The following is a 144179-nucleotide window of genomic DNA, read 5'->3' as shown; positions in this document are numbered from 1 at the left end:
TGTCTCTGTATTCTTTTTTAAAATTGTTGGATTTCTGCATGACTGTGTACTAACTTACAGAAGCAAAACAATAAAGCTGTATCGCTTAATGATGGAGAAGCATTATAACAGTAGTTTGTTTTATATTTTCCCCGGTTTTTCTTGATAGTGACAGGAAGGACAAACCCACAGAAAAATATCGAAATGATCCTGAACCTGAAGCAGATTGGTTCTGGATAACACAGAGGAAAGAATGAAGGAGCCCTGCCTTCCCTGTAAACAGATTACTTTTGAACCTTGATTGCAAACTAGAAAAGCTGGCAATTCCTATTTTTTGTCCAATCTGCTTCAATTTTCCCAGAATATCTTTTCCCTCACAAAAATCAGGATTAATTTCTTTCACAAACTGTATTAAAAAAAATAGTATGGTGGTTTCTAGAGAAGAAATTTAATCAGCCCTTGCTACTAAAGGAAGTTCTGTTTCCTGCTGTTGATCTTGAAGCCTGTGTGCACTCTCCATTTGCCTCCTGAGCAAGCTCTTATGACAATTCTCAAACCTGGGTGTCATAGTGGGAATCATCTAAATATGTTGTCTCATACACAATGTTCCTTGTTTTTTAAAAATGTCTCCCCCAAATTTCTTACTCCTTAAATTCAGAACGAATATGTTACTCTGCATTTATAATACTCCAAATTATACTGAAGCAGATGATTCATGGATGATTATAGAAAAAAAAATTCCTCTAATCATTTTGTTCTAAAAGGATCTGTTATTCTATTTAGCACCTTTTCTTGAAAATGTGTTTGGAAATTCATGTAGAACACAACAGCTTCTCCATCATGATAATCACATGGACCACCCTGAAATTCCAGATGCAAAAACAATTGAACAACCTACTTTTAATTTCTTTTCTTTTTAGAATGGATATTTTCCAAGTGCTCATGACAAGTAGAAGCACTAAATCTTCCATTTATATTTTGTGGTTAGGTTAAAATAATTTCAACAAAATAGCCTTCTTAGCAATAAGTTTTTATTTAGGATACAGCATGCAATAATAGTACAATATTTAATTGTACAGAACATATGTAGTTCAGCTTTTTCTCTTTAAAATATGTCAGACATGCTAAGACTTTTGCCCCCATATATCTCTGTGAAGTAGGCATGAACAGCTACTATTTATCTCCATTTGCAGAGAGATTGAATCACTGAGCTCTTAAGTAACTTGAAGAGGGTCACAGAGTCAGTAACTAAGTCAGAACAAACACTCCATCTCCTAGCTCTGTGATCAGTAATTTTCTCAACTATATCAAAAGAGAGATTTCCTGTTGCATGTATCTGTTCTTGTGAGAGTTTACAAGTCATCAAATTTTCTGAAAGATTCTTCATTATGGGGCATATAAGAATATGTGCCCTCTGGAAGATTGAAAACTAGAGAGTGAGAAATCATAGTACAGATATTTTTATTTTTCAAAAGCTGCTCTTTTGTTTGAGTGTTTTTGTCACTAATCCTATTTCATAGATCATGTATTCCACTCTGTCATTCATTCATGCAACCAATGCATGTATAATATATCTAGCATTTCGCTAATGAATAGGAGGACTTAGTCTTTAGCCTCAGTTGGCACAGCCTACCAAAGAAACACAAAGACAAATGGCATATTATTATTGCTCCCTTGCTATATGAGAGCTAGGTGTTAGATGTTAACTGAGCTTAAGGGAAGACTCCCTGAATCTGTTTGCAGGAGTCTGGAAAGTCTTAGAAAATGGGAAAGTTGAGCTAGGTTTTGCAAGAAGAGCAAGAACTTACATGGATTCAGAGTAAGGCTAAGGGTACTGTGAAGGGAAAACAAAGGCAAATCCTAATAATGCATCTAAAATACATGAAATTTCTGGATATAAAAGTCAGAGTTCTAATAATTACACATGTAATTTTAGAGGACATTGGTAGCCCATTGAAACATTGTTGGTTCACCTTGGAGATTACAAATCTTCAAAATGTGGGTTCCGCCAGCACTTGTGACCTTTAATACCACGAGCTCACCTCACTAAACCCACCATCTTTCCGACAGCACCTTGATTTGTAAACCTAAACCTTTATTTTAAAACATATACAAGCAAACACAAAAGAGAGCAGCTGTTTTTAAAAAGTAAAACTAAACAAAGGAGACAGTCCTTCCTAGATTGGCCTCCCATGCTTCAGCCTGAAGGGTATTTTCGCAACCAAGTAAGAAACCCTCAAAATATAATGGAAAACACTGACAGACACTTAACTATACCAGCTCTGGTGGGTACAGCCATAATTCACATCATAATACAAATTGATAGGTTGTCCAGAGGGTCCCTGCCCTGGCGTTATTCAGTATCTTTTGAAAAGTTCTGGTTCTGGGCTATGAAGCTGGAAAATGAAATGGAATGATTCTTTCTGGAATAGCTTCTAAACTGGACCCTCAATTACAGTAGTGATGTCCTTAGGGAAAGCAACATGGAAATGCTCTATAAAGACTGGAAATATAAAATAATAAACCAAAGTGAATAAAGAAAATGCAACGAAACAAAGTTTGTTCTATTAAAAGCCTAGTATTTCTTCCCACCAGGCCTACTCAAAAGCTGAGCAAGATAGAGGTGAAAGGCGATGGCTCACTTGAATTTAAGTGGGGTTAGTTGTGAAGCAGGGGATGAGTACATTCTGTTTGCAAAAATCATCTAGGGGCCAAAGTGCAGCCATCCCAGTGATCCTGCTGGCCACAGTGCCCTGTGTTTTTTTTTTTTTTAATAATATAATGCAAATGACTTCAATCTGAGGTTGTTGCATTTCCAGACACCATTTAGGGCTTTGATGACTTGTCCTAGAAAGGTCTTGTCAGGTCACATTTAATGGATCTTATAAACAATGTAAAAAGATTTCTCCAAATGTGTTATACAGCTAATAATTTCAGTGTAAAAATAATTGCCCTCTGTCCCACTGCTCTCCCCTTCCCCAAATGCAACTTTTGAGACTTCTTTATTGAAAATGTTAAACAATGTCACTTTCTTCTCTCTGTACCTAAAACCCCTCAACCTTAGCCTTAAGATTCTATGGGCAGGACTGGGGCTGTGGCTCAGTGGTAGAGCACTTGCCTAGCATGTGTGAGGCACTGGGTTTGATTTTCAGCACAGCATATAAATAAATAAAATAAAGGCCCATTGACAACTAAAAAATATTAAAACAAACAAGCAAAAAAAAATCATGGGCAGCATGGGGGTTGTGATAATAGCAAAAGCTCCACAGAATTCCAAAAGTTATCATTCACAGAATCCTGAAAGGCACACTCAATTATTATTTTTTTTTAACAGAAAATTAGGAGACTAGAATTCTAATGTCAGCTTTTCCAATGTAAACCATATGACCTTGAGTTCAGTATAACCACTGTGGGCCTCAATTTACTCATCTCTAAAATGAAGGTCAGGACTATCTTTTATGTTATTTAAAGTTTTTCCATGGTACCATTTAAGCCTGCTAATGAATTACTTAAATATTGAAGTCCACATTAAGCCTTATGGAAAAGCATAACTGGCAAGATTTTCCTCTCAATTACTTGTGCTAATAGGGGCCAAAATGGCATGGAAACTTTAAATTCATAGATAATCCCCAAACTTCAATTTAGCTAAGTGTTCCAACCTCCTCTCCTGCCAAACCATTTACAGGGGATTCAAACGATTAGCACACACTGACTGGTATGAGATTTATCTCCTTTATAATTCATGTCTCCACTAATGCCTCACCACCATGATATTTTGGTATCTGAATATCAAAAAATCAGAAATGAGAAATCAATCTAGTATAGTTGTTGCATACTCCATCAACTGTTTGTTTCAAAATGTTCTACCAGTGTTGCTAATAATTTGTTAAGGTTTATGCTGTGTCAGGTGTTTCACAAATCATTTTATTTAAACCTCACTATTGAGTTGTTGGGTGGTGTATTAGTTTCCTAGGGTAAGCATAATAAAGTACCACAAACTGAGTGACTTAAACAACACAAGTCTCACACTTCTGTAGGCTTGACATTGAAAAATCACCGTCTTGACGGGGCCAGTTCCTTCTGAGGCCTGTGAGGATACACCAGTTCTGTGCCTCTTGTCTAGCTTCTGGTGCTCTGCTAGCAGTTTTTGGCTTCTTTAAATAGTAGATGCATCATCCCAGTGTCTGCCTTCATCAACACATGGCATATTGCCCACATATCTGTTCTTCACATGGTGTTCTTTTTCAGTTTTATTGGATCAGAAGCCCATCGTACTTTAATATGACCTCACTTCAACTTGATTACCTCTGTGAAAGTTCCCATTTCCCAATAAGGTCACTTTTAAAGTTACTGGTGGTTAGAACCTCATACATGTCATTTTGGAGAGGGAGATGTGACACAAATTATTCCATAGCTAGTGGTCCTTATTTCCATTTTATAGATGTGTTAACTAAGGTTGTGATGTTGAATTAATTCACTAAGATCAAAAAGAGTGTCAGTGATGAAACTGAGATTCAAATCCACGTGTGATGACTTCATGTGGTATTTTACAGATAACCTTGAAACTCAAAAATAAAGTAAACTCTATCAGCCAACTGGGACTAAGAATATTGAGCATAATCTTTTTTGTGACTTCAGTGGTGGAGTGGATTAGGCAACACTGAACAGCATCCAAGTTTCACTGAAGGCAGCAGAGCTGACTCTGAAGTTGTCAGAATTAATTCTTAAAGTTCACCCAGCCTTGGCATGGATAAAAAGTTTTTGTGTTTTAAAAAAAAGTAAAATCTGGACCCCAAGTCATCTTGGAGGGAACCTGCATTCATAAGATTTACACAAAGTCCAAAAATGGGGTGTTCTTGTATTCAGGATTTTAAATGTTCATTATTTAGTTAATCCAGATTTTAAAAGGAGGACCTATGAGCATTTTTGTTTGTATGGATATGAATGTGTATGTTTTATATTTTCATTCAAAGACTAGTTTATTGTGACAGGAAAGGGACCAAAACCATTCTGAAATTATATAAGGAGTTGTACTGGAAAGATCAAAATTAACCAGTATTTTATTGCTGAGGCTTTTTTTCCCTAGTGGTGCTTTAATGTCCTGTAACATCTTTTAATGCTTGGTGAAAGTGGAGCTAACAGGCTGCTCATCCATCAGGCTGTGCTGTAAGCACCTTTACTTAATCTCCCACATGGAAATGGAAATAGAATAAGGCAGAACTTTGGACCTTTGCAGGAAGCAGATGGGCTTTAGGAACTAGGGGAGGCAATACAAAAGTTTAAAAACAGGTCAATAGGGGCTGGGGTTGTGGCTCAGTGGCAGAGCGCTTGCCTGGAACGTGTGAGGCACTGGGTTTGATCCTCAGCACCACATAAAAATAAAGAAAATTAACAACTAAGAAATGTTAAAAAATTTTTCCAATAGGAAAGTTACCATGAATCCCTGAGTCCCCAAAGTTCTTACGTTTCTCCCACAAATAATCCCTACTTTCCCAATTATTTACCTCCCCTCAAGATTTCTTGTCCTTGGTTGGGAATGTATTATGTACTCAGGATTCCTGATATTTTGTTAAACAGCAATGTACTTAGATTAATAAAGTTTGAAAAAAATGCAACCCTTCATGTTAAGTTATGAGTATCAACACACTGTTTCATGAGAATCTCTTGTTTTGTTTTGAGATTGCTCACTATGAAACAAATGGAAGCCGGATGCAATACAGGATATAAGAAAATAGGAAGAAGTTTGGGGCTGTGTTTTCCTAACAGAGGTAATTTTTGGTTGAGGCATCCTTGATCTGTATATGTTTAAGCTGGGGGAGTATATTAATTTCCCTCCAATAGTATTGTATACTGGAAGTGTAATCTCTATTTGTAGTTTTTTGGTTTACTTGATAATTGAAAAACAAATTTTTTCTTTTGTTTTTCCCTGTGATTATTACATTATTTATTTTGAGCATTTCCATAATAAAGACATGGAGTACATGGTTGTTAGAATAAAATTAAACATCTAAATAATCATCACCTCTGACTGCACTCAGGAAATGAATCAGGGAGAGGAATAAATGAGTTGACATATTGGCAAAAACTTGGAATTTGTATTAATAATGGTTAGTGTACCAATGGTAATGTTAAGTAAAACAGATGTGTATTAAATCATATAAAATGTGATCTTTTTTCAGTTATCAATTTAAATCCTCATCTCCAAAATTCCAGAGCTATTTCTTATGAAGAGCTATACAAGGAGTTCCACATATATTAGTCAATATGGGCACCCTTCTTTGTTTCACATAGGTAGTGAAAAAGGATGACAGGTTATTTGAAGTGACCTTAGCTGATTGTAATTCCAAATGAATGCAAATTCTTCAAGTTTTTTCCTCCTCCTCTTTCTCCTCCCTCTCTTCATGGACGAAAGGAAATAGAGACAGCATTGCTAAACTGAGAGCTGTTCAAATAATTCTACTCTTAACTTTTTGCCTTATGAGGTTTCTAACAAGCTGCCAGGTTTTTAATATAAATCTCTTCCTGAGGACTGCCTTCCTTATAAAAAAACTGTAGAACACATACAAGTGATTTACTATTAAAAATTTATACCTTTTTTACTGTCCCTGGTCTGTGTACATTCTGAATTCTATACAGAATATTGCCTTATTATGGAGTCATGAGAGGAATCAAAACTATTAAACACTGATTGATCTGATGAAATAAATATCTGATAATGCCATCCAGTACTTTATTATAGTCACTGCTTTTAGGGTTTAGAAGATCAATAAGTAATACTCTGTTCTTTTCCTCCTATACTGGAATCAACGCAGAATTAGGACTTGGGATCTAGACAAATGGAGGTCAAATAGCCAGTTTTATCACAAAGATGATTGGAAAAAATGGTTTCAAGGCATGGGCAAAATGGCTTAATACCCCACAATTGAATGAAGCAGAGTTTCCTAACTTATCCTTGGTGCATCTGAAAACCCAAGGCTTTGCACCCTTGGGAATCTGGAGGACAGAGTTGGCCTCTCCAGATTTATCAAGTTACATCAGAGGCATTGACAGAGATGTGAGGACTGGAAGGCACTGGAAGAGGCAGAGCCAGAGGGGGCTGAGCTGGATATGCTAGTATCTTGTGCCAAACCTTGAGATCAGAGCAGAGGAGCAGGGAGAAGGCCAGCTATATTGCTCTTACAGACACTCTCAGGAGAATAAGAGAGAAGGGCAATTATACTCAACCACCTCCACCTAGTACAATGCTTCAGATGTTGAGAGTCCCAAATATACACAGTATAATCCATTCATTATCAAATTCCCAGAGGTGGATCAAAATCCCCAAATTAATTCGCCTTGCTATGTGAAAATTCATACAAATCAAAGTAAACACTCTCAAGTACCAAGGAAATCAAAGTTGTTTTTTGTTTTGTTTTTTTGTGTGTTTGTTTGTTTGATTGGTTTTTCCCGAGCCAGCCAGGTAACTGCTCTGCCACATGAGTAGGGGAGGTAACTTTAGCAGTTGTCACTAAAATCATTTGTGATTTCTTCAGCACTTCCAAAGTGTTTCTTTCTGCTGAGGTGATTACATCATAACATTCTCTGTGATTTTTTATTACTTAAAATGTATCCCTTGTAATATTCATCTTTCTCTCTCCTCCCCCCTTCTCTCTTAGTTAGAAATTTTATATTTTTAATTATTTTTAAATATACATGAAATTAGAGTATATTTTGACATATTATTCATATATGGAGTATAGCTTACCCTAATTAGGTTCCCATTCTTATGGTTATACATGATGCTGAGTTTTACTGGTTCTGTATTCATATATAAAAATAGGAAAGTTATGTCCAATTCATTCTGTCTTTCTTAATCCCTTTTCCCCTTCCTTCCCTTCATTCCCCTGATATAATACAATTAACTTCTATTCTTTCCCATCCCCCCCCCTTATTGTGTGTTAGCATCCACATACCAGAACATTCACCTTTGGTTTTGGGGGGACTGGCTTATTGTGCTTAGATAGAACTGAAGACTATCATTCTATTTACCTCCAAATGCACTAATTACATTATTCTTTATGGCTGAGTAATATTCTGTTGTGCATATATACCACATTTTCTTTATCCATTTTCTGAAGGGCACCTAGGTGGGTTCCACAGCTTACCTATTGTGAATTGAGCTGCTATAAACACTGATGTGACTATGTCACTGTAGTATGCTGATTTTCAGTCCTTTGGGTACATACCAAGGTCAGGGATAGCTAGATCAAATAGTAGTTTCATTCCAAGTTTTCTAAGGAATTTCTATCCTGCTTTACAGAGTGCTTGCACCAATTTGCAGTCCTATCAGCAATGTATGAGTGTACCTTTTTCCCCACACCCTTACCAACACTTATTGTTACTTATATTCTTGATAATTGCCATTCTGAGTAGAGTGAAATGGAATCTCAGTATAGTTTTAATTTACATTTCTCTAATTGCTAGAGATGTTCAACATTTTTTCATATATCTATTAACTGTTCATATTTCTTCTGTGAAGTTCCTGTTCAGTTCAGCTCTGTTACTTTATGAAATAAATTATGCTGCACATGATCATCATTTCTTCCCAGTACTGAGGAATTGAATCCAGGGGTACTTTACCATTGAATTACATGCCCAGCCCCAATTTTCTATCTCTTTCTCTTTTTAATTTTGAGAAAGGGACTTGCTAATTTGCTGAGCCTGGTTTTGAATTTGAGATTCTCCTGCCTCATCCTCCTGAATGGCTAGGTTTATAGGCATGTGCCACTGTGTCTGGCTGTATATAAATGATCTTATGTTCTACTTCTCTTCCTTGTCTTATTTCTTATATTCTTGGTTCTAAAGTATCTATATTCATATCTGTAGCTATAGTTCACTGAAAGAATATGGCACTATTTAACATTTCTATGGATCATTGTCCTTTGAAAATCATTCTTGTTAAGAACTGGGGATCTGAGCATTCATGCAAATATGCAATGATACATTTAGTGAGGGGTTCCCATTTTTTTAGGATTACAGAGAGTTCCATGGTTATTAGAGCACCTGCCTTATATGCACCAAGTTTAGAAAATACAACAATCCCAATCCTGCAGTGGTGAATTTGTAAAATAAGGCATTCCAGGAAAATCTTGTTTGGATCAGCCTAAGATGCCACTCAGTCTATGCTAGTTTGCTGGAGTCCCAAGAGCTGTGAACTCCTGCAGGATCTCTTGTATCATGAACTTCATCATGACATTTCATGGAGGATGTCTCAGAGGAAATCCACCTGCACATATGCTCCTTTATCAAAGAATGTCTTCGACACTTTGTAGCACAGTTGCTAAACCTAGACACTTGAAAACTGGCAGATGGTCACCAGGTGCTTTCTTTTCTAAAACAGCATATTCAAAACTTTCTAATTTCTTGCCTCTGTGCTACAGCGGATGTGGATTCAGTCTTCAATGTGGTTTACATGTTTGCTTATGAGCAAGCATGTTAGTGTCCTGGTTATGCTAATGGCAACTACTAACCCTAGATGGGGAAATGCTTAAGCCTATGAGACATTCCCCTGGGATGATTCCTTGTTGACTCCACATTTGTTTCATCTGAAACTTCATGAGCCTGGATAGAAGTTGTTGATCATCCTGATCACACATCCTCAGATGATGTGGTAAAGCCCCATATATGTCAGGTATGAGTCCCCAGAAGGCTGCCCACCTCTTTTCCTGGTAGAATGAAAACCAGTGTTTCTTAAGTTTCCTTCAGAAACTCAGTTATTGCTCTGAAACCTTTTTTTTTTTTTGTGGCAATGGATATAACACTCCTATTGTATTTCCTGCTGTTATACCTTTACAGGTTTTGAAGTGGCACCCCATTTCTCCACAGAAAATTCATAACTGGGCTTCTCCAGAAATTTTCACCATGGCTGATTTTAGGACTCTCAGCAAAAGAGTCTCTGCAAAAGAGTTCAATGTAGATAAACTTCCTATTTTTGTGTCACCCTGTTTTACTTGGTCACTGGCAGAGAAGATACAAGCACTCCAGGTGCTGGACACCCCCTTACTAGTTTTTCACAAACATATCCAGTATAGTAGTTTGTAGAAATATGCAAACAAGGCTTCTGGCCGTGAGCTAGGCTTCACAGAGATGTCTACATTTTTAAGATAAGTTACTGATTGGGCTCCATGGTAACAGCTGGCAGGGGGAGGAAAGAGAGGGGAGAAGAAACTCTCCCCTTCTCAGGTGTTGTCCTTGAAGGGTTAACTTGCCCAAAACAGTGAAAGACAGCAAGATGGCACATCTGACCACTTTTCCAGGGTCACAGCCTAAGGTGAATACTCTCCCAAAGCAGTGAAAGAAAAAGCTGCTTTTATGTGAACCTTTGGAGACTGTGAACTTCTGGGCCCCTCCCCTTAGACGCTGGGTATAAAACTCTGAAACTACCTAAACTCGGGGTTCAGGGGATTAATAGATTACAGCAAAAGCTGTGCCCTCTGAACCTGGCTGCAGCCAAATAAAACTTTCCTGCTACCTTCAGTGCCTTGCCTTGTTTGTCCCTACAACAGTTTGTAGGAGGCCCAGATAAATAAATAACCTACAAACATTTCTAGAACATTCAGGACTAGTACAGTTTGCAGGTCTAGACTGCTGTTTCCTTTTTTACCCACTTGGCTTTGTGGTCCAGGCAATACTTCTCTAGTTGTTGTCTTATCACAGCTAAAACAAAAATAAATAAATAAATGAGTTCTGCATTTGTTTCAAAAATGAAAAAAAAAAAAAGAAAAGAAAGGACTTTTCAAAGATATCTTATCTAGCTTCAAGCAATTAAGTTGAATATTCCTACCCTGCAGAGCCTATAACTCAGGCCTGGATTCAGTGTATCATTGCCTGTTGTACTCTTGTTTACAACATTTAATATTATTTTGTGTCTTATTCTACTCCTTATCCAAGTTCTCAAACAGATTCCCTACTGGCTTAGTAATACTCATTCCTCAGTATATTGTAAATTATACCAATTTACAAAGCTTGGTACAATATTAAGAATTCCACATTGGTCTTTCTACTAATTTTATGTCAATCTGTATGGATTTTGAGATGTGGTGTGGTCTGATGATCTAAGTCTTGAAGAGGTATTTCCCCACTTGTGCTAATTATTCTATCTGCAGATTTGTCTGCCAATGTATGTGTTTTCTCCAGAATAGTCCAGGCTCTCTGGCTTTGCCTTTTTCCTTTTGCTTTTTTTTTTGGGGGGGGGGAGGAGAGGAAGGCAGATGGGCACAAGTAACTTTCTGATCTAGCACTAATTTAAAACTCCTTTTATTCTTTGTATGTCTTCTATTTCATATGTTTAGATAATCCTGTGGAACCAAAATCTCTCTTAAGGACAGTCTTTTCTTCTAGATTAAGTAGTCTTCCTTTTACTTTTTCTTTCATCCTTGCGTTTTGATGGCTAGCGTGAAAAGCATTGTGGAGTTTCTCTGAGCAGTCCAGAGATTGTTCGGGAAGGCAGATCCAGCCAATATGATCTGCATAGAGATAGTGATTAAGGACAGGAAAATTGAATAGGGTGATGCTCTCCAAATTCCTATTTTATCTTCTGAGTCATTTCAGTAGAAGAAAGAGAAAGGAAATATTTTCTGCTCTATTGACTTCTCCAAATGGGACTAAAGTCCTCTTTTTACTTCTTGGAAGAAATCAGCTTATGAACAAAAGTCTTCAAAATTACTGAACTCTTTCTTGAAAACAAGCTCATATCTAGCAGAGTGAAAGTTAGTGTTAATTTCCTTTCTTTCTTAATCATTTTTATAATTATAATTTTTAAGAATTTAGTTTTTCCCACATTAAAAGCTCTTTTCCAATTTACTTTTCTGTGGAAATTTAAAAAAAATTCAATCAGCCATTTTTGTGAACTTTGTATTCACTACATCATGTGCAGTTCTGTTTGAACTAATGAACACTTGCATACTGAACACGTTATGGAAGTGCTTTACTCTCCTTGTATTTGTGTTGAGGACTTCTCTCAAAACACTTTGACTCTCTTTCTACTGTTATTCATCTAAATACAGATCCTGGGCCACCCAGTGAATTTAACAACATTGCTGGTGACCATGTAAACACAAAATATCCCCAAAAGATATAGCTCCATCTTTCCTGGTCTTACTGGGCAAATGAACTGACTTGTTGACACATGAGTTTCTCCAGCCTTGCTTTGAATCTTCTCTGACCTAACATCTTTCAGATCAACCTTATTCTTGGTCTGCCTCAGACTGGTAATTACATATGTGATATTTTTCTGTCTTACCTGCTGATATTCAGTGCTACCATCACTAATCACAGGTTGCCAATTTATCTTGAGCATCACCTGTTGGTAGAAAAATTACTAATTTCTACTATTAATATTACCTCATGAGAAAATATATTTCTTGTATCTATACACTGAGAAATATAACACTGATAAAAGAAAGCAAGAAAATACAACAAAATGGAAAGACAAATTAGAAGAATCAATATTGTTGAAATCTTCATACTAAATATTTTTAACTATTTTAAAATATTGTTTTTATAAAATGTATAGATTCAATGCAATTGCCATCAAAAGTTTTATTATTTCACAAAAATATGAAAAATAATCCTAAAATCTGTATAAAGTCACAAAAGGTCCTGAATAGCCAAAGTAATATTAAGCAAAAAGAACAAAACTATGGGCATCACAATTCCTGGTTTCAAAATCTATGAAATTATGGTAATAAAAATTGGTACTAGCATTTTTTTAAAAAAAGCACATAAACCAATGGAATATAATAAAGAACCCAGAAATGAATCAACACATACATGCTCAGGTACTTTATACAAGGTAACCAAGAATACACAATGAGGAAAAGATAGTCTCCTCAACAAACGATGGTGGGAAAACTGATGTTAATATGAAAAGGAATGAAAGTGGACCTTATCTTGAATCATAAATAAGAAACAGCTCAAAATGGATTCAAGACTTAAACTAGGCCTGAAACTCTTAAGATTTCTAGAAGAAAACATAGGGGAAAACTCCTTGTTTTGGTTTTGGCAATAATTTTTTTTTGGATATGACCCCAAGTTACAGAAAACAAAAGCAATAATAAGCAAGTAAAAGAAATTTACACTGAAATTTCTTCACATCAAAGGAAACAAGCAACAAAGTAATTAGGCAGTCTATGGAATGGGAGAAAATATTTTCAAATTGCATATTCAGTAAGTCGATAATACCCAAAATATATAGGAAACTCATAAAACTCAGTAGCAAAACCTAAATACTATGATTTAAAAAATGGCAAAGGAACTGACCAGAGATTGTTCTAAAGACATGCACATGGTCAAATGGCATATGAAAAGGTACTCAACATCACCAAACTTCAGGAAAATCCAAAATAGAACCACAATTAGTCATTACCACACACATGTTAGGAAGACTATTATCAAAAAGGCGGTAAACTTTTGTGGGGGTGTAGAAAAAGAAAACCATTACATGCTATTAGTGGGAATATAAATTGGTGCAGTGGAAAATTAAAGGTAGAATTATATGAACCAGCAAGCCCACTTCTTGGCATATATCCTGAGGAGGTAGAATCAGTTTCTCAAAATATACCTTTACTGCCATATTTTTGTGTCATTATTGCAAAAATACAGGATATGGCAACAAAATATACATCTACAAATGAATGAATAAGAAATTGTGTGTGTGTGTGCACACGTGCTTGTATATTATTTAATCATTAAAAGAATCTACCATCTGCAAAACAGTTAAAACTAGAAGATATTATTCTATGTGAAATAGACAATGCTCAAAAAGACAAGAAATATTGTGTGATCTCATTTATCTGTGGAACCTACAGAACTTTAATTTACATAAGCAGATGATAGATTAACCTTTTCCAAAAACTGGTTGTTAGGGGGGAAAGTGGAGATATTCTTAAAAGGGTATAATCCTTCAGCTGTGAGGTGGAAAAATTCTGTGGATTAAATATACAACATGGTTACCATATTTAATAGTACTGTTTGTATGCTTGAAATTTACTGTGACAGTTGGTCTTATATCCTTACCATACACACATACACACAATTTTAACTATATGAATTGATGCATGTTGATTAATCTTATTGCAATAATTTCACACTGTATATTATAGTATTTCATTGTATATCTTGAATATACACACCTCTTTATTTGTCAATTATACATCAATATAGATGAAAAGAGAAAAAAATACATTCAATCCAAATCAATTATTTTCAGGTCTTTTATTTGGCTTACTGATTATGGAAATAAGCTGCAAGGAAATATTTTCTGTAAATTTTTGAAGTTGCAGTGCTGCTTTGTGACTGCATCAAATGATTTTCAAGAACATGTTTAAAGTTGTAAAATTGGTTGATATTTAAGTTGCTGGAATACTCACACAAAAACTATTGATGATGTAGTTTATAATATTACAAAAATAGTATTTATTGAGCACTTAATAACTATAAAGTACACCAGATATGTTGATCCATTTTTTCATTGCTATAATGAAACACCTGAGGGAAGGAGTCTGCTTATAAAGAAGTTTATTTAGCTTACAGTTATAGCGGTTCTAGGGCATGGTGAGGAACTCATGACCCCATAGTAGGAATGCATGCAAGAGTGAGAGATTAGATCATCATACAGGAAGCCAGCATATGATTCACTGGTGGAGTTTCTGCTTTTAAGAGCAATTCTTGAGAGAACTGACCAAGGGTCCCCAAAAAACTTTCCTAATCCCTTCCTGGTGCAGTACACTCTCTCTCCTGCATTCCATGCAGTCATTGGGAATGGGGGTCCCCCTTGGTTGAATGGGCTGGCTGAGAAATAAAAGCTAAACAAAATAGAATGATGAGCAAACTACAGGACACAGAAAATATTTTCAGAAAGCAGGGATGGGACAGGCTAGTCTATCATAGGGATCAAGCTTCTATACTAAAAAGGAAAATGGAGCCCACTTGCTTTATTTATTTCGGGGAGCATCTAAGGCCTTCCATAGAATGTTCTTCACCAAAAAATGTTAAAGATGGTTTGTCCAGTTCCTAACAGGTTACACCCGTCTCTGGAGCTACTGTGAGGGATCTTCCTAGTAGCACAGCACAGAGATAAATATATTGTGCCTTGGGCAATCTATTGGTTGAGACAGCATGGGGACAGTTCCCAAGGTTAAACCTAAAATCTCCCTGACTGCCATACAGAGAGAAGACCCTCAAGTAATTCACGAGTGGCTTCCCACAACCTTTAATGACCTAACTTCCCACCACCACACTGAGGACCAAGCCTTCAACACATGAATCTATGGAGATCAAACCACTTTGAAACCATAACCATAGACTGGAAGCTTTATATTTTTGCCCTACCTCCACCTCAATTCATTTACTCTCTGTTTAGCACACATGTGCTAAATGACCTGCATGTCAGGCATTATCTTTAGTTGTTATTATTATAGGAGTCAAAATAACAATGGCACTCTTTTCTAAACCTTCAATTATAGTTGAAGGGCAAATATTTCACCAAATTTCTTCTTTTTTCTTTGTAGTACTAAAATTTGAATCCAGGGGTCACTTTATTGCTGAGTTACATTCCTGCTCTTTTCATTTTTCATTTTGATGGTCTTCCTAAGTTGCCAGGCTGATCTCAAACTTGTGATTTGGCTACCTCAATCTCCTGAGTCACTGATATTACAGGCATGAAACATCACACCTGGCTTTATTAAATCTCTTCTCAACCAAATAAAGCATTATAAGTATTGCAGGTTCTCTACAGAAGATGTGCTAAAAACTTCAAATACAAAATACTTATTTGACTGAGGGATGCCAAAGAAGGTATCCCTCCTTTAAATCTCAGGATGACTCAATGAGTTTTGTACTGGAGCCAGACCAATAGGATAGGAAATCTGGTGATACCACCATGCCATGTGACCTTGAGCAAGATACTAAACATTCCTGTGACTCAATTTTATCATTTGTAAATGATGATAAGGACAGTACCTTCTTTATTAGGTTGTGAAGTTAATTGTTGAAAGGATTAAGTAGCTCACCAAAGGTAATAAGAGAAAGGGCATTAGAAATCCACTTTGGCTGACATCAAATGCAAGCTTTAAAAAAATTCTTTTTAATTTGTTTTAATTTGTTATACATGACAGAGAGTGCACTTTCTGAATGCAAGCTTTTAAGCGCTATGTGCTTTCTTGCCACCTGGTTGAGAGATTCAGATATTTTGTAAGGAAGCTCCATGTTCTGTTTGGGTAACCAGTGGAAAGCACAATCCAGTTCAACATATTGGCCTCTGGTAAGAGGGATCATAAAGAAATATGCCTATGCAAGCTTATTGTGATTGTGTTGTTGAAGTTTTCTTTCTTTGTGACATATTTTCATTTGTTGTCATATAGTACAAAGCTTCCTTTGTGATTGTTTATAAAACTACTGGGGAGACTGTATTGTGCAATGGCTAAAAGCATAGACACTGAAGCCAGATTTGTGGGGTTTAGATTGTGGTTCTATTGCTTGTTTCCTGTGTGACCATGAACAGAGTGGTCAACAACTCTGTTTTATTTAGTATCCTTTCCGTAAAATAGGGTAATTATAACATGAAACTTCCAAAGATGTTAAGTACAAAATAAGTTGGGCCTGGCGCATACAAACTTTATATGACAAATAAATAAAGATGTACCTCATTCTTTGACTGGATACAATTATCTTACATTCTAGCTTCTCAAGCTACTTTTTCATTTGATTTACAAAATAACTTGTAACAGGCATTCAAAGCCTTAGGAATAGGATTATGTTTCCTTCCTTTCAGCCTACCACCTAATTCTCAGACCTAGGCATGGGAAAAGAAAGGACAGTAAGGAAACAAAATGCATTTTTCTTCCCTGACTCAGGATTGATCTGAATTTATATATCACATATATACAATATATAAATACATATTACATGTATATGTAATATATAATTTATACATATGTATGTATGTATATAATTTTTAACTCTACTATGTACAAAGAAAAACAAGAGATAGAACAAGGTCTGTTTACCATACTACCCTCTTGTTGTTGAAAGCAAGAACTAAACAATTAGCTTCTTAGGAATCACTCAAGAAAATAGTAGGTTAATGCTGCAAATATAAAATGTTCTTTGAAAGTATTTCTGTTTCATCACCTGCTATCTGAGTCACCAAGGACACCAACTAATTGAAAATCTCTTTGGTGTTTATGAATCACTTTGTATAACTCTCTAAAGATTCTGAACACCAAAACTTTAGTAATTTTTCTCCATTTACCTAGTTCCTTCAAATATCTGCATTTATACTTTATGTAAATAAAAATGTTTAAAAGTTTTAAAGAACTTAATCCCATACAGTAGGAAAAAAAATATATATATATACATATATATATATATATATATATATATATGTATATATATTTGCAACCCCCCCAAAAAAAATGTAATCTCAATATGTAAAAAAATGAACACACCAACAGGCTTTTCCATATTATTTTTCATACAGCACAGGTACTGTTTCATAGCAGATGATAAGGAGATGTAGCCCAGTGAAAATATACCCTGAAATCCACATGAGGCTTTGACAGCTCTCAAGGTACAATGCTAGGCATGTAATAGTATTCTGGCTAAACAGCAGGAAGGAAAACTAGCAGATGAATTACCTAGAGGAACTTGCACATAGAATTAAGTTTCCAAGGGATTTATTATGATGTCTCAAGTAGAAATATATGCAGATATTGCAAATAAGTGGCACTGATTACTGGAGTTATTTTATTAGGAAAACAAGCTGAAGAGATGGTGATTATGATCACTACAAGCAAAAATGACAAAATCAGAGATTTAGATTCTTTTAAAAAAAATGATGTTTCAGACTTAGATCTCTGGCAGAGTTTAAATTACCAAGAATCTGTTTATTGCAGGATTATCAACCTTGGGAGCTTACTTTTTCTGAGGGTTATGGAAATGAACTCCCTTGATATATTTCTAACTTACTCCACTAATCCTTTTAGGTCAGAATGAAGTAATTTGGTTTCCACAGTTGTTAACTCTAGGGGCCTTGTTTGGAGAAGTAACATGTCTCCATTACTTGTTCAGGAGTCTGGACCTGAACATGGTACTTGGTTACAGTTGGAACTGTAGGAAATGAGGCACCAGAAGTACCAGACTGACAGGTCCATGAGTAGACATTTCTGCTTCAAATATGAGTCATGAAGAACAAAGATTGAACATGCCCAAAGTGAACAGAGTTTATACTTGTAGGCCCAATTCAAGTGGAAACCCAAGCAACTATATTAGAAAGCCCATGTTATGTATTTGTGAGAATATAATGGAGAGACAGATACCATGTTCTTATAAGTCTTCCAGTTTTTTTCAGCACTGACAACATGGGTTGGGTTTTTTGAAGACCTCAACATCAAAGCAATAAGCTTCAAATTTCAGCATTTTGTTTTTGTTTTGTTTTTTTTTTTTGATTTCTTATTCCTACTTTTAAGAGGCAAAGAACTAAACATCTCAGCTCACCCAATATAAAAAATTTCAGCATTTTGTCTAATTGTCTCTTTCTAAATGCAATAATGAATTTCACATTCCTGTGTTCATACTCTAAAGAACATGCTGTTGTTCTGTATGAGTATGACTCTGGCTTCCACATCTCTTAAGTTTCTTGGCCAGTTTTGGTTATTGCATGTTTGCTATCTGGTCATGAAATGTTGATGATCCCCTAACTATCCAGTAGACATTATAGTTGAGATATTTCCCCATATGCTATCACTAAAATAATGGTAAATCCTAAATCTGTACCTCCAGTATGTAACTTTCTATTGAGCTCAGAATCTGTGTATCTAGTTGGCTCTTAGTACTAGCTAATTAGAGAAGCTACACTATTCTCAAACTCACTCCACCATCTCCTGACAATATTTCCATTTTAATCAAGGACATCATCACCCAATTGTCCAAAATATTCTCTGTCATTTATCTTCAAATTTCTAACTACCAAAGTCTTCCCATTGTTAAGGATTTCAAATTTGTTCTCAACTTTATCATCAGTAGTTAGACACATCAGTTTCCAATATAAACTTCAAATTCCAGTTCCAAGAATGTATTGCTATCTATATGGTTTCACACATGATTTTCCCTGTTTCGGATATATATATTCACCTAGTTAAAACCTTCTCTGTAAAAGTTGATAACTTCTACTTGTGAGCTGACAGCCCATGTATGTATTTCTTTCTACTAAAATTGTTTGCTTTTATAGAGAAATCGATGAAACACTGGTACAGTTCTATTCATTGCACACAAAATCAACTTAGAAACAAAAGTTCTATTAGAGGTAAAATGTAACCACTTTAAAAGACAATAGTTTCTATTGAGTAAGAGGTTATAAAAATTCCAAAGTGGTGTGTATTTCTTAGCCTACAAAATATAAAAGATGGAGGTAAAGGTAAGAGAAAAAAGACAAACCCATAGTCATGATGAGACATTATAAAATGCACCTTCTAATATCCTCTAATGGACAAGATTAGCATATTCAATACAATTTATGTATAGAGAACAAACCATGCAGGTGCAGATTATATTGTTTCAAGAATGCATTGATCATTTATAAAAATTTACTGGATGCTGATCATAAGGCAAATTTCAATATGTTTTAGAGCTTTGGCATCACCTATAGTAAGTGCTTTGTAAGCAAATTCAGCTGAAATTTTTCCAGATATTAGAACACTTAAAAAATATACACATATTTAGAATAAAGAGTAAAACAACCACTTGAAAGTATTTATAAATGGGTAAAATTAAAATGCTAAGTTCAAGCCAATATTAGAGTAAAATTTGTATGTTAAATATGGGTATAAGTAACGAAAAAGGCAGAAAATCAATACAAGCATCCACCTCAAGAAATTAGGGAAAAAACACATTTAACCAAAGCCTCCACCTCAAGAAATTGGGGAAAAAGCACATTTAACCAAAGTATAGAAAAATAAGATAAATATTGAAACTTATATAATGAAAACATATTGTACATGTATCTACAATAGAATGAACAAAATCAAAATTGGATCTTTGAATAAACTAACAGTGGTGATAAATTATGATGCAACTGACCACTTGTATTCAATATTACACTGACAATCTTGGTTAGTGCAATAACAAAATATATCATGTGTATGTACAAGAGTATATACACACATGCATGCATATACACATATATATAGGCTGATAGGTTTTAAAGTTCAAGAATTTGAGTAGAATATGTAAAAAACTATCATCCTTCCTATATAAAGTAAGAATTCATAAAGTAAACTGAAGAGAATATAAAGGTAAATTATTTATCTTAATATATGATATTATTCAAGTATGCCAGCATAAGTCAACAGAAAATCAGTTACATCTCTATCTACAAGTAATAAACCAAATAAAAATGCTGTATCTAGTAACATAAAATAATGAGTATGTATACTGAAAAGTATGAAATCTCTATAAAGAAAATTCTGCAGTATTGCAATAAATAAACTAGTCAATAGAGTGAAAACACAACACAGAGAAGGAGAGAGAATATTTGCAAACTATGTGTCTGATAGGGGACTAATATTCAGAGTACATAAAGAACACTTAAAATTAAGCAATATGTATCAACTCAATTAAAAATTGACAATGGAGTTGGGAGCAGAACCTGGTGATATATTATTAGACTATCATGAGTGAGGCCCTGGGTTCCATGCTCAGTATTGCAAAATAATAATAAAATAACAACAACATATTGACAAAATATTTAAATACTTATATCTTCAGAGAAGGTATTCAAATATCTAATAATTGTATAAAATACATTCATTTTTCCTTAGGAAAACGTAAAATGTAAAAGCTGCACACCTCTGTAGAAAACATTTGATTTTTCTTCAAATAGTTAAACCCTCAATTACCATATGATCTAGAAATTCTTCTGAGAATATATCCAAAAGAAGCAAAAGCATAGGTATACACAAGAACTCATAAGGGTATGTTCATAATAGCTTTATTACTAAAACAACTAAAGAATCCCTTTGCTAATGAATGGATAAACAAATATAGTATATCCACACAACAGAATAGTGTTTAACCATAAAATAGAATTAAATACTTTTTCATACAACACTGATAGGTCCTGAAAATATTATGTTAAATAAACCAGACACAAAAGGAAAAATAGAGTATGATTACATTTATATTAAGTATGTAGAATAGGTAAACCCATAAAGAACGTAGGCCAGGGATTGCCAGGAGAAGATGGAGAAGATGTTAGGGATTTAAAATTGACTGCTAATATGTGTATTCCCTTTTGAGGTGTTGAAGATATTTTGAAATTGATGATGATGCTCAGATAACCATACAACAATCACCAAAATACACAATTTAAAACAATGTATTTTATGTTATATATCTTATATATCAGTAAAATGAAAATAATACTCAAATCCTCCTTTGAGTAGGAAGATAGGTATTGTAAAGTTACATTATATGAGACAGTGTGATAATGGCAAAAAGTTTAACAGGATATATCAAGGCCTAAAAAGAAAAACCAAGCTTCTATGAAAGCTTAGTTTAGGCAGAATTAGCATTGTAGAGAAGTAAGGAAAGTGTAGTATTGGTCTTAAATAATGAAATATTGAAAATATTTGAATATTGAAAATATTCAATATTGAAATAATGAAATTTTACATTAGAACACTAAAATTATCAGTTTCAGGTAGACTTTTTGGGTTATATGTAAAAGGCAAAAGAATCATAATATATAAACAGCCTTTTAGAAATAATAGAGAATTTGATTAATAAATAGGAGACAAAAATAAACATACAGAACAAGATGATTGTCTGATTACACTAAAGTTAAGAATTAATGTTCAACATTAAGCACTGTAAGTGAGTAAAAGGGTAAACCATGATTAGGATGTGAATTTTTAAAACTTGTCACCAACAAAGAACTCACATCTAGAATATGTAGTGTATGTCTGTGGCTGGAGATGTGATCAGTGGCATAGCACTTGACTAGCATGTGTGAGGCACTGAGTTTGATCCCCAGAACTGCAAAATAAACAATCATACATACATATAAACTATTAAGTATATGAAAATCTACTAAAACATTAGTAATCAAAGAAATGTAAATTACAAATACAATAATATTCCACTCCCTGGTAAACTGATAGCTTAATTTAAGCCAAATAAAAACAATTTCTAGTGAAGTTTGAAACAATGGAAACTCAGCAATGGCAAGTCTTATACACTATTGCATTATTTGCTGATGTAGAACATATGTACATTTTCTGATCTAATAATTTTACACATAGGAAATGTCCAAAAGAAATATGTACACGTGCGTGCACACATGTATGAGGATGCTCATTGTAGAATAGTTCATAATAACAAAAAAAATGGAAATATCTACATATCTACCATAGTGGATAGAATATAAAATTTTGAAGTATTTATCCAATGAATTGCTACAAAGTGATGCAAACTAAGTATATATACCAGCAACAAGACTGATGAATCTTATAAATATGATGTTAAGGAAAAGAAACTAGACACACACACAAACACACAGAGATGCAAATCAAATGATTCCAATCATATAAGTTTTAAGAGTAAGGCAAAATAAAACTATAACAAAAAAGTCTGGAAATTTTGGAAAGTATGTATAATTATTGAATAAAATTACAGGAACAACATGTTCAAGTGGCATTGTGTGTTATTCCTAAGGGTTGTGCCTCCCTGGAAATGCATACTCAGTATGTCATATGAAATTATGATGAACAGGTGGCATTAGTGCAGTGTTCCTCCAAATCCCTTCCCATCATCTGAGTCTTACAGACTGTGACAGAGCAAGCCACAGGCTTCTATGTGTCAATCATATTCTAGTTCTTTACCTGGTAGGAGTTTTGTGATGATTTCTTGGACTCTATACATATTTGTCCTTTTGTTTCTTTTGCTGTTTCTAACTCACAACATATAACTAGCTTAAAATATAAAATTAAAAGAAAACTTTCCAAGAGATTTTCTATGGCTTTCAGGAGCAGACTGAGACTTAAGGAGTCACATCATCCCCTCTACACCTTTGAAGCCAAGCTAGAAAATTCAGAGAGCTCTCTTAAAATACAAGATCCCATTATTTGCTTTTCCCCAGTGAACCATTTGTCCCCTCAAATAATTTTAGGCATTACAGAAGGAATTTTAATAGCTTCATTCCTGGCAATTTGTTACCAATTAGTGGTCCAGCATTATGGAGATTATTCTGGCCAGACAGAAATAACCTTATTTAAACTTTCAGACAATAATATGCAGACCCACATTTATATGCACATATAAAATCAATATTAACTCCTTCTCACATTTATTTTTCATTCTGTTTCAAAGAATGATATGTGTTTTAATACTCATGCAGTATGTAATTTCAAACTTGATTCCCAAGGCAAAAGGAAAAGGCTACCATCAAATGTTTAAAAAATAATCTCCTTTGTTTTATAATAATAATGGTTAGAAGTTCAATATTTCTGCTCAAACACAGAAGCAGGCAAGTCATATTTACAAAAGGCCTCACAATGTTTGCCATTGCCTTTATACAGGACAACATTTATAAAACCTTTGCATCCCATGGCAGGAGCTGGGCCTTCTCTTGGGAATTTGAGCTGCTCAGATATTGCCTTTCATTTGAACTTCAAACACCTTTAAAAAATAGAGGCTGCATTTTAATATCATTTGGAAATTAAAAGCCTTTTATTTTTATCATTATATCTTTCATGAATTTACTTTTCACAAATGCATCAAAGTACAACTAATTACTGTCTGCTAGCCAGCAAAGACCTGAAAATAGGAAAAGTTATTTTTTTTCAAATGAAGCTTTGGTCTACTTAGCTCATAAGAAGATTAAATTTATGTACTAAATATTGGAGAACTTAAATGCATTTAATAATATGCTCCCTAATTCTGAGAATGAGAGAATTAACTGAATAATTTTTATGGTTACCTGAATAATCAGAATAATCCTTTCAGGAGCTAGACTATATTTTCCTTGTTATAATGGCAAACTATGAGCCTAAATATTAAAATACCTTTTAAATGAAAAATACAATTTAGGTAGGAAACTGATTTCCTGAATTATTTCATAACTGTGTGACTTTTATAATGATTAGCAATATAATATTGTCTGCTTTCTTACCCAGACAACTAAAATATGTTGTTTTCTTTGTCTTTGATATGCTTTTTATCAGGCTTGGACTCCTGGATCATCTGGTGACTTCAAATATCTGGTAAGTATTTTTATTTTTTTCTTTTATCTATATAAATATTCTATATAATGTGTATGTGTGTGTATTTGTAATGCTGTTAGCCTTTTTATATTTTTTATTCCTTTGCCACTAAAACTTGGAGGATAGCTTTTCTTCCTATCTCAAGACTTAAATCCTTTTTCTTAATTCTTCCCTCATTTTCATCCCCTGAGGTTAAATCTCATAAAGCCAATTACATCTTAACCCAAGTCAGATGATCTAGTAAATCCTGATCTTCTTAAAGATTCAAGTTCATGGATCAAGAGAACACTTTAAACAAGGGTAGCATTTGTTTCTTAAAGAAAAAAAAAAAAAAACACTCCCTACTTAAAGAGTCAGAGATAGGAAAAGGGAACTATGTGGGTATGATGCAGAAAGTATCAATTTGAAATGTTTTCTAATAATCAAATGTAAAAGCAAGATAAAATCACAAAGTGGCAGATATAATAATGCAAAAATTTAAAGTTTTTCAATTTGAATATTACAAATCTAGAAGTGGCTCTTTTACTTCGTAAAAGAAACTTCGTAAAATTCTTATAACGTTCACGTGGCACCTGTATTTTTGGCATGGCAAAGTTGCATTGTTTGATTAAAAAGATAGGTATTGACACATGGATTCTTTGTTATTTCATATTTGTTTCCATACAGTGTTGTGGTATTCATGATGGACTCTACCCACTCCTTTTTTTTCTTCCAAATGTTAAAATATTGCTGACATTGAAATTCACAGAATAGGATCTTACTATGTTCTGAACCTCTTCAAATTATGAACCTTATACTTTACCTTAGTCAATATACTAAAAAGACTCTGGTATAGATTCCTTTTTAGTCTTTCCTGACTGTGGGGTGACCCCATCTATAATATGAACCAGAAATACTATGAATTTCAACCTGATAGATTGCAGGACAGTCTTTCCCCCTTTACCCCCAGTAATATTGGATGTTGCCAGGTTAGAGGGAAAGTAGTGGGAAACTGGCATCTCTTCATGATTGTTCATTTTCTCCTACTCCCAAATGCTTCTCAGGGTTTCTGCATGAACATCTTACAATCATTTTATTATGACTCTCCCATACTCTTCCCATTCTTGAAAATAGCAGCACATTTGATAGTAGACTGCCATTTTTAACAAATGTTATTGAAGACTTTAAACTTTGTTTATAAAGAAAATTATACTGTGGGGCATGGTAGTGCAAGCTTGTAATCTCAGTAACTTGGGAGGGAGGCTGAGGCAGGAGGAACACAAATTCCAGAAACTTGGTGAAACTCTCAGCAAGGCCCTGTTTTAAAATATAAAATTAAAATGACTGGGGACATAGCTCAGTGGAAAATGAGTAAATGAGCCAGGGTAAATTGCCCCTGGGTTCAATTGCTAGTGAGAGAGAGAGAGAGAGAGAGAGAGAGAGAGAGAGAGAGAGAGAGAGAGAGAGAGAGAAAGAAAATATGAATGAGAATTACAACACCTAAAAGGAATTCTTAAATTTATGAATCTGATCTCATTAATCCAAAAAGTCACTGGGCTATGCCTTTCCCATAGGGGATTGTACTTGGTCTCTCTCCTTAACATTATGTACCACTGTATCATTGGGGTCTGCATCCTTCTCGGGGGATCCTCTTTAATATGCTTTTTGGCTGCCTTGCCTCTTCCATTTAAGCCCTGCAAAAGAAATGAAGACTAAGTCAATATTAAAATATTCCTCGTGAAGTTTACCCAGTTCACAGTGGAGACAAAATTCTCTTCATTGTATAGCATAGGTTGTTCCTTCATTCTGCAGACTTTTATTTGTAATGAGTATCAGTTTGTATTACCTTGGGTTAGAGTTACACAGAAAAAAAAATCCCCCCAAAGAAACATCTACTAATGATGATGAGTTCCATAGTCCACATCTAGCCATAAATAGGGTCCAAACAAACTTGAAATGGTACTTTCCTTAACAATTTCTAAAAGTCCTAATCAGATTCCCAGTTTTATTCTCAAGATAAGAATTTGAGTTAGCCTCCAATTTCCACCAGCATGTTCTGCAAATGGGAAGTTTTACTTAAACCTTTACTGGGACAGTAGTATCTTACATGTAGTGGAGTTTTTGTCTCTGACATCATTACAAAGTCTAGGGTTACTATGTACTTCTCCTATCCCAAACCTTTTTCTCAGTTGCTTGAGTTAGATTTGGGCCTTCCTCCTGTAGATGTCCTTCTCCTAAATTTCACCCTCTTTATTTAAATTGTCAGGGTGCTCTTCAGTCTTAGATTAACATAAAAATCTTCTGGATCTTCTTCCATCTCCCAATTTATTTCATTTCTCATTCATGTTTAATAAGACTGGAAGGTAATTGATTCTATGACAGTACTTAACACTTATGCCATGTTTCTTATAAGCTTCCCTACCATCTCCTATGTAAGGTGTAAGGAAGTATTGCCCCACTTATCCTGAATTCTAAATTATTATGACATGTCTCAGAAAGCTGTTTTATAGTGGAATTCAAAAGAAAGTGCATGTAAAATTCAAACCAGGGTAATTCGGAAATATAATAATAGGCAAACTAATATTACAACTTAGATATGTTAAAATATATTCTATTCATCTATCATATAATTCTCAAGCTAAAAAGTAATATTTACTCTGGAACTAACTGCTAGCAATAAAAATTTATTTCAATAGAAAAAAAACTAACATCATCCACATAGAAGGTAAAATATTTACAGAAAAGCTTATTGCAGCATTTTTTCACTTATATAAAGTCACATATTTAATGCTTATGATTCACTGAGTTTGTATCTGTGTGTGTAATTGCAACAATTTGTTCCAATTCATAAATTTTTATTTTCTGCACCTGGAGTTTGGACCTTTAAAGAGGTCAAAATAATAACATATGTGTAGTGATGTACAGCTGGAGGGAATTCAAAATTTCAAGTATTCCTTGCATCTCAGGTGCAAAGCTAGATGCTTTATCCATATAGTCTCATGTCAGCCTTCCAGTGGCACTTTGAGAGGACATTTTGGACCATCTATGAGAAGAGGAATCTAAGGGTGAGAGAGGTTAATTTATTCATTTGCAATCATTTGGTTAACTAATCAAGATGCTTAGATTTCAATTTAACCCTTGGATTCAAAGAGTATACTGAGATGCCATTACTCCAGAAGGTTTTTAATAAAACCCAGTTGTACATATGTTTGAGTAATAACCCCTTTCTATGGTCCTTAGATCTGTTGATACATTAATCTCTTATATAGTTATTAGAAGAACAAGTCTGCTTATTTTTAAATCTAAGAAAACGTTTGTCACATCCTGGGTTCAAATTTTGAAGATTTGTGTATATATATCTTGTATAAAGGTAAATTAATATCAATAATAAATGAATAAATGAAGGGAAATATACAGAAGCCCATGTATTCCTTCTATAGTTGAAAATGGTGATAAATGGAAATTTCATTTCCTCATTCATGTTCTCAGTTTTTTTTTACATACATGACAATAGTGGAATGCATTATGAATGGATAAAAATTGTGGCATTTATACACAGTTGAATATTACTCAGCACTAAAAAAGAACAAAATCATGGCATTTGCAGGTAAATGGATGGCCTTAGAGAAGATTATGCTAAGTGAAGTTAGCCAATCCCCAAAAAACAAATACCGAATGTTTTCTCTGATATAAGCAGGGGTGGGGTAGGGAGGGAGAGGATGTTCTCAGTTTTTCAATGCAAATTTTATGTAATTTTGCCATCCTGAGTTTGTATTATGGGTAAATTCCAAATTACCTTCATGTGGCTATCATTAGTTACAAAATTTCTTTCAGATTATACAGATTATTCACATCTAGTATTGATTGCATTTGTTAATAATTAAGTGCTACTTCCCACCTATGGAGCTGAAAAAATAGAGTAATACCAAAATTTCCTGATGCTATTAAGTATTCTCCCCTCAAAAAACAAATGTTTGGATGCTGGGATTTGGTCAGTGCTAGAGTGTTACTTGATATGCACAGACCCTGGGTCTGATTCATGGCACTGCAAGAAAGTATGTATGAATGAATGGATGAATATGTAAATGTTTGGTCTTATATTATTCTTGCCTTTCTAAGGCCTCTATATTGTGTGAATGAATTAGAGGGAATTAACCACTCACATATGCCTATCTCACGTATCTAAACATAGATATGAAAATACTTTGAAAATGTTAAAGTAATACACAGTGATTAAAGTTATTATCAGTATGTTTTCCTCATGTAAATTGTCATGGTATGAATATAAATCATGTGTTTACAGACCAAAGGATGGAATCATATTCTCATGGATTCAGTGTTCATTTTCTCAAAATGTTTTAAGTAGTTATTTTGTACAAACATTCAGATAGATGTTGGGTAAGATAAAAGTGACAGGACGTGACCCTTCTTTACCTTCTTTTTATGTCCTCTGCACTATTTGTTGCTTTTATTTACTTATTTTTTTTTTAAATTTGCTATTGAATAAAATTATTAGCATTTGCTTAAGGCCATATATCTGGCTGAGACAGCAGGCCATTCGAAATCATAAGGATGTTAGGAGAGAGGTAATCAGTGTGTTATCAAGATATCTAAGTTCCCTTTCTTTGTTGAACCTGCAGGAGATTTTATGTTCCTTCCACCTTGAGTTAGGTGGGGCCGTGGGATTCCTTCTGGCCTTGGAAAAAAAATGGAAGTGAAGTGTATCATTTCTATGTAGAGGCAGTAAAAAGCCCCCATGCACTTCTGTTGGCTCTCTTCCTCATAAGAGGGGATTCCAGTGGAGTAGTCAGTTGGAGATGCCAGAACCACAATTGTGCAAGACTGAATCATGCAGACTCCCAAGTCTGATGAAATACAGATGCCATGGAGTTCCAAATTACATACCCAAATCAAGGCAACAACAAGCAGAGGTTGTTTTGTTACAACAGCATAGAGCCCTTCCCCAAATAATCAACTGGTCTTGGGAAAACCACTACTACAGTAGTGGGTGATCCTGAAGTCTAGAGCTTTGTTTCCAAAGATACATTTTAGAAATTTTATGTTTGCATTTGAAATAATTCCCTTCTGACCCTCACAAAAATAATCTTGGGTACTATTTATTTGTTTGGCATAGTAGTTAGGGTATTCCCCCATCTCATAAAGGCCTTGGGAAAATTTATACTAAAATAAATATTAATAACATTCAGCTATTAAACATAAAGCAAATTTCAATAGGTGAGCCAAGTAATGAATTTGGGGGAAAAAAAAACACAGAACACATATCAAAATTAAAATAGGTCAACTTTCAAGTTGAAAAATGAATAGTATTCTTATAATACTTTTAGTTCTTTAATCTTAAAAGTCGGTAAGTAACAATCCATGGTAAAGGCCGTCTCACAATCATTTCCTGAGTTAAAAAGATTTGATGTCCTAGGTGCTTTTATTTTGATGCATTACTCAGTTAACTATGGTCAACTCTTACAGTGCTTTTTAGACCTGAAACAACACCCACTTCCTGTGTGTTTGGCTCTTTCTGCCTTTTATAGTAGAAGTCTTCCTGTGCTGTTTCTTTTTTACTTTTTAAGAGCTATACTAATTTAAATGCCACCAACAGGCCCAACGAGTGTCATTTCTACAACATCTAATTAGTTAAACATAACCTCTTTCCTTCACACACAGGTCTGGAGATCAAAAATAATTGTATACAATTACCTGGAATTGAAAGGATTTAAATTTATTGCTAAGGAAGGGGGCACAACAAATTATGTCTCGTAAACTATTTCATGCCAATCATTAATAGCCTCTAAAATAGTCATGGGACATTAAAGGCTCCCTCTATAATGTTTATTCAGCTTTTAAAAACCAGAATCACGGACGGCACTGGGGATTCAGTCTGACTTGAGATGTTACATCCTCATGGTAACTTCTGTTCACCAGGTGTCTACTTGCTCCTCTCACCTGATTTTACCTTCAGGATGAAGTTCAAAAACCTTCAACACTCTTGGAAAGACTATTAATACTTAAATATATTTCCCTGGCAAAAAGCAAAAATTCCACACTTGGGAAGACTACTATCATTTAAATATGTTTCCCTGGCATAAAGTAAAAATTGGTTCCTACTATTAGGTTGCCCTTCAGGGTGGCATAGGACTTACATACTTGCTAATAACAATCCTCACTTAGACTCTGAGGACTCCATGGAAATGTGTAATTTTTAGTAGAAAAATGATTTATTATTATGTCTTTGCCACTCCCATTTGACATATAATATTAGTAAATGGTTTTATTAAAACAATTTAAATGGTGATTCTGATAAATCTACCATCTTATCTAGCACAGTATGACTATATTGAACGAAAGTTTTGTGGTTAATTAAACAGGGCATTCCCTTTGTGATTTTTTTTTACATCCTGTCCTAAACCAAGCAGTTTTTTTCCAAGTGTTCACCAAAACAAAAATACTCCCCTGGATGTTTTCTCCTAATTTTTAAATTTCCCTGTTTATTCCTCAGTGTTTGTTCTTGAACCCTACTTCATCTATCTTGAGTTGAGCACTCTGTAGCTAGACTCAAACAAGTACCATGTGCTCTGGATACCAGTGAATCTACCACTTGCAGCCTACACTCCTCTCCACTTCTCATATGAAGAGAAGTTATTAAAGTTGTGATCAGTATGTTATCCTGATATAAATTGTCATGGTATGAACAAAACTTTCTGTTTTGAAGAATGCAACAAGATAGTTGTTTCCACTTAGTCCAAGCTGGAATACCACTCCTGCAATTCAAACACTGATGTCAAAGACAGATATGTACCTGGAAAAGTTGCTCACAAACATATCAAGACATGTGAACATGTCTTTCCATGTGCCATTTCTGTTCTCTGTTGAATGCTGAAGAGGTTTATAATTTTATATGTGTGGGAGATACATGGTGGAAGATGTCTCTCACAAGTTCAGAAATAAAAAAAGAATAAGGAATTGAAAAAGTAACAAATAATTGAGATTGAAGAAAGATAGTATATATACAATGTTTATTTAATGTTCCTGAGAAAATTTGAGCATACAGTTAAGTAACCTTATACACTTTTATCATAGTTCTCACAAATAAATTCCTACAAATAAATATTGATTCCATGTCAAATAAGTTCCTTTGCCTGTTCTCTATTTTTCATGGGCACAAAATATTGTTTTGTTCATGTCAGACTATTTTTGTTAGGCTAATTAGTTTTCAAATATTTATATTTTGCACATTTATTTAAGTCTACTCTCTACCAGATAAAATAGTTCTATGAATAATGGATTGAAAGCAGCATCCCCAATATATATGATTGCTAATTTTCAGGTATGAATGAGGATATTTGCATTTGTGTTTTTGATATATATAGTTTTTTGACACAGCCATCGAAAGTCACATTGAATTTTATTTGATCTTTTCTTAAAAGTTGTCAAATTAAGAACCGTATGGGCAACTAAGTTTTAAGTCATGCTTAAAGAATATTGTAACATCTTCCTGAAGATATTAAACAATAGTGAGTACCAAGGGGGTGGATATTAGGAGAGTTGCATTATGTTAATAGGAATACATATGAAGTATTTTATATTGTCCTATTTGAGTCTCCTGATCCCTAAGAGGGAATTTCACTTTAGTCTCATTTCTTGCTTCTGAGATACCCTTTATGACCTGGAAATATTAAAAGCTTGGCACAAGTACATGGCAGTTTTATTGTTATCTTTTGGATCTCTGTGAGTGAGGACTTTGTTGGTGTAGGATGAAATGAAGATAAACAGATTTCCGAGAAAGAATAGAAGTTTTGGATAATATATTCGTGGTATTATAGGACATGCCATTGCTCTTTTTAATGGATGTGCAAACTGTTCATAAAAAACTTGAGGGATTTCCTTTTCTCATCTAAGTTCTAGCAAATCAAGTTAATAATATTTTATACTTTGGCAGCCATGCATTTCCTCTGTTTCCCCTAATACTATTGGCTGGGTTCTGACTCATCTGTTGCATATTTCTCCTGAAGTCATCAGCTTTTCCAAAAGAGATCTTCTGCTAGGAAATACTTAGATTCAAATCTTCCAATTATAAGATATGGCCAAGTGTTTTGAGTATTATTTTTAAAGAATGATTTTCTTATAAAAATGCACAATTCCCCAAAATATTTCAATTTGATATTTAATTTAGCAAAAATCCTTTACACACACACACACACACACACACACACACACACACACAAACAACTTTTCACATTTGTTCTCTTGATGAATGTGTATTTGAATAATTACAAATACTTAAATACTTTTGACTCTGAAAAATAAATCAAGAAACCTGGTTAAATGAACTGTATTAAAATTGAAGGAAAACAGAAATACTCTCAAAAACACTAATTTATACTTGAGGAATAAGTCAAAATATATTTTACATTATATGTAAAAAATTGTACTTGTTATTCACAACTCATATTTCCATACAAAAGCTCAGATTTCATTGTTTTCTTTGCTGGTGACTATTCTGAATTTTAATGTTCGAGGATGGTCCAGTAGCATAAGTCTTAGTACTAATTTTATTAATGTGTCCTTCCAACACAGAACACAGAAATGACCTGGGTAGCAAACAGAAGTGTTGGCAAGAAGAACTCATGCTACCTTTACTAGTTAGTTCTACTAGGGGGAGTGAATATATGGCATCATTATTACAGAATAAAGTAGAACAGAGTATCAGGTTAAAAATTTCTGCTCTGATAGTGGAAGGTAGATTAAGTCTTCGGTGCTGAACATGTGCACCCTTTACAATACAGGCACACGATTCAAGTCTTGTGTGTGTGGGATATATCTGTTCTGATTGATTTCAATTAATGAGCAAGACTTATTTTCCTCATAAGGAATATTATCCCTATCTCTCTTTTGCATTTTCAACATTCAGTAGCATAATATTTAGGGGTGTTATTATTTTACAATCTTTATTTTGACCCTTTACGGGACTGTAGTGTATATTTTATAATTTAATAAATAAAATGTGAGATGTTTTCTTTGAAGATATTCCATGAGCCTCTATTGCAACTTCCCCTGTGGTTATTTCTCCCCACTCTTTTAATGTAGCAAAAGAAACCTTATTTTCTCAGTTGGAGTCGCCTGCATGGGAGTGAGCACTGTGTGGAGATTCTGTTAAAACTTTGAGGTTATTGCAATCAGTATTAATTCAAAGCAGTATAGTCATACTACATATATTTAGTTTACTGCCTAGATTTTCTGAACTCTGTTGTGATTTCAAACTTCTCCTTTCATGTACCTAAGTAAACAAGAATTTGAAGCACACATGACTTATCTTTTGTTTGAACAGAAATATTTCTCTTCAGGAACCTCTTCATGGGCCTTGAGATTCAGGTGTAGCCCAGTTGAAGCCCCTACTGGCTTCTACAACTTTGGACAGTTTAAAGTCTTGGGTCTCTGATTTCTCATCCATAAAATGAGAATATAAGCATAAATTATTTCTAGCTCTGGAGATCTATTTTGAATGAAAAGGCTTACCTTCTCTAGGTAAATGGTTACAAAGATGTCTTATCACATTCTCACCAAATTTCATATAGGGTAGAGGAGCATGGAACTTTTGGTAGCATGATGTCATTTCATATTTAGCATTGATCTTGCTTCAGACTTAGATTTTCAGCATCATTTTTTTTTCTTACAAAAGAAATTATTTTAGCATATACTTTCTTTAAAAATGCTAGCAGATGACTCAAGTATTTATTTTTGCATTTTTTTATCTACCTCTTAATAAACTGAAGAAGAATTTTATTTTATACTATTTTCTCCCCTTCTTCCATAATAGAAAATGGCAGAATTCTTTCAACTGGTCATGATTTAGCACCAATGCTCAGCCTTCACCACAGTCATATAAAGACATTTTGAAAGAATATTTTTGGGGGAATTAGAATTATTAGACTTTATAGTCAATTTTCTTAGGAAAAAAAGGATCTTTATTTCAAGTCTTTTCATTACCAGTTTTTCAGTTTTTCATTCCTCGGATATGTATTTTTTGCCGTGTTTCACAGATGGAAATTTCAAATGTTCGTATGTTCAAAAGAAGGGTTTAGCATGCTAAGAATAATTGCCTCCATCCACTACAGAGAAAACTAGGGGTTCTTCCCATCACCCTCTAAACTGTCAGATTTGCAGGGCTGAGGTTATGGAATAAGTGCTCCAAATCCATCACAAATCTTTCCCCTGGGATCACAGGATACCTTTGCTTTGAATTACTCCTTCTGCATCTGTTATTTTCAAAACTGATCTTTGTGAAGCACTTGTTGAAATGGCCACAAAAAAAGTGATGTGCATAAAGTAATTGAGCTTTATACATCCTTACTCTAGAAGATGAATTCATTAAAAAGCTTATTAGCACCTGTTTGATTATTAAAGAGGCCCACTTTATATAGAATTACAAGTTCTGTGAAAATTGCAATTCCCAATATTCTTCTGCTCTGATTAACATCTGTTTGGAATAGTATTTAAAAAATAGGATTCTTTTCATTTTGAGGTGAAAGAGCTCATTGTTACAAATTAATACATTCTTTTAGTACTGCGATGTTTTCTCCATCTACATATCAAATATCTGTATCTACACTCTTACTGAAGAAACTTTGCTCAGGTTTAATTATTATATTTTCTTTTTAGTTTTATATGAAACAGGTGTTTGTACTCAGATTCTAGAACCAATTAAAAACTGTGCACTTTATTTTTTATTTCCAAATTTTAATTTTTTATTTTTCAGCTTCAACCAAGGCACTAATACGATTTTTTATCATTAATGTTGTAGAATGGTAGAGACATTATTAATAATATGTCATTGCTGCAAGGACTTTGAATTCAGCTAACCAACATAAGTCACAAACATTTACAGACAGAGCTTTAACTATGTGCTCACCAGTGTCAAATCCTGAAGATTTAGAGTTGAAAAACACCCTGACTTCCTTCAAATTGCTCACAGAATAGTAGGGGCAATTCACCGTGAGCTGTACTACAGTAAATGTATGTACACTAAAGTTAGAATGTAATCAAACTCCAGAACTTTTAAATAAGCTGAAGTTCAGAGACATTTTAGCCAAAGACATACAGATATTTGTATGGAGACCCAGAATAGAGCCAGGCATCCTGATTTCCTCTGTATTGTTCTTTAGTTGAGTTCCATAGAAAATGAATTATTATTTCTGATACTTTTCTTTGCCTCAAGAGGTAACAAAAATAAAAAGTGATGACAGCCATAGACACAAACCAATAATTAAAAATTGTAGTATGCTAAATATCCATATCCTAGTTCCATGCCAAAACCATCCATCTTATCACTACCATGCCTCCATTCTCAAATGAAGATAAAGGAAGATAACCAATATTTACTTAGTATGAACGCTTCTGGAGGAATCTGGCAGACTCATAGGCACATTGGTGTCTTGAAGCTTTGGATCTTCTTCCTCAACTTCCCTCTCCTTTAAGCAGAAAATATCCCAGAGATAAGAACACAAGTAGCTCTATAAACTTCAGACCTCTCTCCTTCCCAGATACCTCTTAATTGAGAGTCTTCTTAGTATCCTCCAAGTACTTGATAAACACTATTAAAGTCTATCATGGTGTGTTTCCATATGTTGCTATTATTAGTATTATAAATAATAATTTTTTTACATAATCTATGTATTCTTGATCAAATATTTTAATAGCAAGTTATCTCTAAAATATAATTGCTAGAAATAGAACATGTACAATTTTAAATTTTGAAAGACATAACTTGAGTATATTTGCAAATGTGAATTATTCATATCCTTGGCTCATTTTTTAATAGAGTTTAATATAATTTTGGGCTGGGGTTGTGACTCAGTGGTAGAGTGCTTGCCTCACACATGTGAGACCCTGGGTTCATCCTCAGCACCACATAAAAATAAATAAACAAAACAAAGATATTGTGCTCATGTATAACTAAACAAATAAAAAAAGAATTTAATATAATTTTATAGAGTTGTATAAGCTATTATACATATACATATATGCCTTTTATTTATTTAAAAACATTTAGAAATATTTCAATTTCAACTTCATCTAGAAGGTGTTTTGCCCCCACAATTTTTGTGCCTGGTTTTCATGTCCTGTTAAAGAGATTTTGCATTTCAAAATGAGAAACATACTATATTTTTAGTACTTTTAGGGTATTTATTTTATTTTAACTTTGAGTTAGTCTGAATTAATTTTTCTGCAAGGTGCATAAAAGGGATATAACTTCATTTCTTTTGGCGTGGAGGATGGGGGGTGGCACACAAAGATCTAGCTAATGATGTCAATTACATTACTGAGGAATCAATAAATTACTCATCTATTTAAACTAATGAAGTGATACATTTTGTTATTATAATTTCCATCTTTTTATATTTTTGTGCCAAAATATTTTCTGTGTCACTAATAAGAATTCTTAAAATTGCTTCACATTTATCTGGAATTGTATGGCTATGAACAGAGTCCATGTCAATCTTTGCAATTTTCAGGTTAACTTTACATTACTGTGCAGTGTTGTGATGATCTAGAGCAGCAGTTGCTTCTGTTGCTGTGCAAAAATATATTAAACTTGTGACCTTTCTCTGAAAAAAGGGATATGAGAAACTCTGAATGATGAGAGTAGCATTTATATTAAGAGGGAAAGGGCTGGGGGTGTAGTTCAGTGGTAGAGTAAAGGTTTAGCATGTACAATTCAAACCTTTTCACAACTAAAAATATGGTTAAAAAAATACAACTTTGTCTAAGCTTTCAACATAAGAAGTTCCAGTGACCTTATTTCAGTATACAAATTTATATTCAATAAATGATTTTACTCAATAGAACACTTGCTTTAAGAGATGTATTTGGGAACGTTATACCAGTTATTTATCTGGGTAAGGTACTTCAGGCACAAGACATTCTTCTTTGAAGATGGAATCAGCTTGCTAGAGACTGGGAGGGTCCTCTACTTTTCTGAGTATTTTCTAGAGTATCTCAACTCTTACACTCTGGAGTCATAAGTCTGGAGAGAGAAATCCCAGGCTTAGTGAAGAAGGCTATAAAAGTAAGTCTCATCCAAGAGACTGTGTAATTCAATCCTTATCACAATTGACAAGTAGCCCTAATTTTATTGAAATCTGATAACATCTTACTGCAGATTTGTTCTGTCAAGGTTTTATACTAATTTTTCTAACCCTATTGATGAAAAGAGCATGAATGGAGTGGTTTATATATTTTTATAAATCTTATCATTCTGAGCTGGTGATATACTCAGTGGTAGAATGGTTGCCTTGTATGTGTGAAGTCCTGGGTTCCATCCCCAGCACTGCAAATAAGTAAATAATCCATCAATCCAATATTCTTTCAAAGGCCACTCAGTTTTGGTTTTTCTATAGTACCTCAAAATGTTACAAATAAATCCCTCTTGGTCTGAACTATTAATTTATGGCTTGAATCTTATATTTTGTTCTCTGCATAATATAAATTTTTCTGGATGTTGACAATTCTCCTCTCCTACACTCACTGCAAATAATCAAGGACAGAAGTACAGTTCACATTTCTTGCCACTCTTTATGATATGCAACAGGGAGTCTTGAGACATAAGAAGATGAGTGATATTTTTCATGTATCTTATCCGATCATTTTTGACTGATCAGAACCATGATTGTCTCACCCCACCCTAATTGCTGTGGTCTTTTGTTTCTGCCTTGTTTCAACAAAATATAAGAATTTATGTCTTTAAGATTTGTTTTCAAAAACAGCATGTGATATTTTCCATCTGAATTTGTCTCACAGAAATAAACTGCAAGTCTTTGATGATTTCACTTCTGAAGAACCAAATATAGACATCAGTGCAGCAGCCCACTTATGAAGTAGAAAAATCTTGCTCGCTTACAGTTATTTTTAGCTGAAAATTCCTTAAAAGTTACTTAATGAGTGTTGAATATTATAACTGTTTATCAAAGATTAAAGAAAGTCAAGTTGAATAAGATTAGTGGCTAATTCAGCAAATAAAATTTTTATCAATGTCTTATTTCTTGTCCATCTCAGACTTCATCTTTTCAATTATTTCTGTCAGTAGAGAATTCATATAACTCTTATTAAAAACAATAACTGCCATTAATAAATATTTTATGGAATATATATATATATTAAATCTAGGCTAGGTAATATACCACATTTCAGATATTTCTTTGGTTTTTCTGGCATATTGTTGGAGTTAAGTTCTCAGCACAAAAAATTTGCATTATTCTGGGGCCAGTAAACTAAGAAAAGCTTTGCCACCTTAATTTGTGTCAGAATCCATTTTACTGTCTGAAGTATGTTTGTATGTCTAAGGATGGTGATGTGTCAGAGACTAGCTGTATTGTGTCGCAGAGCTCTGCTGTCAACCATTCTAGTATTTTGGAATGCCTTTCTTGACAAGCTGAGGAAGAAACCTTTTCTCATGGGGTAGTGTTTCTTCTTCCCTGCGGGTTTAATTTGTTTCTGACTGAAAGAGAACATCATGCTTTTGGCAGTGTGCAAATTAAAAATATTAATGAACTGAAGTAAAAAGTAAAATAAAATGTTTTTCTTATTAAATTGCAATCAAAGTTTACACTCATATCTCAGACTTGTCAGGCTGTCAGTGTTTCCCTAGGCTCTAAAAATGGGGAAGAAAATCTGATGAATTTTATTTTTTTGTGCTTATGGTTATAGCTGATTTATTTAAAAAACAGGAAATGTTTCCCTTCTTAGTCCAAATGGCTAGTATTTTCATGTTCACTAATAAAATCAGAAGTAAGAGGAAAATCTTTCAATGGATATGATTTTCTGTGATTATTATTTCTTGGTATTTGCTTTCCAATGCCATAGAAACTCAAAATTAAATTTTACAGGTTAAAAATCAATGAAAAGTGTGTTTAAACTTTGTTTTGCTAAGCTGGTGCAAGATCTCACAACATGAGGGCTGAACTGTATGCTGAGGAAAAAATTATGTAAATTCTTGCATCAAAATAACAGTGTTTGCATCAAAATAACAGGGACAGTTATTGGTTTATTTCTGCGGTGAATAACCCTTCATACAGTTGAATGTAAGGGATTAGCTTGGAAATCATGCCCTGATTGTGAGCCAGACATGCCTAATTATTTACTGTATGTGAATCAATCTCACTTGTAATCCATAATAAGAGAATTGATCGACTAAAGCCAAATTTCTGAATTTCACACTTGTTGACACTTAAGGCTATCCTGAAATTTGTAGGGTGTTTGGCAGCATCCCTTGCTTCTGGCTACTACATGGCATAGAGACACAGCAGTTCTGATCATCAAAAGAGTTTCCAGACATTGCTAATGTCTCCACTTGGAGGGCAAAACTTTTCTTTGTTGAGACCCACTGGAATATAGTAGATATAACTCCAACAGAAATCCTTTACTGTCAGTATGTGGCCCATCACTGAGAGCCCATCATTAAACAAAATAATAAGTAGGCTGTTATTATTTGTCATATAATTTTATTTTTTAACTTTTATTGTTTTTGTCAGAATTACGTATTTATTCACTGACAGCTAAAAAAGGAACAAAGTATATGCATTAACTACATACATACATACACATAAATGAATACAATCAGTTTGTACTCATTGGTCCCCATTTCTGGTAATATCCAAGTTATTAATGATAATAATTCAAATAGGCAACTTTCTGGGTGTTTTAAGAAAGAATAAGTATAGCTTTTCTAACTTACAGAAATTTTAAACTGAAAATACAATTCAATTATTGGAGTTTTTTGTAAAATTTTATAATTAACTTACAAATGTTTTAAATTAACAAATAATTGAAACAAAATAGAAAACTTTATCAGACCTGACAATATACAATCTTTGAATAAATCAGAACAACCTGTAATAAGAAGCTAAGAAGCTTACCCTTCAAATTCTCTGAGTTGCTTTTGAATTCCTGAGGAAAAAAAAAATTAAAGCCCACTTACATTTATATCTGTTTATCAAGAATTGAATATTGTTGTTATAGGCCTAAATCTTCAGTAACTTTTCTAATTATCTTTTCCATAAAATTATTTTTTAGTTTGAAGAAAGACATAAGTTTTAGGGTTCTGGGTTCTTGCCCTCTTCCTGCTAGTGATTAACTATGTAAATTAGCCAAATTACTTAATCTAATTTAAGATTTAGTTTCTATAAGGGAAAAAATGTAGAATGACATATCCTTTTGTTTACTTTGTACGTTTGTAACAACAATTAAATAAGACTAAGCTCTAAAATATATTTGTTGCACAGATAAATTCAACTCACTCTATTTTCTACATAGTAGAATGGCCTTAACTAGAGTGATGGGAAAGGTGTGTCCTAAATGTTTTTACACAAGAGGAAAACATATCTATATTAAAAAGCTTGTACTCATTGAATTTAGTCAGCATGTTTGCTTTCCAGTGAGCTATCATGTCTCCAGAATAGAAGATAGTTTTATAAATGCATGTAAAATATGGAAAAAGAAAATCTATTAATGGCATTCAATTAAACAGTTTTCCTGACTGAGCATATCCATCTATATGTAAACATGGAGAAATCACCCAATAATAGTGTCTCTAAATTTCCAAAGTATGACTCAATGGCTGATACTATATAAATGGTGATTACAGTACTCAGGTCAATAATACAGAACAAACTATACTTTTATTTTTGCCCCTTTAAAATTTGCTTAAATTTTTATTTCTGGCAAACACAAATGATCTGCTACATTACCCAAATACTGTCTTTCTCTTTCAAAACAGCCAAATGTGAAATGTACTACTTAATAAAGCAGATGCAAAGCTTTGTAGTATGTATTAAGATAGATTGCTTATGTGAAATGGAAATGAATACCATAAATCAAAATAGCTCATTATACATTTCTTGTTTTATAGTAATTTATCAGCTTTATTTTTAGTTTTTTATTGTTCAGGTCTATAGTTTGCTACTTCTGGTTGGTATTTTTGTAAAATTTGGTTCCATGCATGCCTTTATCACAGCAGGTGGGGGATAGGAGGGAGGTCATAGGATATCTTGTCATTTCAAATGTGAGATAAAGATTACTGAGAAAATTCAAGAAACTGATGTTAGTTGGTGGTGTCTTATCAAGGACATTTAGTAAAATAAATTTTGGTGTTTTCTAAATTATGGAAAATATTTTAGAATATACAATACTACTTGAAAAGTAAATAGAAATACAACAGAGATCCAGAAAGTTCTAAGAGAATGTTAAGCATTCATGACTAATTATATTTTTAATATCATTTTGTTTGGTATTTTTACCTCTCAAAAAACCATAATAAGTTTTTGCTTTACAACCTTACAACTTATAAGCCATTTTGGTCAGACTAAAGAGGTTTTTTTGTTTTGTTTTGTTTTATCAGGTGTTAATCAATTGACATTCATTCAGACATGGAATTAAGACTACAGACATAAAAAGATATAATTATGGTACTCTGGAAGCTCACAGTTTAATTGATACTGTGTAATGCAATCTGGAATATCCTCAAAAAATATCTGTGTTTTGCAAAATAGAAGAAAATTGTTCTATTTAATGGAATTATAGATTTACAAATTATGTTAAAATTTACAATGAAGTTTGAGCTAAAAATAAGAATGCAAAAATGTACCATTTTGTTTTTTCAGTGGTATCCTGAATTAGATTTTTGGAAACCTGTGTTTTATGCAAATTTTCAATAATTTTTAAGTGAATTTGCATCAATCAAGGGTTATCTGATAAATATAGGCTTTTTACTTCCAGCATGGTTAACCAAAGATGATTTGAACAGCATAAGTAGGTGAGAAGATTTGCCATTCCAAGGAAAGAGAAAAAGTAAACACATATTTGAATATAGCAATGATAAATGTCCAAAAATTAATAAAATTAAGCTCAGTAATTTCAGAACTTCCTTTGAATATTATTTCCAGAAACATCTTTGCCTCAAGTAGGCAGCACTTATAGCTAAATGAATATAGTAATCTCTTCCATTATTGTATCCAGTGTTAGAAATTTTTGAATATCATTTAAAGTCTCCTGCTTATACTTACCAGCAAACTGGTATGTATAAATTTGGTCATATAGTTTTCTCTCATATTACTAAGTAAAACAGATACCTTAGAGGGTGAATAGGAGATGTCTACCTGGTAGGCATGCATCTGTGAGATATAACATCTATCAATGAAAAAGAAAAGGAGAACAAACTCTAATAGGCCTGAGGAATTTCAAAGCCTAGAAAGATCGAATCATTGGTTGTGTAGGCAAATAGTGACTGATTTCAATAGTTTTTTATATAGCAGAATGCAGTGGAAAGGAATAGTGATACTGCTAACACTATCAAAAAAATTGAGATGAACTTGAACAATATTCCTGTAAAAGACTGGAATTAAGCATTTTACATATTTTAGAAGTAGATTGTATTTGAAGAAAAAAATGTAGAGTTCATAAGAAACTCTTTTTTTCCCTGATGACTCAAAAAATGTATCTCATCACATTATTTTAAGACATAGCATGCTGGAAATGTAGAAGTAAATAATCACAGTGTTGTTCTAATGAGTTAGGCAATACTGTATAATAAGATTATGGCACATTAAATGCAATTTCTATCAAAACAAGTGACCTCCTCTATTTTACTATATTGTTTTATTGTAAATGGATTAAATAAAAGATGGCATAGCCTATCCACAGCACACTAATTTTTATCTTAAGTTCAATAGTGAATAATGAGATTTGCTATAAGACTATGTGATTTCCAGCATGGATGGGCTGCCAATAAAATATTCATTTTATTTTAACAGTGCAGTGGTTTCAATTAACAATATACATCATCTTGATTTATCAGAATACACATGTTTATAAATGCCATTTACTGTTGTTTTCAAAATATAGTATAAGTATATAAGTATATAAAACAGCATGAAATATATTATTTACATAAAAATATTTTGTGGTATTCCAAAAATAGCTCTAATATTCATGTCATTGTTAACAACTGATATTTTTAATTAAAAATTAGATGTTTATTTTTTATCTATAATCACAGATAATCAGTGGTTTTCTTCAATGGGATTTCTCCCTTCTAGTTCTTTTAACTAGTTCTATCAATTAATCTTTGCTGAAATCAAATAATTTTAGTGGGCATGGCCAAATGAAGTTTGGGGTATAAGATTTTTCTGATTTTTAAATTTGTCAACTTTTAAATTTTAGTCTATATAATACATGTCTTTCAATAGTATACTGACATTGCTACTCCAAAATGGGACTTCATTTTTATGCATTTTATATTTTGCTCTGACAGAACAATAAAATTGAGTTAGCAAATGTGTAGTGATATTTAGTAATATGTTATAATAATTTATTAGCAATATTTACCTGTTTGGGTATCTGATAATATACTGGAAGAAAACTTCTTATATAAGTTAGTGTTTGTTGTACCTTTGAAATATTTAGAATAATCAAAATCATTTGAGAGAGCAAGAGTTTTCATCCAAACTAAATAATACTTGATAAAATAAGAGATCTCAAACAGAACAGTTTGATGTTTTCTTTTGGCACAGCTGTGTTTTCTCCCAAATTAGTGAGAAGTTCAAAACCACTTGTAAGTTAGTTGTAAGAGAAGTATTCTTAGTAGTAAATAGCAGTCTTTTACTCAGTATTCATGGCCAGTAACTCTGCTATGTGTTTCACTTAGATTATTTAACTTAATCTTCATGGTGAATTTGCAATGAGATGATATTATGCTCTCATTTTAAAAATGAAGAAATTATTGCTCAAAGCAATTAAATAATTGGCTCAAGACCTGGGTAGACCACAGTCTATTGCAATTTAAAGTTTAGTGTAGTCTCTCTACTAAGGAACACAGCCTCTGCTTTGTCTTCTCTGACATCATTATTAAATATACAATAAATTTCAAGGTGTTTGAGTAAATATTAGCCCTATAGCTTGCAGTCAGCCTTTCCTCAAAAATAAAGAAGTTGATAAAAATATTTAATTGAAAATTTATCCTACACATATAAAAAGAAAAGATAAAATTCCTCTGATCTTTTTAAACATTAGCATGGAAAAAAAACTGGTTATAGCAATTAAATAAACTTAATATTCATAATAGGTATATTTCTCTGGAAGTATATTTTAATATAAAATATGATCATAAGCAGAGAAAAAGCAATAATTTAATCATCATACACTATCATTAATGTATTATTATGTGATTATAAGTCCAAGGAGAGCAAAGACCTTTAGTACTTGAGAGACCAGTTTCTATTTTATATATTAAGAGTTATCTCATTTTTGGCAAATGGAAAATAAAATAGAAAAATCCTTTGTTATATTAATGCCACTTGAGAGCATTTTAATGTAAAAAGAGAAAATTTAATTTTTGATTTCAACATAATCATATTTCAAAATATTGGATTTCATCTATGCATACTTCCTTGGTTTAATTCTACATATAATTAAACTAATCATAATGGAAAATGTTTAATTCTACATTTCAAAATTCTCCTCAAATCCTAATTCATTTATATAAGCCAGAAGCACAAAACTACCGGCATGAGAATGAAGAAACCATTATGAAATATTACCTGTCATGTGCGATTCTGTGAATATTTACTGAAGAGCACTTGACCAAAGATTCAGCCAAGTATGTAGAATGAATTTCTAGCTCTATGTGAGAAGCTTCATGTAGCATTTTTAAAATGCTCACATCAATTCCATTAAAAAAGAAGAAAGAGAAAGAGGATAGCATATAATAAATATGTAACTTAAAGAATCAGAATTCATTTTGCTATTGTTATTTATCAACTACCCATAAACTTCATGGCTTAAAACAACCATTTTCATTTATGTCATGACTTTCAGGGTCAAGAATTTAAAGGAGGATCAGTTGGGAGATTCTTTTGTTTCAGTGATATCAACAGATATCTCTTCACTTACATGGTATTTGGGTATAATAAGCTTCCTGGGTTGAGTAACTCCTGAGCACTTTTTGTTGTAGTTGTCTCAGTAGTTGGACTTTCACAATGGTGGATCAAATTTCCAAAACATGGTCTCTTCTGAGAGACCACACAAGAATCTGTGGCTCCCAAATAGTATTAACATCATAACCATTCTTCTCAATTGGAAGGGAAATATATGACTGAATTCAAATTTATCCCATCTTTTATGCCTAATGGATTTCTAATTTCTTTATTTTTTCCTCCCCAAGGAATTACACATCTCCATTCTCCATTCTCTTTTTTCCTCATTCAGGAAAACGTGAACTGGCAAAAAATGCAAATTGGTCATCAATGTCTTCCCAAATACCAAATTCAGTAAGGTCTCCAGATTGACTTCTATGACATTTAAAACCCCTGATATTATGTTCTTTACTCCAACAGGGGGTTACCCATGGTCTCTCCTATGTTTCTTCCCTAATCAGCCTCCCTGGATCTGGGTCCTCTGTTTCCCTTCCATTGCACTTAGTTGTTAGTGTTATTTCTCTAAAATACAAATCTACTTTTGCATTCTATTTTGGAGTATTTAAATAACTCCTGGTTTTTCAGTCTTCATGTTGGATGTTGTCTTTCTTCTTTGCATATCCATGTTTAAACCAGGTTAAACTTCTACACTCCTATCAGAGTGACAGATATGTGCCTTTTGATGTTTGAATGTGAGCTGCTCTCTATTCTTTGAGGTCCTCTCCCTTTATTCCACCTGGGAAATAACTGCTCATTTTTTCATATCTCCGCATAAAGTGTTTAGAAAGCTACTCTAGGTTTTCTGACTTCTGCTGGGGGAATCATTTCTTGTTCCTCTAAGCTCCTGCAGCTCTTTATATACATCTGCTTAGCTGTTAACATCCAATATCATAATATTTGTTTACATCTATAACTTTCTGTTCTGTGGTGAGTTATTTAATGGCAGAAACCATGTTTTGTTCATCTGTACATTTATCAGCAATTTGAGGACATAGCCTGAGATCTTCTGGAAACACTCATGGGAGTTAAAATTAGGAGATAAATTTGGACCCCAAACTTAAGTTCTGAAAAAAAGGACAGTTTATAATAATGATTATATTTCATATACTATGAGGAATTATTATAAATTAGTTATTGTATCAGATATTGAATTAAGTTATTGAAAGTTTCTGACATTTCATTTTGTTTCATAATTTCGTAATTTGGAAGGATATATACTTTTCTGATCCCAACTCACTCTGTACAGGGTTATCTCACAAGAATTGGAAAAACATTGCAACCCCAGATTAAATGAGCAGCTGGTACAGCGACTCTGATTTGATCATGTTGCTTTTCTAGACAGACTAATTGTTCTGATTTATGGTTATCAACTGTACTTCATGGATTCTTACTTCCAGTTCTAATTAGTGGATAATCTTCAACCGCAGAAGCTCTAATCGTCCCTCTGATTTGAATGAGTTCAAGAAACAGGTCTGTTAGCAAATAGAAGCCCCACAGTTGTGACCTTTCCAAGGCCCTCAGTTGATCAGAAAACATATATTTTTCCTAGTGAACATTTTCCAAGATGAGATATTTTAAGTAAGTAGCTGTATTTGAAGAAAAAAACACTAGAACGGAAGATTCACTTTAGAGTTCTGTTAGGTAAATCATCATAGATACTTAGATTACATTTATTCTCAGGATGTGGCATCAGAGACTCCAATTTTATAGTTCCGTCATTCCATTTCCAAGAAGGAAAATGAACAAAAAGGAATTATAGATTTAACATGAATTTATAAGGTTTTAAAGTTTTTTTAAATTTTATTGTAAAACAAATGGTGACCAATAATTCAGATTCAAAATAAGAAGAAAATGCTGGGTGCAGTGATTCAATTTAGGAGGCTGAGGCAGGAGAGTAGCAAGTTCAAAGCCAGCCTCAGCTACTTAGTGAGGCCTTAAACAATTTAGGGAGACCCTATCTCAAAACATTAAAAAGGGGAGGGGATGTGGCTCAGTGGTTGAGTGCCTGTAGGTACAATCTTTGGTACCAAAAAATGAACAAATATGAAAATTATTTGCCTCTTGATTATTAGGATGACTGATAAATTCTTTATGCTATTAAGTTTTAAAAAACACCTGTCTTACATAGCCAGGTAGAACTTACATTTGTCCAGCAGAAATATTATCCTAGGTGATATTTGAGAGAAATAGGTTGACTAGAAAGCAAATACTAGGACTAAATATTACTGCTACCCTTAGAGCACAGCCAAGGGAGAAAACTATGTGGGGTTTTTTCCCCCCCAAAATAAAACTAGATTATTTTTAATTGGAGATAATGTTTTGCAGCCATTTTACAGGTAATATGAGAAAGAAATACTGGAAAATTTCATAATAGCAAAAAGAAGTTATGCTGTCTTTGCATAAAATTAATTATAAAGTAGTAATGAAATACCACATTTCTATCACTTAATTGATTTGTTCTTTTTGATAAACCTGTAGCCAAAGTTAACAAATAGAAAGTTTTATAGTCTTCCTAGAAGAAAGTTAGATTACAAACAATGACATATTTTGAAGCTGGATCTCAAGTTGACTTTCCTTCACTTTTGGCCTCATGTTTTGGTTTTAATTTCTCTTTTTTATAATATTAAAAAATCTGTATTAAAAAACACTTTGGAGGGCTGGGGATGTGGCTCAAGCAGTAGCGCGCTCGCCTGGCATGTGTGTGGCCCGGGTTCGATCCTCAGCACCACATACAAACAGAGATGTTGTGTCTGCCAAGAACTGAAAAATAAATATTAAAAAATTCTCTCTCTATCTCTCTCTTAAAAAAACATTTTGGTAATAAATCTCTAGAGTAAAAAGTGCAGTTAATGTAAATTAAATATAAGTCCACTCTTAAGACAAAATAGTGACAGATGGAAAAGAGAAATTAAAACCAAAACATGAGGCCAAAAGTGAAGGAAAGTCAACTTGAGATCCAGCTTCAAAATATGTCATTGTTTGTAATCTAACTTTCTTCTAGGAAGACTATAAAACCTTGGAAAATTTGTAATGGAACCACTATTATTTTTTACATGGTGCTGAGGATGGAACCCAGTGCCTCATGCATACAAGGCAAGTGCTCAGCTACTGAGCTACAAACCCAGCCCAACAGTTTTATTTTTGTATAGTGGAATATGTCTGCATGTATGTGTGTGTATACATATGTGTATATTCGTCTATATACTGTTTATCTGGAAGACAACCTATCTCTCAACATTCAGGATACAACAAAAGGCACTTTAAAAAACATAGCTCCTTAGCCCAGGTTCCCCTGCCCCCACCACCCCCCACCCCCCACCCCCCGTAGATGGATATAATCCCTTTATTTTATTCATTTTTTTTAAGAGAGAGAGAGAGAGAGAGAGAGAGAGAGAGAGAGAGAGAGAGAGAATTTTTAATATTTATTTTTTAGTTCTCGGCGGACACAACATCTTTGTTGGTATGTGGTGCTGAGGATTGAACCCCGGCCGCACGCATGCCAGGCGAGCGCGCTACCGCTGAGCCACATCCCCAGCCCCTATTTTACTCATTTTTATATGTTGCTGAGGTTCAAACCCCATGCCTCGCATGTGCTAGGCAAGTGTTCTACAACTGAGCTACAACCCCAGCCCCTTAGCCCATTTCTTATAAGTATCTCTGTGGAACTTGGAAGGTTTGGAATGTGTGTATAAGCTGTGGGAGAAGGTTGATTTTATCAGTGGGAGAGGAGTCCTATCCAAGACTAAAGATACCTCATCACCTGGGAGGAAATAGAGAAGGAAGAGACTACACAAAGAAAGCTAGTGGCCCCACTGGCCTGCTGACCAGCATTCATTCACATTCAAATTGGTCTCTTCTTCCTCATTAAAATGCAAATGTTGCCCTACTCAAATTTTTCTTATCCTCACCCAAGACTCTACTTTTTAAAGACTTTTGTATATCCCTTTTTCCTAGAGTTAGCCTTTGATCTTAACCATGGGCTCATTTTACTGGGAACCAAAAAAATAAAAGACTGGAAGAGAATGGAACCCAGTTAATTTGGGGGTCAAATTCAGTTCCTATCCTCTCAGCAGCATTAGCATGAAACAAATGAACAAGCAAATAGAAAGCTAAAGCTGTTTTCATTTTAAATGCTTTCTGAAATTGAGATGATGAATTTAGTTGGATTAGTATTTGTATATGGTTCCAGGTTTTTGTTTTTTGAAGTTCAGTTTAATGATGATAATAATAATATTAAGATAATATTGTAAATAGACCCATGGAGTGTCTACTTAGGTTGCCAACTATTTTTTGTTTTGTTTTTGATTAAGACTAAACAAAATAAAAAGAGAATTTCTACTCATTATATTTCTTCTCACTACAGAAGAATCATTTAAAAATTACTTTCTATGCAGCATAATCATAAAATAACAAGTTCTTTAGGTTTTGGCAAAGTACATTTAGCTTTATGGAAATTAGCCTATCCTCCCAACCCCACCTCACCCCTGCCCCGAGGCCCAGAGAAAGCAGCCATGGTGCCTGCATTTGGGCAACTGCTTTTTCCTGTCGACAGGCTAAAGCTGTTTACCCATCAGGAAGCTCTGAAAACACAGCTCAGGAGGATGAAGCCTTCCTTTTCCAAACCTCCACAAAGATGGTTCCACTTATCCTGTCATCTAAGCAGGTGGTTTCTCCCACCTGTGTGAAGCTTATTTTAGTAGACCATATTTCTTCACTGTGTATTTCTGACATTTAGGTAGACAAGTGTTTCTAGTTTTTAAACAGAGCTTCTCCCAATTTGCTGGCAACTTGTGTATCTGATTGTATAGTTAATGATGTGCTGCAAAGATCCACGTGTTTGATTTATGTATTTGGCTGGCTCTCCTTCCCCTCTACTGGGTTTATTTTGTATATATTTATTTGATACCTCTTCTGAACACTGCATTGTTGCATGTTAGGATACAGAGATTAATAATACACAATCTGAACACAATGAAATCTCAACCTAGTAAATGAAGCAGAAGCTCTCAGAAAGCAGGGGCTATGTCTTTTGTATCTGTTTCTTATGGTGTCAAAGTCACCGCTATTGACCGGTGAGGAGTCCTTGCTTCCCCAGTGTTGAAGGATAACACCAGAGAAGCACACCGAGTCAAGGTCAGAGTGGAAACTTAGCAGTTTATTAAAGTACAGCAGAAAAGACTTCTCCTGGAGGAAGAAGGGGATCCAAGAGTTGGAATCCGTTGAAGGGCGAATGTGTTCCCCTTTTTATACATTTTGGTGATGGAATGTAGGTGGGAAGGGTTGGGACACAGGTGGGCCAAAGAAGTAATCTGGGCATTTCCAGTCAAGTTTGCTGTTCATTAACATTTCTTTGGGATGGGCTGTCTTCAAATCTGTTGGGGCTGTTTCCTGGACTTCATTAACATTAGGAGAGTTGCTCAGCTTTTCCGGAAATTCATTCTGAACATGGCCTCCATTTTAGATTTCACTCGATATTAGGATATTAGACCTGATTTACCTAACTACACTGACTACCTAATTTTAAATCTGGCTTCAAAAGAACCAATCATATTAGAGGAAGTCAACATGTATCTGTTGATTAAGAAACACTGGTATCAAAGTTGAATTTTTGTTCTCAGAGTTAAGTGTGATGACTTCTAGGAGAGCATTGTTTTTTATTTCAATGGGGTGTATAATCACTTATTACATGCTACACATTATATGTTACATATTATGTGCAAATGGTTTCTTATAAAGATTTGTTGACGCATAACATATTTAATATACACAAGTTATATAATTTGACAAATATTTACCATTTCAAGATAAAATCTGACACTACCTCATAAGTCTGTTCTGCCTTCCATTCATTAGCCACCCCAAAGGCAACTACCATTGCACAGATTATCTCTGAACAGAGAATATCTACACATAATAGATAATGATCTATAGATTATTTTATAAACTTACATAAATGAATAGTACTCTATTACCAAAGACTATCACCACACATCTGACTACACAATCAGAATGACCCTTGAAAAATGTAAATCAGATAAGCATTTGCTTAACTGAACCCTTGAAATGTAATACAGAATACACAGTAAATAGATAAGTTTTAATACAAAATTTTAGAAAAAAATTTTTGTGTACATGCATACACAAAAATCTCACAGAAGTGATGGGAGAACATTAAGTCTAGAGTGAGAAATAACATTGGTCACATACACTATTTTACTACTTCCAAAGAAATTTAAAATAAAGGACTTAAAATTGGCATTCTATAGTGATGCAGCCACATCAACATTTATACCAGCTCAACTCACAATAGCTAAATTATAGAACCAACCTAGGTGCCCTTCAATAAATAAATGGATAAAGAAAATGTGGTATGTACACACAATGGAATATTACTCAGCCTTAAGAAAGAACAAAATTATGGCATTTGCTGGTAAATGGATGGAGTTGAAGAATATGTTGCTAAGTGAAATAAGCCAATCTCACACAAAATATAACAAAGGCTGAATGTTTTCTCCGATATGTGGATACTAACTCACAATAAGGGCAGGGGACCTATCGAAGAATAGAGTTACTTTAGAGTGGTGTGAAAGGAGGGAGGGGATATTGAAGTAGGAAGAATAGTAGTATGAATCAGACATTATTACCCTATGTACATAAATGACTACATGACTGGTGGGATTATACATCAGATACAACCAGAAAAATGAGAAATTATACTCCATTTATGGTGCATCATAGTGCATTCTACTATCATTAGTTTTAGCACAATTAAAACTAATTAAAAATGAAAAAAATTATATTCTATTCTCATGTACAACTAAAAAGAACAAATACAAAATTAAAAAATAAAATATAAGACTTAAAAATATAAAATGGTAATTTCCACAATTAAAACAAAACAGAGAAAACATTCCAATAGAAGTATTGTATCTACTTCCAAATGAATGTTGCCTGAAAATTTATAAATTAACTTTTTCCTTTAGTTCCTAGTGCTCTCCTGAAGATGTCCAATTTTCTCTACCTATTCCAGATTATCAGCAATTTTTTTTTATCATGGATACTTTCAATAAACTTTGGCTTTTTGACTTTTTAAGTGAATTTTTTAAATGACAGATTAAAAACAAATCTAAATATGTGTTATTTCTTTCTGGAAGAGAGGAATGAATCAAGGTTGACATGTAATAATGAAGACCTGGAGAGCTTTAACTACTGAAATTTTAAAATAGCATACTTAGGAGGATGATTAACACTATTTGCTCTCTATACAATTGTGCCATTATTCCTATTTACTTTCCTCCAATTTTTTCCCAATAATGAGCTATTACTTGATTTAAGGATAGCCAATTCTAATCTAAAGCTAAGCCAACTGCCAGTAGATAAGCAGCATATTTTTCCTTATTGCCTTACATTGAATGGGCATCTACGTATTTTTATTTTGATATATTAGAATTGATTTTTTTCTTTTTTTAATTTTAAAAAATATATATATATGTGTGTGTGTGTGTATACACACATATATATATATATATACACATATATATTTATATATATTTACTGGTTAATAATAGTTGTATATAATATTAGGTTATATTTTGACATAAATATAAATGCTTGGAATATAATTTGCTCCAGTGAAATCCCCAGTACTTAACTTTACCCTCCCCTTCCTCCCTCCTTCTGTTTCCTTTTCTCTACTGATATTTCCATTTATTTACTTTTTTAAAATCAGTGTCTTATGGATATACATAATAATGAGATTCATTGAAGTGTATTCAAGTATGTACACTGGAAAGTTAGAACAGATTTATTCCACTGTTTTTCCCTGATCCCAATCCCCTTCTCAACCCTCTTCTTCTACTCCTCTGATCTTTCTTTTATTTTGATGGAATCCCCTTATATTTGTTGTCTCTTTTTACTACCTAATTTTAGAGTAACTTCTGCATGTAAGAAAAAGTATTCAGCTCTTGACTTTTGAGTCTGATTTATTTCACTTGTGTTAGAGTATCTATTTCCATTCATTTGCCAACAAATGCCATAATTTCATTCTTCTTTATGGCTGAATAATATCCTATTGTGTATATATACCACATTTTCTTCATCCATTTATCTGTTGAAGGGATACCACATTTTCTTCATCCATTTATCTGTTGAAGGGAACCTAGATTGACTCCATAGTCTGACTACTGTGAATTGTTCTATTATAAATATTGATATGACTGCATCCCTATAATAGACGGAGTTTAGATATTTTGGATAAATGCTCTGGAGTGGGATAGCTGGTTCATATGGGGGTTCCATTCCTAGGTTTGAGGTATATCCATACTGCCTTCCAGAGTGGTTACACTAATTTTTGATCCCATCAACAATGTATGTGTGCTTTTTCTCCCACTTCCTTGCCAATATTTACATTATTTGTATTCTTAATAATTGCCATTTTATATATTTGTTGATTGATTATATATCCTCTTCTGAGAAGTGTCTGTTCAGGTCCTTGGCCCATTTGTTGATTAGGTTATTTTATTTTATTTTTGGTGCTTATCTTTTGGTGCTCAGAAAGATAGTGCTCTATCTGATGTGTGAGAGCTAAAGATTTGCTCCAAGATGTAAGCTGTCTGTTCACCTCACAGATTGTTTCTTTTGCTGAGAAGAAACTTTTTAGTTTGAGTCCATTGCATTTATTGATTCTTGGCTTTTATTCTTGTGCTATAGGAGTTTTATTAAGGAAGTTGGGGCCTAATCCCACATGATGAAAATTAGAGCCTACTTTTTTTTCTATTAGATGCAGAGTTTTTGGTTTAATTCTCAGGTCCTTGGTCTTCTTTGAGTTGAGTTTTGTGCATGGCGAGAGATAGGGGTTTAATTTCATTTTGTTGCATATGGATTTCTAGTTTTCCCAGCACCGTTTGTTGAAGATACTATATTTTCTCCAATGCATGTTTTTGGAACCTTTGTCTAATATAAGTTAATATCATCGCTAGCAATTAGAGAAACTCGAATCAAAACTACTAAACTACTCTAATATGTCGTCTCACTCCAGTCAGAAAGGCAGCTATTATGAAGACAACAATAAGTGTTGACGAGGATGTGGGGAAAAAGGTACACTCATACATTGCTTGGTGGGACTGCAAATTGGTGTAGCCAATATGGAAAGCAGTATGGAGATTCCTTGGAAATCTGGGAATGGAACCACCATTTGACCCAGCTATCCCTCTCCTTGGTCTAAACCTAAAAGACTTAAAAAACAGCATACTACAGGGACACAACCACATTAATGTTTATAGCAACACAATTCACAATAGCTAAACTTGGAGCCAAACTAGATGCCCTTCAGTGGATGAATGGATTAAAAAATGTGGCATATATATACAATGGAATTTTACTCAGCAATAAAAGAGAATAAAATCATGTCATTTGCAGGTGAATGGATGGCATCAGAGAAGATAATGCTAAGTCAAGTTAGCCAACCCCTCCTCCCCCCCAAAAAAAATGCCAAATGTTTTCTCTGATATAAGGAGGCTGACTCATAGTGTGGTGGGGGAGGGGAGCATGGGAGGAATAGATGAATTCTAGATAGGGCAAAGGATTGGGAGGGAAGAGGAGGGGATAGGGGATTAGCAAGGATGGTGGAATGTGATGGACATCATTATCCAAAGTACATGTATTAAGTCATGAATTGGTGTCAACATACTTTATATACAACCAGAGATATGAAAAATTGTTCTGTATATGTGTAATAAGAATTGTAATGCATTCTGCTGTCATTTATTTTTTTAAAAATCAATTAAAAAACAATTACAAGAAAAAAAATTCATTGCCATTCTGAATGGATTAAGGTGAAATCTCAATGTAATTTTAATTTGCATCCCCAATTTCTGGAGATGTTGAACATTTTTTTTATGTGTTTGTTGGCCATTTGTATTTCTTCTTTTGAAAAGTGTCTATTTAGTTCTTTTGCCCATTTCTTTATTGGGTTATTTGTGGTTTTTCTGTTTGCTTTTTTAAATGTGTATTAAGCTTTTAAATTTCTTTACATATTCTGGATATTAATGCCCTGAGGACCAGGTGGCAAAAGATCTTCTCCTATTCTGGAGGCACTCACTTTACATTCTTAATTGTTTCCTTTTTTTGTGCAGGACCTTTTAAGTTTGATGGCATTCCACTTAATGATTTTTAGTTTTATCTTTTGTGCTTTAGGGGTCTTGTTAAGGAAGTTGGTTTCAGTGCCATTATGATGAAATGTTGGGCCTACATTTTCTTCTTGTAGTTGTAGAGTTTCTGGTCTAATTCTGTGGTTTTTGATCCATTTCAAGTTGACTTTTGTGCAAGGTAGAGATAGGGGTCCAGCTTTATTCTTCTACAAATGGATTTCCAGTTTTCCCAGCACCACTTGGTAAAAAGACTCTTTTATTTAAAGACACAAAGAAGTGCAGTTGAAAGAATACAAATGATTGGACATAAAATAATAGTGTCTTCTAAAGTAAACATTTCTATTCTCAGTTTTAAGTTCAATCAACTTTTATTGAGCTTGCATTTGGGATCCTCTTGTTTTGAATCTGTGTATGGGTGCCTTTGTGTGGATTCCATTTTCATTCTTCTAAAAATGTGAGGTCTATACAATAAACACCAATGCACCGTACAAAAATAACTACACATTTATGAATCACATGTGCTCAGAAGCTGGAAACTTGTTTCATTTTAATATATTTTCTTGTTTGTTGGACAGAAGTATAATCAACCTTCTGAAAAAATCCAACTGAAGGTGGAATAATATACCTTAAGTTATGTTTACATATTTCTTTCAAAAATTCATCAATAAAAATTAAGTTTATATTGACTATTAATGACATTCTTAAGAGCTTAGTATATCGAAGGGACATATGCTACATGTTACCAACTCAAATAGGAGTCTTACCAACACTGTGAGGTTTAGACTATTCTGATTTTACATAGGAAGAAACTGATATACAGACAACTTAAGTAACATGCTGAGGCTCAATGACTAATAAATGGTGGACAAAAGATTCGATTTTAAGTAGTGTGACTTAAGATTCCATGGTCATAATCACTCATTTGTGCTCTTCTAGGTACCACTATACCTCTCAAATTCCCAAATTAGAATAACTTCACTTCAGAAAAAAAGATGATAAAACCACAAAATCAGTCTAATATTTCAGTATGCATAAATAAATTATCTGATTTGTTTCTTATTAAGGAAAAAGACCTAAATATGTATCTATTGAGTAAAGTATAATTTTCTGTTCACATTCTCAGCCATGTCCCAAGCATTCTTACTCAATTACTTGCTAAAACATGGGCTGCCAGGGACTGGGGCGCAAGCTCACTGGCAGAAGATGTGCTCAGCATTAGGAGGCCCTGGCTTCCATTGCCACCATCAAGAAAAAAAACAAAAAGCACAAAAAAATGTACAGTCTTTTTTTTGAGTGAAAAAGTACTATGCAGATGAGACCATAGAAAATAGAGCATTTCAGGAACTGATGGTTTTGGAGTTAAATTGCTCTGGAAAATTAAATGATGTTCAAAATGCCCTGTCAAATACCTTACTCCTAAAATGTGCCCAGCATTGCTAGGATCTGGGTGAGGATAAGGAGTGACATCTCATATATTATAGTGTCATGTGTTTAGCCCAGCAAGATATATTGAGTAAGGTTAATTACTTAAAGGCTTAAGTTTTAGATTGTTGTTTGAAAGAGAACTTGACTCTTCAAGAAATACAAAATGTTAAATAGTTTTCTTTTCTTTTTTTTTTTTTTTAACCCAGCATCTCTGACATAATCTTGTGTGTTCAGATTGCCTTCCTGTTAATTTGTAAGAGGTTGCAGCATGCTACCTTTTCTGCCGGTAGGATAATAAAAACAGCTTCCTAGAGGTCTATATCATTCCCTTTAAACTGCAAAGAAGCTCTTCCTCTCACTTCTGGAGCACGCATTTTGTACAAGAAAACATTAATACTGATCCTGCTTACTCCAGGTGGGATAGGTTGCAGGAGTCATAGAATATTCTGTGTCTTAGAACTCAGTATAACCTAGTCTTAAGATGCCCTTGTGATTATAAATATTAATGTGTTAAAATGAGTAATCATCTCTGAATTTTCTATCACTTCTGTTTTGTGATTTTTATGTATATAAGATGATACATTACATAATTAAATCTCACCCTACCATCTTAAAAAAAAAACAAAACCAGAAAACACTAGGAGTATTCATTCTTGTTTAGTATGTGCCTTTTCATTTTTCATTATGAATTCCTGTTATCATGTGATTATTAAAACCTAATGCTAAAAAAGCAGCAGGCAAATAAATCTTATTACATTGGAGTTCAGATTCTCTGTTTTTCTTTAAAAGTCTTATTAGCTTATTTATTCTTTCTAAAAGAAAACCAAGGATGTTGTGTTTTACGTGTGCTGTTGCTTTTTCAATTGTTCTGATAGGAAGGAAAATAAAATACATTTTGCTTCATTGTTTTTTGGTTGTTTGTCTCTCCTGGATTATCATGTGTCCTCACTAGTCTGTTTCAATAGGGCTGGTATTCGTCCACATATTTCACCCCTGTGCCATAAATTATGCTATTCAGTTAACAGACATCTGTGGTGCCAACAAACTAGCCATCTAGCATCCAAAGAAAATTTACCCCTGAACTCCTGATAATTTCCTCTTGTTCTCCCTTTATTGGGAAGCACTAACACTTCATGTTCAATTTATCCATTGACACCAACATGCTTAATTTGTTGAGTATAACTATTATAATTTCATATATTACCTAATTTAGTTCTCCAAATGTTTCTACCAAATGGTTGGTACCAAAAGGGAATCTAGGACCCTGGCCTGAAGAGCTTGCCACAAGCATTATGTCTTTTCCAAGTCTCCTGTGTTATACAATGTCTATAATTTTATGCTACTCCCTTAATAAATCTGTTGATATTATTATAAAAGTGAAATACATTGTCACAATGACTAATCATATCTTATTCATCAAACTCCCCAATTGTTGAACACAGTGGTGCACACCTATAATCCTAGCAACTTGGGAGGTCAAGGCAGGAGGATGGTAAGTTTAAAATCAGGTTCAACAACTTAGCGAGACTCTGTCTCAAAATTTAAAATTTTATAAAAGGGCTGGGGATTGTCACTCAGTGGTGACACATCCTTGGTTCCAATTTCCAGTACTGGAGATGGTTGGGGGAGAGGAGACTTCCTAGTATGCTTAACTCCACCACCTCAGATAATCCAGACCATGCTCTTCCTAGACTTACAAAGTCATGGATTTTTTCTGAGACCAAGGGAAGTGTGGTCTGATAGGGGGTTTTGATGTTGATTACTGAAGGGGGATGTGACTGTACAGAATTTCTCAATGGGTTTGGGGGCTTAAAGGAATGTTCTTGCTGGAAAGAAAGCCAGGTAGCCTGCAGATGATGTCTTAGGTCTTGCGCATGTTCCGGGACACTCAGCAGTGCCTGGTCTGTCTCTTTCCTCAGGCACTTTCTAGGATCAGATCCCAAGCTAGTGGGTAAATTCCTTTTCTTCTTCCCTTGATTCAGTTCTCCATAAGGTTTACCTTCACACTCTGAGTGCATACTTATGTGACCTGCCCCAACAGAAATAAAAATAAATAAATAGATATAAGTCTTGGAACTTGTATAAAACCAGAGCTTAGATCATTAGTGAACCACGACAAAAGAATGTGATCATTCTCAATAAATAGAGAAAAAAAAAAAAAGGAGTGTATCATTAGGAATGTGGGGAAGACTGTGCAGTATAGAAACTCAGGTGAAAGGGCCTTAAAAGACCAGCTAATCCTTTCCACCTCCTTTCAAGTTACAATTTTGCTTCAAGCCAGTGCAGACTTCAAGGAGGCTGACATGCTAGCAGCCTGGCTTATAAAACAAAATTTTCATTAAGATCAGTGCCAGGTTTGTGTTAAACCATCACTTTGCTGTTATCCAGGAGCTGGCGAGTTAGAGCCTCTGCAAATTATGTATTTGGCAGTTTAACGAGATTGTCAAGCTCATCAATTGTCAGAGAGAGAGAGTGGGTAACAATGAGGAAGAAAGTTCAAGGTGATGTCTTTGCTAAGCTCTGGAATGCTAATAACTAGAAATAGACATAAATACAATGTCCCCTATATGAATGGAAATGATTGTACTGCATTATTATTTTCTTACTGTTAACAGCTTCTGTGTTTTGAGTGGTGTCCCTCGGCTGGTTTTTATGTGCCAATTATTTTCTGTTTGTAAGTCAACAGCTAGCTAGGAAATCAACTCTCTAGTGATCACCTTTTAATTAAAGTAACTGCTAATTTCATCCTTCACTTTTCTATTAAGATGAATTGCTTGCTGCACAGGGATAACATAGAACAGATTAATTTTTCTCAAGGAGATAAAAGATGCAAGAAGGGAAGTAGTCTCTTCCAACATGATACCATGTTTACCTCTTTTTCAGATGGTCTGATTTAAAAAGATACCAAAGTGAAGCTAGGTCTCACAGGGAAGTAGTGGGGACTAACATGTGGTGGCTTCCTGGGTTTTCACAATATTATTTTCAGTAGGTTATGAATCAAGATGGTATCCTTGCATTTGTTTTGATACTACTCAAATATTTCATGGGGACAGTATTTACCCCAGTTTTTAGGAGACTCAAAAGTAGAAAACATGGTAGTGAAAAAATGAAAGAGAAAGATATCCATTCCGATAATTTTAATGTCTTAAATTTCAAAATAATAGCTGATTTTGATATACAGATGCAGAGTCAATGAGACAAACACATCTGTTAACCAAAGAAATAGAATGCCACCTCTCAGATCACATTGCAGAAACAACATCATGTTTCAGTTTAAGACACATGGAATCTAAATATTTTTATTACATTATTTTTGAGAATGTAACCCAGATTCCAGTGAATGGAAAATCAGATTTGATCATTATTTCCATTTTTAATAAGTATCTATTTCACTCCCTAACATTTATTTTGAAATTTTTGTTATGATTTGAAAAATTATAATAAATCAATGGTTCATAAATGCTATTGTGTGCCTACATTTTCACCAGTCCCATATAACAACAAAATTGGAATAATATAGTTTGTCTTCATAAGATTTTTCAGTCAGTTGTAGGAATTTTTCTTTACTCCCCAAGAGTATATCCTATTAATTTTTTTCTTTTTTCTGTATTTTTCTTTTCAGTGATGAGTTCTCTTTTCTACACACTTAATGTATTTTATTTATATCTCAATATTTAAAAGAGTACTTATATTTTAAAAGTTCTCTTTAATTTACATGATAACTTCATATTCTCTATTGTTACTCAATTTTAATTGCTATTTATGAAATATCAAAGCTGGAATCCATTTTAATAAGCCCAATTCAAAGACATGACTTTTATCTTTTTTGTGACTATCCAATTGTTGAAATGGTGGAGAAACAGAACAGAGGGGAAGAGAGATTTAGGGATGGATAGGCCACCCTATGACTGACATGCAGCTCTGTCAGTAACCTAGGGCTTTGAAATGCACCATGGAGAAGATAAATGTACAATCACATGGAAACACAAAACCCACACCTTTCAGGTCATTTTCTCATTTTGACTATAAAATATTGAGAAAATAGTGTTTGAGAATCATCAATCTCAGAAAGTAGCAACATGAAGTTAATAAGAGTGTTTTCATCAGAATGTCCTAATTTTTAACTATGTGATTGTTCAGGGATTTGTCAGAAATTACAGAGTTGTTATACAGCTGTTAGTGTAGATCTTGTGCTAATCTTATTTTTTCTAACAACCAAACATATTACAGTTCTCATTTCATAGATGATATCGGGCTCAAAATTAAGCAGTCACCCCACTAGAAAATCTGTATAATATTGAGAAGCCCAAATCTAACCAGGGTCATCAACACCCACATTAAAAATGTTTAATCATTAATAATGAAATGTTTATGATATGTCTGCCACAAAGGTTATGAAGGAAAAAAAGTATATAAAGCCTTATAACAAAAACACTAGAATGCATATTTCTGTCATTTACAGGAAATGTTAAATTTATCACTTTGGAAACCAAATGTAAGATTAGTTCTTGTTAATAGTGGCTCATGAAATGATTATAATGAAATAATTAGTTATAAATTTAAATCTAGAAGTACTAGCAAGAATTCTAGCAATTTTGGAAAATCATATTCCTATAATTTCTGGGTTTGGTGCACAAATTGTCTCAAAATGAGCCTTAATATTTATTTTCTAATTTTCCCAAGCAATATATTTAAATATGAATTAGATTAATTGCAGTCCAACTTATGGAACATCTTACTACTACAATTCTTAAAAAAAGTATTTATCTTTTTGTAGATTACAGAAGATAAAAATCTTTTCATCATTTTAAGTGGAAAAGTAGTTGTAATAAAAAATTACTTTGACAGGATTGTTTGATATACAATATCTTTGTAAGTTTGAAATGCTATTAGGAGACATATACTGTCAAATGTAGGTGAATCTTAGTAGTATTCAGTGTCTCCCTGAAATCATATTTATTTTGAGAAGAGTTGAAAGGGAAATATTATTTTTAAAATGTTGTTCTTAATGTGATAAACAGATTATTTTATATTCAAAAGCAAGAGATGTATTAAGATATCCTTCTGACAGTTTTGTATGTCTTATATCAATTTTGCAATTTATATGAGAACACTATTTTACCCTTGTGTGCTGTTATTTATTCTAATAATTACTGATAGACTCTTCTGATTTCTAGAAAGATTGGCATAAATAAATATTTCTTACACCTTCATTTTGTTTTCAGCCAAAACATCTTTGAGTTACTGAATGATGATTTAATTGGCAAACAAGGCCTTCATTTTTTTAACTATTTTATTGGTACATTATTATACATAATAAGCATTTGTGATCCTTGTTGTTTTAATTTTCTCATTTTTACATTTTTTACAATTTAATTTTTAGTCTGTCAACTACTACCAGATTTGCAACTCTAGGAGACCCAGCTAGTTGACCTGGTCTACTTGTTGAATAGAAGTTCCTAAAGTTGAAGTATACTTATGCCATCCACTGATGTCATTTAAAGTATTCATTTATAAATTGTCACTTAAATATAAAGGACTTACCCATTTAATTTTGAGTTTTCAGTAACATTAATTCATTGATGCTATGGATTTTCATCAAGTGGCTTATAGTCTCTATTTTTAAAGTTATAATTTTTACTGTTTTTTTCCTGCTTTTACCAATTGATTATATGTTCTCCTACTTTACTAATTTTGTATGTATTAATTTATCTGTAGATTACAAGATCCTTAGATCAGTGATACCATCTTTTATGGAAAATGAAGTGTGTGTGTGTGTGTGTGTGTGTGTGTGTGTGTGTGTGTAAAAGTAATGGGAGAATGAAACATTTTTGTTGTGCCTTTTGTTTTTTGATGTTTGTTTTAGTTTTTATCTTTCAGGTATCACTTCTCTTTGATTTCTTTTACCTTTCATGATGTAATTACTAAAAGGTTAACTCTCCCTTTTGAAATTTTGGCTGTCCATCCACATTGTGCATATTTTGAATATTTTTTTCAAGTATCAGTACTCTGATTTGCCAGGACAACATTGTTTTTAAACAAAATGATTTTTTTTCTTTTTTCTTTTTTTTTATTTTTTTACACAGGAGACTCTCACTTACTGGCATATTGATTTTTAAGGTGATTTTTGACTTCCCAATTGATCCCCACTTTTCTTTGCCACAAAACCTTAAGGAAAAAGTATAGAAGGGAACTTTATCATTTAGTTGTGCATAGAATAATTTTGAGTTCATTTTTGCCTTTTTCTTATTTTGTAATGATTTTTAGAGGACATGATGGGCAGTATAGCTTTGAGCTTTCACCTTATTTGTCAAATAATGTGGGCAGTATTTCACCATTAATGATGGTGTTCATTATAAATTTAATTAGATATCGTTGATGTAGCTCATAGATACATAAGAGATTATCATTTATTTCAATTTTTTCCTAGAAATTTTTAAAGATTATATATTCAATTATATAAAATGTCTATGCAGTGTAATTTGAGATAAACATTTAATTTTTAAAATGTGTTAATGTGATAAAGAGTATCTGTATTTTTTAATGTTAAAGAACTTTGCAGTAGGTCATAAGTAAATTTGGTCATTGTGTCTTCCCATTTTCATACATCATTGAGTTTAATTGATACTATTTTGTTTGGAATTTTTGCATCAGTGGTCATCAATAAGACTGAGTATAGTTTTCATATTCCATGCTGTACTTTATGTGTGTTCATTTTAAGGTTATATCTATTTCACAGAATGAATTGGGAACCTTTCTCTCTTTTTAAATTATCTGGAATAATCTGTATATGTTTATAGAACCAGAACAGCATTTTGACTTATCTATTATTTTCTTTACAATAAAACTCAGATTTTTCCATTTCCTCTTGAGCTACTTTTATAACTTAAATTGTTTTCTTTGTTTCATATATGTTTCTAATTTATTGGAGTAAATTTTTGTAACATATTTTACTTTAGTCTATACTGAATCTATATTTGTGTGCTCCAAAAGTTCACTACTATTGTATATTTGTACATTCTATTTTGAAATCTGATCAATTGTTCTTTGTAATTACCTTATACTTTTTATCATATTTTTAAGCAATTAGCTTTTAATTTTGTTTATCTGTATATCATTGTTTTTCTATTTGGTTTTAGAATTGTTTTTATGGTCTTTCACCACATTCCTGGTTTGGACATGAGCTCATTAATTTTAAACCATTTTTTTTTATTACATTTGAGACTATACATTATTCATGAAGTCTTTCAATGCATGTTACAGATTTTTATAGAAAGACTAATCAATCAATATGTGAAAAATACTTTTAAATATTTTTAGGACCTATGTGATATTTTAGTTAGTTTCAAAATATATGAGGACTGTTTGCTTAACTTTGGTAATTGATTTTTAATTTAAGTGCCATAAGACTATGACTGTCAAAATTATCAAATTTTTAGGTTTTAAGAACTAGAGTTTGGTAATTTTTATAGATGTTGAACATATTCTTGAGATGATTATGTTCTCTATTTTTTGTATACAGGAATCTACATCTGTCATGTATCCGCCTTATTGTTGTATTTTCCAAAATTTCTCTATTTACTTTTTGTCTTTATAACTAATTAATAATGGAGAGAGATGTATTCATATTTCTCACTATTATGATGAATTTGCCAATTTGCTTTCTCGATTAACCCCAGCCACCAGTGATAATCACATGATTTTCTTTTATATGTATTAAAGCCTTTTTATCTGATACTTATATGTTTAGAATTGTTTGTTCATTTCTACTAGTATTAGGTTGTCAAGTCACTAGTCTTGTGTGTACTCTGTCTTTCATGGTCTCCTTTTCCTTGAGTTTTTGTATTGCTATTTTTGAATATTTTTAACTAGGTGTGTCTAGGTGCACATCTCCTTTCTAACTCTCTTTTTTATATATTTCGTGGTTTCTGTTCTCTATAGATTTATAACTTTCATTGGTGCAATATATTTTCATTAATTAGCTCATCATATATTATTTTCCATTCATTTATTTTATTCTTTGTTTTAAGAATGCCTAATATTTAACCTCAGAGTTCTCAACTTTTGTCTTTGGTTATTTTTTTTTTTCGAATATATTTCCTAGCTTAAAATTATCTTCCTAGTTTTTTTACTTGCCTCTATTCTGTTGTTTCAGATGTTTATTGATTTTTTTTCAGGATTATTTCACTAATGGATGCTTATACATTTTTTCAGAGATCGATCTGGTAAATTGAGCATGTCAATATTTATTAACTAATACTTTTCATTATTTTCTCTGATTAAAAATCAAGGAACTTAAGTTATATGTATAACTGGTGAGTGAAAAAGACATGGTCTCTTTCTTCCTGCAGCTCACATTCCAATGGTGTATTAATGAAAAATATCAGGAAAGCAAATAAAGATATAATTTGGTTATTAAGAGTTTTAAAAGGACAGTGTTGAATGGTTGTTTATAATTAGCTCTAAAATTTGTATCTGTTTAGTCTTGTAGAGTGGTATTAGAATCACTATTCTTAAAATACTTTACAGCATTGGGAATTTGTCTATGGCTTCACATTATCACTTCAATGTTTATATTGTTAACAGGGTACATGCTGCCTTTCTCTTGGCTAAGTAAGATCCTGTTTACATTAGAGTCAATAACCAGTGCAGTAAATACTTGAGATGACATAAATGTATGTATTTTATCATCTGTCCATAATTTTGTAACATTTTGAGAATTGTTTTCTATTTTCAGACATTAGAAATATGTAGATTCAGGTTATAAACCTAGACTAAATTTGCTAGGCCTAAAATGTTACACTGCTAAATGTTTTGTAGCCTTTGTTTTCTGGTTGGTGAAACAGAAAATTTCCTTTCAGGTTTTCTTTAAAATGAATTAATGATAGATATATTGATTGATCTGTCTCAAAAATATACTTCAAATCCTATCATCTCTGTGAAATTAGCTAAGTATTATGGTTCAGATTATGAACTCCAGGGTGAAAGTAGAAATTTTGGCTCTGCCATGTATTAACAGAGTGATATTAGTTGAGTAACTACACTCTTCTGTGCTTCTGTTTCTCATATGCATTCTTCATCGGATCATATCAAATATGAATAAGTTAATATTTAATAAGGAACTCAGCCACTGATGTATAATAACAACTATCTGAATATGGAAAATAATATAGCAATTTACCTACATGGGTAATTTACTTTTAATGTTTATTGTTTGCTCATTGCACCAAAATATTAGGTGATAAGATTTACTAAAAAGTATACTCATCTATATTTTTGTAACTATTCTCAGAAAATTATATTGAGATTATAATATGGAATGAAGTGGAACTGTATCTTTTTTCTTTAATTGACATAGTGAAATGAGTAATATTCCTCTTGCATTAACCTATAATCTCTTTAATCAGCATCATCCACCATAGTGATCAGCTCAACGTGATTCATTTTTCACAGCAGGAACAAAAAACTACAAAGATTTGTTCATGAGACAATTTTTGTCATCAGATAAGAACACTGTAATGATATTCTTACATGCAGGAATGATTCCTATGTCCTTATTGATTTTTACATATTTAACATAATTTTTATAGTATATTTATTTTTATTTCAACATAAAATATTTCTAATTCTCCATCAAATATTTCTTTACTAATAATATCTACTAATAAAAGGTTTTAGATCTTTTCTCCATTTCTGTATCATTCTCTCTCTCTCCCCATTTTAGTAAGCTTTTTGCTGCTGTGACTAAAATACCCAACCAGAAAAATTATAGAGGAGGAAATGTTAATTTAAGGACTCATGATTTCAGAGGTCTCAGTCCATTGAAGGCTGGCTCCATTCCTTAAGACTCAAGGTGAGGCAGAGTATCATGACAGAATAGTGTGCCAAAGGGAAGCAGGTCACATGATGATCAGAAAACAGAGAGAAAAAGAGACTCCACTCTTCAGATACAAAATATATACCCCAAAACTATGCCCCCAATGAACCATTTACTCCAGCCTTGCCCCACGTGCCTCCAGTATTCACTCAGTTAATACCATCAGGGATAAATTTACTGTATAGATTAAGGCTGTGACTCAATCATTTCTCCTCCAAACCTTCCTTGTCTCACACATGAGTTTTTGAAGGACACCTCATATCCAAACCATAACACCCCCCATCCTAAAAATTACTAGAAAAGACACTAAAATACAGTGAAATGGTCAAGAGCATACTTATAAAGGGGAGTGGTGAATGAATTAATAGTTTTGCAGGTAATGATATCACTGGGTACAAGCTTATCTTTGTGGATATATGTCTATAGTTGTTGACATTCATATATTCAATATTCAAGCTGGCTATAAAGATTTTAATAAACCTATGTGATCTTCAAAATTCTTATCATAAAAGTGACTGGGAAAGTGGCTCAGTTGTTAAGCACCTCTGGGTTTAATTCTCGGTAACAAAAAAAAAAGTGCTTTTTTAAAAAAAATTACATGAATAAACACTGAAGAGTTATCACAAATGGCCAAATTTTTAGGAAAATTTAGGTTTTTCACACACAACCCTTCAACACATATACAAATGTCTAGATGTCAAAGTTTTTAAAATGGAATTTATCTTGAAATAGCATAGTTGATGTGATATTGTAACAAACTTAAAAACTGTATTTTTCAGCACTTCCCATGTTCACATACAAGAATTAAATTGATTGTGATAATTTGTTTAAATTGATACTTTAAAAATGGTCTTCATCCATTCCTCCTAAGGCCCTCACATATAGCTTTAACATCTCTATTTGTTGTACCACTTTGATGTTTTAGTTCTCTTCTTTTGATAAGATCAGTTCTCTAGTGATTGACACATCAGGTTGCATATTCAGTTCAAAACTAATTCCATACCAATGTGGACCAATGGGTATGGTCAGTTGCACTGATAGAAGCTCTGTTTATCAAATTCCTTCTTAATTCCAGTAACTGTGATATCTACAATTACTCTGGTATCCATTGAATAAAAAAGTTAAAGAATAACTATGCTATTAATTCATTGTCCCACTTTTCTTTTCTACTATAGCAGCTACTTCAGAGTTTATTTAAATAAATGAATATGTGAACATTAAGTCAGAATGTTACTCAGGACTCAAGTTCAACATTGATCCCGAAATAGAGATGGCCTCACAGAGCAGATACTTCTCAGTATTGAGGTGGGAGATAGAGGAGAAACAAAAAAAACAAACAAACAAAAAGCAGGTCTAGAGGAGGTATTATTGTCATCAGTGTCCTGAATTAAAAAAAAAAAAAAAACATGAAAAGCAAATCAGCTGAACTAATTAAAAGTCTGAAAAATAATAAAAGTAAATAGATACAAATACCTTTAGAATTTTGTTAACAAATGGCAGTGGCAAGTTTACAGTTTAAGTGATTAGTACAACTGAATTTCTGCTTATGCTGAATGAACAAATCTACTACAAGCAAAGAAGATAAGAGTTTATAATTTCACTGGGGGAAAAAAAGGCCAATCAAAACTTAATTGTATCCATTTAGAAGAAAAAAGGATCAACAATGTACTAAAAAGGCAGTAGTAATTAAGAAGGCATTTAAGGATTAATACAATATACTCTAATATTGTATGTCTCAGGGTAACCAAATCAGTCCTAATTTAGACTTTGAAGACTGCAATTAGTAAAAATTTCCACTAATAAGCAAAATCTTTTGTGAAATTTTTTATTTCTGGAGAGGAAATGTGAAGTCTTGCTGAAGACCATTCAGGAACTAAATTGCGGGTCCAGATGGTTATTCAATAGTGTTGTACACAGGCATAAATGACACTGGAATTCATTTCCTTTTATCAGTTGTACTTATAATCTGTTTTTGTTATAAGCATCGCTTTTGTTTTTCATAAGTGAGACCCGAGGTCTTATTTTTTTTTATTGGTTGTTCAAAACGTTACAAAGCTCATGACATATCATCTTTCATACATTTGACTCAAGTGGGTTATGAACTCCCATTTTTACCCGAAATACAAATTGCAGAATCACATCGGTTACACATTCACATTTTTACATAATGGCATATTAGTGACTGTTGTATTCTGCTACCTTTCCTATCCCCTACTATCCCGCTCCCCTCCCCTCCCATCTTCCCTCTCTTCCTCATCTGCTGTTGTTCAATTCTCTCCCTTGTCCCCCCCCCCTTTCCCCTCACAACCTCTTATATGTAATTTTGTGTAACATTGAGGGTCTCCTACCATTTCCATACGATTTCCTTTCTCTCTACCTTTCTGTCCCCCCACTCATCTTTGTTTAATGTTAATCTTTTCCTCATGCTCTTCCTCCCTGCTCTGTTCTTAGTTGCTCTCTTTATATCAAAGAAGACATTTGGCATTTGTTTTTTAAGGATTGGCTATCTTCGCTTAGCATAATCTGCTCTATTGCCATCCATTTCCCTGCAAATTCCAGGATTTTGTCATTTCTTAGTACTGCATAATACTCCATTGTGTATAAAGGCCACATTTTTTTATCCATTCATCTATTGAAGGGCATCTAGGTTGGTTCCACAGTCTAGCTATTGTGAATTGTGCCACTAACATTTAAGGTTACAATTGAAATATGGTTTGTACTTCCAGTCATGTTTATTTATTTATTTATTTATTTATTTTAGTTTGGCTAGTTTTTCCTCTTTGGTTATTTTTCTCCCCCTTTACTGAGATACCTCTCACTGTTAGTTTTGGGCGCTATTTTTCAATTCCTCTTCTTGTAGTATTTTGCTCAAAATGCTTTGCAGTGCTGGTTTTCTGGCTGAGAATTCTTATAGCTTTTGTTTATCGTGAAATATTTTAATTTCATTGTCAAATTTGAAGCTTAATTTTGCTGCATACAGTATTCTTGGTTGGAATCCATTATTTTTCAGCATTTGAAATAAATTGTTCCAGGATCTTCTCGCTTTCAAAGTCTGTGATGAAAAATCAGTAGTTAACCTAATTGGTTTACCCCTGAATGTAATCTGCCTCCTTTCTCTCGGAGCTTTTAATATTCTCTCCTTGTTCTATATGTTGGCTATCTTCATAATTATATGTCTTGGAGTTGGTCTATTACAGTTTTGAATGTTTGGGGTCCTGTAGGCTTCCAGGATTTGGCAATCCATTCCATCTTTCATCTCTGGGAAGTTTCCTAGAATTATTTCATTTAATAGGTTGTCCATTCCTTTGGTTTGAACCTCTATACCTTCTTCTATCCTGATGACTCTCAAGTTTGTTTTTTTATGACATCCCATATCTCTTGAATAGATTGCTCCTGAGATTTAAGCATCCTTTCTTTGTTGACTATATTCTTTTCAAGTTGATAAACTTTGTTTTCATTATCTGATGTTCTGACTTCTACTTGATCTAGTCTATTTGTAATATTCCTGTTTGAGTTTTTAATTTGGTTTATAGTTTCCTGCATTTCTAGGATTACTGTCTGATTTTTTTTTAAATCTCTATCTCCTGTTAAAGCTCGTTCTTTGCCATTTGAATTTGTTTGTTTAATTTGTTTTCAAAATATACTTTCATTCCTTGGACTTGCTGTCTCATGTCTTCTCTAATATTCTGTTCCATCTGAGTTAGGTATGCCTTGACTTCTTTCCCTATCCATGTTTCTGATGCTTCTAGGTCCTCCTGTAGATTTAAGTTGTCCTGCATTGTTTGTAATCCTTTTTTCCCTTATTTTTTCATGTTGTTCACATTACTTTCCAGCTCTGTTTGATTGCTGTGTTTCTGCTCTCTCCTATAAATTTGTTTTGGTTTTGTATATCTCTGTTGTCTCTCCTTTGTGGTGGTAGACTATGCCTAGAATTGTTGGGCTTTATTGTACTTTAAAGCTGATTCATTCAATTCATAAAAGGCTTCCGGATTCTGTATGCATATAGTGATTTGTTGTCTGTTCTTAGGACTTATGTTTAGCTTAGGTGCTATGATGGTATGAGGGTTAGTATGTCTTGGCTATTTTAGAAGATTGCTCTACTGAAGGGGGATACTAACAGGCGATTGGATTAGGATGTTGGTAGTAGCTAGGTATTTAGGAGCCCTATAGACAGCCTCGAGACATTCACCTGCTAAAGTGGATTCCGCTGGGAAGGAATTCCGTCGGCCGAACTCAGGTGACGTCACCTCTCTGCTATGGCGGGCCCCAGGCTCCTTGCCGGGGTATCTGAAGGGAGGGGTGGGACTGGTCTGTCTCTGGTTGGTTTCATCTCCTGGTTGGCTACTTCATGAAGGCCTGGCTATAGACTTCTTCCTAGAGTCTCTGCACCGTACCTGCTGGGCCGCACCTCGGGGTCTGGCTGCATGGTCGCCTGCGGGCGGGCGGTCTCTAGCCACCCAGTCGCGCTGGCCTGGCCTCTCGTCCCCTGGCTTCTCCTTGTAGCCCTGGCTTCTCCTGCTAGCCTGGCCTTCCCCTGTGTGATGCCTCTCGGCAGTTCAAACTGTACTCTGGACCTGCAGTTTGCTGGGTGTGGAGGGTGGCTATTGGGAACTGGCACCCTATTGTTTTGATTTTTTCCACTTGCCCCTCCCCCAGTGCTGGCAAGACAGGTTTCCTTTTCGCCACTGATGGGAGGGGGAGTTGGAGGTCATGTGTCTCTACCTTTCCCGGAGTCTCTATGCAGGCTCGTTCTGATAATCCCTCCCCTGGAAAGCCTGGGAGAGATTTTATGCGAATTCCCGCTATATGGGAGATGGGCTGAGTAACACACACCTGTTTTATTGTTGCAATCTGTCGGAAACTGGCAGTGCTGACGTCAGCTCTCCAAGATGGTGGCCGCTGGCTTCCTTCGTGGACTTTCCGTTGTGGGGGATAGAACTGGACTGCTTCCTTTTCCCTGTCTCAAACCCCGAACTCAGCCCGGAGCTCAGTGAGGGCACAGCCGGCAGGACTCCACAGAATCCGTAGCACCGTTTCTCTCTGCTTGCTGGTTGCTTCTCGGCGGCACCCTGCCATCTGTAGCTGAGGGGCGGACCGCGTGGCGGGCGGCGGATCTGTCAGCCTGGGTCTCCGGTTGCACAGTTGGATCGTGTTTGAAACTCAATAACTGGTCCTCGGTGATGGAAATCCTTCCTCTAGGTTTCGGTGCACCCCAATTTTGCTGTAAATTCCTAACAAGATAGCTTTTTGTCGTTTTAACTCGTTATTCACCTGCGCAGTGATGAGGTACACAGGGTGTGATGCATTCTATTTGCAGCCATCTTGGAATCTCCCCCGAGGTCTTATTATTGAAAACATATATGGAGAATGTTTTGTTTCATCTTTGAAAAAGCCTACCATCATTTGAATTTGGGAAAATCTAAGATTCTAGATCTGATTTTGAAACTGAAAATGCGAACAATATTTGTCCCATTTTTGTAAGAGTTTTTTTCATTGAACATTCTTCCAATATCTATATATGCCCTAAAATCTTATTTCAAAATATTTGCAAGCAGCCTATTGCTATGTTAGTGCTTTGCACAGTGGGATAGTCTCTGGAAAACTTGCAGCAAAATCAGGATGCCTGATAAAATGCAGATTACATCCACCCTCTGAATAAATATTTCTGGCCAACAACCTGGAAATCTGCCTTTTGATAAACAACACAAATGATTCATAGGCACCCTAATGCTTGAAGACCATCTCTCTAAGCATTTAACAGCTATTCCAAAATGTGTGATTGTCCTGCTTTTAGGTGATTGGCCTTCGTTTTAGCAACTGGATCACCACTTGATAACCATGAACTAGTAATTGAATTCTCTTTTAGGAAGAGAACTAGTTTTTCAAGGTAGAATAGATATATGTAATTAGAATAATAATTTCATACATTTTGGACCATTTTATAGCTATGAAATGCATGCTCATACATTAACTCACACACTCAGGAAAACCAATGAGTGAGGATGAGTACGTTTTGCTGGCTGCAGTCATGATAATCATACAGCATTTAGTTCTTCTTAAGGCATTTCTAACTGCTTGAAGAAAATTGAAATTCCTAATTAGAAAGCAAGTATGATTATGAAGATCTCAGGAAGGCTTGGGAAATAATAGCCACTGAAAAGGATAAGGGAATTCTTCATAGAGATGGAAATGATTGAAGGAGGCACTAGTGAAAGAAGAAATAGCATAAGAAGACAGTGTGGAAGTTGGAGAAGGTGAGTTGGGATTCACCACCAAGAGTAATCTGGTTGTCAGGAAGGTACATGGAAAGGATGGCAGTGAAGAAATAAAGCATTAAAAGGATCAGATTATGATCAAGCTTAGAAATTTGTGATTGTGATTTCGGTTTGGGTAAATAAGAAATATGTTTAAAGAGAAATTATTTGTTCACCTTGTTTTCCAATGATGTTAAAAACATTTATTAATAATACACAATTGCTATTTTCTTCATGATTCATAAGCAAAATGTGTTCATTAGACAGGCAGGAGAATTTTTCTTTATAATGTGGAGAAATCAGGAAAGTAAACCATTTATTAATAAATTTACTTGTTCATAATTTTGAGTTGAGTGTTGTCTTTGGACAAGGCTCTGTTTTACTTTATTGGAATTGACATTTTTTTATTTCTTTTTATTCTAATTTGTTATATGTGACAGCAGAATGCATTACAATTCATATTTCACAGAGTGCAATTTTTTTATATCTCTGGTTGTATTCAAAGTATATTCACACCATTCTTGTCTTCATACATGTACTTAGGGAAATGATATATGTCTTATGTCTCATTCCACCATATTTTTTACCTCATTTCTCTTCCCTTCCCCTCCCACAACTTTGCCCTATCTAGAGTTCCTCTACTTCTTCCATGTACCCCCTCCCAACCCCACTATGAATCAATCTCCTTATAAAAGAAAATGTTTGGCATTGAGCTTTTTGGGATTGGCTAACTTCACTTAGAATTATATTCTCCAACTCCATCAATTTTCCTGCAAATGCCATGATTTTATTCTCTTTTACTGCTGAGTAATATTTCATTGTGTATATATACCACATTTTCCTTATTCATTCATCTATTGAAAGACATCTAAGTTGGTTCCACAGTTTAGCTATTGTGAATTGTGCTGCTATAAACATTGATGTGGCTGTGTCACTGTAGTATGTTGTTTTTAAGTCCTTTGGTATAGTCCAAGGAGTGGGATAGTGGGATAGCTGGATCAAATTGTGGTTCCATTACCAGTTTTACAAGGAATTTCCATACTACTTTCCATATTGGCTGCATAAATTTGCAGTTCCACCAGCAGTGTATGAGTGTGCCTTTTCCCCACATCATTGCCAACACTTATTGTTGTTTGTATTCTTAATACCTGCCATTCTGACTGTAGTGAGCTAAAATCTTAGAGTAGTTTTGATTTGCATTTCTCTAATTGCTAGAGATGGTGAAAATTTTTTTCATATTTGTTGATTGATTATGTATCATATTCTGAGAGGTGTCTGTTCAGTTCTTCGGCTCATTTTTTGATCGGGCTTTTTTTTTTTTTTTTTTTGGTGTTTAGCTTTTTGAGTTCTTTATATACCTAGAGATTAGTGCTATATCTGATGTGTGAGGGGTAAAAATTTGCTCCCATTCTGTAGGCTCTATATTTTCCTCATTGATTGTTTCTTTTGCTGAAAAGAAACTTTTTGGTTCAAATCCATCCCATTTGTTGATTCCTGTTTTAATTCTTGTACTATAGGAGTCTTTTTAAAGAAGTTGGGGCCTAATCTAAAATGATGGAGATTTGGGCCTACTTTTTCTTCTAAGAAGAGCAGGGTCTCTGGTTTAATTCCTAGGTCCTTGATCCATTTTGAGTTGAGTTTTGTGCATAGTGAGAGATAGGGGTTAATTTTATTTTGTTGCATATGGATTTCCAGTTTTCCCAGCACCATTTGTTGAAGAGTCTGTCTTTTCTCCAAAGTATGTTTTTGGTGCTTTTCTCAAATATAAGATAACTGTAATTATGCAAATTAGTCTCTGTGTCCTCTATTCTGTACCATTGGTCTACCAGTCTATTTTGGTGCCATCACCATAATGTGTGTTTTTTTTTTTACTATTGCTGTGTAGTATAGTTTAAGATCTGTTATAGTGATACCACTTTCCCCACTCTTCTAGCTAAGGATTTCTTTAGCTATTCTGGGTCTCTTATTTTTCCAGATGAATTTCATGACTGCTTTTTTCTATCTCTATGAGGAATGTCATTGGGATTTTGATTGGAATTGCATTAAATCTGTATAGAGCTTTTGGTAGTATGGTCATTTTGACAAAATTAATTCTACCTATCCAAGAACAAGGGAAATCTTTCCATCTTCTAAGGTCTTCTTTAATTTCTTTTTTTAGCATTCCATAGTTTTCATTGTAGAGGTCTTTCACCTCTTTCATTAAGTTGATTCCCAAGTATCTTATTTTTTTTTTTTTAGGCTATTGTAAATGGGGTAGTTTTTTTTCTTTTTTTTTCTCATTTCCCTTTCAGAGGATTTATCACTGATACACAGAAATGCCTTTAATTTGTGGGTGTTGATTTTGTGTCCTGCTAATGTGCTGAATTCATTTACTAGTTCTAGAAGTTTTCTCCTGGAATTTTTAAAAAAATCTTCTAAGTATAGAATTATATCATTGGTAAATAGTGCTAATTTGAGTTCTTCTTTTTCTATATGTATCCCTTTAATTTCTTCTGTCTTTTTAATTGCTCTCTCCAATGTTTCAAGAAGTATACTAAATAAAAATTGTGAAAAAGGGCATCCCTGTCTTGTTCCAGTTTTTAGAGGGAATACTTTCAACTTTTTCTCCATTTAGAATGATGTTGGCCTGGAACTTAGCATAGATAGCTTTTATGATGTTGAGATATGTTTGCTATCCCTAGTTTTTCTAGTGTTTTGAATGTGAATGGGTGCTGCATTTTGTCAATTTTTTTTTTCATATATTGAGATAATAATATGGTTCTTATCTTTAAGTCTATTAATGTGGTGAATAACATTTATTGGTTTCCATATGTAGAAACAACCTTGAATCCCTGGGATGAACCCCACTTGATTGTGGTGCACTGTCTTTTTGATATGTTTTTGTATTTGATTTTCCAGAATTTTATTTAGAATTTTTGCATCTATGTTAATTAGCGATATTGGTCTGAAGTTTTCTTTCTTTGATATGTTCTTTCTTTGCCTATTTTTGGAATCAGGGTGATATTGGCCTCATAGAATGAGTTTAGAAGTGCTTCCTCTTTTTTATTTCACAAAATAATTTGAACAGTATAGGTATTAGTTCTTTATAGATCTTGTAGAACTCAGCTGTGTATTCACCTGGCCCTGAGATTTTCTTGGTTGTAGGCTTCTGATGGCATCTTCTATTTCTTTGCTTGATATTGATCTGTTTAAATTGTGTATATCATCCTGATTAAATTTGGGCATATTATATGACTTTAGAAATTTGTCAATGCCTTTGATATTCTCTATTTTATTGAAGTACAGTTTCAAAATAATTTATAACTATCTTCTGTATTTCTGTAGTTTCTGTAGTAATATTTCCTTTTTCATCACATATGTTAGTTTTCTCTCTGCTTCTCTTTGTTAGCATGGCTAAGGGTTTGTCAATTTTATTTTTTCGAATAACCAACATTTTGTTTTATCAATTTTTTCAATTATTTTTTTTCAATTTAATTGATTTCAGCTATGATTTTAATTATTTACTGTCTTCTGCTTTTGGTGTTGATTTGTTGTTCTTTTTCTAGCACTTTGAGATATAATGTTAGGTCATTTATTTGTTGGCTTTTTCTTCTTTTAAGGAATAAACTCCATGCAATGAACTTTCCTCTTAGTACTGCCTTCATAATATCCTGGAGATTTCAATATGTGGTATCAGTGCTCTCATTTACCTCTAACAATTTTTTAATCTCCTGCATGATGTCTTTTGCAACCCATTGTTCATTCAGTAGGATATTATTTATTCTCTAGGTGTTGGAGTAGAAGGAGATTTCTAATTTTATTACATTGTGATCTGATAGAATGCAGGGTAGTGTCTCTTCTTTTCTGTATTTTGTAAGAGTTGCTTGTGGCATAATATATGGTCTATTTTAGAGAAGGATCCATGTGCTGCTGAGAAGAAAGTATATTCACTCATTGAGGGATGAAATAATCTATATATGTCAGTTAAGTCTATGTTACTGATTGATTGTATTGTTGAGTTCTATAGTTTCTTTGTTCAGCTTTTGTTTGGAAGATCTATCCAGTGGTGAAATAGGTGTGTTAAAGTCCCCCAGAATTATTGTGTTGTGGTCTATTTGACTCTTAAACTTGAGAAGAGATTGTTTGATGAACATAGATGTTCCATTGTTTGGAGCATGTATATTTATAATTGTCATGTCTTGTTGGTGTATGGTTTCCTTGAGCAGTATGAAATGTCCTTCTTTATCTCTTTTGAATAACTTTAGCTTAACATCTACTTTCTTTGATATGAGTATGGAAAACCTTATTGCTTCCACAGTCCACATGAGTGGTATGATTTTTCCCCAACCCTTTACCTCAGTCTGTGGATGTCTTTTAAAATGATATGAATCTCTTGGAGACAGCATATTGTGGGGCCTTTTTTTTTTTTTTTTTTTGATCCAATCTGCTACTCTGTCTTTTGATTGGTGAGTTTAGGCCATTAATATTCAGGGTTATTATTGAGACATGATTTGTATTTCCAGCCACTTTTGTTATTTAACTTGATTTGGTTGAACTTGACTTGGTTTCTCTTTTGATTAGTTTTCCCTTTAGTGTAATACCCCACTTTGCTGATTTTCATTGTTGTTTTTTATTTCCTCTTCATAGAGTATTTTGCCAAGGATGTTCTGCAATGCAGGTTTTCTAACTGTACATTCTTTTAACTTTGTTTATCATGGAAGGTTTTTACTTCATCATCAAATCTAAAGCTTAAATTTGTTGGATATAAGATTCTCGTTGGCATCCATTTTCTTTTAAAGCTTGATATATGATATATATTGTTCCAGAATCTTTTAACTTTCAGGGTCTGGCTTGAAAAATCTGCACATAATCTAATTGCTTCCCCCTATATGTAATCTGATTCCTTTGTCTCGTGGCTTTTAATATTCTCTCCTTATTCTGTAAGTTAGCTATTTTCATTATATTGTGACTTGGTGTGGATCTGTTGTGATTTTGTATATCTGCAATCCTGTAAGCCTCTTGATTTTGGTTTTCCAATTCGTTCTTCATCTTTAGAAAATTTTCTGATATTATTTCACTGAATAGATTGTTCATTCTTTTGGTTTGGAACTCTATTCCTTCCTCTGTCCCAAGAACTCTTAAATTTGGTCTTTTTATGCTATCCCATATTTCTTGAATGTTCTGCTCATGGTTTCTTACCACTTTCACTATGTTCCTACATTCTTCTCAAGATTATATATTTTGTCTTCATTGTCTGAGGTCCTATCTTCCAAGTGGTCTAATCTGTTGGTGATGTTTCAATTGAACTTTTAATTTGGTTTATTGTTTCTTTCATTTCAAGGATTTCTGTTTGGTTTCTCTTTAAAAACTCTATCTCTCTACTGAAGTAATCTTTTGCTTCCTGTATTTCTTTATGTAGCTCTTTGTTCTAATGATCTTTTGCTGCCTGTTTTTGCTTTCTTATATTATCTTTTAATTCACAGAACATTTTAATTAGAACATCTTGAACTCCTTCTCTGACCTTTCATATTCTGTGCTGGCCATGGATTCTAATAATGTAGTATCTTGATTTGTTTGGGGGCACTTTTTTCCCTTGTCTTTTTCATGTTGCTCATGTGTATTCCCTTCTAGCAATGTAGACCTGAAGCATTACCCTTTTTACCCTATAGACATATAGTTCCCCTGAAGTGTTCCATTACCTCTCCTTTGAAGGGTAGGACAATATTAACAGAGCCAAATATAAATGATATACCACCTAAAAATAAATAGTTATTAATAGATGTTTATAGTCTGGTCATAATGTACAAAAATGGTGAATTCAATTATTATCTGCAATATAATCACGTTTGTAAAGGGTTTACAGTTTCTGATGGTGGACAAAGAACCAGGGGTGAAGTGTAGGACAATATGCTAAGGAGGTAGGAAGTGAGGATATAGAATTATTATATCTTAGGGAGTATGAAAGAGAAATCTAAATAAGAAGTTTAGTAGCAGGTGGTGGCACCCAGTAGTCCTATGTGGGTGAGTAGTTGGAAGACCTACTCAGATCCTAAGTCCTGAAGCCCTGCAAGGGCACAGTGGCCATGATTGTTGTGTGGAAGCAGGATAATAGCTCTATCACTCACAGAGAAGCCCTATTCTCACTTCTTGAATACTAGGTCACAGAGCGACACAGAATGCTGCCTCCCTCTGGCCCACCATCTTGGATCCCAGGCAGGAGAATTTTTAAGGAAAAAAAAAAAAAAGATGAAAGAGAAATCTGACAGTGATTCTAGAATTCTACATATATTATTCTAAAGGAATATTATGGCATTAATTCAATCAGCTCTTAGATTTAGAATCACCATGTATGGAATTCATTGAACTGGAATGAAAAACCAGATATAATTTCTCAATTAAATATGAGGTATCTGATTTGAAATATACATACTATTAGTATTTTTTTTGTCATAATTTTTGTAAAATTGAGCCTTTGTGTAACTTATAAGTAAGGAAAAAGTAAGTTCCCCAAGAACTGTCACCAGAGAAAGAACTTCCTAGAGTGAGTGAGTCTGGGAATTTAGCCTTGCTGGTTGTGGCTGGGGGCTTCCCCAGCCTCAGAGAGCCAAGAAGTGCCAGAGGATGAACACTTTCCAGGTCTCATCAGCTGTTTAACATGACTGTTATTAACCTTTGAGTATAAGGTGGAAAGAGAGAAATGAATGGTAGGAGTTCATTAGGACAGGGAGGGATAAAGAGCCCCAAACCCTCTATCTGGGTTTTGGCACCAAAATGAAAGCAAAATGAATGAGAAAGTAAAAGAATCAGACACCAGACCTGAAGAGATCAGCGATGCTTTATTAAGCATCAGAAGGGCATATTTTCAAGAGAGAAAATGGCAACTGGTTAAAAATGCTCTGAGTTTTATAAGGTTTAGTAAGACTGAATCATAACAGAATGTGTGAGTTGGGCAGTCAGGGGGAACAGTTGTAGACACAGGTCTGGTTCAGATCCCATTGTTGCTGGGAAATGATAAAATTCCAGAGGCCATTGTTTTCCTTCTTTCCCTGGATCTCGTAGTCCTCCTTTTCTCCTGGAGGTTGTTTTTCCATATATTTCATTCCCCATGAAAGTTAGATAGTTATATAGGAATTATACAATTGAGATTGTAATTTACTTACTGTTTGTTATAGTGTGTCATCAACAAATTCACAAGTCAATAAATATGGATCTATATTATCCTTCTGAATGACTGTGTAATATACCATTTTATGAATCTGTAATTCTTTAAGTAACCAGTCCCTTATCAAAGGATATTTGATTGTTTCCTGTTTTTTTTTTAAACAAAGTTTCAGTTATACATATTTTTTTTCTCTCTGTTTTAAATGCCTTGATGAAACTTGGGAGGCCCAAGGGCAAACTCATTTGACATGTGAGTAGCTATTAAATTCCACTCTTGTAAAGTTTTATCAACTTGTTGATGACAACATTTTTATGTTTATATACACAACACCTGCTTCTTTCAAACTTGAGAAGATAAAGTACTTTGCTTCCTTCATAATTTATCCCTTTATTCTTTCTGGACTTCAGATCCATTCTTTAGTTATTCAAATAAGTAAAATAATAGACATTAGAAATATGGTATGTCACTTCAATCAAATTACCAACCAAATTCCCAAAAATATGCTCCCTGGAATTTGCCAAATTTTTAGTTTACATTAGTTAAATGAAATAAGTTTTTCTTTAAAAAATAAATCTCTTTTGAAAACTTCCCTTTTACATCAATATTATTAATGTGAAGCTAGAAAAAGAATGGTGGAAATAAATTTACATGAAAGAAATCTGAGCATCTCTCATGTGTATGGTGGACATGTAACTGAGAAAGAATAGGGCACGTATGAGAATCCTTGTCTCCCCAGCGTCTGAGGGACTCTATGTACAGATACTTTTCTTTATCAAATGTTAGTTTTCTCAGTTGAATAATTAGCATCTCCGATATATTGCAAGCCAAGAAAACTAGAGTACAGTCAGAATCCAATAATCTTTCTTATTTTAAGTTCTATCACATTAAACATTTTATATTGTTTTGATATTAAATGAAAAAATCTAGTTTTCACTCTAAAAACTGTTCTATTCCAATGAAATCTTCTTTTAGAAACAACTTTTAAATGTATGCAGCTCAGACTGTACATTTATGTCTAATTCTATGTATATTGACTATTTTTGGTTTTAAAATAACTCATTTTGAGGTTTTTATCCATTATTGGAAAGTTGGATATTCAACTTTTTGAGATAGAACACTATTTTCTATAACTAGTACTTCTAAATAATTATTGTTCTTTCTTTCCATTCCCTTTCCTCTGTGTCTTTGTCTCTTGCGCTCTCTCTCTCTCTCTCTCTCACTCTCTCACACACACACACACACACACACACACACACACACACACTCTTCTTGTGTATTGTTGTGCTTAATATATACAGATACACTAAAAGTAACACTGTTTCATTATTTGCTTATCTATAAAAATGTATGGAGCTGATATTCAAATGTAAAATTTTAATTAACTACAATGAATTCAGTTTTAAAACAAAATTTTCTGTACTAAGGACTGATGGGGAAAACTTTTTTTTGTGCTTACACAGCTCTAATATGCTCTAGTTTCAGGGAGCTAAAGGTCACTAGTTTAGAAAAGCTTTCTGGAATAGGTTTCTTATTAATATACAACAAAGGTAGAAAGTACTTGTTCACTGATTTTTAATCAGTTTATGACATGGACTGCAAGGCTCCTTCAAAAGGAGATTCTGCTTGACTAATAATACATTAGCAGTAATCCAGTGATCTGACCATGCATTAAGGATACAATTTATTCTTCTACTGATCAGTTCTTTTCCTAGTAAAATGAATTGTGTAACTTTGATGGAACTGTCTAACAAAAGAGCTTTGTGGATAAAATTGACAGACCTTATAGGGTTCAGTTTAGTTTGAATGCTTAAATTAGAAACCCTTGTATTAGGATTAAAATGGAAAAAGGGCTGATCTAATTGCATGTCCGAGCAAATACGTCAAATCTGGTTTCTTATGAGCATTGAATTCTAGCATAGTTCATAAATGTAGTTAATATATGAGAAAGGGAATGATTCTTAACAAAGGCAGAAGCAATCTTAGAAGTAGAACCTCCTCACTCTATTCTTTAGAAACCAATTTCTGCATTCTAATAGTTTTCTCTCAAGAGTTATTAGGAATTATTAATCTCATAGCTATTACTATCAGTAATAATTGCTAAATATTTTCATGATTAGGACTTATATGTATTTTTTTAAGTTAAAATTAACTCTAAGTGCAGGATATGTAAGGAAACTTTTACAAATAATTCAGTGTTTTTTCTCTAGACAGCTTGTTTTTCACAAACACGTATTAATGTTTTTATTACAAAATAAATAATTAAAATATAATTATGCATTAGTTAATGTAATCTAAATTATCTTAAATAAAATATTTTTTTCATTGAAAATACATGACATATTATCTGTAAAGAAAGAATATCTGTGTGAAAAAGTTTCTGAAATTCAACTATTCAAAAAATTACACAAACCCAGCTATTATACTAGAACAGAAGTAGGAAATGAATTAATGTTTGATGTGAAACTTTGTTTTGTGACATCCAAAGTATCAATTAAATCAGCTGTAACAACTATTAATATAAAAAATTAAAAGAAAATGAGTTCATATGTATACATATAGCTGTGTGAAACACTCATTATTATGTAAATTTCACCAGTGAATAAGCATAAATTCAAGTCATAATGATCATTTGACATGAAAGATGAAGAAGAAATAGATGTCAATTATGATTTCCATGGTTTTGATTTGAACCAAGAAGTTGAATAGTGGCATTATTTACTAAAATGGGAAGATTGGAGCAGGGATTTGTTAGGGTTAGAAATATAATCACATTAAGCTTATGTTTGAGCTGCTTAAGAGAAGATGAATAAAGAGGCTAAGTGGATAATTATTTCTACCAATCTAGTCTTAATTTCAATCTTATTATGATTCTGTGGTCACATTTTTGGTTTTACTTACATTAAAGTCTATATTTCTTTACTGAATATTATTATGAAATAAAGTTTATTGATATACATAATAACTTCATATTAATAGATATAATGGTTGTATTCTATACATTATTCAGAAAAAAATCAAATCTTATTTAAAACTAAGTATTTTGTATGACATTGCTGAGAACTACAGAAAATAAGGAGTTAGACTATTGATATCCACCTCCTCTAAAGTTTAATTTCAGTTCTGGGCTTATGATTATTATAAAATGTTCACTTTCATATCTACATGCATACGAATATACATATGAAACTAGGGTTTTTTAATATCAACTGAAATACTTACATATCCACAAATTACATAGGAATATGTGTGATTTTAAATACAGAATAATGTTAAATGGGCTCATCAATGAATGAAAAAGTAAGTCCAACTTATACCTTCATTAAGGTAAATACAACTTATTGATCTGATAAGAACTTCACTGGTAACAAATACCCCTAAAATTGTTGGCTCTCAAACACCCTATGGTCTCTCAAAGATTAGGAAAAAAAGTACATGAAACTACAAGATTAGAATGAGAATCATGCAAAACACATCAAGATCCAAGTGTTTTTAATGACTTGGACCAATCCCACCTATTAACATATGTAATACTTAAAAAAATGGGTTGATCTTTAGGGGACATGGTATCAGTTATTTTTGAACATTTTTCTTGCCTTTTTGAAATCTTTATTTTTACTAAGCATTTTTTCCTTACATAAAGAATCTAGTGAAGTGGTGATTTAAAATATTTCTCCAGCCTTTTGTGCTGATATTACTCAGATATCTTAACAGAAGAAGAAAACATCATTGCACACTATGGCTCAAAATAATAATGGCCACCATAGCAAAACTAGGCCCTCATATTCCCTGTTTGATGGCGTTTCCTGTATCTTATTGCCTATTTATAGTGCAGAATGTTTCTTTTAAGGAGAAGCCTATTGCTTTTGTATCAGTTATGTGGTACAAATAAAATGATCATGATTATATTCCTTTGGGAAATGCAACTGTAGTTTTCCAATTTACCTATGTAAGTTATATATTTGGATTATTTTCTCCTTCTACCACACATGGAGTTGAATGCCACTCACATAATAATTAGATAGCAGGTTTGTTATGACCCTCTGTAGTAAGTGGTTCAATAATGATATATGTAAATACTAGAACTGAGACCTTGCCTTCCCAGCATTTCAAGATATTTATAAGTAAAGTATTATAAATGCTATAGTTTTTTAGTTTCACAGAAGAAATGCTATTTTATATAGAATGGAAACACTTAATTGCATTTATGAAATTGGTCATGATATACAACTGGCCCTATATATCCAGGGGTTCCACACCAATGGATTCAACCAACCGTGGGGTCAAAAATATTCAGAACTAAATGGCTTATGTACTGAACATATATAGCCTATTTTTCTTGTCATTATTACCAAAAGAATGCAATATAACACCTATTTACATAACATTTACATTATATTAGACATTATAAGTAATCCAGAGATTATTTGAAATATCTGTGAGGATGTGGATAGTTTATATACAAATTTTCTTTTTTGTTTTGTTTTTTAAGGAACTTGAGCATCCATGGATTTTAGTATCTGTAGGAGTTCCTGAAACCACTCTTCTGTAAATACTGAGGGACAGTTGTATTTTAAATTAAAAAATTAGGTATCATATATGTGTTCTGTGTTTAAGTACTTAATTGTCAACCAGGTTACAAATCTAAACTCTGTAAAGCACTTTGGAGTTTAGATAGGTAAATTAACAATTACACCAAAGCAGAGCTTGCCTTAAAATAACTTGACTATTTAATACCTGGGCAAAATAAATATATGACAGATGCTCAATATCATTAGACCTTAGGAAAACGTAAATCAAAATTACAGTGAGACACCACCTCACCCCAGTTAGAATCACTATTTTCAAACAAAAAATAAATGCTGGGAAGCATGTAGAAAAAAAAAACAAACGGACATTTATACATGGTTGGTGGGAACAAAAATTAGTACAGCCATTCTGAATGACAGTATGAGATTTTCTTAAACTAAAAATGGAACTACCAAATGATCTAGCAAACCTACCTCTGGGTATATATCAAAAGGAAATGAAATCAGTGTTCAAAAGCATATCTGTATGCAATGTTTGTTGTGGCGCTGTTCCTATAGCTAACGTGTACAATCAGCCCAGATGCCCATCAACAGATTAATGATAAAGAAAATGTGGTATATATACACACAATTAATTATTATTCAGCCATAACAAAGAATGAAATTATTATTTGCAACAACATGGATGGAACCAGCTGACATTATGTTAATAATGTAAGCCTCACACAGAAATACATGTATTGCACATTTTCTCTTGAATTTGAAAACTTAAAAAAAAAATGTTGACCAGAACATAAAAGAGAGATGACTAAAGAAGAGGAAGGGTGCTAGTGGATGGGATAGTAGGAGAGAGGGTAGAAAATGGTGTATGGAAATAATCAGTGCATAATGTGTACACATATAGATATATCACAGTGAATCCCATAATATGTAGAATTAATATGTGCTGATTTTTAAAAAATATAAAAATAAAAGTTCATTAGGGGAAAAAAAGCAACAACAAAAACCTACCCTAAAATGAATACTTAAATCTCTTGATTTCTCCAGTCTTCTTCTCTTTCCTCCATTCCACTTTCTTTTTCATCTTTCTTCCCTCTCTGTTTTCCCCCTTCATTTTCTTCTCTTATTTTTAGATTTTTAAAATATAAATCATACCTCACTCCTCTTCTACAAATACTGTTTTATGCCTAATAGTACATGCACGTCCTGAGGAAAATGGTGAAAGAACAGTTGAACATGATTTATTGTTTGTGTGGGGCTCAGTGTTACTAAGACAAAATGAATAAATGAGAAAATATACAATATTATAAGTAGGTGCAGCAAGTTATTAGTATTTCTCATTGCCTAGTGACATGTTAAGGATGATTTTTAAATGATAACTATTACTTGCAGAAAGTAAAGATGCATTTAGATTGAAGTATTCAAAAATTATGATTTTAAAAATATTTGAAAAAAAATGAGCAGGACTTAATACACTTTATACAACTTGATTCATTCAAAGCACTGGTTGTCCAAATAGTTTGTTTACTAGTCAATATTTTTATATAATTTGTGTAAAGCAGTCTTAATTAGTAAATGTATGTCAGAAAATGAAGAAGGAAAATGTCCACCTTGGTTCTTTTTGAAATATCTGAATAGACTCCCATTGAAAATATATAGCATATTTTTTAAAATGTGGCATTTATACACAATGGAGAATTACTCTGCATTCAAAAATGACAAAATCATGTAATTTGCAGGGAAATGGATGGCATTAGAGCAGATTATGCTAAGTGAAGCTAGCCAATCCCTAAAAAACAAATGCCAAATGTCTTCTTTGATATAAGGAGAGTAACTAAGAACAGGGTAGGGAGGAAGAGCATGAGAAGAAGATTAACATTAAACAGCGATGAGAGGTGGGAGGGAAAGGGAGAGAGATGGGAAATTGCATGGAAATGGATGGAGACCCTCATGGTTATACAAAATTACATACAAGAGGAAATGAGGGGAAAGGGAAAAAAAAAACAAGGGGGAGAAATGAATTATAGTAGATGGGGTAGAGAGAGAAGATGGGAGGGGAGGAGAGGGGAGGGGGGATAGTAGAGGATAGGAAAGGCAGCAGAATACAACAGACACTAGTATGGCAATATGTAAATTAGTGGATGTGATTCTGCAATCTGTATGCGGGGTAAAAATGGGAGTTCATAACCCACTTGAATCAAAGTTTGAAATATGATATGTCAAGAACTATGTAATGTTTTGAACAACCAACAATAAAAATTTTTTAAAAATTAAAAAAAAATTAAAAAACAAAAAATTAAAATTAAATAAAAAAGATATGATCATTAAAAAAATAAAAAAAATTAAAAATTAAAAACTTATTCCTAGGACACTTTAAGTGCCCAGGTTCATATCATAAAAAAAGAAAATATATAGCATATTTTTTATATTTAATATAGATCCCACAGGAGGAAATTGTTTAATATATTAGTCTGGGGATTTTTCTAAAGTTTGAAGTTTCATGTCTTTTGGAAAAGTCATGCAATGATTCATTAGTAAGAAAGTGGACACTTAGATAATTACTAGAATAAAATGTTGTTTCCTTTTAAAGCTGCCCTGAATTCTTTATACTTCTTAGTTACTGAAAGTCACTGTTTCGGCGGCATGACACTTACAATGACAAGGTAATGAGTCTTGGCACTGGTAAAAGCAGAGCTTTCCAGTGATTCAGACTCTGGGTTTATTATAATGGGAAGGAGGCAAAGAACTTATAAGGTTATTTGAGTTGCTTTAAGTTGTTAGTTTTCCATGAATAATCTGCATATATGTTGGCATAGGAGCAAGAAAAAGTACTAGAAATCACTTGGTATACTTGATTATCTAAATCCCAAGAACTTGTAAATTTCTTTAAGATCCTAATAGAATGATTACTTTTAAAAAAAACTACCAAGAAATTTTAGTTTCAAAAATGTTTACATAAATTATCACATTAGGGCAACTATCAGTTTCTGAAAACATACATGTTGTATATATGCATAGTTTAAATGTCAAATCAAGTTACATATTCACTTTGGATTTTCTTTATCCCATATCCCCACTCACAACCAACATCTGTTTCTTGAGAAATACCGTCTATGAAACGGTATTCAAGATCCCAGTATTTGCACTCTCTCTTCTCATTGAAACAGGCCACTCCCATATCATGCTTGACACTAAATCAGTTCTTTAACCTTCTCTTGCTTGCACCCTTGCCTCCTTCCTTGTTCTGCACAGAGACAAGGTGACGCTGTTGAAATACAAATCTAACCATGGATTGTCCCCACTCTAAACCCTACTGTGGCTTTCTGTTTCATTTAAAATTAAAAAGGTTTTGTGATCTTATGCTCACATGTTTATAAATCTGTTGTTCTCCTTTTTACTAGGAATGAATTATATGAACCTTTTTGAAAAACAAAACAATTGTCACTGGCATGTAACTATCAGGTAAATGGTTCTACAAACAAATGAAAGGCAAATTTCCATCAATGTTAATTAATTTTCATGAATATATTAAATAATAATCATTTGGGGACAGATCCTTTCATTGCAATATTGTTATGAAAACATTATTGCCATTTGGTTGGGTAGTAAGTTTAACAAGAGTAGTCAATTCATAGATGACTTAAGATCAGTTTTGCAAATTTTTGCTTTAATGTTCTAAGTGACGTATTTGACACTTCTCATCCAAGAAGAATTCATTAGATGTCCAGGATAGAGTAATATAGGCAGTTAGGGACACTTGGCCTTATAAGAAGAATTGTAAAATTTATTTCTCAGTTGAAAGCCAATTTCATGTATCCTCATCACCCACCTCCAAGAGAAAGCACAATTGGTTATTCTTTTTCATTTGCTTTTGATTTATTGAGTAGATCCAAATTTTAATGGTTCTGGTTATAAGTACAAAATATTTGTTTGTGTGTGATAGGATCAAATAACCTTTGGGATGCAAGTGGTAATTATCAGTAGTGGTGATTTTCCATGCAGTAATATTTTATTGTGTTAATTTTTTCATCAATATCTAAAGTATTAGCTATTATTCCACATGAAACAATTAAGAGTGTCTTATACATCATGAACTATTTAAAATGATTCTGTAACAATAGTTCTCAACCTTGAAATATGCTTAGAGTCTTTAAAGATACTAATGCCTAGGTCCTATTCCCAGAGATTCAGGTTTAATTGGTCTGATGAATAGACTACATATTGGGATTTTCAAAAGCCCCAAGTTAAACGGGCACCTAAGGTCAACAATTCTTACTTTATAACTTCACCTTGAAAAACATTTTTACTCAGAAAATAGTGAAGTGTCTGTCTTGGTTGGGCGTTTTTCTTTGTGTTCAGCTAGAGAACTAAGATAGAGGACTCCTTTGGAAACAAGCCTTTTAGAACGATTTAACATTTAAACAATGCATATATAAAACCTTGGTAGAAAATTTTAAAACTAATTAAATGAAAACATGAAGCATGGAGCAATATTCAAATTCAATTATAACTAATGAATTGTAAGATGAACAAAAGCAAATGGGTATTGTTAAGTATCCTGCTGTGTTCTCTCCTGGTCTTTTCTTTCTGGTCCCATCTTTCTTAAATTCCATCTGACTCTTAAAAAAAGCCACAGCCACTACATGGGTGGAAGTTTCTCTAGTTCATGTCCTATTACTCTCGAATGTAGCTGCTTTCAACCCTTGACTCTGCCTGCTTCAAACCCAGGCTTCTGATTACCTACCTGAGTAACCCTGGACTCCAGTATTCTCACTTTGATAGGCAATAAGAGCACTGGGTATTTTATCATGATTTAAATGAGATAATGTTCATTAAACACAGTGCCTAACGCAGAAAAGTTTTCAGTGAAGATCCCTTAGCATGTGGCCCTATTAAGACAACCAGTAACAATGGGGGATAAACCTCTTAACCTGAAAGAATGACTCTTAAATCATGGCATTTTCAGACATCAGAAGTCACCAGAACATATAAATTTTTTTGTCAATAGAGGGATCAGTTAGATATGAATTGAGTTGGATATGAGTTGTGTGAGCAACTTGAGGAGATGCAGATGCTTCCCTAGCCTGGACCTACTCTGACAACTATAAAGCTGCAACCAGAAGTCATTTGTTGTACCCAGTGCTGGGGGAATAAAGAAGAGAATAAAGAGAAGATATGTGGCCTATCACATACATGATATCTCACCAAGTTTTAGAAAATAAAATGATCACTTTCAATCCATGGTAAATTCAAAATCAGAATTCCATTTAAGGTTAAAAAGACACCAACCCACACTCATACACTACTGGTGACACTGCAAATTGATACAACCACTATGGAAAATAGTATGGAGATTCCTTAGAAAACTTGGAATGGAACCACAATTTGACTCAGGTATTCCACTCCTCTCCATCAAAACCCAAAGGACTTAAAATCAGCATACTATAGTGCTGCAGCCACATCAATATTTATAGCAGCTCAGTTTACAATAGCTAAACTGTGGAACCAACCTAGGTGCCTTTCAACAGATGAATGGATAAAGAAACTGTGATACATACACAAAATGGAATATTACTCAGTATTAAAAGAGAATAAAGTTATGGGATTTGCAGGTAAATGGATGGAGTTGGAGAATATCATGCTAAGTGAAATAAGCCAATTCCAAAAGACCAAAGACTGAATTTTCTCTTTGATTAGTGGATGCTGGCCATAATTGGGGTATGGTGGGACATGGGAAGAATGGAGGAACTTTGAGCAAAGGAGAGGGGAGTGGAGGGGAGGAGCATGGAGGCAGGTAATACAGTGAAATGAGATGGACACCATTATTCTAGAAACATGTATAACTACACATATGGTGTGATTCTTCATTGTATACAACTAGAGAAATGAAAAGTTATGCTCCATTTGTGTACAATGAATGGAAATATATTCTGCTGTCATGTATAATTAATTAGAACAAATTTTTAAAAAGAAAAAATACACCATTTTTAGAGCAATTGCATAATGGACGATTTTAAAAACAAAGTTTTAGTTTCCTGGTAAAATTGGTTATTTACCTGTAACTTTTGATCAAATCAATGATGAAACCCTTAAACTCATTTCTCCTTGTAAATAACATTGAAGTTCCTCTCATTAAATTAAAACATAGCAGCATCTGCAATGCATAAAAGCCTCATTTTGAACTTGCAAAAGGTATTGCTGAAAGATATCTGGAAGCAAATATTTTGGCAAGGTTCAAAAGGAAATTAATCATAAAAGTCAAATGGGTTCCACTTGCCTGGATTAAATATGTAAGGGCAGTCAGGTCTGCTCTTCTGTTTTTGTCAGGGAGAAATGTCCCACCCTGTTATATCGTACTGCCCAATTAGGTGCTTTATGGAGGGTTTGTGGATTTGCCTTATTATAGCACATCCCTCATAACCCACTATCAAGGAGATATGATGGCCCATTGGTTTGCTCCAGTATGGCACGCCTTCTATTGCTAGTTCAATACATACTCTGTATGTCTTCTATCTGATATTCTCAGAAGTAAAATTCTTCCTATTAAAAAAGAAACAATGCATCAGTAACATGTAATCTTGTTAATTATTTTTTTACAAAAAAGCCATAGATTTTCAATTTTTCTATAAAAATAAAATAATAATCTTTATTTCATTTCATTTTTCTTTTGAAATGGGATAGCTATAAGATTAGCTGTCTCAATGATTCACTTGGTGAAAATAATTTCAAAGTACCTATCATATTTCCTGCTGTCTGATAGATATTTGGAATTCAACATTATTGTTCAACATAGTTTCCATTTATTGAGTGCATACTAGGAATCAGACATGATATTAAACTCTTGTACAGCTTTCTCATTTATTGTCTGTGACATTAATTATATTATTAATAAAGCAGTTTAAAGATCACATCAAACTTGAGAGGAAAGTATCAAGAATTCCTATATGCCCTCTGTCCTACACACTCTCAACCTTTTTCACATCCAACATCCTTCTTCAGAATGGTACAGTTGATCAATCTACATTGATGTATCATTATTAACCAGAATTCATCATAGACACTACTGCTTATTCTTTTTGTTGTACATTTTATGAGTTTGGGCAAATTCTGATGACATATGTATATACTATAATGTTGTCTTTTCCATATAGTATGTAGCTCTTCAAGATTGTCTTCATTCACTTGGTAATAAACATTTAAGTTCCCTCCTTATCTTTCATATCTTGAGAGCTGTACCACAATTTATCTAAACACCTACTGAAAGATATCTGGATTACTTTTATGTTTTGGCAATTAATGATATAGCTCCTATAAACATCTGTGAGCAGGAATTTTTATGGTCATAGTTTTTAATATATCTGGCTAAACAGCAAGTATGTATGTGAGTTGTGGTGTGTGGTAAATATAAGAAACTGTCATACTGTTCCAAAGTCACTGTACCATTTTACACTCCAACAAGCAATGAATGAGAATCTCTGCTGTTCCACATTCTTGCCAGCAAAAATCCAGTATTTTGAATTCTTACAATTATGTCAGGTTTGTAGTTGTACTTCCTTATTGTTTTAATTTTCAGTTATTTAATTGCATGTGATGTTGAACAACTTTTCATAAACTTATTTACCATCTGATTACCTTTTTGGTAAGAGGCATGTTCAATCTAATTGTCCATTTCTAAAACTGCAGTGTATGGGATCTCCCCCCTTTAATTGGTTCTTTTTAGTTATATATAACCTTGGGATTCATTTTGACATAATTATAAACATACAGCATTTTGAGTTGTGTGTGTGTGTCTAAGTTGTAAGACTTCTTTGTATCTTTCAGATAACAATATTTTATCAGATGTGTCTTTTGGAAATATTTCCTTCAGTCTGTGACTTGTTTTATTCTTTTAGTCATAGTTATTTATAATAATGCTATAAAGTGTGTATTATCATTCCCACTAAAATATAAAAAGAGGTTTAGAATAAATGTTTCTTAACTCAAGTCTAAGCAAAACTTTCAGATAACTAGAATATATATGCAAGCTTCAGTTGAAAAAAAAATCAACTATTGAAAGTGTCATTGTCATTCTTAATAATGTATATAGTGTATATGTACACTCTCACACACACGAAATCACTTAAGGATTTTTTACAGTCATTGCTATGAATATTTTTTATCTTAAGCTTTTATATAGGGAAGGCCTCAGTATCTGTTAAAGAAATTCATCAATTATACACTTAATGAACAAGCCCAGTATGTAGGTGTGTATGCTATGCATTTGTATATCCAGATATCATCTGACAACATCTTAATTTTGACATTAAACTTTTTATCCAGCTTTATAATCAGATTATTTTAAGCCACTGAAAACTAAAAAAATTAACCAGATTTAGGCATGGAGAACTTTCCTATGAGTAGTATTATACATTATCTTTATTGAAAGGCTTTTGCATAATTTATTTGTAGTACTCAAGTGATATTTCTGTTTATTTCTGTGTTCTCAGTAGTGTTTGTAAAAGATAAGTAATTTAAGTATTATGGTACTATTATGAGTGCTTATGTCTGTGTGAGCTTTGCTTAGTAAATATGTATATTTGCAAGTGTATACTAATACACATATGTAAATACAATTTACATATTGATTATGTTGAAATCATTACTCAAGATTACATTTTTATTATAAGAGTAATTAAACATGTCACCATCCTCCAAGAAATTATACACGCCACATTTTAATATTTCTATAAATTTTCACTCTTACTGAAGATATAAAGATTAGTGAACAATAGGGCTATTAAAAAATCTTTTAGTGCTATTACCTGCCTAGTTACATGATACTGCAAAGAAGCATTATAATGTAGCCTGGAGTTGGATAAAAGTGCATCCTTTTGTAAGAATGAATTATCAGAATCCAGCCCATTATTTTCAGCTGGAGTCTTTGATCTAAGACAGTGGCCTTGTAAGATTTCAATTTTGTAACCCCAACTTTCCTTTCATCATGTCCTAAGTGAGGTCTATAATATCTTAGCTACATCAAAGCAAAAATAAAAAGTTCATATCTAATAAAAATTACTAAAAACACCATTTAAATAAGCCTTCTGTTGAAAATAATAATATATTTCAAGACTTTCATAAAGAAGCAGAAAGAGAAATCTAAGTTCTTTATCACTTCAGATGCCATATGTCCATAGTAAAAAGAGTCCCTGAAAACCAACCCCCTCTAGCAGAAAAAGCCCCATAAATGTATCAAAGAGTAAAATGCTGCTAATGTCCAAAACACTAATTTTTATCACTGATCTTGTTTCCTATAAGCAAACCATTTTAAAGCTTTCATTTAGATACTTCCTCCTGTCACTAAATTTTAACACCTGAATAATTGTCATGTTGTTCAGCGCAAAATTACAAAAATAGGTAACCCGTCTATTAGAGAAAGCTCATTTATGATGGATGTTTGGGGCTATTGACTGGTTTTATGTTATAAGTCAATGTTTCTGTACAAGATAAGGTGTTTCTTTTGTGTTTTGAATTTTTTAATTTACTAAAGGAATATGCATTTACTAACCTTAAACTGTACTTTATTTTTAGATACAGAATGAGAAGGGGGTACTATTTAAGCTGAAACAGGAACTTTGATCAAGTCCATTTTGAATATATACCATAATGAAGAAATTATGGTTTGGAATGCAACTAAGCAACAGAAATTGAATATCTTATTTAGTTTTCCTGATTTGAGGGCAACAAGGATAAGTGAAAGACCTTAACCTTACCCTCCAGGAAATCAGAATCTGGCTTCTTTCAGCTAGGCATAATGGAGTTTCCAGAAGCTCCTTGAAATTATCAACCTGGTCAGCAGGCTGTGATGTCAAGAACTGTGAATGTGTTCTCCTAATACAAATTCCTAAATTTTGTAACATGAGAAACATAGACATTCATTTCACAGTGAGAGATAGTAATCTAAAATAAAGGGAAAACATAATTATGCAAATTCATACAAATGTTCAATTTCAGGTGCTCCAACTCAAATTACTATCTGGGGATTGGTGCAAGAGTGACCATCGACCAAGAACTTAGGTATCAAAAGTGATAGGAGAACACAAAGGGCATCAGCTAAGCCTTTATTATGAGGAGGAAACAACAGTGGCAAGCTTTAAGGAAATATAACTAAATATTTTTTAAATGTCATTCTATAATCAATAATGTTAAATTCATATTGCCATAATAATTTTCAAAGTTTATTTATCTATGGTACTAGGCTGTCATTTACATAAAAGTCAATGGTTTGGTGATAAAAAAGAAAGACTGAGGTATTCTAATTATTCCCAGAGGGATTATGGATTTATTATTTGGCCTTTCTAAGTCTCAGTTTCCTCATCTGTGCAATGGGAGGTCATAATCCCTAACTCAGTGTTTGTGTGAAGATGTATTTACATAATTTCACCAAAATATCCTCATAATATAATTATTTATACAGTAAGAAATTTTGTTGATATTTATAAATAACATAGTATTTTATAATAATTTATAAATGTATGACATTTATTTATATTTTAATTATACTATATCATTTTCATTAATGCATTATAATAAATCAGTGTGAAACTATGTATTTATATGATTGCATTTTTAAAAATATTACACACACTGCAAATTTATTGTATTTATTGAGTTCTTATAATACATACTTCTCAGTATTATGCATGATTTATAAATGAGGCTTAAAATATTATAGAGGTTCTAAATAATATATATTGTAACCCATCAGTTAATATATAACAGATCAGGACTCATATCTAGTTCTTATAATTTCAGTTCCAGAGACAAAAGTTTGGAAATAGTTTCCCAATGACAAATTATTGTTTCAATATACTTTAAATAAGTGAAACATACCTTTGGTAGTTGGGTATAATGTGCTTCCTATGTGCAATATCCAAGTTTGGGGAAATTCCTTTGCTCCTTTTCCCACCTGGGAGATACTTATGGATCATTTAAAACCAAATTTAAGTTAGGTTAAAAAAAAGAAAGGAAAATCCATCTGTCTTTATTAAAAAAAAAAAAAAGAACTAAAATTAAATATTCAAAATCAGATGGTAAACAGAGAAATATCATTAATTAAAAAGTGTTTTCAAACTAACATTTTCAGTTATTAAAATATATGTGTACCAGCTTTTTGTCTCTGTAAACAAAATACATGGCAAGAACATCTTAGAGGAAAAAAAGTTAAGTTTGGGCTCAAGGTTTTGGAGGCTCAGTCCATGGTTGGGCAACTTTATTGCTCTGAGGTGTAGGTGAAGCAGAACTTCATGTTGGAAGTATATGGAAGAGGGAAGTTGCTCAGAAGTCTGGAAGCAGAGAGAGAACAAGGTGCTAGAGAAAAAGTAGAATTCCTAAAGACAACCCCAATGACCTGTTGACTCCAGCCATGACCTACCTGCCTACATGTACTACCCAGTCCAGTAGTCCTGTCAAGTTATCCATTCCTTTAATGGATTAATGTACGAATTAGTTAAAGCTAATAGTCTAATCATTTCAGCTCTGAATGTTTCTGCACTAGCACATGAGTTTTGGGGGGGAACATCTCTCATCCAAACCATAACAATGTATGAAGAAAAAATACAGAGCAATTATCTATGAATCTCCTTGAAAATAAAAACTATTTTTATCATTATGGAATTTTTTTATTCTGAACTTTTTTTACTTGAATTGATCTTTCCTTGGGGAGTTTTTTTGAATGCTAATTGGAATCACATTTACTTTATCCTGTTTCCTTATAGTTTTTTAGTAAACAATTTTAATATTTTAAAGTTTTTAGACATACCTTTTATAAATTCAGATTTTTAGAAATTTTCACCAACATAAATAATGGTGCTTTGATAAACCTATTTATCTGAATCATATTCAGCAAATAAGATTGTTTTTAGATTATATTCTTTAAATAGTTAGGTGGAATGTAATAACCCTTCTCATCAGTGGAAAAATTTTTACACATAAAAATCTAAAGTAAATTAGCAGAAAATAAAAATATAGAAAATGGTGTGGCTGGTGTTGAACATGGTAAATGTAAACTCCCTATAAGTGAAAATGAAATTCAATGTTTTGGGAGAAACACTTAATATTAGAATATAAACAAACCAACATATAACAACAATAGTATAATTATAATTATCTATAGGTAGAAATTGCTCTCTCTGGACTTAATTTATGTTTCTCTTTAAAATACTTTCAATAAATTGCTAATGGGTTTTCAGGAGGCTTATATCAAATTTACATTTACTTTTATAATTAATTCATTAGTCTTTAATGAAATACTGAACCCAATATGTTCAAGGCTGTGGATTCACTAGTGAACAAAACAGATGTGGTTTCTTCCTTATGGTAAGGAAGAATCCAGAGTTTGTGAACTCCCATATGTACATGACAATTACAAAGTGTCCTAGGCTATGAGAAGACAATAGGCTGTGGAAAGGGAAAGACTCAGAAAAGGTAACAATTAAGCTGAGACGAAAGTATGGGGAAGGATATGGGCATGAACAGAGAAGAGTTTCCAATCAGAGGAAGTATAAAAACTCATAAAAGGAGACAGTGTAGTGGCAATGGAAGGAGAAAAAGGGGAAATGAATGTAGACCATGGTAAGGAATCTGAATTCCATTCTTCATTCAATGGACAAATGTGTATTTTATTTTAGCAGAGGAACAGCTTGATCCACCAAAGGGTATAATAGGTGGGTCATTTTTATTCTCATAAAATGGATGGGAAGGAAGAAAGAGAAGGGGTTATAAAAAAAAAAGGGGAGACTAATGTCGGCAAAATTTATGATAACAAAGAAAATAGAAATGAGAATTAAATTTGAAGGGAAGAATGGGAAGGGAGAAACTTCGAGTTTGTAAGGAATTTGAATTTTCCACTGAGGGCAGGTAAATTTAGATTATACATGAGAAGTACCTGAAACAATATTACTCAGCTGTCACTTCAGGGATGGAAATGGGAATTTAGATTTGAGAAATAAATTCTGGATAAGAGAGAGAAAATTAATGATATACTTAGCAGAAATGGGAGTATATAAAATGAAGAAAGTATAGAACATTCCTTCAGGAACACTGATGCTTAGAGAACTGCCTGAGTATCTCTTTTATCACATTTTTTTTTCCTGAAATAGCTTCTTTTTTTAATATTTAGTTTTTACTTGTAGGTGGACACAATATCTTTATTTTATTTTTATGTGGTGCTGAGGATCAAACCCAGGGCGACTTTTATTTTTTGGTTACATATATTTGTGTGACTTTTATTTTTTGGTTAAATATATTCACTGCATATTATTTAACAAACTTTTGATAGGCAAATAGTGAATCGGATAAAAACAATATTTTTCTTGCAAGAAGTATTGTGTAATATTGTGATATTATACTAAATGGAATAGAATCAAGTTGACATGTGCTTTAACTAGTTTCTGAACTTCTTCAGGAAAAGGTACTAATATAAGGATTGCTTAGCTAATAAAGTGCTGGATAGGAATTTGTTATTTAGAAACATCTGAATATAATAATGTGAGCCAAAAGGTGAAAGGGGCATTAATTTTCAAGCTTCTATTCATTTACCTTAAAATTTGTTACTCTAAATATTTACTTTAAAATTTAGAAAACAATAAATTAAGGGTGTTTAAATTATAGAATAAAATGTATAATGTGTTAACTTTCAAACCTAAATAAAGCACGTATCATAAATTTAAAATGCTGTACTCTGATAGGAGTGGTGAAAAGGTAACCAGGGACATTTGTATGTTAACCTGTGAAAGAAAGACATTACTCCACTCCAAGATGCAACCACCTTAATGAGCAAAAAATGAGTAACTCTAATTCAAATACTCAGATGAGAGTTGATATTAGAATAATTTTGGTTCTCTAAGGTTGGGGTATTTGATCTCAAAGTAGGGTGAATGCACATTTTGCATTTTTTTTTTGTTTGTTTGTTTTGAATACGGGCTGCTTCATCAGATTTTCTTTATGATTTCCGCTTAAAAAACTTTTCCCTAAAGTTATAACTAGTTACCTGACTTTCCTTTCCATGCACTTTTGGTTAGATGAGTGATATTGAAGTTGGGCAATTTATAATCGTAGCTACTATTAGGGATCTTCTCTAGTTTGTCATTTTAGAGATTTAGTGTACAAATCTTTTGACCTTGAAATAAAATATGTGGTGTAAAAAAGGATTTCTGTGAGATATCTGAGTTCTAGAAGCACTGCTGGTGAAATAGTGGAAATGTACAATGTTGGAATTCCCAGAATACACTAGTAATGTATAAAAAGGATCAGAACATATAAAGTGAGGCATCTCCTAGAATCCTCTTGACATATAGCTACACAGTGTCTGGTTGCTCTTTAATTATTTATAGGCCCTGGACAACACTGTGTGTTGGCCTGTTTACTACCTCTAAAGCTCTTCCCAATTCCCCTGGCTCAGACTTGGGGCTCATCAGGAAACTCCTCCACCTGGCTTCTCAGAAACGAAGACAGTGCTGTCTTCTTCCTTAGTCACCCAGGGTTCCTACTTCTTCTCTTCAATGCAGTTACCTAAACTTTGCTTATTTGATAGCTACAGACTTCTCAGAGGGAGTTCATTTTTCCTATTTTCCACCTACAGCTTATTTGAGAACCTGGGTCATTTGTGTAGTTTTAATTTTGTGGAAACATTCCCCTATGTTCTGTATGGATAGAAATAAGAGATGCCACTAATGAGTTCAAAAAAGCTTTATACTTTCATTTCTAATTAATTGTCAATAAATATAGGCAATATGATCTTGCGTCACAACTCCTTAGTGTAGTCTCTCAGTTTTACTATTTGCTAAATACCTTGTTACTCACATGGTACCAAGAAGTAACCAATAAATGTAAAATTGAAACGTCTCTTCTCTAGCATCAGTTTCTGAGATTTCTAAGAACCACTCCAGGTCAAAGGCTCAAAAAAATTATCATTTTCAGTTCTCTCTCCCATTATAAAGAATAAATTTGATCATAATATTATGATCATATTTTTAAAACAGACATTGTTTTGGCAGAAATAACACTATGTAAGGTTACCCAAGAGTTGAATCCAAGTCCCAAGTGGCGCCACATGCTATTAAGCAAGTTCCTGAACCTTCCAATATTCCTTACATTTCAGTGTTCTCTAAATTTTTTTCTGGCTTCCAATATCTATGCTTTGGTGTTTCTTCCAAAAATGTGCCTATAAGTGAGACTCATACATAGACTCATAAGAAAAGAAAATTATTTTTGAGCATCCATATTATTAATATATATTTAAAAATAAATTTATATACTTAGAAATCAGAATCAAGATTATGACAATGGAAGGGGAAAGAAATTCCAACTCTTACAAACTGGTCACATATATGGAAAAAATAATGTAAAGTGGCCTCTTGTGTACTGCACACATGTAAATGGCAAAACTAGGCACAAATATTCTTTGGAGAAATGAATATTCAACCCAGACTTCAAAGAATTTCTAAAGATAAAGTTCTGATGAGACTTTATTAACTCATAATCAAAATTCCCCAAAGTACCCAAGGTAATAAAGACAACAAGTCACCAGATCCAGATACACAATTCTTCAGGTTTTGAAGTTAGTAAGTACTAATACTTAATAAAATAAAAATCTCATTAATTTGCTTAAAGAAAGTTTGAAAATATGAGCAATAAGTAAATGAATACATAAAATTTAAGAAGGAAATGAAATGAGTAGAAATAGAGGGAAAGAAGACATAATTAGATTTGAAAACTCAGTGGTGAATCAAACAGCAGATTAGCCTAGACACATGTGATATAGATTAAGAAAGTTACTCAGGGCTGGCCATGGTTTGGCACACCTGTAATCCAGGTGGCTCAGAAAGGTTGAGGCAGAGAATCGAGAATAGGGCTGGGGATATGGCTCTGTGGTAGAGAGGTCTGAGTTCAATCCTCAGTCAAAAAGAAAAAGTTACTCAGAATTTAGCACAAAGAGACGATTGAAAATTATGAAAGAGGTTGAGAAAGGTCATTGGGCAAAGGTCTAAAAATACATATTTCCATAGGACAGGATGGAGAAAGGGGGGAAGGAGCCACATTCAAAGAGATTGTTGAAAAACAATGACTCTCAGTGTAAACAGACTGATGACATCTGCATCCAAACACAGAAAACTAGTGGAAAAAGAAACAGAGGATTTAGTGGCCAGAAGAAACATAGATTTTGTTCAAAAGACTGATACTTATTCTAAATTATTTTTCAATCACACACACACACACACACACACAGAGTAAACCTAGAAATTTTTACCTCAATAGTATCCAATAAAGCATTCCTTCAAGAACAAAGTAAAACAAAAACCTTTATATACCACCCAAAAATACTGTTAAGAGTACTGTCAATAGACCCATAATAAATAAAATTCTAAATAGATAAATTAGGTAGAATACATCTTATCCCAGATGGAAGAAATAACATGAAAAGTAACTCTGTATTTAAACACAAATACAAACTGAATCAACACAAAACAGAAAGTCAAAAACTGTTTCCTTTATGGGGCAGAAAACAGTATAATGAAAATTCTGAGCAAAATTTGCCTGAAATTTTTATGAAAAACATTAGAATTAAAAAATACAAATCTTTATATTGCTCAAGAAAAAGATAAAGAATGTTAAAATAGAGAGGGTTATCACCAAAATTTACAGAGTATCATTCCCCCCTCCCCCCCAAATGGAATAAGATGAAGGAAAGAATATATCAATCCAAGAAAGGCAAATAAGGGGAAACAATAAGGTAGGTCCAATTTTAAAGTTTTGTCTTTTTTTGTTTGTTTGTTTTTTGTTTTTTGTATTACCCTTTGAAGACACCAAGACTCCTAGGGCAAACTACAGCTTAGAATTTCAAGCTAGAATACTAAGAAGTTAAATAAAAACCTTTTATTTAACTGCTAATTCATTGAAGCAAAATGATGAAATATCTTTGTAGAGAAATCTGGTAATCTCTATGATGAAAAAACAATGAATGCCTAGGTTTGTTTCATTAAATGGGGAAAAAAAATAAGAGTTGAATGTGAACCAACTGTTCTCAAATTTTGTAGCACTATCCCCATCTTACAGGTAAGAAAACTGAAGCTCAATGAGGTTAAGTAACCCAGAGTCTCTCGGTGGCAGTCAAGGTCTGCCAAGGTCCCATGGAAAGTGCTAATCATAGTTTTCTTTGCCCCACAGAAGAAATGTGAGACATAAAGGTTCATTTTAACCAGCATGGAATCTTTATGCAGACCAAATAATTTGAAAATGATAATTCTGAGAATAAAGAAAGCCGAGCCTGGACAGAGATATAAGGATCATCAAATGACCATATTGTTTATCTGCTTTCCGCTTTGTTAAATCAACTAAAAGAGAAGCCCAAGAAGCAAAACCTTTGCTGTACACAAATCTCTCTTCTCTTCCACGCCTACCTCTAGCCAGTCTTCGTCACTTAAAACCTCCCCATTTCCTATACCAGGTAAATCCAAAATATCAAGAGGATTAGAAAAAAAAAAAAACAACTACAAGATATGGAATGCATACTTTTTGCTGTATCAGAGATCTGTATGGACATTTGGATGAGTAAATGTTAAAATGAATGAATAGATAAAAAACTATCAGCAAGACATTACATATCTGAATAAAGTAGAATATTTAAATTTATTCAGAAAAAAATATACTTGAGGCACCAGCATTTTGAAAACCATATCTTATAATACATATATTTTCCTGTTAAAATTAATGACTTTGGCAGAATTACTATGCAAATAGAAAAATTTACACAATGTCAATAGCTGTAGAATATTGAAATGCACATGAGCCTTACTGACAGAATTCTTTAGCAGACAATGGTTTAAAATTAAAGCAAATTCATTTCAAAATAAAACATCTATTTTAGAAAACTAGGATTTATTGTGGTTGGAAATTCATAATAGGAGTTTTGGGAAAAGCGGCTTTATATTTTACTAAAAGGGACTATTATCTAAAAAACGATCATTCATATAACTCTTGATTTGGCAGTGATCCAATGATATCATGTGATAGACAAAGGAAGCAAGGCTTTTTCAAGCTTCTTAATTTAGAAGAATAGATTCTGTTGCTTTTATTCTCTTTTTCATTTTCTATAATATGTTTAAAACAGAGAACAGATTAATTTTAGGAGGACACAAAGGAGAGATCTGCTGTCGCATCCATCAACCACAGTTGCCTAGAGCACTGTTTGTTTTCTTCATGAAGAAAAATACTTCCTTGAATTCACCCAGCTATTCTAGAATCATCTCCACTGTAACAGTGGTAGAGATGAAAGAGCTGTTTTCTTAACAGTCCTAGAGTTACAAATCCAATATGAGTTCAGTGAGTAAGATGCCATTTGTTTTTTAAATGTAACTCTACAAAGCCTAGAGCTTTCGATGGGACTTGTTCTGATTAAGTATTAGTCTGTTTTTGCTGTGTGTTGCACTTTGTCATCAGGATCCCATTAGAATCCTCACTGTAAGATTTTGATGCATAAACATCTCCAGATTTCTGTCAAAAGGTTCTTGCCAAAGACATTAGACTTTGTGGTCCAATACCTGCCTCAATATTCCCCCAGGAATTAAATGGTAAATCTCTTAACTCTAACCCTAACCATCACCTGCAAACTCACATTGTCCAATCCCCCTTCAATGCATATTTTCCCTCTTTCTCTCTCTCATGTTTTAGTAAACCTCTCTTTAATTCTCAGAGAAATTTTGAGAAACAACATTCTAAGGGTTTGATGACAGTTCAAGGCAGCATATTCTAGGGACAAAATAATGAACTTCAAAATCATAATTGACTTGTGTTTTTGTCTCAGGTGCAAATTCCAGCCCTGTTTTTGCACCATACTAGCTGTGTGATCCTAATATGTGACTTGTGACTCAATTGCTCTGATCCCCAGTTACCTTGTAGGTAAAATGGTAATAATATCTATATTGTAAGTATTTCCCTAAGATTCAGGAATCAAATGTATTTATTGTGCCTTGAGTTGTTTAAAATATGGTACTTATTCACCCCTACATATGACTTCTTCAGAAGCAACACTTATCTGAGTAGAAGCATATTATTCTTTTCTTTCATCTAGCTTCTTATCATCTATAGTTGGGATTACGCGAAGTTCATGGCATTAAAAGTAAATGCGTTTCCCATCCTTGCCTTCTTGTCATCTCATTTTAAAATAAATAAATAAAGGTTTATGGAAACGTAATGGTCCTTTTTGCAAAAAGCTGGGAAAGATTTGAGCCTATCCTGTCACTTAGACAACTAATTACACCATTACATGCTGCAATTACAATTAAAGATTTTCAGCTGATGAAAGACATGTTCACTGCATTCTCATTACCTGATATTTCCTTGCCAACACTCAAGAGTATCATGATTTTGATGAAACGAAAACAACTCAAGGAGCTATATTTGCTCAGTAACATCAACAGAACAGTTCAGGGAGCCCATTGCAATTCCCTTCTGCCCCATCACATTTTCTATGGAGCTGTTTAAAGCTATAGCTTTCCTATTACCTCACAGAGCTTGTTGGCTGCCAAAATCATTAGTAATTTCTGCTGATCCAGCAGTGTCTGTGTGAAATATCACAAAACTGTTAGGCACGTAGAGCTATTTTGGCAGTAAGACAATTGGCTTTGGTCTTAAGTTTACTCAGACCAGATCAGTCAATTCAAATCACTTAGTGCTGGCAGTGCCTGGCAGATAACTGCTCTCGCCTTAAGTATCTATTGTTCACAACAGCCTGTTAGCAATAGCAGAAGCAGACTGATGGCCCAGAGCCAAGAGACATCCCATAAGTCCCCTTCTCCCTTCTAGTTGACTTACTGCCATCTGGGGTCACCCCTTGACTTCCCAGCTCCATAAATGTCATTGAGACCAATCACCATTTTGATATTTGGTTTATTTCAAAATATCCATTTCTAATATTGTCTAATGCCTGCCTATGAATCCAAATGATTAAAAGAAACATCATACTTCTTAGGGACTGACTTTTTATGAGAATATATTTAATAATTATAAAGTTCATCATTTTATCAGTTATGACTCTGTTCCAAGTGATAGAAAACCTGATCTAACCTGTCTTGAGTGAAATAGTGATATATTGCTTCAACCTAATGAGAAGTGCAGAGGGTTTTTTGGCACAGTAGAGAATAGAGATAAAAAACAATGTCACTGGGCCCTGGTTCCACAGTCATGGTCCCTCAGGTGTGCTTCGTTGCTTTTAGACAGGCTTTTGCCCTAAATTCATAGAACGGCTGCACCAGCCCTAGAATCTCACATCAGCTCAGCTTCAAAAATCTTCAGGAAAGAGTGCCAGTCACTAGTCATTTTGAGAAAAATAATTACATCACACTGCATTGACTATACTTAGATCACATTCATGCACTGAGCCCTTCAGTTTGGGCAAGAAGAATGGGGTGCTGTGATTTATTTCCACCCAAACCACACATCTGCCTTTGGATTAAGGTTCGATCCAGCCCTTCACAAACCATGTGAGATGAGATTACTGAAACAGGTGTTTAAGGAAAAGTCAAGGTTCAGTTACCAAGAGAAGAAAAAACAAATGGTAGAAATGTCTTTGTCCTTATGCTCAAACGAAATTTAACTCCTTAGAGGTTCCTCTCATTAATCCACAATTGATTCCTCACACTCTACAGAACAAAACCTATTTCTCTTTCTCCTGCAACCTGTCCATTCTTGAAGAAACAATGGTGTTCTTCCCCCAAGCTATAATAAATTTAGGGTGAATAACTAATTTAATGGGATTGCCAAAGTGTTAATGTAACTTAAGCTGAATTAACAGAGGTATAATACATAGAACAATGGATCAAGTCTCCAGCAGTATAACAAGTAAAATCACCTGTGTATCAGACATATGAGATTTATCACCCAAGAACTTGGGGAGGATTTTTCAAAGGTATAGTATTTTTCAAAAGCTTCACAGTAATTTAATGATTATTTGTATAACACTAATTTCTAAAGAATGGGAGAAATGATGTATGTTAAGCTCATATTTTAGAGGGTTGGAAATAAACATAGTCTGCAATAGGGAAAAGGCATTTAGTCCTTTTGCCCTCTGCTTCTGGCACATGTAGACACAGCATTCAAGACCATGTCTTGGAAGCAGACAGAAAACTTGTGGATATGTCTTGATCTTGGAACTTTCAGACTTCAGAAATGTAAGCAATTTCACATTTCTCTTGCTTACAAGTTATTCTGTAGATCAACTGATTTTTTTTCCCCTCCATACTGGGGATTGAAGTGAGGGTGCTCTACCACTGATGGACATTCCTACCCCTTTTCATTTTGAGACAGGGTTTTGCTAAATTGACAAGGCTGGCCTTGAACTTGGAATCCTTTTACCTCAGCCTTCTGAGTGGCTGAGATAACAGGTATGTGCCACAGAGCCTGCCAGGTTAAATGATTTAATGGTTTATTGACATTACTGCATATTTGGAATCTTTCTGTTTCTCTGCCCTGTCACCTTTGATGTTAATATCATCGTCGTCAGGGTGACGGAAATCTGTGTGTTACATTTTCAAAGATGACATTCAAACACATGCTGTGCAAAGGAAAAAGAGCAGTCTATTATTTTCCATCACAGAAATGAAGACCAAGCCAGGTTTGGTGGTACATACATGTAATCCTACCAACTCAGATGTCTGACGCAGGAAGATCACAATTTCAAACTCCACCTGTGTAATTTAGAGCCTATCTCAAAATAAAGGGGGCTGTGGATGTAGCTCAGAAGTAGTCTTGTCTAGCATGTGCAAGGCCCCAGTTCAATTCTCAGTATCACAAAAAAAATAAATAAATTAAAAAAGTTTTCTCACAAGGAGTCCCTTGTTACATTTCTTCTTATATCTCACTGGCTGAATTGAGGTTGCATGTTTGTCTATGAAAACACCTTTAAATCTATCAATTAACTTCAAAAGTCTTCCAGATATAATAATTTTCACTGAATAACTTTATATCTTGAAAAAGAAGAAAATATTTATATGTTGATTCCAATTCACAGAAATATAGTTGTCCTCCTTAGGACAGACACTAATTGGGTAATCTATCCTTTAAAAAATAGAATGTGCTCTCTTGTTCAAATATTAAATAGTATTCACTCAGTATATTGTTCAGCATCAAATGGCATCTAATCCATCCATTCATCTCTGTCTTGCATTTCCTCATTTCATCTTTAATCTCCTCTTCAAATCCTACAGAGGTACACATGTCTTACCTCTCTAACTGGTTATCCCACAGTGTAGCTAAGGTTCAAAATAGCACAAGTACTCAACATAAAAGTAACTTGTAATCCCTGCTCTGTGGGAATTGATACTTAGAGTTCCCATTAACACAGTGGGAACTTATATACTTAACTCTCCACCCATTCAAATGAAAGGATAATGCAAACTGTACAGGAATTTACTCAAATCAGATATCAGGATTTTTTTGGTTTTAGAATTGACTGCTTCTTAGATTATATCTTTTGATGAGATAGAAACTACTGCTGTGAAAGATATCATTTTATTATGTGTTCATAGTTTGGTGGTTGTATCATGAAATAAGAATATTACTTAGTAAAGATATAATCAAGCACTTATTTCCTTCCTTGTATGGTATAGGCAATTGTGTAAATTTAAATAATCAGCAAGTTCAAATAGTGACAGGAGACTGCTCAAATAGTGACAGCATAAACATATAACATAAAAACATTCTCATTTGATATAATGAATGATCACAATATTTTTATTCCCACTGCTCTCATTTATTGCCCTTGAGCTGCATAATTATTTATAGCATTGTTATTAACAATAACAATGACCTCTTCCTCCACTCTCACTTTTATAAGAAATCAGAAAAATAAAGAAAATAACCTATCATTTATTGATGAGCCTTTATTACAAGATGCAACACCGTTTGGTGTTTTCAAGCACTTTGACATTCACAGCGATTTTAGTATAATCTGCCTAGATATCAGATACATTCATATTCAAATAGAGTTCTACCATATGTTAATTTGAAAGGGAAAAACATCACATTGCTAGGATCAGGATTTTTTTGCCAAACAATTGAAGTTGCTTTTGTTAAAATGAGCACATTAATGCCTGGTAAAATGTGTAGCATTTTAAAAAATAAGTAAAAAAAAAAATTAAGATTTGATTACACTCTGTCATAAAGATTCATTTTCAGATAACAAGTTTTCTTCTTCAGTGGCATTTAGGTAAAGGGGGAAATTACCAAGCATGTAGACCTCCAATTTTGACTAGGTGATGTATATGCATGTGATAGTTTGGACAACATATGCTGCCTGTATAGACAGTCTACTTATGCTAATGATTTGCACTGGAGACAGTGCCAATTATCCTGATATATTATTCAGAGAAATGAATTTTGTGAATTTCAAGTACAAGATTTTATGTAAAAATGTCTGTGATTAGTGTAAGAGATTTCCTCCAATTCTAAATTCATTGAGTCTTATCCTTTAATTATACATAGGGTAACCTATGACTTTTAGAAAGCATTTTTAATTATCTTTTTGTGAACATCTGTAAGATTACAGATTGAGCTGAAGGAATGGGATAGATATCTTTCTTTTAGAAAGGGTCAGACTACTCACTTGTCATCATTATAGATGATTAATAGCATTTAACATTAGGTATAGATTCTATATGCAAAGGCAATTCAAGGGATTAATATGTCTTACTTTGAAAGAAAGAAAACTTAGAATTTGGAAGTAGTTTGAATTACATTTTGATGAGATATTTGATAGCTCCCCATCATATATAGAATAAAGCTCAAACTCATTGGTGTGATTTTGAATTTCTCTACCTACTCGTTATAACTTGTCTTTCTACATTGGATCTTTTGTCCCTTACTTTTGGATTTTGCCATAAGGACATTCTCATTCAGTTATCTAATCATCAGTTTTCCTGAAGGAATGTTTTGGACTTTCTCCTTTTTATATAGCCCCCATTTCTATCTCTGGATCTAACTTTTTCTTCTCCATTAAATGCCTCCCTTAATTTAAATCTAAGAATTATTTCCTATTTACCAATACCTTTCCCTTAGTTAAATCCATTGGGAAGTCTACAATCTTCTCATCTTCCATACTCATTCATATATCTTTATCTGTATGTCTATCTATTTTATTGTATGGTTTGTCAGGTATCCTTTTGAGCTCCCAAGTAAAATCTGTAAGGTCAGAGTTTATGTCCTATGGGGAGATCCATTAAGAGGTAGTTCAAAGCAAAAATGAAGCAAGCCAATATTTTTTTTTTTTTTGAGAGAGAGAGAGAGAGAGAGAGAGAGGGAGAAAGAATGAATGAATCTTTTTTTGTAGATGGACACAACACAATGCCTTTATTTTTATGTGGTGCTGAGAATCGAACCTGGGTCCCACCTGTGCTAGGCGAGCGCTCTACTGCTGAGCCACAATCCCAGTCCAAAGCCAATATTTTATTACCTTATTTGTCATGTTATTTTGTTTTATAATGACCAACGTGTTATTTTCAGAGGAATTCACTTAAATATTGAAAAAAATTTTCTGTTTAATCACATATTAATTTTCATGTAATAGTTGTATAAATTGTATGGGGTAAATGTGATGTTTCAATACATTAAGCATTGAAGCATTGAACAATGCTCAAATCAGAATTATTATTAGCATATGTATCCCCTCAAACATTTGTTTGGAGTGAAACACTGAAAGGTTTGATTTCTTGTCATTTTGATATATAATATGTATTATACATGTTATTTATGTACATGTGTTATATCCATTGTGTGTATATATGTAATATATATGTTATATATCAAAATATGATATAATATATTAAAATATATGTTATATATCAAAATACATATGTACATATATAATATATATTATATATAAAATGTACATATATATAATATGTATCTTACTGTTCAATAGCATACCAGAGTTTGTTCCTCTTATCTGACTAAATTATTGTATGACTAACCTGATCTCCTCATCCCCCACTTCTGATAAAACCCCTGTTCTCTCTCTGTACTTCTATGAAAACTTTTATGAATGTGATCATAGAATATTTATATTTCTATTTCTTGCTTATTTCACTTGATATAATGTCCTCTAGGTTCATCCATAAAGAATTTCATCTTCTTTATGGTGGAATAGGACTTTATGTGCATACTTTTGGATAGCAAATGAGAAATGAGATAGCAGTAGCCAAGGAAAGGCTTGTTCTTCTCCTGCACTCCCCTACTCCCTTATCTTCACCTAGAAAAGAAGGTAAGAGAAAGGTGGCTTGTAAGATTCAGTCTGCACCCTGCTTTCTTTATCCGCTCATCTGTTGATGGATGCTAAGGATGATTTCATATCTCAGCTATTGAAAATAATGCTACAAACACATGCAAGTGTAGATGTCTGTTCAATATACTGACTTTATTTTCTTTGGATATATACCCATTGGTAGCTTTAATGAATCATATGGTAGTTCTATTTTTACATTTTTGAGAAACCTCCATGCTATTTTCCATAACTGTGGTGCTAATTATGTTCCTGCCAATAATGTATAAGGGTTTTTGTTTCTCCTCATGCTTGTAAGCACTTATCTTTTGTCAGCTGAATTTTAACAAAAGAACTAAGAGCAGATATGGGGGAAAGGACAGTTTCTTCAATAAACGATGATGAGAAAATTGTAAATTCAATCCTGAAGAATGAAACTAGATCTTCATTTCTCACCATACACAAAAAATTACTTAAAATATATTAAAGATGGATATGTAGCAATTGAAACCACAAAATTACTAGACATAAAACCTAGGGAAAATGCTTCTGGACATTGAAACAGGCAAGGATTTTTTAATTTTAGTAAGACCTCCAAAGCAGAGGAAATAAAAAGGATAGACAAATTGGATTATGTCAAGCTAAAAGCTTCAGTACAATAAAGGATACAATCAACAGTATACAGACTATGTACCAAGTAGGAGAAATACTTGCAAATTAAAAATATAATGAGGGTTTGATTTCCCAAATCCACAAGGATTTTAAGCAACTTAACAGCAAATTGTCATCGTTGTTGTCATCTTCATCATCATCATCATCATCATCAGATTAAGACATGGAAAGAAGAGCTAAATAGACATTTCCCAAAAGAAGATATAAAAAATGTCAACATAGGCTGGGGATATAGCTCAGTTGGCAAAGTCCTTACCTTACATGCGTAAACCCTGAGTTCAATCCCCAGGAAAACACACACACACAAAAAAAAAAAAAAAAAAAAATCAATATCACCAATCATTAGGGAAGCAAAAACTAAAATCACAATGAGGTATCACCTCAACTCTAGTTAGCATGGCTATTAGCATTATTTTTTTGAAGTCATTTTGGTGATCTTTGAATAGCATTACTGTCAACATTGTACTTTATTGAGGTATAATGATTTAGATAAATCCAGAAGTAAAAGTTTTAACTATCAGGTTGTTTATTTTCATAATGAAAATGAGTTTGTGATTGTTTTCTATTGTAGAATGATGCTCTCTGCTAATTTTGAATGATTGCTTTTTATGCTTTGCTATGTCTAGTGTCATCAACACAGATAGGGAAGATGCGCTTGGAATATGTGGGTGGCTTCTTGCTCCTTTGTATTCTGTGGCATTGTTTTGTTCTGCATTGGGTTAGGTATGAGGCTGAGCTTGCTGGACCTTCATTTTCTTCTACAATTCAAGCCTAATTCACCTGGTGAATATTGAAGACTATGATGAAAGTATAAGAAAAAAGATCCTATGCTTTGAATAAGGAACAATGCCTGGAGAACCCAGTGAGGCACAGAAAACTGTTGCAGCTTGCTTTTAAACTCAGAGGAGTCAAACTTAACTTTGAAAGAATAACTTGTGGCTCTGAGTGCATGCCAAATGAAACCATATATATATATAACATGAACTGTGAGTGTGTGATTTTTCTGTCAGCTGCATCTTGTGCATATTTTCATGGATAGGTAGAATTTTATGCCTGGGAGTAAAGTGAAATATTACAATCAAATCAGACTTTTTCTTTTCTTGTTTTCTTTCTTTCTTTCTTTCTTTCTTTCTTTCTTTCTTTCTTTCTTTCTTTCTTTCTTTCTTTCTTTCTTTCTTTCTGAATGAGGTGACTAGTCTAAGATCATACAACAAAAGGGTAAAAAAACTAATTAAATACTTGTTTATGTGCTTACAAGAGTTCCACTCTTCACCTTTTGCAACAGATTCTTTTTGTTTTTAAATGATAGCAGAGCTGTGTCTGCTTCTTTAAGTCAGTTGTGCTTTCATTAAAGACATTGAAAATGGAAGAGGTTTATACTCTACATCCACTAATAGTTTATATTTTACTTTAGTTTTGCATAGAGTCAGATTTAATTTCTTATTTTTAATTGATAAATATGTGTGTAATGCTTTATGTATAAATGTACTATGGGCTCTAAATGGACAGTATGGTGCAGAATCTAATTTCTAATGTTAAAAAAATTTAATGCAGTCTTATTTGAGACATTAGACATGAATGCAAATTACAATAATAAAGTACAATATATGAATATCGTAAAATCAGTGTATTGGAAAGTCTCTACTATTTGGAGGATGACAGTGGAGTTCCTTTATTTTCTAGTCACTGTTGCTCTCAGGTTTTATATACTGACTCCTTGGTTTTTGATAGCTCTTTTAATGGTATTCTGCTCAGATTTCATAAATTATTCCCAATAAAAGTTTGTTATCCAAGTATTTGAGCCTCATCCTAGATCATTTTAAAATTGTAAAGTCAATTCATGTTCCTTTTTTCCCTTTCCTCACTGCAGGCTGGAATTAAGGGTTCAATGACTTGAAGTGCCAGGTGTAGGAAAGCAGGGTGCAGACTGAATCTTACAAGCCACCTTTCTCTTATCTTCTTTTCTAGGTGAAGATAAGGGAGTGGGGGGTATAGGAGAAGAACAAGCCTTTCCTTGGCTACTGCTATCTCATTTCTCGTTTGCTATCCAAAATTAATGTCTGGAATTTTATATATGACCTAAATAAAAGTTGTGGCCATCTCCAAACTGTCCCTATAAGGAAGAGCCCTTCTCCATCTGTAACCTTCAGTATCTGTGTCTCCTATAAAAGGCCTGGCCACTGCTTCCACCTGCCCTGCTGCTGGCTCAGCTTCCCTACTGTGTGTCTTCTTTGTACTCCTCACTAAGGTGTCCTACAAAGACTGTAGCCCTCAATCCCAGCCCCCTCCTAGAATCAGACTCAGATCAGGAACAATCTTCCTTACTTTTCAGAACCTAGAAATATGGGGGACAGCTGCTCTTACCTCCTTTCTCCTGGAAGTTCTTCACTTTGTCAGGTCTCACACATTCTCATCTTTCCCACTCTTGCCACATGAGACAAGACTTCTCCCTAATCAGACATGCACTGAGAAGCAGAATACTATTTTCTCTTCCTTGGAAGCACACAGCATTGTTTTGAGTGATACTCATAAAGCATCTGCCTCTAACACTTCAAATTCCAAGGGGAAGTAACTCATTCCTTTCCCCAAAAGACATTTCCTCTCTCCTGTAACCCTTCTGTCAACTGCCTTAGGGAGGGGGACAGGAACAGGAGCTTCGTTGGTGGTATCAGTTAGAGCCAGTGCTCCCATCTGTCATTTCTCAAAAAGTTTTGTGCAGAGCAGGCTACCCTCAGAGCTAGTGAATCTTGGAACTTAAAAAGTAAAGTACTTTGTGTTTTTAATTGTTCAACTGTAGAACTTAGCCGCAAGTCTAAAAACCTCCATACCTTTCTTTAGTGTCTTGTTGTAAGGGCAATAATAAAGATCCAAGAGAGTTCTTTGAATTGGAAGAAGCAGCCACACATCCTATTGGAATCAGGACATCAATCTTCAAATAAAAAAAGTGGCACTTAAGGCAACTCATTATAGTGATATATTAGATAAAGTTAAATAAATTAAATACATAATATATATAATATTTAATCAAATACTGTAAATCAAAGATAAATGCACACACAAATGTATAGTATTTCTCTCCAGAACTCTTTCTGTGTGTGTGTGTGCTTGTGTGTGTGTGTGTGTGTGTCTTGCAAGAATATAATTAATATGACTATATATAACTAGGATCTGCATCAAGTCACTGCTTTTATAAAATAATTTTGTAAAAACATAAGAGAATTTCATGAAGTTATTAAGATTATATAATCATGGGAAGATTTGGAAAGATAGTTATTAGCACATACCTCTTAAGATTGCAAAGAAAGAGGAAAGAATTGATGACTTTTATTTCCTTCAGTATTTCTGAAGGGAGATGATAATTTTTAATTTATATTCTGTCTTTAAGAATTTTTCAAAGTAAAATCACTTTGGAATAACAAATTCTTTTTGGCCAAGGGGAATGAAACATTTGAGCTGTTTTAGGAACTCTATGTGGCAACGGTGTGCAGACCCTGAAGACCAATGGCAAGACTGAGCCAAAGAGATGGACCAAGTGAGAAATCATCAGAAATGATCAGATGTGTAGGGAGAAATCAGAGATGGTCAACAGTAATGAGGTACAAATCAGGGGAAGCTGGGAGATGATTGTGTTGGACATGCTGATTTTATGTTGCCTGTGGAATATAAAGTAGGCTACTCTGAAAGGAGAACAAGAATGCCAGAGTCCTCAGGGCAGGCCAAAGGCAAGAACTACCACAGAACATGTCAAAGGAAAGTTCTTGAAGTGTCTGAGGAGACCAAAGTGGGCCATGTCAAGAAGAAAACTAAGAAACAGGGTTAGCTAAGGTCTTTATTTATACAGTAATTTAATGAGGTCACACTATTGATTTAAGATTTTACTTGTCAAACTAGGGAGAAATAATATGACTGGCAAAAGGAGCCAGGGACATCATATGTTAAATGAAATAGAATAGGATGTGTTCGTATCTCTGAATAATCTATTCTTCTTTCCCTGTGTTTCTATTGCGCTATGTCTTAGTAAGTTAATTTTATTGTATTTTTGAAGTAGTTATAAAAGAGTATATAATGAGTAAATTAATGTTCCATTTTTAAGCACATATTTTAAAATGCAGACTTTGATTTTTTTTCTTCTCCCCAATATGTATGTATCTCTCTCTCTCAAACCTTCTATCCTCTGTTAGAACTGCTCTTTAGCATCACCTTGCACAGTGTCTAATAAGTCACAGGGTTTAAAATGAATTTCTGATAAAGGAAAGCTATCCACACAGAGGCAAATTCATAACTCAGAACTACTAGACAAGAAATTATCTCAAGTGGCTTCAAATATTGAAATCACTCTAACTTCTCTTGGCAAACTCTTTCCTACTATCTCCTATGTCTCCACTAGAAGAGATAGAAGAAATTCAGTAAGCATATCAACCAATTTGTTATTTGTTAAAAGTTTTGTCTTTTACTTTGTTAAAAATTACCTCAGAAGTGTAGTCCCATCTTGCTGAGAAGAGCTGAATAATCTGAGAAAATTTTATTGTTCTGGAATCATGCTTGCATTTTGAGAGAAATCTCATCACATAGATTTAAATTAATTCATTTATCTCTAGCTCTCTCATCATGTCAGCAAAGTAATAAATTATTAACATAAATGGCAAATAAACTGACTACAAGCAAGTCAGGCAGAGGAATTGTCTAAAGATCTACAACAAGCTTTGACATTACTATTGCAATAGATATGTAATTTTCCTTGAATTTTGGAAAGCTCTGGCTTTCTTATAGTATTCTTGTATTACTCTGAAACTCATAAAAATCCTCAATCTTAAATATGAATTTGTTATCATTGAATTTGCTTCTATTGATTCCTACATTTCTTTTCACTGAACATCAATTTAGTTGTAGTGGTTTTTTTTTGTTTGTTTGTTTTGTTTTGGTTTTGGTTTTTTGGTGATAAAAACATATTTAAGGTAAAATTGTCTGAATTTGTTTTAGTGTGGGTAGGTAATTCAGGGCAAGACATTTTGTGCAAAACTTGTTTTTTTCAAACCAGTTCTCATCTTTCAAATAGATCTCTATTTCACAGTGTTTCAGTTGCAAATTAAATATCATATGTAAAGTACTTAAGTATCATAAACACTTGGTTCTCATCAATTAGTTTTAAGTACACATACTGCTACATGAAAATTTCAAAAAAAAAAAAACACCTTTTCCTTTTTTCCATATTTCCTTCTCCCTCCCCCACCCCTCTTGCCATCTCCTCCTCCCTCTCTCCTCACCTTTCTATTCTACCTTCTTTCTCTTCTTTCCCTTCCTTCTACCCTCCTTCCCTTGTTTTAAGGTTGTTGGTTTTTTTTTTTTTCTCCCAGTGTTTGTTTGAATTTTCATCAAATCGTTCAGCAAGAAGCCTTAATACAGAATTCAATATTTTAAGCCATTTGAGGTAAATCCTTCCCTGGTAGTTCTGGAGTGTGAATTAACCTGTTTGTGAATGGCTTTTGTTTCTTATACATTTATTAACCTATGGCTTATTATAAACTATGTTAGGTATTGAGAAGCTACAGGGTATAAAATCAGAGCCTTAGTTTTTAGTCTGCTTTGCAAGCATCTTTATAGAAATACACCACCACCCTATACACACTGAAGAACTGAGTTACCCCACACAGGTATTGACTAGGTTTTATGGAAGAAATGATAAATGCAGGTTTCCCGCTAACTACAGTGAAGTAGGGGAGCTAGGAACATCAAGGATGTTTTCCCATTGTGAACTTTTTAAATTCTAGACCAAGCCTGGGAAAACTATGGCTCATAGCCTTAAACTGGCTTTGCCTGTGTTTGCATTGGAACACAGCCACACTCATTTGTTTATCTGTTGTTTATGGCTGCCTTTTGGGCTACAAGAACAGAAATGAGGAGTTGTAGCAAAACCTTACATCCTGAAAAACCAAATTATTTTGTTGTGCTCAGTTTTCTGATAGTTATTTGTTCTAGGAGAAATCTCTCCACCAGTATCCATGAGAGTGCTGGCTCCCTAAACACTGGCTTTCTTCTCTTTACAATTAACTGTTCTTCTTTGCTTTTCTGGAGCTTCAAATAGAATATACTCGCCTGTTGCATGTGAAGAAACTTCCCAAAATATCCTATAACTTCTCAACCTGTTTGAGTAACTATAGCTCAGACCATCTGCAAAAATCAAGATTTCCTGTAGTCACAAATGGGTGACTGTGTCTTACTTTGAACCCTTATGTTTTTCAATTTTTTGTTTTTTTTTATTCTCCTTCTGCTCCACCCCCACCCCCATTACAAAGAAGCAGTATTTGTTCACCTGAGTCTAGTTCAGAGGAGCTAGTGTGGTATTGAAATCTAAGCAGAAATTTGGAGCTGCCCATGGCTGAAAACAGACAGGAGCTCCTTGGTAGCCACATAGGCTGCTGTTCCATGGCCTGCTCCTGCTCCTAGCCTCTCCATGCCTCTCTGAGGCATGCTGCATCACAGACAGCTCTGCAAGTTCACCCTGGAGCAGTTCCTGGGGGACTAGCCAGCAGGCTTCTTTCTATTGTTCTTCCTAGGATCCAGGAACTACAACACACTGCTTCTGCTCCCCTGTTTACTTCCAAATTCCTTCTGCATTGTGTCTCACATCTGTGACCCAGCTCTGACTTTAGAAGGAAATGTAATTGAGTAGGAAGCGCACCAGACAAGGAATAGGTAAAGGTAGATCCAAGTACTACCTCTGTATTTCACCATCTCAGTAAATCATTTAATGTACCTCTCTAGGCCTAAATCATGGCCATGTATTTAAGAGTCAGATAACAAAAGTGATTATTCTTTTGGCACTATTAATCACTAGGTACAAGGCAAGTATTTCTTTCATCTTTGCAGCAATTCTTTAATATTGAATCAACCAAATTTTAAAGGAAAGGAAATTTAAGTAACCCAAGGCCACATTTCTGGTAACCAATGGGTAAGTTCCAGCCCCATCCCACTGTAACATTTCCACAAATATATTCAATTTATCTATTAACAACTAACCATAAATAAACATAACCAGAGTTCTAGAACTGGGCCTGCTAGAAGATCCCCAAGTCTGATCCTCTTTGTTAGCACTGACTACATCCCACTGAAACATGCTTGAGAAAGTAGATACACTAGGCTTTTGAACTGGAAATTAGGTCTCATGAAGCTAAATTTTGACAGTTACAAAACAGTGACAGTAGTTAAAAGAAATAACAATTATTAGAATATAGAGTAACAAAAATGGCCAACCATAAAGGAGATAAAAGAAACACTTAATAGTGCAATTTTTAAAAATAAAATTTAAGATGATGGCAATTAACTAAGATTTGTCTTATCCACTAGTAAGTATTTGGGTTTTCTACGTAATAGTGATACTGCCGGTTATCAATGACAAGTTCTGCTTCCTTTCATGTTGAAGGATAACATTAGAAAAGCGTGCCAAGGCAAGCATATAAAACAGGGTTTATTTAAAAAAGAGGTAACATAGACTTCTCCAGGGAGGGAGAAGGGGCCAATTGCTGGTATCCTATTATCCCAAGAAGCAAGGTGTTCTGCCCTTTTTATATGTCTTAGGCTTCCTTTGTTTTCCTGATCTCTTCCCCTTATCTCTTTTCTTCCTGCATACTGGGAGTGATGGGGCTGGATGGAGCAGCCCAGGACACATTAATTAACAATTTTTATAACTCCCTGTAGGGAGGGACAATTCCTGGGACAGGTTACCTTAGCAACAGGTTGGCCCAGGGGCAGGTTATCTTGATAAGGGTGAAGGAGGGGCTCTGAAAGCATTTCAGTCACTCGGGGGACAGTTTCCAACTTCCCAGACTCACTGGAATTGGCCTCCTTGATTTACCTATCCATACTGACTGTCTAATTCTGGCTTCAGTAGTGTTTTGATAAGGTCACAAATTGTCAATTGACTTATGACTCATACCATTGGTTGATCCACATTTGATGTGTATTGGAAATTAATGTTTATCATGAGGGCACATTCACAGAGATGCTATTGTTTTATTTAAAGGTTCCAGACCCACAAGATGAGCGTCCTTTTCCCTGGTTTTGAACTTGCACTTACATATTCTTTTTTATTTTTATTTTTTAAGTTCTTTTTGGATGTACATCACAGTAGATTGTGTTTGGACATATTACATATACATGGAGTATAACTAATCCTAATTAGGATCCAATTCTTGTGGTTGTATACATGATGTGGAGTTTTAATATTTTCTTTGATATGTGTATGCTAACCTATAACAAGGTAGGGTAGGGAGGGGAAGAATAGAAATTCACTGGAATAGGTAATAGGAAATGAAGGGAAGGGAGGGGAGATGGTATTAGGAAAGATAGTATAATGAAACAGACATAACTATCATAACTTTCCTATTTAATTAAATACACACACACACACACACACATATATGTACATATATATTTTATTTCTTTTTTAGGGAGGGTACTGGGGATTGAACTCATGGGCACTCAACCACTGAGCCACATCCCCAGCCCTATTTTGTATTTGTCATTGAAAGACAGAATCTCACTGAGTTGCTTAGTACTTTGATTTTGTTGAGGCTGGCTTTGAACTCAGATCCTCCTGCCTCAGCCTCCCAAGCTGCTGGAATTACAGGCATATGTGCACCATGCCTGGCCACATATTGCTTTTATTTTTGCCAAATCACCAAAACTTTAGATTGGGGCAATCTATAACTAAGGGAGATTGATTGCACAGCGAAAATATTGTAGACGGATACATACTGCTTCTTCAGGTTGTTTCTAAAAAATCCATTGTCTTTTTACAAGAATATAGTAAACTTATTGTGCAATGCTTTTCAAACTTCAGTGTACAAGAGATTATGACTCAGGAAATCCGGGATGAGACCCAGGTTTTTGAATTCGTAATAAGCAGCCAGATGGCTGCAGTTTGGCTGTTGGGCTCACTGGAGTAGCCCCATAATTGACTGTTGTATCATTTATATCCTACAGTGTGGCAAGGTGCTGGGTATTTAGTAAGAAATGAATTGAATGGATAATCAAAAAGGCTAATAGGGGCAATGTGAGGTATTCATTTAGTTAGTGATTCATTATTGCATGCTTGATGGATACTGTCATGGAATGAACATTGTAGGAGATACTTGAAAAAACAATGCTAGGTATTACTCAATGCTTCCAAAGAACATAAAATGTAACCAGGGTGTTAGAATACTGGAAAGTTAATTTTAAATAATATGTAAATGTTATTAAAGAGGTAATTGGTAGGTACTAGAAAAGAGACTTTTTTTTTCAAAAAATCTTAATTTTGCAACATTGAAGGAACCATCCAGTTTCTTACAAGCCACTGTTTCTTTTTTATTTGATCTTTTTAGATGTACATGACAATAGAGTATATTTTGATGTATTATGCATACATAGACTACAACCCATTTCAATTAGGATCCCATTCTTCTAAGTGTACATAATGTGGAGTTACACTGGTTGTGTATTCATTTATGAGCAAAGGAAAGTTTTGTTCAGTTTATTTTACTGTCTTTCCTATTCCCATTCCCTGCTCCCTTACTTCCATTCCCCTTGGTCTAATTCAATGAACTTCTGTATTTCCTCTCCCTACCCTCCCTTGTTGTGGTTTAGCATCCACATATGAGAGAGAACATTTGGCCTTTGGTTTGGGGGACTATAAATCACTGTTTCTTGATTCATATAATAGCGATAGCAATAATACAAAATTACAAAAATAATGTTTTGCCTGTTACATTATTATGTTAAAGGGTTGTGTGAAAGTGTGAGGACGAATTGTGAAAGATAGCATATATACACAAGTAATATTATAAATCTCTTCCTCCTTTATAGGGATGTTTAGGTTCTCTCACCCCCTTTCAGTATGGTTGATTGGTTGCTAAGATCATGTCTCTTCCCACATAGGGTAGCAAAGTGGGTCTCTGTCTAATTTACAAAGGAGGAGCTACAGGTTGCCTATCTCTTTGAGATGAAATCTGTAGGACCTGGAGTTATAAACTAGTATCATTCTATCTGGGCTCTTAGAATCTTTTCCCTTCAAGCTGTAGGAACTGTTGACTAATTAGTGAAGCTGCTGAAAATAATAGAGAGTTCTGCCTTGAGATCCCTGTCCCTCTAACCATGTTTAGTGCACACTGTTGTTCTAGGGCAATCCTTAAACATCATCATTGTCTCACTGTATCCTTGATATTTGAGCACTGCAAATATATTTTACTAATACTCAGAAGGGACAATATAATATTTCCCCCCACCTAGGGTCACAGAAGTATTCAAATTTTACTCTACAGGACTAAGGTTCACAAAATTTGCAAATTTCAGTCATAACTAGGTAGGAGTATGGTTAATAGAGCTTAGTGCATTTTTTTCCATTGAAATGTAATTGTACTTATTTGGATAGTATGTAAATGATAGGAAACAATGAGAGGAAAAGGAGGAAACTTAAGTTTTCTGTATAATGACTCAATATACTAGTGGGGAATTATTCAGCATGACATTCTCAACACAAAGTCTCTAGTTCTGAAATTAGTCCTTGATTGCCTGGTATATGTGTTTTCTTGTGGAAAAAAAATTATGAAGCACAGAAAATAAACCTGTTTATCTTGGCAGTCAGCATCTTGAATTTCATTTTTAATGAGTGCTAAACAGGTGGAATCAGAGTTGAATGCAGCAGATCTAAGGGTGTAATTTCAAAAACATTAGTTCCCTTTTTTGTTCCCTATTCTATAAACAAGTCACATCAAATTATTCTTGTTTCATAATGCTTTCCAGGTAGATTTTATGTTAGAGACACTTTCTGGGGACAAGATTGTAGGGGCCCTTAAGAGGAATATATTAATATAAATAAATGAAAATAAAGCAAAGGATAAAGCCCCATCCAGAACATCCCAGGCAGCACACACAGCATTTCCATTATACCATCACAATCCACAGGAAGCCACTGGCTGAGGATTCTGCAAGAAAAAGGAGCCCAGCCCAGGCATGCTCTACTTCACACTTTAACTAAATGTATTAAAAAAAATAGAATGCCTCTAAAAGCAGATTGCACCTTATAGTCTTCTTTTTCAGAGGGTTTAAAAATGTCTTAAGAAAGGGTAATGCCTGTTTGGGATTTATGATTATTACTCATAGGCTTTATTGTGAATCCTGCCTTCACACTGAGCATCCATAGCGCATCCACGGGGAGCATCCAGAGGCAGGCTCATCGCTTAAAGTTGTTTTGATAATAATTTATCCTAGAGTCTGACTCAATTGTTCTGCATGTATTACATAGAACTCCTATGGAACATCAAACATATTTATTGATAGGAGAAAACTGTGTCTTTATGAGTGTTTCTGTAATGAAATAGGATGAAGGATGTGGAAAGTCATTGGCAGTTTCAGTTCAAGTGGTACTCTGCAGGAGAAAAATGGGAATGTTTTTATGGACATGAAATAAAATTCTAAAAATAGATGAGGCGTTCTCCTAATATCCACTAGTTGATAATATATAGTCATATTGTCCTTCATGAATGGAGAGGGCACTGAAAATTCTTTTTTGGTGCCAAAACTATTCACAGTCAGAAGAAATGACGATTATGCACCTCCTGCTTCTTGCAGCCTAGACAGTGAGTACTCTCCAAGGTATTAAGTCCCCTTCTGTGGTAGTTAATGAAGAATACTGAGTACTGGGTAGTGAGCAATTTTTTAATTTCCTCCTCTTTATCCCAACCCCTGTCCTCCACAGACACCAACCCAAGGGGAACTGGGTCTCAGGTTCACACTGTTGAGAAGGTAACCCTCCATCTCTGGAGCACTGGCTTGCAATAAAAGCTATTACCTTGTTGGCCACGTACCATATCATTTTGCTGCCTGCTAATGCTTTGCTCCTTTTTTCTTTTAATTTGCATTTAGAAGAGCTAGCAACCTCACTTGGCAAAGCTAACTGCTGATGTAGCCAACGATAAAGTACTATGTCATCCCTCGAATTTCTAAAATTAGAACGAAACAGAGTGCTAGCATACATTTTTTTTTTTCCTGAAGACTGAACCTGTTTTAATTTTGTCAAAATAGTAAAAAAATAAGTTATTCTAATGTGAACATAGATCATAGCATTAAAATTTATGTTGAAAGATCAAACTTGAAAATTAGAGGGGGTGGGAGAGAATAGATCAAAAAAGAATAAAGTCTGTAAAAAGACGTCGAATCAGACAATGACACTTGGAATAGTCTACTGAGAAAGGGTGTGGCTTAGTATTTTGTTTGGTGTAATTTGGGAGAAAAATAATAATCCACTCACATAGATAAAGCTCTTTATAAATGAGTGTGTTTTGGAAGACAAACTTCCCAGTGTACAAGTGAAGGATGAATATGGTTGCCATTATGGTTTAGATAAGAAATGTCCCCAAAATCATGTGAGATAATGCAAGAAAGTTTAGACATGAAATTTTGAGTTATGAGAGCTTTAACATAATCAGTACATTAATCCTCTGATATATATTCACTAGGTGGCAAATGTGGGCAGGTGGGGGGTGAATACAGGAGAATGGTCTCTGTGAGTATGCATTTGGCATTTATATTTTATTCCTGGTGAGCAGAACTCTCTCTGCTTCCTAATGAACATGACCTAAGATGTTTTCCTCCTCCATGTCCTTCTGTCACATCCTTCTGCCTCACCTTGGGCCCTGAGCTAGGAAGTTGGCCCTCTACAAATTAAAACCTCTGAATCTGTGATCCTCAAATAAACTTTTCCTCCCCTATGGTATTCTTGTCGGGTCTTTTTGGTCACAGTGATGAGAAGTTGAATAAAACAAACTTTATTAACTACCAGCCCAGCTTGGAATAATAGGCTAGTTGATTAAAAAAAAATATTTGGCAAAGTTCTTACCTTCAAGGGGGCTTTTATATGCTTAAATATAGGTGTCCAAATTCTTTTCTGTTTCAAAAATGTACAACTTTCTCTCTAATTTGGACATCAGGGCTCTGTTACACTAGATAGATTTATGTATTCAGCTGCTTCTGCTACCTGGAGCCCTGAACAGTACCATACTAAAGGTACTGAGAAACTCCAAAAACCAGGTCTACGTCTCAGAGAATTGGAGTTTTCTGTTAAAAGGACTTTAATGACAAGTAAAACCATACAAGGCTAATGAAAGCAACTCTACATATTGAAAACCAACCATTTCTTCAGCTCTCTCTACTGCTTTCTCCTCCTGTATATATGGGTAAGTGTGTGCATATGTACATCTACATATAGACAGTGTGTGTATGTATATATCAACGGGCATATGCATATGCATATATTTAGAATTTGGTTTCATGATCTAGTATGACTGTCAAGATTAGCGAATACCGAAATTATATAAAACATTTCAAGACTCATGTAGTAATGAATCCCACCACGATATATAATTATAATATACCAATAAAAATATGGGAGAGAAAACAAAATAAAAATTTAAAAAATAAGCCTGAAGACTAAGAATCTTTAATTTCAACCACTACATACAATGTTTAAATTCTCCTCTTTATCTATTTCCTGTTGCTTGAGGATTTTCTTTGAACAATTATTTCTTTTATCTTGTGTCCTAAACATCTAGGTTTTAAAATGTTGCAATTCCATTTCAGTATTTTCAAGTCTCTCATCTTAAAGTAAACAACCAAAAGTACCTCCTTGACCCTTTATAGTCACCCCCTTTCTTTTCATAGTCAGGCATCTTGACAAAGTTGTCTTGCTCAGAGTTTATACCTTCTCAACATTGTATGTATTTATCTTACAGTAATCTGAAACTTATCCCCACCATTCCACTCTTGTATCAATGACCTCCATGTTGCTAAACCAAAGCACACATTTTTATTCTCTCTCTGGTTTTCTCTGTGGCAATTCTTTACAGAAACAGTCTTCTTGTTTTGCCTCCAGGATACAAGTTTCTCCTGCCTTTTCTTACACTGAGCATTTATTTTCAGTTCCTTATAGAGATCCACCGTCCCCATTAGTGCTTTAAATGACAGTGTTTGCTGGGACCTTTCACAACCCTCTTCATTTTCTTTCTATACATTATCCTTGGGGAATTCCATTTATACTCATTTATAATCTAGTTAGCACCTAAAACTGACTTTCTATTAGGATTGCTATAATAAAACATAGAAGACTATGTATAAAGAAAAGAGGTTTATTTAGCTCATGATTTTGAGTCTGCAAGTTCAAACAGCATTGTGCCAGTTCTTGGGAGGGCCTCCCTCACTACCTCACATCCTGGCAGACAACATCATGGCAGAACCTATATTAAGGAGATATCACATGGTATATCAGGAAGCCAGAGATAAATTCAGGGGTCAAGTTTGCTCTTTTAATATATGTGTTGCTGAAGTCAACACAGTCTTCCTCTCTTATAAACACTCACTCTCACAGGAAATGATGGGGGTCCCACGTGAGCTCTGCTAATCTCTTCTAAGGACAGTATCTCCAGAGACATCCCACTAGGCTCCACCACTTAAATTCTACCACCTCCACCATTACCACACTAAGGACCAAGCTTCCAACTTATGAAAACTTGGGGGGGGGTCATAAAAAAACCATAGCCAAACTATAGCACCCCAAACACCTACTTGAAATTCTCTCCTACCTAAAAATCTCCTATTTAAAATTATTTTGTGGTTTTCAAAAGTGTTTTTTGATCCTACTTGATGTTTCCATTAGAATAACCACTAGTAAGTTTATCAACTTTCTCCTGTTACTACTTCTTCCTATTCTCTTTTTAGCAGCACAGTTTCCAATTATTGGCATATCTATCTTCTCACCCTTTCCACATCAAGATCAGTTGGTTCTTCTTTCCTAATATCTCCCATCTGTTCTCAATAATGTCACTGCCACAGTTCCTGTTCTCTTCTGGATTACTTTGTATAGCCAATTGATGATGTACCTAATAAGAAAGTACTATGTCATTTTATGAATCCACAGCTACACAGTATAAGATAAAGCCTGGGTTAGAGTCTAGCACTCCTGACATTTATGAAATGTCTAAACAGTGTACCAAGGTTCAGAAAGCATTCTCAGCATTTTGGTCTTACCAGTCACCCTATTCCACCCCATCATACAAATGCTGAGCTCTAGCTCTAGGAGATGTTTACTGTACTTTCAAAGTGCATATTTCTCTTGGCTATATACTTTATACAGACTTTTCAGTTCATCAGGGACTATTTCTCCTCCATGGAATGAAATGCCACTCAGCCCTCAAGATTCAACTTATATACCTTTGCTAACTTTTTATGCTTTGGTCTGTGTCTGGTAGCCTCTATTTTCCCAATAGCTTGTGCATGCCACAATTGTGAGGTTTTACACACTGTATTCTGTTGCTTGCATTCTAATCTACTTTTCCCAGTACATAAATAACCTCTTCTGTTAGTATACTATAGTTTTGTAAACCTACTTCCAAGAGTATGCTTTTAATTAATGTAGGTAACCTGAGTTAATTTTTTTAGATAGACTTTATGAGGCATCTGTCTTCTTCCCATTGAGCCATTCTGGTTCTGCTTGCTCTGAAGATCTAGGTGGAAGATCTTTACTTTCTCAAAAAGCTTTCACCTCCAAATAAATTATGAAAAATAATATTGATGAAATTCCCAGATATAACATTGATCCATTAAGAATGAGCTCATTTTCATATAATAAGAAAAACAATAGTAACAGTTGCTCAAGCAAAGAAGAAACTCATTTCCCTCTTATTTGAAAGTTATCCAAGAAAAACAGTCCCACTCTGCTATTTTTGCTACATAGTCATTGGGACCCTGGCTTCCATCTCTCTTAAATATGTACCATCATAAAGCATGCCACGTTATGATCCCAGGTGATTGCTTAAGCTCCAGTCATCTTATCCTAATATCAGCCAGCAGGGAGAAGAAAGGGGCAAATATGGGTCCTCTCCTTCATTTAAGGATAGTTTTTTTTTTTACCTCTCATTGACCCAAACTTTCTATTATCATACTTAGCTGCAAGGGAGAACTCATAATCTGTTAAACTGCAAGGCATCCAAATTCTTATTGGTAAAGTTTAAAAGGATAAAATATATTTTCAATTAAAAATGAGTCCCATCCCTAGGTGTGTTTGGATCCATGAGTTGAATTATGTAAACAGGAAGCCTTGGGAATAACTACTGACTATAACTACTGACCAGCAATAGTTAAAATGGAGAGCTGATAGTGTTACCTATGTTAAGAATCTTTGTCAACATCTCTGTCAATTGTCAGAATGGTTTTAGTTGGCCAAGAATAACAGTGATTACAATAAACAAACTGTGGAACCAACCTACTTCCTTCAACAGATAAATGGATAAAGAAACTATGGTATATATACACAATGGAATGTTACTCTGCTTTAAAATAGAATACAGTTATGGCATTTGCAGGTAAATGGATGAAGTTGGAGAATATCATGCTAAGCTAAGTAAACCAATCCCAAAACCCCAGAGGCCAAATGTTCTCCCTGATGATCCATAATGGGGGCACATGGGAAGAATAGAGGACCTTTGATTGGGCAAAGGGGAGGGAGGAGAAGGGGACGTGGGGGTAGGAAAGATGGTGGAATGAGACGGACATCATTACCCTAGGTACATGTATGATTGTGCATGGGGTGCAACTCTACATTATATACTACCAGAGAAATGAAAAGCTGTACCTCACTTGTATAAAATGAACTGAAATGTTATTCTGCTGTCATGTATAACTAATTAGAACTAACTTTAAAAAAAGAATAATAGTGATTATCTTAAATGTCCTATTTCCTTATTTGATTATGAATTTTTCTTTTAGCCAGGTATTACCATGCAACCATAACAACTTTGTTGGGAGGGGGGTAGTTCTTAAAAGTCTTACCAATGCCAGTGGATAGGATCAGAGGTCATAACAAGATAATCAAACTAAGTCTATAAGGGATTACTTGAATCTTAAAATCTACTATGAATCTTAGAATTGGAATAGTCTCCTTGAGGTGGGGAAATATTATGTTTGGAAACTTATTCTAGATAGACTATCTTATTTGTAGCTTATTTTGATGTAGATAAGCTCTCAAAACTTGTATGCACAGTAACAAAGGGAGCCTTCCCTTCCAGTATTGCAAGAGTTAGCAAATAAAAACAGAAGGCACACAGCTAAATTTAAGAGAAAATAATATTTTTGGTATAACTGCCCTATGTAGTGTTTGGTATATACTTAGAGTAAAAAAAAATCATTATGTTTCTGAAATTTAAATCTATACAGACATTCTATATATTATCTGACAAGCTTATTATCCTCTGAGTTTTGTATTTTTTGTATTAAAAACCAGGATATCATCATATCAATTCAAGGAACCAAGAAAGCTCAGAAGGTAAAGAACATATTCTGTAAACACTGCAGTGTAAGACATTCTATAAAAGTTTTAATTTTTATGGGGATAAAAATTATGTAAAAATTACATTTATTAATCATACCAGAAAAAAGTGAAGACTTCCTGGATGTTTAAGCTGTTTGGGGATATTTACAAACACAGCCCAAGTACTAACAGGTATTGTTTTGAAGCAAGACCATGAGTAAATTACTTTAAGTTTCAGCCTCAGTTCCTTCATCTGTAAATGAGGATAATTGTACTTACTTTATAGGATTTTTGTTAGGAATAAATGATATAATATCTTTAAAGAACTTGACACATAGATGGTTCACAGTAAATTGTAGCCCATACTTTAACAAAATGAATATCTAGGACAATTTTCCCTTCTAATTATAGAAAACCAATGTAGTGGACTATTTCCAACCAGGAGACATAAACCATAAGGTGAGTTAAAGAGAGATAGTTTTAATATAAAAAATGAATTTTTGTGAATTGTACTGCTATAAATATTGATGTGGCTGTGTCCCTGTAGTATGCTGTTTTTAAGTCCTTCGTAGCAGCACAATTCACAATAGCTAAACTGTGAAACCAACCTTCAGTACATGAATGGATAAAGAAACTGTGGTATATATACACAATGGAATATTACTCAGCAATAAGAGAGAATAAAATCATGACATTTGCAGGTAAATGGATGGAGTTGGAGAAGATAATGTTAAGTGAAGTTAGCTAATCCCAAAAAACCAAATGCCAAATGATTTCTCTGATATATGGAGGATGATTTATAGTGGGTTAAGGAGGGAGGCATGTGAGGAATAGAGGAACTCTAGATAGGGTAAAGGGATGGGAAGGGAAGGGAGGGAACATGGGGTAAGATGGACATCATTACCCTAAGTACATGTATGAAGACACAAATGGTGTGAATATACTTTAAATACAACCAGAGATATGAAAGATTGTGCTCTATAAGTGTAATATGAATTGTAATGCATTCTGCTGTCATATATAACAAATTAGAATAAAAATTTTTAAAAAAGAATCAACTATGATAAGTGTGACTATAGGATGTAAGGTAATTCTATATAGCAACACTAAGACTGACTCAAGGAAGGACAGATTTTGAAGGAGTTTGGACCTTGGAGAATCATGGCTAGGCAACCAGAGATCAGAGACATTGATTGCTTTGGTCAGGCTCAGCTAGTCTGGTGCTGCTGCACAAACAATAGGCCACCCTCCACAGTTCAGTACAAGCTATCGACCATCAGCAACTGGTGATTCACATGATAGAAGGGGAAGAAGGTTTTCAGAGCTTTCATGGTGAAGAAGGAATAACCATGTGCTGGTGTGACCCTCTAGTACACAGGTGGCTGCATGCAGAAGGTGAGAGGCTTGCCCGGGAGTTCAGGCTGCCTGTGGAAATAGTGCCAGGCTGAGGCATCAAGGTAATGGAAGGACCAGCAGGGCTGGTGACTGGTGGGACAGTTTCTAGCAGATGTCCTCACACCCACACTGTGAGCCCTTCTGGCCTGGGCTGGAAATTGCAGAAACTTTCTTTCTTCTGTTTCTTCCACTGCCCTCTTCTAAGAAAATTCAACATCATATTCACTTTAAAGGAAAAAATGCTTAAAAACAAATTCTATTGTTTATCATATTGAAGGGTGCATTGGGAGCTGGGAGGCCATAAATTAATAAGTGAAATAAATACAGAGATGGTGTAGAAATCACAAAACCATAAAAATGTGTTCAAATACTGTGTTCTGCTCTATAGCTCTTTTGGTTCTAAGTTTTTTGATATAAAAAAATTCAGCTTATTTAGGTGTAAGGTAAATTCAGTTCATAATTTAAATATGAATATCCATTAAAATCAAGATAACTTCACATATGCTGCAAAATAATTTGATGAATTACAAAATAGCACATCAAAGAGAAGCTATGGTCTATTGAATCAAAAATCCAGATTTCAGAAACTGCCTAAACATAATTTACCTATCCAATGTCAGTTGAAAGTCTGCACAATACTCCATAATGACTTCTAAAAATCTCATGTAAATAATGATCCATTTAATATGTTTTTCAAAGAAATATATTTTAAATAGTCTTTTATATTGCTTTGATATATTGTAAGAGAGGGCTCATTTTTTCCCCCTCAGACTACCTAAAAATGTCTCTTAGAGAAAATAAAAGAAAAATTACTGTGCTGATCGTGAGGATCGCAGAAAGTAAGAATTCTTGCAGTTATAAAATTAGTTCAACTGCTGAGAGGTGACATATTATCACAAAGTGACATGGTACTAGAACAGATCTCACACTGGTTATCAGGTCAGTATTGGTTGACAAAGATCTACAACTAATCACTGACAACTTTAATCTTGCTTTGCTTCATTTTTCTAATTTTTAACCAAACACTGATCACCTATTACATGCCAGATGCTGTACTGAGTACTTTATACTGTCATCACACTCTTACTGCAACGGCTTGTGAGGAAGCTATTATTCTCCTCATTCCACAGATTAAGAGTACTAGGAACATTGCTGAATTACCTGCTGCAGAACATTATCTCAACAGCTGAAGGTCTAGGATTTGAAGAGGTATCTGTCTCCAAAGCACCCACTGATTTTAGGCATGTTTCTAATTCAAGGTCAAAGTAGAGATTTACACTTTAAAATTAGAAGTACTATAGTCCAGAGCACTGCCTCTCAAATTTATGTGTGCATACAAATCACCTGAGGATTTTTATTAACTAGAGGCCAAAGGTCAGAGGTAAGCCTAAGAAGCACATACCCTCCCTTTCCATGTCCCTACTAAGTGACTGAATAACTTTTCATTAAATTTGAAAAGTTACCTAACTAGTTACATTTATTGTACTATTTATTACATTTATATAAATCCACTTCTAAAATTTCTAACACTTAGTTTATATTTACTGAATGATTTTTTCTTTACTGTTTCAAAATAATGTCATATGGTTCATGTTATGAAATCAAATACTTGATCTACAGCTTCACTATGTAAAATGTCATTCATGAACAAGCTAGAATCGGCATCATTGGTGAACTGTTAGAAAGCCTAGGTGTCTGTCAACAGATGAATGGATAAGGAAAATGTGGTATGTATATACAATGGAGATTTCTTCATCCATGACGAATAAAATCATGAAGAATAAACTTTGAAGGAAAATGGATGGAACTGAGAACATTATGTTAAGTAAAATAAACTAAACCCAGAAGGGTCACATGTTCTCTCTCAAATGTGGAAGCTAAGGCCAAAAAAAGAAAAAAAAAAAAAAGGTAGGTGGGTTATTGGGTAAAGATGATCAAAATTAAAGAGAGATCAGTAGAGTCGAAGAAAAGGACCAGGGGGAGGGAGGAGGAGAGAAAAAGGGAAAATACAGGGGGATGACATTAGCCAAATTATAGTGTTATACTGTCTGCATGTACAAATATAGAACAACAAATTCCAGTATTGCCCACACTTCAAATATACTAATAAATAAAGAGGCAATGGTTTAAGGGAAAAAGGGGGGGCGGGGGAGGCGGGGGGCATGGCCAGATCCAAACCTAAATCTGTAATTTAATAACACAAATAGTGATTTTTCACATGTGCAGTAATTTGACAAGCACTGGGCTACACAAGGTCTTATTTTTTAAACTGTAATCAGCCACTGAAAGATCCAAGAAAAAGCAACAGTCAGTATTGTTTTTCAAAAGAATATTTAAACCAATATTTTTTTTTGTAAAAAAAAAAAAAAATCAAAAGCTGAATATGTAATCACAGTAGCAGATTTCTGTTGACAGCATAGTGTTTCTTATATCAACAGGAATCAAAATAGTCCAAGCAGGAGCTGCCCTTGAAGAATAATTTATCTCCTTGTCTTCTTTGGGCTTTCAAATTCATTTTTCACATATTCCCATTTTTTTCAAATATTGTAGTGAAAAATTATGATAATTACTGTCTTAGGATAATTGGCTAAAGCCCACCTTAGGTTATTATCCTATCAACATCTTGAATCTTGAGGTGGAAGGAAAGGAAAAAAACAGATCTTGAGGGAGAAAAAAACTGCTTTCTTAATTTTCCTGTTGACTTGCCCTTTGAGTTTTTATTTTCACACCTGCACTGTGGCCTCAGCAAAACAACAGGTGCAAACTACAGATGGATTCTGCCGCAATTGCAGACAGACACATCTGCCACTGGTTACTTGAGTCTGAATCTGGAAGATGGCCAACAGCAGCCGGATTTGTGTCCTGGAGTTGCTGGGCAGAAGGTTTCCTTGAATGGCAAGGATACATGGAGTGCTGGGGGATATGCATGGCAGACAGAGGAAATATTGTAAATATTTTGTGTGTTATATCTATTACTTATATGTTGTAATTAAATAGACACCAACCGTCTTCATGTGTAAAGAAGTTCACTGAAGCATTTTGATGACAATGATTTGGAGACAACCTACATATTCAACAGTAGAAATCACAGCTCATTATGAAGCCATTTTAAAGAGGATTTTGTGTGAACATTTAATGACAGGATAATGTTAACAATGTGATTTTAAAAGCAAAAAAAAATTTAAAAATTAAAAAAAATCAGGGGTAAAATAGAACTCTAATTTTGAAAATATATATCCACTAAACAGGTATTGAATACCCACTTTTTTGTTTGTTCTTGAAAAGCAATGTGTATATACTTGGAATAAAGTAGAAACCCCAGGTTCTAATGTAGCTCAAGTTTTAGTAGTAACAAGACATGGAAGATTAGTAGGAAAAAATCTTGAGAATAAGATTTTAGGTGACCTTTATCTTTTTATTTGTACCTTCATTCCTTAAACAGTTGAGTGAGAATTAATTACTCCTATGACTACAAAAAAGTTATAAGAAGAATAGCTATGCTTCCTAAAATAAACTATGTCCATAAATGTCCCATAAACTTCATCTTTAGTTATTTCCAAAAATTTTACCATTCCCTATGGTTCTGAAAGTTCAGATAATACTCATATGATAGATTTTTATTTTTCCCTTCCCTATTATCAAGGAGCATACTGATCTCACATTCGTTCTAAAAATATTTCAATAAAATGTAATTGAATATTAATAATGTATAAATATTAACTTTTGATCCTGGAATCTGTTTTCCTAGAACAATTTGGCACAATAATTATTGGTGCTTATCCATTCACAGACAGCATTACCTTGATAGTTCTCATCTAGCTTGAATTTACATTGTAATATTAGCCACTATTCCTTTACCTACAAGTGTATGACCAATCTGCTTTCTTTATTTAACAATCATCTTCATATATGACATTTTTTTGAAAACATGTTTAATGGCTGCATAATATTATAGTTGTTCAAGTGGTAAGTAAGTAATTATCCTTATTTACATTACGACTCTATTATTATAATAGTTTACATTCTAAAACCTCTTGAAGGATTCCTAATATGTCTCTACCGGATTATACACTGTTAATTCTCATTTTGACAGATCTTCTCTTTATGTCAGTGGTACACAGCACAAATGTCTATAGAGACCAAACTACTACCATGAATAATTCAGAAAGCTGGGCAAAAAGGGCGAATGGGCATTTGGAAAATATATGCTATGAGTAAAAGGAACAGCCAACATTCATCTGCTGCTAATTTTGCCAATCAGGGGTATTAGCCTAATTCTTCTGATTTTTTTAGTAAATTATAAATATGTTCTTTAAATACCAAATTTCCCACTTAAAAAAATGCTGGATTGACTAAATATGGCTTACCCCTAAAATAGATTTGGTCTTTACACAAGAAGAGTTCAAGCTTATAAAAATTTGCAAATGGTCACTTGTTATATTTCTCTTATCATTCTTTTGTTTTGGCCTTGGCTTTGGCTTTTTTAATTTAAGATAGTATAGAAAAACATTTTAAAGAAGAATTCAGAATTTTCAAGTATGTATAAAAAATGTTTTAAGCCTAAATTATTGTAAGGTTTATTGATGTTTAATCAGAGGATTTCATTTTAAATTCATTAGTTTAAGTATATGATGCCTTTTAAAATTATTGAACTTTTAAAATTTTTGTTTGATAATAAATCAATGTAGGTTCATAAATGTCAAGGATAATCACAGCGAGAATATAGAGAAATTAAGTGTACGTGCACAAATCATACATTCAACTCCCTTGCTACTTAAGCAATGTGTGCTCATGGATGTATAATTCAATATTTAAAGAAAATACAAATGCATAATAAATTCAAAATTTGAAAAATTTGGTATAATCACAACATTCTAGTGTTTTGAAAGTAGACTGAACAAATTGATTCAGAACAAAGGGAAAATATTTGTTTTCCAAACCAAGAATAAACAGTACTTAAAGTCCTAGTGACTATAAATGCAAGTTGATGAGTCATGGAAGAGGCTAATTGGGGAGCAATGTACAGAATAATCCACTCAAACATCAAGAAATCTCCACTATATCTAGTGAATCTAAAACTCCTAATAAAGTACTGGGCAAGAAATCATACAACAAGGTAAGTACTGTCAGACTGAGTACAATCACTGTCACCTAAGAACAGGGAGAGAGATTCTAAGTAGGTACAGAAGCAAAAGCATAAACTGAAAGATTGTATGCCATGGGAAGCAGGGTTCACTCTTTCCAGTAGCCTTGAGGCCAGCATTCTCATTTTCAACATGTCTACACTCTATTTACCACATACGTATGAGTTAAAAGAAGTCCCAATTAGTCTTCTAGAAGGGCTGCCCATGGCACAAAGGACCACTGGTTACTTTGTGGGTAAGGAGGTGTTTAGAGAAAGAAGGTTTGACTTGCAAGTTCAGCCCTGTAAGAACTGTAAGTACACCCTGTGGGAGATCTTGATTTTAGATAAAGTGTTAATGAAGAGGAAGAGTCAATAAGGTTAAATACTATGCTCTTGATACTTTATAATTGCTTATGTTAGCTAATTTAGCACATCAACAATGATTATATTTCTTTTAATATAATGATATTAACAGTACAAACCAATTCTTCTAAAAACCATGTGGTGTGCACCTCATGACACGATTCGATTCCATTCACCTTGATGTCAGTTTATGAGGTACCTTCATTTATTGCCTCTATTTTTTAAAATATAGAAATGCAGATTAAGTGATATTTGAACCTGATCTGATATTTAAACCTGATCAGTCTGTTTATGGAGTCAGGATCTTAAAACTTTTCTAAGTTTCCTTATGATTAGGTGTTTTGCCTGATAAGTAGTAAAGTCCAAGTTTAATACAAGTTTGTTTCACTCCAAAATTTAGACTCTTGGACCTCTGCTGAGCTGCCCATTGTACAAATGTGGAATCTGAGGATTGTGAGGTGTGGTGGGTTTTGGTTTGCATTTTCTTGTCATTTACTACCTACTTGCCACCTTTCCACCCTTGCACTTTTGGAGAAAACTTTGAATCTTTCAAACTGTGTCTCTTAAAAAACCCAGCAATGAAATTTTTAGTTTATTCACTATCTAAGTGTTTGAGGAACCTCTGGAGTAAAAGCTTCTCTTCCAAAGCACTTCAAAATTACATCTTTTCTGGTGTCTTCTGATAGACTGGCACTGGAAAAAAGTATGTGTAATCTTTTTGGTCTTTTGAGAACTTAAAGGAAGAAGTCAGACTCGAAACAACCCCCAGCTCAGACTAACTATCTGACCTCATGATAGTTGCCTCATTTGTAGTATACAATATTCATAATTTCTATTTCTTCCAATTATTTTGAGTATTCATTTAGTTAAATTCAGGTAGCATAGTGTCCACAGCAAAGCATGAACTAAAAAATTTAAGCTATTGTGATATTCTCTACAAAGAGTTTATTATTTGGCTGGGAGGTGGTGAGGGGATATAGCTCAGTTGGTGGAGTGCTTGCCTGGCATGCACAAGGCCCTGGGCTCAACCCCCAGTACTGAACTAAAAAAAAAAAAAAAAGAGTTTATTATTTGGATTAAAGACCCTTACATAAAACAGAAATGCCAAAAATCATTTTAGATTCCAGTGTGACTGGAGTTTTAATACTTAGTTAAATTTGTACCATAAATTACTAAAATTTTATTGCTACTTTATCTAACTCCAATTTCAAAACACTAATATACATAAATACCCATTTTAGTCAGTCTGCATAAACATAAATGTAAAGAATATTATCAGTCATGAACTTGACATTGAGGAGTTTGAGAGTGAATTCCTCTGAATAACAGAAATACATCGCTTTTCTAAAAGTACTGAGGAACAAGATACTCCACCAAAATGAGTTTTTTAAGATGCTCTGTCTCCATTATCTACTGAAGAACAGTGTAGCTTTTGTGTGCATGTACAAATGTAACATGATAATCTTCTTACATATAACTATGATGCCCTGATAAAAAGAAACTCAAAAAATAATAAAAATATAACTGACAGACCTGTGCTTAGAGGATTCTCAGGCATTGTCTCTGCATGCTTGATGATAAATTATTGTCTTGAATCTCAAGAAATTTGTCTACATCTATCTACTCTTTTAAATGTATACAATCTTCTTTTTAAGAGTTTTGTGTTACCTCAGGTGATAGGTATAAATGATTAATAAGGGATCCTTTCTGCAGGTTAAAATTCAACAGTATTAGGACATTTTTATGATCAAAAATACTTTTCCTTAACATATGGTCTCACAGCTTTTATCCAAGATTGTCAGACATTATCAGAAGCATAACTTCTCAAATATTGGGAGATCTTCATATTCGCCATGTGAAATAATTTAATAGTGGAGGATACATGGAAAGAGATACAAGGAAGAAATACCTGAAAGATATTTACATTTTTTTTTAAGAAAACAAACCATATTCCCAGATTTCACTCTAATATTCAATAAGGTTTAAAGAAATTGCTGTTGTACTGAGACAACTAATTAAAACAAGACAGCCAGATAATGATAATGTGCTTTGATTTTAGAATGAAATTCGAAAAATAGCTGCAGGGTCTGGTTTTAATGACATTTTCATTGATAAAGGATGGAAAAATTTCCAAGTCTATTAGCTAGTCATTTAATAGTAAATTTGCCCAAGTGTAATAACACCTACTTGTTCTTATTAAAGTGCTTTTGGTTATCTCCATAGCAAATGGCAAATTGAAGATTTACATGCCATTTAAATTAGGTTACAGCTAAAATATTTATTCTGATTGATATGGAAGGGCCACTCTTAAAAGAACTAATTGTGGAACAGTTTTGGATGGTTCTTCATGATACCAAGAGAAGTCATATCATACCAGATTCCTTTTTAGCAGAGTTACTCAAGTACACAGCTGACCATTGTAGTGCAAAGTCAGGCATCAGCTCAGTTTTGCAGTTTGGCCTTAATGTAAAAAAGTCTCTTTGTGACAAGACCCATTGTGGTAGGAAATCCATCTAATACAGCTCATTTTTGCACCTAATCCAAGGAGATGTAATTACCAGATGCATTAATCTCAATAATAATAACTAAAATTTATGAGGACTTTGAAATTCCTAAGGATTTCTACATATACAACCATCTTAGTTTTGTATTGTTGCCTTACTTTCTCATCATTCTCCTTGACTCCAATCTCAATTCTAAATCCATTCTCTACATTGATGGTCTAACATACTGATTTCATCTATAATTTTCATAATTATTTTTATTATTTTTAGTTGTATATAACAACAGGATTCGTTTTGACATAATCATAAAAGCATAGAATATAATTTGTTCCAATTCAGTCCAGTACTTCTCCTTCCCTCATCCGTCCCACTAGTCCTTTCTCTCTACATCTGCAAAGACCCCTCATTACCTATCTAGTAAAGTCTAACTCATTGGCAAGCAATAACAACTACAAATCATTGCTTTTGAAAACCAGGTTTTTCATAATACATGAACATATGAAAAATAAACCCCAAATTTATTAAAATGTAGTGGCAATATAGGTAGAAGTAGATGCTCCAATTCCTTCTGTTTTGTTACTTTTTTTTTTCCTTTGGGTATTCTTCCTTTTTCTTTTGAGGAGCTCACAACTTTCAAAGATATAACAGAAGAAAATAGAAGGTAGAAGTCAGGGGCAAAGCACCTGAAAAATTTTTAAATGAGCCACACATTTTAAACATTTTGTTTCATTCATAGTACAGTGCTTCACAAATAATAGGTATGTCACAATTATTTTTTTTAATTTTAATTTTTTTCAGCATGAGAAATATCATAGAGCATATTGTCTAATACAAAACTGCCTCAGATTTAAGGGATATTGTTAAAGTATAGTTCTAATATACAAATTATGTGAAAATACTGTGCACAAAAGAAGGGAAATGTTTTGTAATGTGAAAATAGAGTGCTTTACAAGTTCCATTCAAATAATTTTAGAATAAAAAAAGTAACAATCTGAGTTTATGAGCATTTATTTCACAATTGAAAATAAGCTCTGGCCCATTAGACTTTATCTAACTAATATCAAGGACAACCTATTGGAAAAAGATTGTGAGATTGTGAACATAAACTACATTTTCTTATAGATTTTTAACTTTATTCTTTTAGTTTTTTCAGAGAAGAGAGCTAAGATTTTTCTGTGAATAATGAAAATTTATTGGTCACTAAGTGTTCCACTAGTCCATGTTCATTTGGCAGTAAACTGAAGGCCTGCAGCACATGCAACTAAAGAACAGAAATGCAAGTTGCCAAGGAAATGGATCATATTTGACCACGCCAAATATAAGTCCTTGAAAATTTGCCACCCACATATATAGAGATTGCTTAAATTTTCAAATAAACCATAAGAAAAGATATATTTTGACAAATTAAAGTGTTTTAGCAATGACAGTTATGGGAAAACCAGAGAAAATGTCCAGGTATAAAAACAGTATGAAATGTAATGATTTTTTTCATAACTTTTGGGAATTAAAATGGTTTCTTATACTAATGGTTAAAGCACATTTTTAAGAGAAAGCATTCATTTTGAAACATAAATAAATTTATTGTTATAGTCAGCTAAAATTCCACTGACCTCTCATATAAATCAGGTGGATGACAAAGAATATATATTCTTCTCACTCTGAATACAACATAGCTTAAGTTGAACTTTAAATTAATAAATTAAATTTGATCGTCAATTTTGTTCCTTTCATAAGGAATTTGAAGACTCCACTTAAAGGTGTTGAATGGATTATTTTGTGATTCTATGGTATGTGTTTTCATTTGGATAAAATTGAATTGACTGGATGAAGATAGAGCATTTAATCAAGTTCTTATACCTACAGTTGAGGGTTTATCACAGAAAGGGATTCATATTTCCGTATGTTCATCAAGTTATATAATTCTTCCACGCTAGTGTTAATGATTGAAACCAGTCAGAAATAATAATTTTATTTTTTCACAGGAAAATAAGATTTTAGAAATTAAGCTAGTCAGATGTGGTGGTACACTCCCCAGGGGCTCAGGAGGCTACAATATCAAAAGCAACCTCAGCAACCTAGGAAAACTGTCTCAAAATTTATAAACAAAATATATGATAGGAGCTGGGGACATAGCTTAGTGACAGACAACCCCTGGTTTCAATCTCTAGCACTTAAAAAAAAAATAAAATTAAGACAATTATGTGAATTGAACTAAGGCTATTATTTTTTCAAAATAAAGAAATTTTATAGCAAAAACTTAAAAAGATGATATTCTAAAAATGTGTATTTCCTTCTTGGGATCTATTGAAATTTATATTAAAGTAGTTAATAAATCTTTACTCCTTCTAAAGAGGATCTCTATATCTCCATATATGTCATTGCCTGGTATTGCTTAAGTAATTTGTTTATATTTATTTATTTATTTATTGACATTTTTCATTGTCCTGAAACTTGGGGCCCCAAAACTGGGTCTAAAAGATGGTCCTTAAACATCTCATGACTATTTAATTTGTTTGGGCTCTGTTGTCCTTTGTTTTATCTGACCATGTGAGTACTTGGCCATTCAAAAGGATCTCAGCTCCTAGTTCACTCCCTGCCTAATATGGCAAAACAAAGGTATTCAGGTCAAAGCACCTTAATATTCAGTTTTGATATTTAGCCTTTCAGAAGCATCCTATCTTTGCAGTTTATCTCTCTCATGCATTGCCTCTTCTAATTTTCCCTTCACCAAATTGCTGCACATTTAACCTAAACATTGTGGTTACAGATTTAGAATTCATCTTGAATTATCTCTTTAATCCTACCTGCTTGTCCCCCACCCCTTACTCTTTTCTCAAGTATTTTAAACAACATGATGTTTTAAAACATGGCAGCTTATTTGGTTATCTTTAAAAGCATCATTTTATACAGTACTATGAAAGTTGTTTGTCATTCAAATTATTTAGAATAACTACCCTTATAATAGGTAGTTGCTGAATTTTTCACATAGAGATAGTTTAGGGGGAAATTAATGAATGAGCAGTAATCAGAATTATTGATTTTCATTATGAAAAAGGAGAGTAAGGCCAGGATGAAGGCCATTTTTACCTTAATGAAGAAACATTTCAAAGACTATCTAGAGAGGTGCACTAACATTAAAAGAACCACATGTCAAGAAATACTCCCTCATAACAAAGAAATCCTTATATATATGGTTTTTTTAATAATGAAAAAAATTACAGGCACATAGTTCTAAGAAGAAAATGAATGACTGTGATATAAATGAGGGTATTTGTGCATTTATGTATTTTTTTTATTTATGTACTACTTAATTCCTGTAGCAATCTTTTGAGGCAAGAATAACTGTCATCATTTTGAACATAGATAACTACAATAATGTAATTTTACATAAATTACAAATATTTAAAAACTGATAATTATTTTTTTATTATATAGATTAGGTTTTTAAATCACCATTGATTTAAAAGTAGAAATTCAATATATTGGTGGATCACCATTGTGATTCTATTTAATATTTCTAAGCACACTGCTTCCGAAAATTGAAAAGACCTAAAATGTAAGAAGAACTAACCAATATCATTTGATCATGAATTTTGTTATTTTCATTTCTCAGATTGAAACTAAGAATTAATATGCCGAATGAAAACATAGCTTTCACCAAAGTGTCTCTCATAATTATTAATAATAAAAGTAAAGTAATAAGAAAGAAGTAAATGACTATGTTTACTTTTGTGAAAAATAATATATTGAAAATGCCAATTTTTAAATTTTGGAATGGATTCCTTTTGTAGAAGCTGATCAAAATAATAGCTCCTCTGTCTAAAGAAGATACACATTGTGGGCTGGGGATGTGGCTCAAGTGATAATGCGCTCGCCTGGCATGTGTGTGGCCGGGATTCGATCTTCAGCACCACATACAAACAAAGATGTTGTGTCCGCCGAGAACTAAAAAATAAATATTAAAAATTCTTTCTCTCTCTCTCTCTCTCTCTCTCTCTCTCTCTCTCTCTCTCTCTCTCCTCTCTCACTCTCCTCTCTCACTCACTCTTTAAAAAAAAAAAAAAGAAGATACACATTGCACACACCAATCCTCTGATCTTTAATCAGTTAAACCACTTTTACATATGTAGTGGTATAACATACAGAATTCATAGATTTATGATGACCCCAAGAGTCTATCGAGATTTATTTCTGTCACTTCATGCTCACTCAAAGGACTTCAATCCTTTTACCCTGCTCGTTTGTTCTTCATAGCATTTTTAACCATTCACTATGCTGCATAATTTACTCAGGTATTCATTTAGAGTTTACTGTCTGCTCCTCCTATTATAATGTAGCTTCCACCAGGGCCATGATCTTACTCTTTCCTGTTTGGCAATGCAACTGGAACAGTTCTTGACACCTAGTAGTCCCTCATTATTTCTTGAACCATTAATAGATTTATCAAGAGCAGATAATCTCACTTCAAGAATGAGAGTATGAATTTGGAGTTAAGAACCTGGCATTGAATTGCAGATCTGAACACGCCTATGTCCCTTCAAAAATAATACATTGTGAATACTTTCATTGTTTTGAGAATGAACCTATGATCTGACAATAACCATGTATTACTTACATGATTTCAAGACAGTTTCCTGATTTAACTTCAGAATAGGGAGGTCAAAGCCATCTTTTCCCAAGAATTATCAACTATCAATGTATAATGTTAGCACAGACTGAAAGTTTAATTAAGAGTGAATGAAATTTTTACTATCTTACAAAGCTTCATCTTTGAGCACATGAAAATAATTTTTTCATCATAAGTAATTTTAACAAATGCTATAGCAAGCAAATTCTAAATTCTGTAGTTACATATAAACCCACAAAGTTGAGGCTTTCAGTGCAGTGTATTAACCCTGGGTGATACCCATGGTTCTCTTTGCTTGGTTGGCTGACTTTCTTTGTTGTTATCATATATTTATTTTTCAACATTGAACTCTTTCTTTTATGCTTATGGGCCATTCCTTAATTAAAACATTTAGGTGTCATTTCCAATGATTAGATGGTTTTAGTCCCACTATGGACAAAAAAAAAAAAAAAAAAAACAAGAAATAAATCACCGTAACAACCAAAACATGTGCAAGTGAAAAAATAATAATTGCGACATTAGCTGGTATGTATTTGTCATGACAACTAGTTAGAAGATAGATAATATGAGAAGATAGTTCAGATTTTCTTAGGAAAGAAAAAGAAATAGGGAATTTTCATTAAATTTCAATGTGAAAAGGGTTTCTTTTTTTCTAACAAAGCTAACTTCTCAGCCAGTGAGAGAAAACAAAAGAATAAATAATTCTGTAATAATTGTCATAGAATTCAGCCCAAGAATAATAGAGAAAAAAATGTTAAAAGGGATTCAACAAACCACTGACATTAGCTCTCCATGGGATGGTCTCTTGGTGGTTAGAAAGGACTTAGTAGACTGATGTCAAAATAATGTCCATGGCTCCTGCCTCTATGATGCTGACCCTTAGACCCGACTCACACTGAAATAAATAACTCCACTCACATCCGGTGTGCCAGGCGAGAACATTAATTTTTGATGATATGCCTAATCTTTAAAACTGAGGCTGATGGACACAGTGAATAAATGGTGATCTGTGAGTGGCATGCTTGGAGAAAAACAGTTTATTATGATTGTATCTTTTAAGTTTGTTCCATGAATGAGCATACTAGAGTATAAATTTTCAACCTGAATTTGTGGATTGGACTGTCACTCTTGAATTATTCAGTCTCAACTAAAAAGTTCATTTTTATAATTTCAAATAATTTGTATCACAATGTCTTAACTAGGAAGTTCCCCCTTGTTCCTGTGCTTTCTGGTACCTCTGTCATGTCATTTTCCTTCCAAATGATTAGTCTGTATATCCCCCACACATAAACACAGCAAAAGAGCAGATCCCAAATGATGCTATTTCTCTTCTCTTTAGACTCGAAATGCATTTTACATATTAGAAAAAAATTGAACCCAGAAAGAAAAAGGAATAATTTTAGAACCTGATACATTAACAATATGAAAAGCTCTGCCTATTAATATGAAGTATCTGTCCATTTATTAAGGTCTTATTAATATCCTTCAATAGAGGTTTACAACTTGCTTCATATAATTTTTAAATATTCCTCATTTGATTAACAGCTATTTTATAGTATGTTTCAATTAATAGTAGCATTTGTCCAATTTTATTTTCAACTTCTGCTGAAATAGGGAAATGTTCTGGTGTGTTTTAAATCAGAAAAATTTTAGAATTAATAGGGCTGAGTTGTGGCTCAGCGGTAGAGTGCTCACCTAGCACATGAGAGGCCCTGGGTTTGATCCTCTGCACCACATATAAATAAATAAAATAAAGGTATTGTGTCCAACTACAACTAAACAATAAATATTTAATAAAAAATTCTAGAAGTTACAATTATAACAACTGATACTTTAGAAATATGGGTTAAAGAATACAAAAAGAAAACCTTGAGAAAATAGTAAATTAGAAAATAAATTTAAGGAAATGAATCAGGATAAAATACAGAGAGAGAAAGATAAAAACATGAAAAAAACAAACTGAGAAACCTGGGTACTAGAATGGTATCCTGTCCTGAAAAGTTTCAGAAGCAGAAGCTGCACCCATGGCGATAGGGAATCCATTCAAGACTGGGAAACTGGGCACTTCAGGCAGAGTGGCTAAGGACTTCAAATTTGCTTGGTATTGGTTAAAAATCCCAATTCAGACATCTACTAAAAAAATCAGTTGGCTTACCAAAGGGTATGTTCATTTTAGCTTCCAACTAGTTGTTTAAAGTGTTCCTAGTTTATGCATTGTTATAGCACTCATTAAGATAATAAAAAGGTGATATTTTAGCATTGTGGGTGGAACT

Source organism: Urocitellus parryii, chromosome 4, assembly GCF_045843805.1.
Source record: "Urocitellus parryii isolate mUroPar1 chromosome 4, mUroPar1.hap1, whole genome shotgun sequence".
NCBI lineage: Eukaryota > Metazoa > Chordata > Mammalia > Rodentia > Sciuridae > Urocitellus > Urocitellus parryii.
This window is presented reverse-complemented; position numbering follows the sequence as displayed.